The sequence below is a fragment of the Scaptodrosophila lebanonensis genome, unplaced genomic scaffold, assembly GCF_003285725.1.
Source record: "Scaptodrosophila lebanonensis strain 11010-0011.00,11010-0021.00 unplaced genomic scaffold, SlebRS2 tig00000101-arrow-pilon, whole genome shotgun sequence".
NCBI classification, from domain to species: Eukaryota; Metazoa; Arthropoda; class Insecta; order Diptera; family Drosophilidae; genus Scaptodrosophila; species Scaptodrosophila lebanonensis.
In genome coordinates this window covers 988,444-1,132,622 of record NW_022060569.1, presented here as the reverse complement: position 1 = coordinate 1,132,622, position 144,179 = coordinate 988,444, and the positions used below count along the sequence as shown (strand labels likewise).

The window sequence follows — 144,179 nt, the reverse complement described above, 5'->3', positions numbered from 1 at the left end:
GAAAACGAAATAGGGCAAATGTTGGAAGAGGTAGAAGGACTGTTTTTGCGTAAAATGAAAGAAATTAATGAAGACAAAAGCACGAATAGCACATTAAAATTAAAAGAAATTGAAATTCATCCCTTTTTTGGAAATATAGCACAGTGGACAGCCTTTTCAGATATGTTTGGAAACTTGGTGCACAAGAAGAAAAACTTGCACGAAGTTGAGAAATTTATAAGGTTGAAAGAGCTAGTCAGGGGGGAGGCGACTTCCCTAATACAGCATTTGCCAATCTCAAGGGAAAATTATAAAACGGCATTACATATTTTGAAAGATAGATACGAAAATAGGAGACAAATATTCTCCTACCACATGGACAAATTATTGGATCAGCCCACAATGAATAGTGAGTCGGAAAAAAGTGTCCAGGGCCTGCTAGATACTACTAGGCAATGTATTCATGCCATAAACGGCATGGATACAGGAATAAAAGAAGCAGATATAGTATGGGCTAGGATAGTTTTAAGAAAATTCGATAGGGCAGGACTACAACAGTATGAACAGTACACTAGGAGAACAAAAGAAATCCAAACCTTAGAAGAGGTTTTGGAGTTTCTCGAACAACACCTCCAGGCAATACAAACAATGCAAATTAAGACCCCACAGGCAGATAGAGTAGATGCAATTACCGTAAACTTAGAAAAGTTTTGGGAAATCTCAGAGAATGCCTCTGAGAAAAAATTAGATTTTCCTAGATTTAGGGATTTTTGGGAAGTCTCAGTGAAAGCTACTGAAGAGATAGATGTTCCTAAGTTTGATGTTATAAATGAAGTCTCAGAAAAGGCGTTTGAGGAAACGATAGAGTTTCCTAAATTTAGGTGTTTTTGGGAAGTCTCAGAAGAAAAGACTGAGAAAGAAGGCAACTTCAATCATTGTGAGGAAATAGGCATAAAATTAGCCTCATTCGAATTGGAAAAGTCCTCTGAGCCCATAGTAGCAGATTTTGTTCAATCAACGGAAGAAAGATTGGTCCCAAAATCAGAAGATTTAAAGTTCGAAGAAAAATATGATTTTGTCGGTGCTGAGACATTTACTTCTTCTTCTATTACTATACAACCACAATTAGGAATTTCTGAGGAAACAGACACCAAAGAATGTCACGATAAATTATCCTCAGTCCAATGTATAAAAACCCCTGAGCTTGTAGGTGCAGACTTCGTCCAATTAACGAATGAAAAAGTAATTTCAAAATCACAACACAAACAGGCAAATTTAAAGATCGAGAAAATGTCCAATTCCACTGTACAAGCAGCACAAAGTGTGTCTGTAAAAAAGACAACTGCAGTTAAGCCAAATACTGTTGGTTTAAAATTAGAAAGACCACAATTTCACCTTATCCCTCTGGCAAGTCCTCACTTCGGAGGAATCCAAAGAACGGGGGTAGATTCAGTAGATTCAGTAAAAAATTACCAAAACAAAATAATAAAAGAACGCACTCTAACGTACGAGAAAATAAGTACGTCACTAGTGCAAATCAAGGCAATACTGAACTCCGGGCCACTGTACAGGTTAGACAGTAGCATTGAATTAGAGAACAGTTTAAAGCCAGCACAATTTCGAATTCACGAACCGCTTTTCGAAGGCATAGATCGGAAATATAACAAAGGGATTTCAGTATTGGACCGATGGAAATTGGTACCAAGCAAGAAAATCCGTTTTTGGACAAAGTGGAAAGAGAAATACAACTTGATTCTTGGATGCAATTAGAAGCATAAGTCAATAAGCATTATGGCCCGTCGCAAGATGTTCACAAAAGTGAACATAGTTTAGTCGCCAGCGACAGTTAGGTTTGCCCTGCGCAAGATGTTCACAAAAGTGAACAAGAGCTCAGAAGTTAGCATAGGGAGCACAAGCAGTAGATAGGCTAAACAACAAATCTCGGTCTAAAAATAGCCGCATGCAGCAGTGGTACAGACCAACGCATAGTAGATAACAGAAAATGCATAGGCAAATAGGACCGCGACAGCGTTTAAGGGTGGGTGCACACTGCGTTTAAGAAAGGCTTGAAATATACATATGGAGGGGAAATCCAATTGACACCGTTAGGATAGAATAAGACGAAAAATGTAAAATTAGAGTAAGTACAATGTTTAGAAAATAAGAAAGAGTCAAATATTGAATTATAAGTACATAAGAAAAAACCTAGTAAATAAGACAAAAATTGTATAAATACTGAAGGAATTTCAGAAATAAAATCAGAATGAAATTGGAAATTTAAGCATTGGTTTGTTTCCTTTTTTGTTCTCTCAGAGACGCTCTACACGGGATAAAGTGTAGCCTCTGATAGTGAATAGTTCCTAGCTGTATAGCAAGGAACTATTTACAGGTAGTTTCTCTAAAACATCAGTTAATAGAAATGGGTTTCGAATGTGGTCAACATCTTCTAATGACAATAAGTTGTGAATTAAATTGGTAACGAGATCATATAATTTGATTATCTTTTCCCAGTCTTCTTTTACAGTTGGAAAATTTCGAACTTGTTCTATTAATTGTCGTATAATGTGATTCGGATCACCAAATCGCGCTTTTAGAATATCAATTATATAGTCGATATTTTGTGGTAACAGTAAAAGTGCTTGTGTAGCGTCTCTGGCTCGACCTGTCAATGCTTTTCTTGAGCGCGCCAATTTTTCATATTTAGTAAAATTACAAACTCTGAATAGAACATAGGCCAATCTAAAGGATCGCCCAAAAATGTTGGCAAGTCTTGTGTAACAGTTTGTCTTGCCGACATTACATTTTGGCTACTTATTTCATTATAACTTTCATACTCTAACTTACGTGGCTGTTTGCCAACCCACTCACGAGTTCGGGTATGAGCCGCCTCCTCATTGTCGTCAATTTCGGAATGCTGTCTATTTGCCGTGGTGCTGTCTTCTTTCCACTGAGCCCGTTCCATTTGTTGTTGAAGTTTGAGTTGTCTCTCTTCGAAGTTTTGTCCGCTGCTGCTGAAGTTCTTGCTCTTCTTTCAAAAAGTTCATCTCAATAGCCAATTGTTGCGCCTTTGTCGATTTGCGAGAATTTTGAGATACAACCGTAGTATTGTCGGTGTCCAAGCCTTGTCTGGTGTGAACGAATGGAGTTGATTGAATCATGGTGTTGTCGAACCTTGAATCAATTTCCTGCTCCAAAATATAGCCTTGAGCGTCATGGTCAGGCGTCTGTATTGTTGTTGTCAACGGAGTTGCATGTGTCTTCTTTTTGTTAGCTTTGGATGGCATGATCGCTGTCTACGATTTTGTTGCCGTCACCAAATGCTGATCAAAATTGTCTTAAGTGTATGTATATGTGTGTATGCCCAAGGTTAAATTCTTGGCCCTACATACACAACTGTTTTCACATATACACACTTATGCATGTACAAGTTAACACGACCACTCAGCAACAAAGAAGTTGCCAAATCGACATAGCAGAGCTGGCGTGATAATAGTGCAAGATCAGCAACGTCCGCGGATATTGCACACCGAAAACCGTCATTGCAGAGTGCAACGCTCCGTGATGTAAGCAGCTGATATGAGACACCATGCACGAGGCGCGGTGTCAGCATGTTTGATGTACAGGGCTAGCTTTAGTTATAAGAAATAATGTTCTTAGCAGTTAGTTGACTTTTGGATATTAAACCGTTCGGAATACACGAGCTCTTGTCTTTTATTAGTGCAACAGTGCACTGTGTTAATTGAATGATAAATCCTTAGTCGGTCGAACATAATAATCACCAACGTCAGGAACTTCTTAATTGGCGCCCAACGTGAAAAAACCCAAAAGTCACTCAAATTGCGGCAGCATTAAACGTCACCATCGACAGCAGCAGCAAAAGAAAAAAAATTAAATAGCAACTGAAGCAGCATACAGCGTCAACACCGACGGCAACGACAGACAAAATTGTTACAGCAACAACAAAACACAACGTCACCATCGACGGCAGCAACGGAATAAAAGAAAAATTCCACCGGCAACAACAACAACAACTGAAGCAGCATATAGCGTCAACACCGACGGCAGCAGCAGAAAACAAAAGTTAAATAATAAAGTGCTTAAATAAAATTTGTTGTAACAACAATAACTGAAGCAGCATACAGCGTCAACACCGACGGCAGCGACAGACAAAATTGTTACGGCAACAACAAAACACAACGTCACCATCGACGGCAGAAACGGAATAAAAGGAAAAATTCCACCGGCAACAACAACAATAGCAACAGAAGCGGCAACGGCAACACCGACGGCGGCGGCAACACTAGAATTAAATCTAGATAAGAGCATGTAAGTAGATCGCTCATTGACAATTTACAAACTAAAAGAATAAATACAAAAAAAAAAAAGATTGAAATTTTTTTTTAAATCAATTCAAATTTAAAGAAGAATATAATAAAATTTGTTACAAAGCTAAAATACCAATCTTTGTGTAGTGACAGAACTTATGTGTGATAGCGACATAGAAGATTTGCTGGACAAATTTAAAAAACTTGATAGTAAAGTCCGTGTAAAAAACCAAAACGAAAAAGAGTTAGGTATGGCTATGTCTTCAGAGCAATTACAGACAGTAATAGAAGCGGCAGTCAACAATGCACTTGCCGCTCAAAAAGGAAGTTTTGATGCACAGATACAAGATCTGAACCAACGTTTAGGCAGTGTCTGTGTTGGGGCTCCAGAAGTAGAAAAATACAGGGACGCGGAAATTCGTGCAATGATCAAGCGCAGTGAAACATTAGACATTGTGAAATTTTTGCCGGAGTTCGGAGTGTTTCAGAAAAAAATCACAAACTCGATCTGCCTGGGGCTTAGGGGAACCTGAATGCCAAGTTTGGTTATCCTAGCTATTGTACTTGCTGAGATCGTTGCGCTCATACAGACGGACATAGCTATATCGACTTGTCTTGTCATCCTGATCAATAATATATATACTTTGTGGGGTCTGCCACGTGTTGTTACCTGTTGTAGATGTATAGTTTCACAATTGTAAGTTCTAATACCCGGCTCGAAAGGCCCTTTTGGCACATGCCAGTCGTCAAAGGCTTCGAACACCACAAATAAGCACAGGTTAATTTTCCGTGTTTTTATTTATTTGACACAAGTAAATTCACATTCTTCCACTTATATATATACTTATAAAACGGTAGAAAATGAAATACATAAAATGCGTCTGTGCGCCGGTGGCAACTTCTTCAGGCAGACTCTCAACAATCACTTCTCGTCATACACTAATTTGATATGGCCATGTCAATTTAATTTCATTTTTATCTTAACATATCGATATCGGCCAGGGTTGCATAAATAAATTCAAATCATAACGTATATTAATAACATTTTACAACATCCTCCTCCCAAGAATTGCAATTCGCAATACTTTACTTAATAACTTCAAGCTTAATTAATTTTGCAACTGGTCTTTTATATGTACCAGTTTTGGTTTTAACATCTACAACTCTGGTACTTTCATCTTTTGCAACATACGTTTTAGCAACTATGCCTTTCGGCCAACAATTTCTTGGCAGATCAGAGTCCAATATCAACACGACATCTCCTTCCTCAATTGCAACTTTCTCAGTCACCCATTTTCGGTTATGCAAAAGATACTGTCTGTAATCTGTTTTCCACTTTTTCCAAAATAAACCTGCTAATCTTTGAGATGCCCTCCATTGGTTTAAATTTATTAAGTCTTTGTCAAAAGTGTCTGCGTAAAAAGAGTCTCTGAAATTTGGCCCAATCAAAATACCATTTGGTGTCAATGGTTCTACTTCAATTGAATCTGAAGGAACATACAATAGGGGTCTGCTATTCATTATAAATTCAATTTCGCAAAATAATGTCCTCAATACATATTCTTTGGGAAACCTTTCCTTCAACATGTTAGATAAATATTTTTTGACCGATTGAATGAATATTTCCCAATCTCCTCCCATATGTGAACTTGAAGGCGGATTAAACACCCACTTACACCTTTTAGATGTCAAAAATGGTGTCAATTCGTTTCTTGGCAATTCGATGTTACCTCGCTAATTTCTTTGCCTGCCTTTGTAAAGTTAGTGCCATTGTCGGAAAAAATCTCTACAGGATAACCACGTCGACTAGCAAATTGTCGAAAAACATGCATGAATGCATTACTGGATAAGTCCTCCGCTATATCAAGATGTACTGCGCGACTTGTCATACATGTCCATATAACACCGTAACGTTTAATGTGACTGCGATTGATTGAAACTTCGATGGGTCCAAAATAGTCAACACCAACTTTAAAAAATGGCCTTTCTGTCGGTTCTATTTTGCAAACAGGTAACTGGCCCATGATTGGAACTGAAGGAATTGCTTTTCTATTTTTGCAAAATTGACAATTACGAATTACTTTCTTTACTGTATTACGACAGACAGTTATCCAAAATCTCTTCCTGAGATTGGCTATTACGGTTTCTGTACCAATGTGGTAGTTACTAAAATGGTAAAATTGTACAATCAATTTATTGATTAAATGTTCTTTCGGTAGAATAATGGGATTTTTATAATCGAAGTTGTAATTTTCGTCTGTAATATTATTCAATCGTCCTTTCAGTCTCAACAATCCGTCTTCTGAGACATAAATAGGAAGTGACCTTAGTCTGCTTTTATTATCAATCGGTTTTCCTTTCAGCAAAGAACAAACTTCACTACTATAGCAGTCTTCCTGTACACTTTTAAATATAAGTTTTTCCGCTCTTTCAATATCTTCGGGGATCAATTCACTGTCAATATTCTTGTTTTTTAATGGTTTTAAATTATTTACATATCTCATTACCCATGTTGTCGTTCTGAGATACCTCATCCAGTTGGAAAATCTTGTAGGGTCTGGTAGAACAATTGGATTATTATTAACTGTAACATTTACATACTCCACATTAACTGCATCAACGTGAACCTGTTTTTTTTCAACTGTTTTGCCCTTTGGCCATTCTGTACTATTTTTTCTTAAAAACGGTGGCCCTTGCAACCATAAACTATTCGCAGAAAAGTCTAGGTCATGGATCTTAGTAGCTTGATCGGCGGGATTTAATTTTGTCGGTACGTATCTCCAGTCGCGTACATTTGTCAATTCCTAAATTTCACCCAAGCGTTGTGCAACAAAAACTTTGAATCTTTTACTACTTGATTTAAGCCAGTATAAAACTATCTCAGCGTCTGTCCAAAAGTATATTGTGTCAATTTTCATATTGAATATTTCTTTTATGGCCTTACCAAGTCGAGCAGCCAATAGTGCGCCTTGTAATTCAAGCCTAGGTATCGACATTGGTTTTAATGGAGCAACTCGCGATTTGGCAAGTATGAGCGAACACTCTACTTGTTCCCCGTCATCAAATCTGAGGTATGCACAAGAAGCATAAGCAAATTTTGATGCGTCACAAAATAGATGTAGTTGCACACTACAGTTGGCAGTTATTAGATGGGTCATTTTTCGGGGTATAGTAATTTTATCTAATCCTTCAATATTTTTACTTAATTTTTTCCAAATTATATAATGGTCGTCAGTTATGGGATCCCAGTCTATACCACTGTCCCAGATTGTCTGTAAAAGTATTTTGTTTGCTATCAAAAAGTTTGAGAGGAAACCGAGAGGATCAAAAATGGACATAGTCAGTTTTAAAATTTCACGTTTTGTTGGCCTTTTTGTCAGATTTAAAATATTAAAATTCATTCTTTGAAAATTCAAATTAAAAGTAAATATATCTGAAAATTTATATTAGTTTATATAAATTGTATAAAAACAAAGAAGAATGGGACGCTTGCTTTTAACTTTTTTAATATCGAAAATTACGACACGATGCGGTGGCGTTTGTGCTTCTATTTGGTTATATTTTACAACTAGCTTCAAAATTCGGCTTACATGCTAAACTAAGCCTAAGGCGGCGAAAAAAGGGCGCGAGGCGACGTCCGCAAACGGCCGCTCTCGCGCTCTCTTTTCGCCCTAAACTAAAATTCAAATATATCTCTTAAACTATCCTTATCTAAGACAGCATCTGCGCCAACACCGGCCCCCTTGGAGGGACATCGTCCTTCAACGGGCAATGGCGCCAGCCGGTGAATCGCCCTTCGGAGATTGCCGCTACTCGTGGCGACCCGCTACTTGTGGTGACCCTGCCAAGTACCCACTTTTGTGGCGGCACGTTGTCTTCGGCCACCACGACGAGTTGTCCCACGACGACGTTGGGTTCGTCCTAGAACCACTTCGCTCGCACCTGGAGGCTCGAAATGTACTCCCGGGACCATCGCTGCCAAAACCTGTGCTTGAGACACGAGGCATTGCGCCATCGCCTTAAGCAGGTTTGGCTGTCGATGTCCGGGAGCGGTGGAGCTGGAGTCGCCAGAAGAGGCCGCCCGATTAGAAAGTGGGCCGGGGTTAGCGCCTCGCCGTCGCTGGGGTCCGCGCTGAGGTCCGCGCTGAGTGGTCCCAGTGGCCGAGAGTTCAGCACCGCCTCGACGCTCGCCAGGAGTGTTCCGAGCTCTTCTGGGTCAGGAGCGCATTGCCCACCGTCCGTAGGAACAGGTGCTTTGCAGACTTGACACCTGCCTCCCATAGACCGCCGAAGTGAGGCGCTCTGGGTGGTATGTACGCAAACTCGCATCCTTTTCTTGATGCGAATTCGCGTACGCCTTCCGCCTCCTTCTCCCATCTCGCTCGGAACTCCTGCAGCTTCCTGTCGGCTCCCACGAAGTTCGTTGCGTTGTCGCAGTAAACTTTGCGAGGGACGCCTCTCCTGCCGACGAACCTTTCAAAAGCCAAGAGAAAAGCATCAGTGGTTAGATCTGACACAAGCTCTAAGTGAACCGCTTTCGAGGCAAAACAAACGAAAAGAGCCACGTACGACTTGTACGGTGGCTTGCCACGGATGCGGAGCGTTGTGCTTATAGGGCCACAAAAATCAACACCACATACTTCGAACAGGTGGAACGGCTGGAGCCTGTCTGCCGGAAGATTTCCCATTACTTGGGAGGCCAACCGGGGCTTCCATTTGAAGCAGAGGATGCACGAACGTACTGTTCGGCGACACACTTCCTGAGCGTTAACCAGCCAAACTCGCTCACGAAGCAGGCTCACCAGCGATCTAGGGCCAGCATGGCAATTTGACACATGCAAATAAGATACGTACGATCTTATGAATTGCGACTTTTTAGAAAGCAACAACGGAAACTTGGCTTCGTACGGCTTCGTACTTCAATTTTGTTGAATACCAAATTGAGTTCGCTTGGCTTGGCTATAGGATCAAAGGGCTTCGAGACCTTTCTGCACCTTTGTAAAAATCGAAAAACCCAACCGAACACCCTCAGCAATTTTGAATGTGACGAGTAGCTTTCGATAACTTCGAGAATATAATTGGCTTGCCGATCTGCGAGTAAAACTACAGCAGACTTACGAATTTCTAGGGCAGCTGAATTTTTAGGCGGCTCGAAGTGAGCATTCACAGGCCAATTTTCTTCCGATTCCATGAGGAAGGTTGGCCCTGTAAACCAAATGGAGCTACGCAACTCGTCTACATTACATCCTCTGGACACGATGTCTGCTGGGTTGGATTTCGTTGGGACATGTCACCACGTTGCATTCTCGGACCACTCTTGGATTTGAGAAACCCTGTTTGAAACGAAAACTGACCATGCCGACGGATGCGACTTGATCCAGTGGAGCGTTATTTCCGAGTCAGTCCACATAACTATCTTGTCTATTGGAAAATTAAGCAACGGGCGGACTTGACGAAAAAGATCTGCGAGAAGGTGAGCTGCACACAGCTCAAGACGAGGCAAAGTTTTCGTCTTGAGTGGAGCTACTTTGGATTTTGAGGTCAAAAGTGACACTTTCCAACCATTCGCAGTCGAAACACGAACATAAATACAGGCGCCATAAGCTCGCATTGAGGCATCGGCGAACGCATGTATTTGAATGGGTGACTGCGTATCTATATGGACGAATCTAGGGACTTGAATACCGCTGAGGTTCAACAAATTCTGCTTAAATGAGTCCCAAACTGTATGAAGATTCTCAGGGATGGATTCGTCCCAATCTAGTTTTTGTAGCCACAAATCTTGCAGCAACATTTTTGCTTTGGTGATCAGCGGGCAAAGAAGGCCCAGAGGATCGAAAAGCCTGGCAGTCACCGATAATATGTTCCGTTTTGTCGAGCGGAGATCTAGGAAGGAATTTTCCAACTGGAACTGAAATACATCTTCCTTCGGCAACCATATTACGCCGAGCGTTTTGGTTGGGTCTGAGTCGACTGTGGCTACTGGAATAACTGTGCTATCAAATGCGGACAGTTCCGAGCAGTTCGAAAACCACTTTGCCAATTCGAAGCCTGCACTTTGAAGAACGTGCGACACTTCTGCTCGAAGCTTTTTTAGCTGTTCAACGCTTTCAGCACCAGTTAACATATCGTCGACATAAAAGTCGCTCCGAATAACTTCAGCAGCTGTTGGATGTGAGGAACGGACCATTTCACTCAGCCTTGTTAAACACCGCACCGCACCTCCACCGCCATATGTTACCGTGTTTAACCTGAAGATTTTCAAAGACTCAGACGGATCTCTTCGCCACACTATGAGCTGATAGTTTCTATCTGCTTCGTGCACCATCACCTGACGGTACATTTTTTTAATGTCTGCCGCCAAGGCGAACTTTCGCAAACGAAAACGAAGCAGCGTAGAATAAAGCTCCTCCTGAATTATTGGACCGACCATTAAGGTATCATTCAACGCAATCTGAGTGGACGTGCGGCAAGAGGCATCGAAAACGACACGCAACTTGGTCGGCGTGCTTTGAGGCCGCAGGACACACTGATGCGGAATAAAATAGTGTGGAGTATCTGGAATTTTGTTGTCCGTTGAGGACATGTGACCGAGCGAAACATACTCGTCCATAAATTCCAGATACATGCTTTTCATTTGAGGGTCTTTTGACAACCTCCTTTCAAGCGACAAAAAACGACGTTTCGCAATTTCATACGACGAGCCAAGATTTTTTGGGTCAGATTTAAAAGGTAACCGTACCTGAAATCGACCAGACGACAAGATTTTTGTATTATCAACAAAGTGTTGTTCACAAAGCTGTTGCTCAGGTGAGAGAACTTTCGAATTATTAGGCAAGTCCTCAATGGACCAAAACTTTTGTATCGTTGAGTCTATCGAAAGTAATTGTTCTTCTTGGCAACTTAAATTCACTGCTCCTTCTATACTCGTTGTAGGTTGAGTAGAGCATCTGCCTGACACTATCCAGCCGAGAAGCGTTTTTTGTAATGTGGGAGACTCAGGGCCTTGCTTTATTTGGCCTACCGACAATAAGTCGAAGAATGACTCTGCTCCAATTAGCATATCAATTTTTTGCGGTTTATGGAATTGAGGATCGGCCAATTGAATATTTTTGGGGACCCTCCACCCGCTGAATCTAACAATGGTCTTGCTAAAACGAAATCGCCACTTTTCGTTTTAACGCTCACGACTGCTGTTGCAAGAACCACTCTATCCGAAGCAGTCGCATGCATGGCATGCGAAGTGGAAGAGCTATCTTGAAGATGTGGTGGCTGAGAGGGTGGTGGTAACGCAAGATTTGTGCTAGCAGTATAAATATGTAGCAGTGTGTGATGAGAACGTTGGCACACGCTACATTTCTTTGCCTTACACTTCGCTACTGTGTGGCCTCTTCGAAGACAGTTTATGCACAAAGGCGCACCTTTAGCGAAGTCAAACCTTTGCTGCACTGACAAGGCAATATATGCCTGGCAATTGCCAATCGAATGGTCAGCGGAATTGCAAAACTGACAAAGGTTATTCTGTTCGTTTTTGGCAGCAACGAACGAATGATTTATCCTGCTAGCATTTTCGACTTTTTGAGTCTGAGTGTTATTGCTCGACTGGCTGCCCTTCGCTTGAGCTTTACTAGCTTCTTCAGCAACAATATGCTGGTAGCGTCTGTTAAGAGCAGTCTCACAATCTCGCCATAGTGGGAGCGTTGTGTAGTCGAGCTGCTCTTCCCACTTCTTTTTTGTGGTAGGATCGACTTTCCCCATAACTAAATAAATTAAAATGGCATTAGCGATTTTCTTGTCGTCACCAATTGACAGAAGTGAGTCATAGGTGGCCGACACTGTGTCGATCAGGCTTCTCAAAGCTGACCCAGATGGCTGGGAAATCTTTTGCAGATTGAAAAGTGTCGATATGTTATCGAAAAATATTAGGCAGTCATTATCGTACACCCGCTTTAGACTTTCAATGGCTTTGCTATAATTTTCTTCCGTCACTTGGAAGGCGCGAACTGTGCCTAAAGCGTCACCAGCCAAACATGATATTAAGTGATTGAATTTTTCAATATCATGCAGTGTGTCATCATTGTGAACAAAAGTTTCAAAAAGACTCATGAAATTTTTAAATTCAGAATGCTTGCCGCTAAAAGTTGGAAGAGCGACCGCTGGCAATCGACACCTTGGCTTTTTTGAAGTAGACGGTGCAATACCGTTTGCCGAACTTGAATTGTCGATGCTTTTTCTTCTTAGTTTTTCCAGCTGGCCTTTTAATAAGCATTTGGTCATAATGCAAGTTTCTTCCAACTCTTCACGGTAGTCATCTTCTGTATCTTTTGCTTCAATTTTGCTTTGCAATATATTTGCAGTTTCTATATGAGTTGTTAGAAGCTCTAACCTGCCTTCTAACTCGATTGGCTCTAACGAAATCGAGCCTTTTTTTAATTGCCGTTGCATACGACATATACTTCTCATACAGCCCTCGCGCTTCCTTTTAAGTTCTTCGATCAAGTCCTTACTCATATTGATTTAAGGTTTTAAACTTTGATCGAACGAAAATTGTCGAGTGACAAACGAGAAATCGAAAATAATATGCTGTTCTCAGCAAGTGTAGGGGAGCGCAACAGATGGTCGTCTAGCAGTGCGAACGAAAACGAGAATAACTGCAGTTGACTGACCGTCGAAGGCAATACTTTTGGGAGCAGCAGCGAAAGTGGCGACAAACGAAAAGAATAATTCAAATACAAATGCCTTGTGTGCGTTAGCAGAACAGCTAATTCTTATGCATGTATTATGCGAGGCGCAGGCAAACAAAAAAATGCAGCAGCTTAAGCGCGAACACGACAGCAATGTATTAGCTAAGTTATGTATGCGAGTATGTCGGTATATGTGTACATATGTAACAACGACAACGGCGAATTTGATGAGAACAACGAGAGCAAGCAACAAACGAAAACTGCCGACGGTTGGCTGAGATTGACGTGGGGGGGATGCCGTATGTAAAAGTGGCTATGTATATTTATGTACAAGTATGTATGTATGTATAATAAAATTAAACGACAATAAATTGGCACTTTAAATAATTGCCTATAGCGGTTCACTTTTATTTAATATTAGTACGACATGCGATTTATATTTGTGTTAATTATGCTCAACTATCTACCGTATTATATTATGGTCACGTATGTGCCAAAGGTTGAAAGTTGATGGCCGAAATAAGCAATTCGCTGGTTAAATTTCACTTTCAAACTTTAGCACAGTACCTGTGAAGTCGACTTTGGCTCAGGAACTTCCCTTTGGTCGACTTGACTCATCCTCCAAATCCAGTTGACGTGGCAGCAACACAACACAATCCCCAGTGCAGCAACAACAACACGACCGACGCGGTTCCACACAAATTAAAGTTTTTAATTTAAAAAAACACGCAAGTCCCTGCTCGGGCGCCAATGAAAATTTATATTAGTTTATATAAATTGTATAAAAACAAAGAAGAATGGGACGCTTGCTTTTAACTTTTTTAATATCGAAAATTACGACACGATGCGGTGGCGTTTGTGCTTCTATTTGGTTATATTTTACAACTAGCTTCAAAATTCGGCTTACATGCTAAACTAAGCCTAAGGCGGCGAAAAAAGGGCGCGAGGCGACGTCCGCAAACGGCCGCTCTCGCGCTCTCTTTTCGCCCTAAACTAAAATTCAAATATATCTCTTAAACTATCCTAATCTAAGACAGCATCTGCGCCAACACCGGCCCCCTTGGAGGGACATCGTCCTTCAACGGGCAATGGCGCCAGCCGGTGAATCGCCCTTCGGAGATTGCCGCTACTCGTGGCGACGTCGGCCACCCGCACCTTCCCGGCGTGAGTTGTGGTGACCCTGCCAAGTACCCACTTTTGTGGCGGCACGTTGTCTTCGGCCACCACGACGAGTTGTCCCACGACGACGTTGGGTTCGTCCTAGAACCACTTCGCTCGCACCTGGAGGCTCGAAATGTACTCCCGGGACCATCGCTGCCAAAACCTGTGCTTGAGACACGAGGCATTGCGCCATCGCCTTAAGCAGGTTTGGCTGTCGATGTCCGGGAGCGGTGGAGCTGGAGTCGCCAGAAGAGGCCGCCCGATTAGAAAGTGGGCCGGGGTTAGCGCCTCGCCGTCGCTGGGGTCCGCGCTGAGTGGTCCCAGTGGCCGAGAGTTCAGCACCGCCTCGACGCTCGCCAGGAGTGTTCCGAGCTCTTCTGCGGTCAGGAGCGCATTGCCCACCGTCCGTAGGAACAGGTGCTTTGCAGACTTGACACCTGCCTCCCATAGACCGCCGAAGCGAGGCGCTTTGGGTGGTATGTACGCAAACTCGCATCCTTTTCTTGATGCGAATTCGCGTACGCCTTCCGCCTCCTTCTCCCATCTCGCTCGGAACTCCTGCAGCTTCCTGTCGGCTCCCACGAAGTTCGTTGCGTTGTCGCAGTAAACTTTGCGAGGAACGCCTCTCCTGCGACGAACCTTTCAAAAGCCAAGAGAAAAGCATCAGTGGTTAGATCTGACACAAGCTCTAAGTGAACCGCTTTCGAGGCAAAACAAACGAAAAGAGCCACGTACGACTTGTACGGTGGCTTGCCACGGATGCGAAGCGTTGTGCTTATAGGGCCACAAAAATCAACACCACATACTTCGAACGGGTGGAACGGCTGGAGCCTGTCTGCCGGAAGATTTCCCATTACTTGGGAGGCCAACCGGGGCTTCCATTTGAAGCAGAGGATGCACGAACGTACTGTTCGGCGACACACTTCCTGAGCGTTAACCAGCCAAACTCTCTCACGAAGCAGGCTCACCAGCGATCTAGGGCCAGCATGGCAATTTGACACATGCAAATAAGATACGTACGATCTTATGAATTGCGACTTTTTAGAAAGCAACAACGGAAACTTGGCTTCGTACGGGATAGGAGCATTTAATAATCTTCCCCCCACTCTCAGCAAGTAAAACAAGAAACCGTCTTCTCTAAACTCATGTAGAAATGGACTCAGACGCTGTAAGTTAGCGTTAAGTGTTCTCTTTTTTCGAACCTTGTCGATTTCGTCACCGAACTCATTGTCCTGGATGACTTGAACCATTTTGTTGAATACCAAATTGAGTTCGCTTGGCTTGGCTATAGGATCAAAGGGCTTCGAGACCTTTCTGCACCTTTGTAAAAATCGAAAAACCCAACCGAACACCCTCAGCAATTTTGAATGTGACGAGTAGCTTTCGATAACTTCGAGAATATAATTGGCTTGCCGATCTGCGAGTAAAACTACAGCAGACTTACGAATTCCTAGGGCAGCTGAATTTTTAGGCGGTGAGCATTCGCCACACTTCATTCTCGGACCACTCTTGGATTTGAGAAACCCTGTTTGAAACGAAAACTGACCATGCCGACGGATGCGACTTGATCCAGTGGAGCGTTATTTCCGAGTCAGTCCACATAACTATCTTGTCTATTGGAAAATTAAGCAACGGGCGGACTTGACGAAAAAGATCTGCGAGAAGGTGAGCTGCACACAGCTCAAGACGAGGCAAAGTTTTCGTCTTGAGTGGAGCTACTTTGGATTTTGAGGTCAAAAGTGACACTTTCCAACCATTCGCAGTCGAAACACGAACATAAATACAGGCGCCATAAGCTCGCATTGAGGCATCGGCGAACGCATGTATTTGAAAGGGTGACTGCGTATCTATATGGACGAATCTAGGGACTTGAATACCGCTGAGGTTCAACAAATTCTGCTTAAATGAGTCCCAAACTGTATGAAGATTCTCAGGGATGGATTCGTCCCAATCTAGTTTTTGTAGCCACAAATCTTGCAGCAACATTTTTGCTTTGGTGATCAGCGGGCAAAGAAGGCCCAGAGGATCGAAAAGCCTGGCAGTCACCGATAATATGTTCCGTTTTGTCGAGCTAGGAAGGAATTTTCCAACTGGAACTGAAATACATCTTCCTTCGGCAACCATATTACGCCGAGCGTTTTGGTTGGGTCTGAGTCGACTGTGGCTACTGGAATAACTGTGCTATCAAATGCGGACAGTTCCGAGCAGTTCGAAAACCACTTTGCCAATTCGAAGCCTGCACTTTGAAGAACGTGCGACACTTCTGCTCGAAGCTTTTTTAGCTGTTCAACGCTTTCAGCACCAGTTAACATATCGTCGACATAAAAGTCGCTCCGAATAACTTCAGCAGCTGTTGGATGTGAGGAACGGACCATTTCACTCAGCCTTGTTAAACACCGCACCGCACCTCCACCGCCATATGTTACCGTGTTTAACCTGAAGATTTTCAAAGACTCAGACGGATCTCTTCGCCACACTATGAGCTGATAGTTTCTATCTGTTTCGTGCACCATCACCTGACGGTACATTTTTTTAATGTCTGCCGCCAAGGCGAACTTTCGCAAACGAAAACGAAGCAGCGTAGAATAAAGCTCCTCCTGAATTATTGGACCGACCATTAAGGTATCATTCAACGCAATCTGAGTGGACGTGCGGCAAGAGGTATCGAAAACGACACGCAACTTGGTCGACGTGCTTTGAGGCCGCAGGACACACTGATGCGGAATAAAGATACTCCACACTATGTATCTGGAATTTTGTTGTCCGTTGAGGACATGTGACCGAGCGAAACATACTCGTCCATAAATTCCAGATACATGCTTTTCATTTGAGGGTCTTTTGACAACCTCCTTTCAAGCGACAAAAAATGACGTTTCGAAATTTCATACGACGAGCCAAGATTTTTTGGGTCAGATTTAAAAGGTAACCGTACCTGAAATCGACCAGACGACAAGATTTTTGTATTATTAACAAAGTGTTGTTCACAAAGCTGTTGCTCAGGTGAGAGAACTTTCGAATTATTAGGCAAGTCCTCAATGGACCAAAACTTTTGTATCGTTGAGTCTATCGAAAGTAATTGTTCTTCTTGGCAATTAAATTCACTGCTCCTTCTATACTCGTTGTAGGTTGAGTAGAGCATCTGCCTGACACTATCCAGCCGAGAAGCGTTTTTTGTAATGTGGGAGACTCAGGGCCTTGCTTTATTTGGCCTACCGACAATAAGTCGAAGAATGACTCTGCTCCAATTAGCATATCAATTTTTTGCGGTTTATGGAATTGAGGATCGGCCAATTGAATATTTTTGGGGACCCTCCACCCGCTGGTGTTCACCGCTTGATCGGGATGTTAACCAGAAATCGATCCCAAGATCCAAAAATCTGCGGAAAACTCGCTACAATTGACACGCGACTTCACCACTGTATGAATTATTTTCTTGGCACGCGCATTGGTGTCTCCAATGCCGCGCAAGACCATACACGTATCCTCTCGTCTGAGCTGTAGCTTTTGAGCTAGATCCTCAGTCACAAAGTTGACTTGTGACCCAGAATCTAACAATGCTCTTGCTAAAACGAAATCGCCACTTTTCGTTTTAACGCTCACGACTGCTGTTGCAAGAACCACTCTATCCGAAGCAGTCGCATGCATGGCATGCGAAGTGGAAGAGCTATCTTGAAGATGTGGTGGCTGAGAGGGTGGTGGTAACGCAAGATTTGTGCTAGCAGTATAAATATGTAGCAGTGTGTGATGAGAACGTTGGCACACGCTACATTTCTTTGCCTTACACTTCGCTACCGTGTGGCCTCGTCGAAGACAGTTTATGCACAAAGGCGCACCTTTAGCGAAGTCAAACCTTTGCTGCACTGACAAGGCAATATATGCCTGGCAATTGCCAATCGAATGGTCAGCTGAATTGCAAAACTGACAAAGGTTATTCTGTTCGTTTTTGGCAGCAACGAACGAATGATTTATCCTGCTAGCATTTTCGACTTTTTGAGTCTGAGTGTTATTGCTCGACTGGCTGCCCTTCGCTTGAGCTTTACTAGCTTCTTCAGCAACAATATGCTGGTAGCGTCTGTTAAGAGCAGTCTCACAATCTCGCCATAGTGGGAGCGTTGTGTAGTCGAGCTGCTCTTCCCACTTCTTTTTTGTGGTAGGATCGACTTTCCCCATAACTAAATAAATTAAAATGGCATTAGCGATTTTCTTGTCGTCACCAATTGACAGAAGTGAGTCATAGGTGGCCGACACTGTGTCGATCAGGCTTCTCAAAGCTGACGCAGATGGCTGGGAAATCTTTTGCAGATTGAAAAGTGTCGATATGTTATCGAAAAATATTAGGCAGTCATTATCGTACACCCGCTTTAGACTTTCAATGGCTTTGCTATAATTTTCTTCCGTCACTTGGAAGGCGCGAACTGTGCCTAAAGCGTCACCAGCCAAACATGATATTAAGTGATTGAATTTTTCAATATCATGCAGTGTGTCATCATTGTGAACAAAAGTTTCAAAAAGACTCATGAAATTTTTAAATTCAGAATGCTTGCCGCTAAAAGTTGGAAGAGCGACCGCTGGCAATCGACACCTTGGCTTTTTTGAAGAAGACGGTGCAATACCGTTTGCCGAACTTGAATTGTCGATGCTTTTTCTTCTTAGTTTTTCCAGCTGGCCTTTTAATAAGGATTTGGTCATAATGCAAGTTTCTTCCAACTCTTCACGGTAGTCATCTTCTGTATCTTTTGCTTCAATTTTGCTTTGCAATATATTTGCAGTTTCTATATGAGTTGTTAGAAGCTCTAACCTGCATTCTAACTCGATTGGCTCTAACGAAATCGAGCCTTCTTTTAATTGCCGTTGCATACGACATATACTTCTCATACAGCCCTCGCGCTTCCTTTTAAGTTCTTCGATCAAGTCCTTACTCATATTGATTTAAGGTTTTAAACTTTGATCGAACGAAAATTGTCGAGTGACAAACGAGAAATCGAAAATAATATGCTGTTCTCAGCAAGTGTAGGGGAGCGCAACAGATGGTCGTCTAGCAGTGCGAACGAAAACGAGAATAACTGCAGTTGACTGACCGTCGAAGGCAATACTTTTGGGAGCAGCAGCGAAAGTGGCGACAAACGAAAAGAATAATTCAAATACAAATGCCTTGTGTGCGTTAGCAGAACAGCTAATTCTTATGCATGTATTATGCGAGGCGCAGGCAAACAAAAAAATGCAGCAGCTTAAGCGCGAACACGACAGCAATGTATTAGCTAAGTTATGTATGCGAGTATGTCGGTATATGTGTACATATGTAACAACGACAACGGCGAATTTGATGAGAACAACGAGAGCAAGCAACAAACGAAAACTGCCGACGGTTGGCTGAGATTGACGTGGGGGGGATGCCGTATGTAAAAGTGGCTATGTATATTTATGTACAAGTATGTATGTATGTATAATAAAATTAAACGACAATAAATTGGCACTTTAAATAATTGCCTATAGCGGTTCACTTTTATTTAATATTAGTACGACATGCGATTTATATTTGTGTTAATTATGCTCAACTATCTACCGTATTATATTATGGTCACGTATGTGCCAAAGGTTGAAAGTTGATGGCCGAAATAAGCAATTCGCTGGTTAAATTTCACTTTCAAACTTTAGCACAGTACCTGTGAAGTCGACTTTGGCTCAGGAACTTCCCTTTGGTCGACTTGACTCATCCTCCAAATCCAGTTGACGTGGCAGCAACACAACACAATCCCCAGTGCAGCAACAACAACACGACCGACGCGGTTCCACACAAATTAAAGTTTTTAATTTAAAAAAACACGCAAGTCCCTGCTCGGGCGCCAATGAAAATTTATATTAGTTTATATAAATTGTATAAAAACAAAGAAGAATGGGACGCTTGCTTTTAACTTTTTTAATATCGAAAATTACGACACGATGCGGTGGCGTTTGTGCTTCTATTTGGTTATATTTTACAACTAGCTTCAAAATTCGGCTTACATGCTAAACTAAGCCTAAGGCGGCGAAAAAAGGGCGCGAGGCGACGTCCGCAAACGGCCGCTCTCGCGCTCTCTTTTCGCCCTAAACTAAAATTCAAATATATCTCTTAAACTATCCTAATCTAAAACAGTATCTGCGCCAACAATATCTTTGTCAAAATCCCATATCAGACCCAAAACTCGTTCCTTTGTCAGATTTTTGACTGTTTTATTCTCTTTAGTGGTATGGGTACCAGATATCTGTTTTAAAACTTCACTCGAATTGGAAATCCAATTACACATTTCAAATCCTGCTTGTTTATGTACATATGTCACGTCATTAATTAGCTGAACCGCACTACTAATATCGTCCGCTCCACTTAAATAATCATCCATATAATGCCTAGATACTATCTCCTCACAAGCTGTTGAATAAAGTTCTTGAAAATCGAGAGCATTACGGTTCCTAGTCTGTTGTGCGATACTGGGGCTGCACTTTGCGCCAAAAAAACAGTACTTGTATTTCGTATATATCTGGTATTTTAACGCGGTCAGATCCACGCCACAAAATTCTTTGTGCATGGCGATCTTCTTCCCTAACCTGTATCTGCAAAAACATTTCCTTTGTCACCAACAAATGCAAATTTGGGTTGTCGGAATTTCATTAATACTGCTGTCGGTTCATTATACAGATCAGGTCCTGTTAAAAGGTAGTCATTCAAACAATTGCCATGACTTTTAGCCGCTGCATCAAAAACTATTCTTAATTTATCTGGTTTATTACAGTTGGTAACACCGAAATGTGGCAAGTGGTAGGTCAGTGGTGTTTCTATAGCTGATAATTTCGCGTTTAGTTTTCTTAAGTATCCCTTGGAAACGTACAATTCTATAGTTTCCATGTATTTTTGTCTATACAAATCTACCGCATTCAAATCTATCGTCTTTCCTTTTCAATGTATTTTTTATGATATCTAAGCACCTTTTATCTTCCAAAGAAATAGGATTATCTTTTGGATATGTCAGCTCACTATCAATAGACCAATATGATTTCACAAGGTCATGTAAAATGCTCAAATCATCTTTTTGTTCTTCTTCGTCTTGGTAATTATTTATATGAAATGCATAATTTGTTTGTGTAAATCGTCTGTTCAAATTGATATTTCCATGTATCACCCAACCCAATAGTGTCTTACTACTGACTGGACCTGTGTAAGATTCATATTTCACCTTGCGCGCAACAATCAATGACCAATTATCCTGTCCCAATAATATTTTAGGGTGTGCGTTCTGATACGCACAATCAGTAAACCCTTTTAAAAATGCCCAATTGTCAGTCAAGTCGTCTATTTTTATAGTTTGTATTGGCAAATTTAACCCCGATACAGTTTTAACGTTGCGTACATTAAATATTTTTGAATTTTTTCCCTTGATGCGGACGCTAACAATCTTCGAATCGTCCTGCTCATAAACCTCATTATTTGTCCATTGTATTTTTAAATGTTTGGTCGGTCCCTCCAACTCAAATTCATTGACTAACTGGTGATCAATTAAAGTAACTGTAGAAGCTTCGTCTAACAGTGCGTATGTGTCAACTGCCTTTTTTGGCCCCATGAGAGTTACGGGAATTATTTTAAGTAAAACCTGCCTTTGAATCAAATTGATATTACAATTTTTCTCTATTGCCGATTGATCAATTAAATTCTCATGTGAGACGGTACTCTGATCGGCCAAGTGTTGTCGTTTGTCTTTGTGCAAAAGGGTATTATGAGTGAAGGTACAATTATTAATGCCACAAGTCTTTTTGCGTTTACAATTTCTCATTGAATGGTTTTTGCCTAAACAAGCGATACGTAAATTATTTTGAGAAATATGTTGCCAACGTTTGTCAAATTTTTCGCATAGAGATACATAATGATTCTTCATGTTACAGAAACTACAAACTTTGTCTTGTTTAGGTTGAATTGGCTGACTAGCAATCGTCAATGTTGTATCTTTCGATTTTGCTAGACCAAATCCTAAAGCTTGAGCAGCTTTGGCTTTTTCACCAAGCCACTTATGAAAAATTATTATTTTCGGATCGTTGTCTTTTGTTTTTTGAAAGTGTGTCATAAATGCAATGCGTTGGGAAACAGGTAGTTTCTCTAAAACATCAGTTAATAGAAATGGGTTTCGAATGTGGTCAACATCTTCTAATGACAATAAGTTGTGAATTAAATTGGTAACGAGATCATATAATTTGATTATCTTTTCCCAGTCTTCTTTTACAGTTGGAAAATTTCGAACTTGTTCTATTAATTGTCGTATAATGTGATTCGGATCACCAAATCGCTCTTTTAGAATATCAATTATATAGTCGATATTTTGTGGTAACAGTAAAAGTGCTTGTGTAGCGTCTCTGGCTCGACCTGTCAATGCTTTTCTTGAGCGCGCCAAATTTTCATATTTAGTAAAATTACAAATTTCTGTGCTATTCATAAACTCTGAATAGAACATAGGCCAATCTAAAGGATCGCCCAAAAATGTCGGCAAGTCATGTGTAACAGTTTGTCTTGCCATAAACGTTTGCATTACATTTTGGCTACTTATTTCATTATAACTTTCATACTCTAACTTACGTGGCTGTTTGCCAACCCACTCACGAGTTCGGGTATGTGCCGCCTCCTCATTGTCGTCAATTTCGGAATGCTGTCTATTTGCCGTGGTGCTGTCTTCTTTCCACTGAGCCCGTTCCATTTGTTGTTGAAGTTTGAGTTGTCTCTCTTCGAAGTTTTGTCCGCTGCTGCTGAAGTTCTTGCTCCTCTTTCAAAAAGTTCATCTCAATAGCCAATTGTTGCGCCTTTGTCGATTTGCGAGAATTTTGAGATACAACCGTAGTATTGTCGGTGTCCAAGCCTTGTCTGGTGTGAACGAATGGAGTTGATTGAATCATGGTGTTGTCGAACCTTGAATCAATTTCCTGCTCCAAAATATAGCCTTGAGCGTCATGGTCAGGCGTCTGTATTGTTGTTGTCAACGGAGTTGCATGTGTCTTCTTTTTGATAGCTTTGGATGGCATGATCGCTGTCTACGATTTTGTTGCCGTCACCAAATGCTGATCAAAATTGTCTTAAGTGTATGTATATGCAATGTGTGTATGCCCAAGGTTAAATTCTTGGCCCTACATACACAACTGTTTTCACATATACACACTTATGCATGTACAAGTTAACACGACCACTCAGCAACAAAGAAGTTGCCAAATCGACATAGCAGAGCTGGCGTGATAATAGTGCAAGATCAGCAACGTCCGCGGATATTGCACACCGAAACCGTCATTGCAGAGTGCAACGCTCCGTGATGTAAGCAGCTGATATGAGACACCATGCACGAGGCGCGGTGTCAGCATGTTTGATGTACAGGGCTAGCTTTATTTATAAGAAATAATGTTCTTAGCAGTTAGTTGACTTTTGGATATTAAACCGTTCGGAATACACGAGCTCTTGTCTTTTATTAGTGCAACAGTGCACTGTGTTAATTGAATGATAAATCCTTAGTCGGTCGAACATAATAATCACCAACGTCAGGAACTTCATAATTGGCGCCCAATGTGAAAAAACCCAAAAGTCACTCAAATTGCGGCAGCATTAAACGTCACCATCGACAGCAGCAGCAAAAGAAAAAAATTAAATAGCAACTGAAGCAGCATACAGCGTCAACACCGACGGCAACGACAGACAAAATTGTTACAGCAACAACAAAACACAACGTCACCATCGACGGCAGCAACGGAATAAAAGAAAAATTCCACCGGCAACAACAACAACAACTGAAGCAGCATATAGCGTCAACACCGACGGCAGCAGCAGAAAACAAAAGTTAAATAATAAAGTGCTTAAATAAAATTTGTTGTAACAACAATAACTGAAGCAGCATACAGCGTCAACACCGACGGCAGCGACAGACAAAATTGTTACTGTTGCCGTAACAAAACGTTACAAAACACAACGTCACCATCGACGGCAGAAACGGAATAAAAGGAAAAATTCCACCGGCAACAACAACAATAGCAACAGAAGCGGCAACGGCAACACCGACGGCGGCGGCAACACTAGAATTAAATCTAGATAAGAGCATGTAAGTAGATCGCTCATTGACAATTTACAAACTAAAAGAATAAATACAAAAAAAAAAAAGATTGAAATTTTTTTTTTAAATCAATTCAAATTTAAAGAAGAATATAATAAAATTTGTTACAAAGCTAAAATACCAATCTTTGTGTAGTGACAGAACTTATGTGTGATAGCGACATAGAAGATTTGCTGGACAAATTTAAAAAACTTGATAGTAAAGTCCGTGTAAAAAACCAAAACGAAAAAGAGTTAGGTATGGCTATGTCTTCAGAGCAATTACAGACAGTAATAGAAGCGGCAGTCAACAATGCACTTGCCGCTCAAAAAGGAAGTTTTGATGCACAGATACAAGATCTGAACCAACGTTTAGGCAGTGTCTGTGTTGGGGCTCCAGAAGTAGAAAAATACAGGGACGCGGAAATTCGTGCAATGATCAAGCGCAGTGAAACATTAGACATTGTGAAATCTTTGCCGGAGTTCGAAGGAAAACATGAGACGTACGTCTCATGGAGGAAAGCGGCACACACCGCTTATAAAACTTACGAAAAGTATGACGGTAGTTCAACGCACTACCAGGCTTTAGGTATTATGAGGAACAAGATTAAGGGACCAGCGGACATGGTGCTAGCATCATTCGACACGCCCCTGAATTTTAAAGCGATTATAAATCGACTTGACTTTACGTATGCGGACAAACGCCCCATTTATTTAATAGAGCAAGAAATGTCGACACTCCAACAGGAAAATTTGACACTCCTACAGTACTACGACGAAGTAGAAAAGAAACTCACCTTATTAACGAACAAAACGATCATGACTTACGACAACACCATAGCTGTCGCACTCAATGAAAAGTATAGAATGGACGCTTTACGAGTGTTCATTTCAGGAACTACGAAATCATTGAGCAACGTTCTGTTTTCGGCAGGACCGAAAGATCTTCCTTCCGCTTTGGCTCTGGCCCAAGAGGTTGAATCCAATCACGAACGCTACACGTTAGCCAGTAACTAGGCTTGAAGTATAGAGGAAAGGGCCCATAGGAATGAAAATAGGCAACAAGCCAGAGACAGAGTGCCGGCAGGGGAAAGCGGTAATAACACATATTGGAAAAACCCCCATTTTAGTAAACGACAGGCACCTCCCACCGGACCTCCTCAGAGACAAGAACAACCTTAGCCAATGGAGGTAGACAATTCATCAATGTTTAGACAGGTCATGCAGTATCAAAACCAGGGTAGTACTAACACTCAGGGACAGGCCGACAAAAGACCAAACATGTTTTGACAAAAAGACCTATTCCATTGCGTGTGGGAGAGATATTGCACATTGACATATTTTCAACTGACAAGAAATATTTCCTTACTTGTATAGACAAGCTTTCAAAGTTTTCGATTGTCCAACCTATCGCCTCCAGAACAATAATAGACATACAGTCGGCAATCTTGCGGCTCATTAACTTCTACAAGTACAATAAAACAGGATATTACGATAACGAACCTTCCATAAAATCAGAAACAATAAAATCACTTCTAAATAATCGATTTCACGTTCAGGTTGTAAACGCACCACCGCTTCATAGCACTTCGAATGGAGGTAGGGAGATTCCACAGTACTCTTGTTGAAATCGCAAGATGTCTGAGAGCTGGAAGAAATATTGCCGATACAACCGAACTAATACTTCAGGCAACTATAGAATACAATCGGACAATACATTCAGTTACCGACAAACGACCTATTGATGTGATTCATTCTTCTCCTCCAGAGCTTGACGCAGAAATAGGAGATAAAGTCCTTAAAGCACAGAATATACAAATGCAAAGGTTAAAGGAAGTAAGACAAAATAGAAATTTTCAAGTAGGAGACAGAGTCCTCGTAAGATCAAATAGGAGACTGGGAAATAAACTAACATCCTTGTGCAACGAAGAAACGGTAGAAGCAGACTTGGGGACCACAGTCTTGATTAAAGGGAGGGTGGTTCATGAGGATAATATAAGGTAACTATAATATGGGTTTCCTTTCTTACTTAGGATCTGGACTGTGCTACTTCTTGTCACAATGACAAACGCTAAACTGACTGACTACTCGAACACGGACTACATACCAATCATGGACGGGGACACGACAATTTGGAAAGATTTCCAATATTTAAAACACTCGACTAATCTAAGATACTAGACTCGGACATACGACACACGAGAACACTCCTAGCTACAATAGACATTCACCATCGGCACGCCAGAAGCATTAATATGTTAGGCACTGTTTTAAAGGTAGTAGCTGGGACTCCGGATTTTGACGACTTTGAAAAATTGAAACTGACACAACAGGAGCTCATTGAATTTGCAAATAAATAGGCAGGTAAATATTAATACAAAAACGCAACGACACCTAAATAAGTTAACAGACACAGTAAACATGCTAATAAAGAATTCAAAGAATAGCCATATAAACACAGAACACTTATACGAAACTTTGCTCTCAAGAAATAGAATATTAATTTCGGAACTTGAAACTTTAATGTTATCTGTTACACTCACAAAGATTGGAATTATTAACCCAGCAATATTAGACACTAACGATTTGGATAACATAATCAATGAGCGTTCTACGAATATAACCATTACTGACTTGATGGAAGTGGCCCAAATCAGAGTTATACTAAGTAATGATTTTTTACATTTTCTAATTAAATACCCTAAGCCAAGTTTAATATATAAGAAGATTATCTTGTACCCTGTACAACACAATAACACCATCCTCAACATAGCTGACGAAAACATCATAGCCGATTGCGGGAATGAAATATTTCCAATCGGAAACTGCAGCGCTGCGCTCACAACAACTTTCTGTAGAAGATTGCCCTATGCTACTTGCGCTCAACAACTACACTCTGGTGGCACGGCCCATTGCACCACTCGACCCAGCCATCTCGAGCCATTCACGGTCATCGACGATGGCGTCATCATCATCAACGACGAAACAGCGGCTATCACGACTAGTGATAACGAAGTGCAAATTGTAACCGGCACGTTCCTCCTTACCTTCGACGAAGATGTTTTTTTGAATGGTTCTTTATACCGTAACCTGAAGAGTTATGTGAACAAGTCTCCTGGCCCAGCAGCGTCAACGTTGGTCAACATAACAGCCCACCAGGAGATATTAAGCCTACCATACTTACAAAGGCTGAGTCTCGAAAACACGCATTACATTGGTGAAATCGAGAAGGAAGTGATAAAGCAGCCCATAATATCTGGATTGACTGTGACTATCTTTTTGGTTTGTTGCTACGCCTTTTTCAAATACTACAAGAAGCGTCAGGCGTTTCGAAGTCAACAAGACATCCTGGCTGTCATTGATGGTTATAAGAAGTCCGAGGACGTCCTTCACTTAAGTGGGGGAGGAGTTAACACGACCACTCAGCAACAAAGAAGTTGCCAAATCGACATAGCAGAGCTGGCGTGATAATAGTGCAAGATCAGCAACGTCCGCGGATATTGCACACCGAAAACCGTCATTGCAGAGTGCAACGCTCCGTGATGTAAGCAGCTGATATGAGACACCATGCACGAGGCGCGGTGTCAGCATGTTTGATGTACAGGGCTAGCTTTAGTTATAAGAAATAATGTTCTTAGCAGTTAGTTGACTTTTGGATATTAAACCGTTCGGAATACACGAGCTCTTGTCTTTTATTAGTGCAACAGTGCACTGTGTTAATTGAATGATAAATCCTTAGTCGGTCGAACATAATAATCACCAACGTCAGGAACTTCTTAATTTACACATACATATCCCAACACATACATACGTAAGTGGCGTCGTATGTGCGTTGACATTCCAAGTAACAGTTCCAAATAACGGTTAGTTGTACGCCAGTCTGTCGCCATGTACATACATACATACGTTTCAGTGGATGATGAAATTGCGTAGTCGTTTTATGTAGCTTATTTCCACGAGCCAGTCAGTATAGGCTTCGAACACCACAAATAAGCACAGGTGAATTTTCCGTGTTTTTATTTATTTAACACAAGTAAATTGACATTCTTCCACTTATATATATATACTTATAAAACGGTACAAAATTAAATACATAAAATGCGTCTGTGCGCCGGTGGCAACTTCTTCAGGCAGACTCTCAACAATCACTTCTCGTCATACACTAATTTGATATGGCCATGTCAATTTAATTTCATTTTTATCTTAACATATCGATATCGGCCAGGGTTGCATAAATAAATTCAAATCATAACGTATATTAATAACATTTTACAACAGCCACACCTCCTTCTGTGTGTTACATACATACGCACAAAACTAGTATAGCCTTTCATCCTTTGGGTACAGGCTATAAAAACACGAATCCGTATGCACAGTAAATGAGTACACAAAATATTCTTTGTAAATCAAACAATTAGGAGAATGTAGATATTTTATTTATGCTTGTCTACATGGGTATATGGTAGTCAAATTAAGGACCGATATATGTACATATATTACTTTTTCGCAAAATATTAATTTATTTTATGCAACACTAGCAGTTATTGCCACTCTTATTCCAGCTCAATACGATATTTCTAATTGTATTTATTGATTGACCATATGTTTTCACATTTTGTGTTCTGTTGCATATTTAAAAGAACATTTTCTGTTCTTGACAATAAATTGTTCAGTAGTCCGTTACATTTTTGTTATTGCCAAAATATTTCGTTAAACATACACACACATGACCACTATAACTATTATTATACTCTGTACATGAAATGTACAAGAGTATATTAGGTTTGCGGGAGCTGAAAAATGTAACAGGCAGAAGGAGGCGTGGCAGACCCCACAAAGTATATATATTCTTGATCAGCGTGACAAGACGAGTCGATCTAGCCCTGTCTGTCCGTCCGTATGAACACCTGGATCTCAGAGACTATAAGAGATAGAGACACCAAATTTTGCACGAAGATGCGTTATGTGTGTATTCTATACGAGTTTGTTTAATTTTTTTGATTTTCCCCCCCACTTCCCCCCTATGGGGGTTTTCCCGATTTTCCATTCGTATAATCGCCTATATCTCGGAGAGCATAAGACCTAGGAACACCAAAGTTTAGTCCAAGGTGCCTTGTGTGAATACGCAGAAAATGTATATTTTGGAATCGCCCTCCCTCCCCCCTCTCCCCCGCAAATGCGATTTTCTCTAACTTCCGTAATTCTTGGAATTTCGAACTAAAATTTTGCAAATACCCCCAGTTAGTAATTATGTGTCCGTATGCCAAGTTTCACTATGATAGACCGATTTACCAAGAAGTTATAGCCATAAATATATTTGCTGCTGCAGCGCTGCTCAAGCGCTGCTCAAGCGCTGCCCGCGGCTGTTGTTGATGTTGCTGTTTGGTTGACTGCGAAAATGCTTACACAGACACGAATAGATGCGCATAGGCATACATACACTCACACAGACGCAATTGCTATGTAAATGTGCAATTATACACCCTTTACGTGAGTTCGAATACCGAGAGAGGTAAAATCGATCCAATTTTTTTTTTATTCGTTTTTTTTTTATTTTCTATGGTTATTGTAAACATATGTACAGAGTATTTCAAAGTCGGGACACCCGACTTTAGCTTTTTTACTTGTTTTTAAAGCTCATTTTCCGCCCTTTGGAGCACGTATTTTCTAAAAGCCTTTCATTCTATGATGGATACTATGAAGGATACTTGAGTGCAAATTTCAGATTTTTAGCTTTTACCGTTTGGGCTGTGCGTTGATCACCAAACAAACTGTTTGATATATATAGAGAAAACGGAACGTTTTAAAAAAGACTATGTGAAAAAAAGGGGAATAATAATAAAAGTATATCCTAATTTTAAATTCGTATTTGTGTCTTTTCGTGACTTATTGAGTCAATACGATCACGCACGAACTCGGAATATGAAACACGGCACTCGTGTCAATGCCGTGCAGCGATAAGCCACCATCAAAACGCACTGACAATTCCCATCTCAATTTGCTAGACTAAAACTGTCGATAGTTGAATCCACCGATAATATCGATACATCGAAGTTTGAATGCAATAAACAGAATATCTAAATAATAACATCTTATAATTTATTGAGATCAATTGGAGCAAATCATATACATGTGTTTATACATACATACATGTGCCCACAATGCGAAGCAAAATATGCGTAGCTCAGTTATTCGGCTTTTACTATCGCTTACTAGTCGTTGCCTAGCCACGTTAACTGTTAACTTTTGGCATTTTACCTTTGTAATTAAAAGGCGTAGATGATAAAAAAATGTGAACGAAAGAATAAGAGCGTGCCAATGACATGCAGTTGCCGTTGTTGCTTTTCGTTTTAAAAATTTCAATTATGATTTAAATCCATAGAACACTATTTATTATATATGCATGGGTTTTGTTCTATTTCTCTTTACTGCTTTAACTGTGTATGTATAGTCCGTCAATGGCGTATGCAGCTTTTTCCAAGTGAGACCAAAAAATTAACATTTTGGTTTAATAATGCACGGTGCGTTTAAATATAAGTTTATGCATATGATTAATAAAAAAAACTTCAACAAATCCAAGTGAACGGATTATTAAGTGAATGTTATTTCGCTCCGCCGTGAGTTAAAAATATAGTACAATTGACGCCAAATTAACCGAATTAAGCCGCTCAGGGTATACATGGCCACTTATGCTCGTGTGACCCATGTACATTTATCATATATTGTGATTAGAACTAATAAAAACGAACTAAATTTTGTGAACAAAATAAAGTAATGCCAACGGGTACGCGTACCCGATGTAACGGTACCAACAACAACTGCATTACTGCAAGCTAATTCGGAAAGAGAACGCTCTCTCTCCACTTCGTTAATATGCTCACCCAGCACATTGCAAAGTGAATCATGGAGTGCCCAGTGCCCGTCTCCAGACCCCTACAGTCTTACCAATGAATTGCTGATAACAACAACGACCAGTACAATGCCCTCGCTTACAACTGTGTCTCTTTACTTCGACAACAACAACTTCAAGAACAACAACAGCAGTCTCTCAGCGCCCGGTATTGTGAAACTCTATGTTACATCTATAAAAAGGGGAAGCATAAATGAAACTAAAATGCAAGTCAATAACGAAAATAACTATCGATCAGTGGCCAAATACCTCGACGAAGAAAAGATGAACTACTACACCTACCAACATAAAACTAGCAAGGGATTACAAGTGGTTATCAAAGGAATCGAGCCAACGGTTCCAGTCAGCGAGACTGGCTTTGAAATCAAAATGGCCATGAACATAATAAATAGAAATAAAATTCCCAACCAATGTTCAAGGTAGAACTGACACCTGACTGTATGCCTATAAGTAAATTTACAAGCTGCAACATCTACTGCACCGTAAAATCACCGTTGAGGCACAAGCTGCCATGAATATGGGCACACAAAAACCTATAGCACCAATTCCGGCAACTTTGACAAATACAATGGTAGCAATACAACAAACGATGCAGGAAATTATGCGTAATCAAAATCTCCTCCTGCAATTACTAATCAAACAGAAATTTACTTAAATGGTTTTATTTTAATGGCTATAACTTCTATGAGACCAATCATCCCGATGGTAATAATAATACAATAAATGGAAGAATAAAGTGAAATGTAAAAAATCGTGTTAAAGTTGCATTATCTACCGCAAACCCTCCTCACACTCATTGAACAAGATCAATTCCTAGATATGGAACTGCAGATAATAAATTAGTAATTACTGTTGCTCCTCAGAATGATATTTGACCTCAGGGAAGTACATATCCTATAAATGCAGTTGCTATCACTAAAAATAAAATAATAACCCCCAGACTTAGTTCTCGACTTAGACTTAGTTCTCGAATGGCAACCCGGTAAAAAAGAAAATAAAAAAAATATTTAAAAACATTTAATTAATTAATGAAATTAAATATAAAATATTTAACACAATACTCAATTTCAATAGAATAAATTTACATCAGAATAGTGTTTCTGCGTCTTTATATGCGTGTATGTATGCAGCACAAATTTGAACCAAAGCAGCAACAACAACAACAGCTGCGGGCAGAGCTGCAGACAGCGCATGGGCAGCGGTTTTATTTATGGCTATAACTTTCTGAGGAGAGTGGGAGTATCGTTTGAGTCGTCGAAGAGAGCAGACGTGTGCATAGACAAGAGTACGGCATTGCGGAAGTTATTCTTATTTTAAGATCTCTTATATATATACATAATCACTAACTGGAAGTATTTGCCAAACTTATGTTTAAAATTCCATGAGTTATGGAAAACATGAATTGCGGGGGAGTGGGGAGGTGTATCAGAAAAAAAAACACAAACTCGTCCTTTCTCGGACTTAGGGGAATCTGGATACCAAGTTTGGCTCTTATACTTTCTGAGATCCTTGCGTTCATACAGACGGACGGACAGACGGACATGGCTATATCGACTCGTCTCGTCATGCTGATCAAGAATATATATACTTTGAGGGGTATGCCACAGAGCTAGAGACACCAAATTATGTGTGTACGCTGTGCAAGTTTGTTTTATTTTTTGATTATCCCCCCCTTCCCCTCTATGGTGGTTTTTCCCGATTTTCCAATCGCCCATATCTCGGAGACTATAAGACGTAGGAACACCAAATTTTAGTCCAAGATGCCTTATGTGAATACGCAAAAAATGTGTATTCATAACTCCCATATTTATTGTAATTTCTAAAATTTCAAATACCCCCTGTTAGTGATTATATGTCCGTATACTAAGTTTCACTATGATAGGCCGATTTAAAAGGAAGTTATAGCCATATATGTACATGAGACCAAGCAGTGCCCGCAGCTGTTGTTGTTGTTACTTGCTTTGCTCAGGCTATCGAGGCATACAAAAACACACACATGCACGCATAATTATTCTACACATATGTACAGAGTATTTCAATGTCGGGATACGCGACTTTAGCTTTTTTACATGTTTTATATTAGAATTTAAAACATTATCTGGTTACTTTTGTCAGGATTGGTGGAATAGAATAAACAACGCTTTTCTGTTACTACATTTCTAGCGTTGTGCGTTCCGAAGCCGCGCTACTCGCTGGAATGCAATATATTTTGCAGCTTGTTTTTTGCAACAGAGGAACTCCCTCCTTCATATAATGAATTGACATATACAAAATACGACGCTTTTAAATAATTATATGTCCATATATCACTGGTGCTGGCATATCCAATGGCTTTGTATTCCTCAATTTTGGCCTTTATCGGACCAAAGTGAGCAGATTTTACAATAACTAGAATAGAGTAACTCGAATAACTCGAATGTTTTCCGAGATGTCAATTATTTCATTCCGTTTTACGTTTCATTTATTCCAACTCATTGCAATGAATGTCGTATGCTATGAGACACAAGACGCATTCATATTCATACAAATTCATTTCTTTTTCAATGTTCCACTTACTCAATTCAATTCGATTCCATTCTTTTCAACGTACCTTATGAATGAAGCCATGCAGCTGTCTAGTATGTATGTATGTATAACCATACATAAGATGCGCGAAATAATTAACTGGGACACTACGTTTTAGAGTATAACAACTAAACCGTTTAATTTATTTTCATGAAACAAATTACTGCTTAAACTTAATAAAATTATGAATAGACTTCAACTAAAATAAAACAAATAAAACTTAAGAAAATATATTAAAAAAATTAAACAAAATATTTTCAAACGAAATAATTAACTGGGACAATTTCATTATTTGTATCTTAAAACTGAAAATGAGTAAAACAAAGAATTTTAAACTATGAATATATTCCAAATGGAACAGCCGTTGTTGTTAAACACCTTAATTATTCGCCCTGGCATTGAATTGACCAAGTTTTGGAGCATTTGAATGTCCAATTTTTCCCATTCCCTGCCTTCCGTTGGCATAAACCCGTTGAGATAAGATTCCCCAAAGATTTTCTATTGGATTTAAGTTCGGGCTGCGTGCTGGCCATTCGAAAACGGCAATTTGTGAGTCTCTAAAAAAAGCTCTGGTGAGATGTGCGGTATGAATTGGTGCATTATCCTGCTGAAAAATCTAGGAATCACCGAAATAATTTTCTTCAAATTGCACTGAAACACTCTCCAACAGCTGTACATAATTTTGTGCATTCATTTTATGCGTTATAAAACACATCGGTGTCTTTCCTTTGCACCCAAACGCTGCCCATATCATGAGCGACCCTCCTTGGAAGTTTCGTGACACACGGACTTTTTTTGGTCTTCGCACATTGCGGTAATAGTAACGGTAACCATCAGGACCATCCAAATTGAACTTTTTCTCATCACTAAAAATGATATTTTGCCACTCTAAATCCCAAAATTTGTACTTGTTGGCAAACTGCAATCGAACAGTTTTGTGTCGTATGTTATGTCCGCCTTTGCCAGTGCATCCCCTGTCGTTACGCCGGCTAGCCATCGGCTCAGGGTCAGATTCGACCGCGACAGGGGTGCGGCAGACCAACAATGAATTTATATTTTTTTTTCAAACACACCTACTCATATTGTCGGCTGAGGGACGCCTGTGGAATTTGGGTGGAGTTGTGGCTACTTTGGTGTCATGTAGCCGCGTGGCCCTCCCTACCTTGAGTCGGTTTTGGCATTTTGTTGCCGGCTCCCTTCAACATGCTTGGTTTGGTTTTTTCTCCTGCTCCGGGACTTTTATCACCCCATCTCACCCCATAAATGGACTCTACTCCAGATTCATGTGTAAATTTTAAATTTTATTACAATAAAAATAAACTTTAATACTTAAGCCATTGAATTTTGGGACGCTGCAGTTCGTTGGCTATTTGTGCCTATTTTACTTATTTGAATTTGTAACCTCTTTCTACCTATACTCGAGTATGTAGTTATGAGGGATATTATTAACAGGAAATAAACAAAAAAAAAAACTGCGCCGCTCCAATACACATTACAAACTCCTTTACTTATGTTAAATTTTATACATTTTCTTTTACCTTTTTTTTTGTTTTTCTTTCTTAAGTATACATTTGAATTTTTGTTTACAATATGGTTACTTGTTTGGTGTTGTGTTTCTGTTTAATGTTTTATATTATGTTGTGATTGTTTGGGCTATGTGTGTAACAGAAAATTGTTAATTGTTTTGTGTGTTGTATTGTTATGTGACTTGTATATGAATGGGTGTGTATTTTGAATTTTGGCTATGGCATACATGTGTATTTTTCTTTTGGTGTAGTGTATTTGAGTTTGTTGTATATAAATGGACTATGTAGGGGTGGGCTTTATATAATTATGGGCTTTATATTAAATGGATTATGTGCATGTGGGCTGTATATAAATTTTGTGTATGTGTTTAAATTGGGCTATGAAAATGACGGATGTGTGCGTGTGGGCTGTATATAAATTTTGTGTATGTGTTTAAATTGGGCTATGAAAATGACGGATGTGTGCGTGTGGGCTGTATATAAATTTTGTGTATGTGTTTAAAAAGAATATGCATATGTGTATAGATATATGTAAGTTGGTAGTCGTAGGGGTACTTAGCCCGAGTCCAAACGAGCACCGCTGGCTGTAATCAAATTAAAGCTGAGGCCTCATGAAGAATGATGCGTCGCCGGCCGGTGTTGGCGCTGTCGTCTGTCGTGGCTACAATGAAGCCCTCCTGCATCCAAGCTACGCTCGTTCACCAAACCGCCCACAGCCCAATTTTCAGGCCCCCCGTCGCTTCGGTTGCCGATCGCCTCAGCCTAGATGTTCCCAAAGATATACTTCCTCGTCCTCTCCTTGTCCTCCAGCTATTCCTACGTTCTAAATCTTCCACTTTGCTTCCTTTTCTTCTTTCTTTCCCTGTGTGCGTTCCAACTACCACGTGCACGTCCCTTTGTCACTTGCCAAAACTGTGCCTTTGCCCTTGTCGGAAACTACTTATTGTCATTCCCAAGGAATTGCTACTTTACCCACTTTGCAACCCTCCTAATTGGTAGCACTGGTCCTCACCCCTCACGCACGAGTACTTGTTATCGGCCCGCTCCAGCTGTCAATCGCGCGAGTTGCCACTCCTTTTGTCCGACGACATTTGTGGTTTCCCAATACTGCCGCGCCGCACATAACACCACACTCCGGTTTTATTCTGGTGTCAAACGAAAGAAACGGGAGTGAGAAGCGCCGCGGTTCTTTCTCTGCCCAACGTAGGCCACCGCCCACACCCCGAGATGGGTCTCTTGGTCTACCGATGAACAAAGCCGGGCCTTAGCTACTGCTTTAAATCTTTGGCGTGGAAGACTCCCAACCGACGCCCGTACATGTCCTCCAACTCGTACAGGCTGTTGCCCACGCTGCTCCGGACACGGCATTTCACATACTTGTGGCACAGCTTCGCGTTCACGTTGTCCTTAAAACGACTGAGGACAAAGTTTCGCCTGTAAATCTCTTGGCCAGGTACGTACGCTACCATCCTCGCACGCTTATCGTATTGCCGTTTCGCCTTTTCATACGCCAGGTGGACACTCTGCTGTACCTCATCCCGCACTGCCTTCTGCTGATCCGATCTGGGCAACATGCGCAATTCCGCATCCTCCAGCGCCCCCAACTTGCGTGCTAGCGTGTAGTCCTTCCCGCTGGTGAACATGTGCTGCCCAAACAAAACGAAATACGGGGACGTGCCGATGCTGCCATGGATAGCACTGCGTGCTGCACACTGCACGTCCGAGACCTTCTCGTCCCACTTCGTGTGGTCGCCCTGTACATATGTCCTGATGGCCGCTAACACCGTCTGGTTCACGCGTTCCGCCGCATTCGCCTGTGGGGCATAGTTCGCCGTGCGTATGTGGGTGATGCTCAGCCCCTGCAGGAACCCCGTAAATTGGCTGGCCACAAATTGCTTACCGTTGTCGGTATGGACGGTTTCTGGGACTCCAAATGCCGAAAACACCTCCTCCTGCAGAAACCGGACCACTGCCGCCGCTGTTGCTTTTGGCATCGCTCGCAACCACACGAATTTGGACAGATGGTCAAGAACAACCAGAATGTTGGTATTCCCTCTCCTGGACCTCGGATACGGCCCCAGAAAATCCAGATACAGCCTCTGCATTGGTCGGAGCGATACGGTTTCGGCGCCCATTACCGGCCTCGCTAATTGCGTGCTGTGCTTTGTTGCTTTGCACGTTTCACAGCCGGCAACGTACCTCCTCACCTGTGCCACCATCCCGGGCCAGAAAAAAAACTGCCTGAGCCGTTCTATGGTCCTCTTCATGCCCCCATGCATAGCCGCGTCGCTCTCATGGGCCTGCTGTATAAGGGCTGCGGACACAGGACGCGGTACCCAGAGCTTCCAGGAAAATTCCTCTCGCTCGGGCCGCGTGAACTGCGCCCGCTTATACAACAGCCCATCCTCCACGCGTAAATCCGGAAATAGCTCCGCGTTTTCCTGCACCTGTTTCAGCCGCTCGGTATACTCCGCACTTTCGAAATCGGTGGTCTCGAAATCAAAAAAATCAATTTCCTCGAGTTCGAAAGGCCGCGGGAGCGTATCGGCTACAATGTTATCCTTGCCTTTCCGATGCTCAATAGTAAAGTCGAACCTTTGCAGGGTCAACGACCACCGCGCTAATCGGCCGTCCAACTCCTTCAACGACATCAGCCACCGCAGGCTAGCGTGATCAGTCACCACCTTGAACGGCATCAACTCAACGTACGGCTGGAATCTTTCGACCGCTTTTACCGCAGCCAGGCATTCCTTCTCGGTGACACTATAGTTTAGCTGAGCGCCCCGAAGCTTCGCTGAAAAGAAAGCTATTGGCCTTTCCGCCCCGTCTGCATCGTGCTGGAACAAAACCGCTCCTATGCCCGCTTGGCTCGCGTCACATTGGATCACGAACGGCTTCCGAAAGTCTGGATGCACCAACACTGGCGCGCAGGTGAGTGCCCCTTCAACTCCTGGAATGCCGCAACCGCTTCGGCCGATAACTGGAACTTTCCCTTTCAGGCAGTCCGTTAACGGCGCGGAAATCGTGGAAAAATTCCGAATGAAACGCCTATACCAGCCCGCGGTCCCCAAGAATCGGAGGAGCTGCTTCGCGCTGGTCGGCAAGGAAATCGCCCGAATCGCCTCGACTTTCTCCGGGTCAGTCCGCAACGCACCATCGCCAACCACAAACCCCAAATACTTCAAGTACCTGTAGCAGAACTTGGATTTTTTTAAGGAAATCGTCAAGTTGGCTACTCTCAAGGCACTCGCCACGTCCAACAGCACCTTGCAATGATCCTCAAATGTTCTGGATATTATGAAGAGGTCGTCCAGGTAGACAAATACATGGCTTCTCAAACGCTGGGGAATCACCTTATCCATCACACGGCAAAGGCGCTGCGCCGCATTGCACAGCCCAAACGGCATGGCCTTAAATTGGTACAGTGGCCTTCCTGGTACCGTAAACACGGTGTACTGCCGGCTTTCCCGATCCAGTTCGATCTGCCAAAAAGGTATCCTCCACTCGGCTCAAAATCGACTCAATGCCCTGGAATGGGTAATCCTTCACCGTGGGCTGATTTAGCTTTCTCGCGTCTAAGCACAACCGGTTCTTTCCAGGCTTCCTCACCAAAGTCACTCGGTTGCTCCATGGACTCTCACTTGGCTCGATCACCCCTAACCGAAGCATCTCGTCGACTTCTGCAAACAATAGCGTCTGCACTGCCGGCGACACGGGTTAAAAACGCTCTTTCACTGGCAGTGCCCCCTCCGTCAACTGAATGTGGTGCTGCTCCATTGGCATCTTACCCAGACCGTGCTCCTCGAAGGATCTGAATTGGGCCACGGCTCGCTGTAACTCCTCCTGTTGCCATGCCTCTAAATCGTGCGGCTCCGTTGGTGTACTCTTCCCTAAACACTCCTCGTCCAACTCAGCCACGTGCTGTCCTTCGTCTCCAGCCGGGATCACATTCGGAGCCAAACCGAACCTGCGCCAAAAATCCACGCCCAGATAAAGCGGTTGGCATAACGACAGGCAAACGTGAAATACCATGTCCGACACCGTTCCGTTATACCTAACGCGCGCCATCACGCTGCCAATAATGCAGTGTGACGCGCCGCTTGCTGTCCTTACCGCGGATTTGTTTTCGCGTACCACCAAACCTAGTTTTCGGACCGACTCTATGGCACCACTTCCCAGCAAGCTCACCGACGCCCCGGTATCCAACAGACCGGTAAATTCCCTGCCTTCAATCGATACCGTCGCATATGGACGGCTGTCGGCACGACATGCAGAATTCACCGCTGCACACTCCGCTTGACGTTTCTGTCGGCGTTCGCGGTGTCTCCTACGTGCCCGCAATGATGTCTTCGACGCCCCTCTCGCATCCGGTACGTGTTGGCTACCAAATATGCGGTTCCTGGCTACTTCATAGTGGCGCTGACGCTGCTCCAAGGGTTTCCGCTGCGACCATACTTTCTTCGGTGGGACTGCTTGGTTGACTTTATACATCTGTGAGTAAATATGACTAACGGTACTATCCTTATCGTTACTACTTCCTATCCTAACTACTGTTTCATCGGAGGTACGCGTTTTATCGTCTACCGAGAGTGCGACTCCTCCGGCTGCGTCGGACTCCTCTCCGAGTTTCCCGGACGGCATTTCGGACATCTTGGCAGCACTACGCCTGGTTGTCCGCATTTGAAGCAAAACATATTGCGCACCGCGGACTCGCAATCGAAATATGTATGCCCTGGTTGGGCACAATTCCAACACTTGAGAGTCGAGCGGCTCCCACCAGTTTCATGCGGCCTATATACCGCCTCCAAATGCTCCAGTTGGCTGCCTTCTGGACTCTCCGCTACCACGTCCAGCTCGTGTACTCGATGCTGCTCTCGCTGCTGCCCGTAGTTGGTGCTAGCTGGGGACCGCGCCCAACGCGTTGCCAGCATCTTTTCGGCGTCTTGGCACTCCTCTCTCAGCTTCTGCAGATTCGTTATATTCATCGGATAGATGACCCTAGACACGGTGTCTTTAATATTTGTCTTTATCACCTTAATAAGGTCATAATCCGAAAATGGACACACCAACCGAGAACGCAACACCAGCATCGCCTGAATATACTCTTCTATGCTCTCGCCATGCCGCCGCTGCAGCTGCTGGTCTACTACTTACAAAATCTCTTTCTTTCTCTGCCGGCTCGTACCCGCCTAAGGCTGGCCGCTGCATTTGCGCGTGAGCTCGCTCTGGCCTGCCCACCGGCGCCTGTGCTACAGACGGAGGCGCGCTATGCGTTTTCTCCTGCCTCAGCGCTGCCACTGCCTCATTAATCTCGCGCATGAACGACAGCATGCTGGCCTGCATCGTCTCTCGAATGGCCTCTACTTCTGACGACAACGATGCGCGATACGTCTCGTGGGCCTGTGCTAATGCCACGTTGATCGCTGACCGAATTTCGCTTGGCAGCGCAGACTCGGCTCCGCCACCCTGCTCTTCACCGCCATAGTCATGCGCGCGTGCGCCGGCTGTTGCTCCGGAACTGTTCGGCAATTCATCCCCAAATCCTCGGAACGCTGCCTCGTTTACACTCGGCGGCGATGCGTCATCATGGAGTGCTTCTGCTGGCTTGCCCGCCTCACTCAATCCTACGTGAGGAGGAGAGTCCAAGTGAACCAATGGCCTATTTCTACTAAACTCCTGACTCCGCCTGACCTTCCGGGTAACATTCGGGTCAAGATTCATTTCTCAGTACCTTGTTAATCCAAACCCAACAATAAACGAATAAATAAACCGACCGGTGTACGCGTATGTGTCTCTAAATGGGCAGCGGGGATAATATACTCCCACCGCTATATACACACTATATACCCGCAACACCAGCTTACCTACATAAAATAATTAAATATACCAGTATATGCAAATACAAAAGGAAAACCACAAATAACAAAGAAAATGGTAATAAGTGAATGCAAAAAACGTAAATATACTCCACACGCAAAAACGTCCAATAAATAAATAAATCGTGGATATACGATACTTGTACGCCTCCGGCAAAACCAAAAAAAAACTTAGACTAAATAAATATATAAGTGCCACACGCAAATAAATAAGTAGAATAAATAAATAAGAATAAATAAATACACCCAAAAAAAAAACTGAACAAACAAAAAAAAAAAATAATCCTAAGCGAAAATATTACTCCCAAAAAAAAACAAACTAACGATAAGTTGAACTTCAAATTCCCGCCCTATGTACAGACCCGCTAACCTGTGCCAAAAAAAAAAACCCCTATCGATACTTATTAATATCGATGGTTCAGCCCAGGAACAGCTGTGCTAGGCCGGGACCATTCACAATGGACTCCCTGTCTATTGACAACTTATTTGACATAAGACCAATAAAAACAGATTCTCACAATTACAGACTCAATAACCAGACATGTAAGGGTGAGATGGGGATCCTCAGTATGACGCTGCACCACGGCACGCTGTCACTGCAGAAGGTAAACAACCAAAACAAACATATATGTACCGCACGCTTTACACCACCCAATTTCTTCCAGGCGCCGACTAAAACTCAAATCCTGCTCGGGCTATGGCGAATTGCTGCTCCTATGCTCTGCTACGTAGGGCAACGATGCTCCTTCCGCTTGGGACTGGACATGGACCTACTACGCAACCATACATAAGAAATACCAAATAACCACAAAAAAAAGGTAACTAAGACAAAAAAAAACAAGGCAACTAGACTAGTCTTTACTTAACACCTAACAGACATTCCTCTCGATCTTTTCAGCCTCAGAACACCCTGTAGGGCAACAATGAGTGGGCACCAAGACCCCTCACGGACCTGCTACATCTGCCCCTTCGCTGCACCTTCTCTGCTGGTTACCCACCTACACCGCGCTGTAAGAAAGATGCAACTGCGGCAACGATGGGCTGAGCCCTAGTGAAGCTCACCCACGGACCTGGCAGTTGCACCGTTTCCCGCCGGCTCAGGGGCCGCCAGCAGCTATTGTTGTTGAAAGCTACATTAAATAAAGAAAACAAATCAACAAAAAAAACAAACAACAAGACTCTGGCTTTTACTTCGCTTCAGACTGAGGCAACATTTGCCAAAATGCTTACCCAGGTGTATTTCAGATTGGGCGCCATCTTGTTATGTCCGCCTTTGCCAGTGCATCCCCTGTCGTTACGCCGGCTAGCCATCGGCTCAGGGTCAGATTCGACCGCGACAGGGGTGCGGCAGACCAACAATGAATTTATATTTTTTTTTCAAACACACCTACTCATATTGTCGGCTGAGGGACGCTTGTGGAATTTGGGTGGAGTTGTGGCTACTTTGGTGTCATGTAGCCGCGTGGCCCTCCCTACCTTGAGTCGGTTTTGGCATTTTGTTGCCGGCTCCCTTCAACATGCTTGGATTGGTTTTTTCTCCTGCTCCGGGACTTTTATCACCCCATCTCACCCCATAAATGAACTCTACTCCAGATTCATGTGTAAATTTTAAATTTTATTACAATAAAAATAAACTTTAATACTTAAGCCATTGAATTTTGGGACGCTGCAGTTCGTTGGCTATTTGTGCCTATTTTACTTATTTGAATTTGTAACCTCTTTCTACCTATACTCGAGTATGTAGTTATGAGGGATATTATTAACAGGAAATAAACAAAAAAAAAACTGCGCCGCTCCAATACACATTACAAACTCCTTTACTTATGTTAAATTTTATACATTTTCTTTTACCTTTTTTTTTGTTTTTCTTTCTTAAGTATACATTTGAATTTTTGTTTACAATATGGTTACTTGTTTGGTGTTGTGTTTCTGTTTAATGTTTTATATTATGTTGTGATTGTTTGGGCTATGTGTGTAACAGAAAATTTTTAATTGTTTTGTGTGTTGTATTGTTATGTGACTTGTATATGAATGGGTGTGTATTTTGAATTTTGGCTATGGCATACATGTGTATTTTTCTTTTGGTGTAGTGTATTTGAGTTTGTTGTATATAAATGGACTATGTAGGGGTGGGCTTTATATAATTATGGGCTTTATATTAAATGGATTATGTGCGTGTGGGCTGTATATAAATTTTGTGTATGTGTTTAAATTGGGCTATGAAAATGACGGATGTGTGCGTGTGGGCTGTATATAAATTTTGTGTATGTGTTTAAATTGGGCTATGAAAATGACGGATGTGTGCGTGTGGGCTGTATATAAATTTTGTGTATGTGTTTAAAAAGAATATGCATATGTGTATAGATATATGTAAGTTGGTAGTCGTAGGGGTACTTAGCCCGAGTCCAAACGAGCACCGCTGGCTGTAATCAAATTAAAGCTGAGGCCTCATGAAGAATGATGCGTCGCCGGCCGGTGTTGGCGCTGTCGTCTGTCGTGGCTACAATGAAGCCCTCCTGCATCCAAGCTACGCTCGTTCACCAAACCGCCCACAGCCCAATTTTCAGGCCCCCCGTCGCTTCGGTTGCCGATCGCCTCAGCCTAGATGTTCCCAAAGATATACTTCCTCGTCCTCTCCTTGTCCTCCAGCTATTCCTACGTTCTAAATCTTCCACTTTGCTTCCTTTTCTTCTTTCTTTCCCTGTGTGCGTTCCAACTACCACGTGCACGTCCCTTTGTCACTTGCCAAAACTGTGCCTTTGCCCTTGTCGGAAACTACTTATTGTCATTCCCAAGGAATTGCTACTTTACCCACTTTGCAACCCTCCTAATTGGTAGCACTGGTCCTCACCCCTCACGCACGAGTACTTGTTATCGGCCCGCTCCAGCTGTCAATCGCGCGAGTTGCCACTCCTTTTGTCCGACGACATTTGTGGTTTCCCAATACTGCCGCGCCGCACATAACACGTAGCAGTAGATCCGGTTTGAGTAGTTTTTTTTCATATATAATACTAGCAGGTATTGCCCGTCTTAACCCGGCTCAATATAATGTTTCCAATTGTATTTATTTTGTGTGTGCATAACCTACCCATATGTTTTCACCTTATAAGTTACCAGTAGGAAGGCATTTAAGGTATTTAAATGAACATTTTCTGTTCTTGACAAAAAATTGTTCAGTAGTCCGTTACATTTTTGTTCTTGCCAAACTATTTCGTTAAACGAACATAACCACTATAACTAATATTTTTTAAAGCTCGTTTTCCCCCCTTTGGAGCTAGAATTTTCCAAAAGCCTTTCTTAGTGTGCTCCTACACTATGATGGATACTATGAAAGGATACTTGAGTCCAAATTTCATCTTTTACCGTTTGGGCTGTGCGTTGATCACCAATTAGTCAGGACAAACTGTTTTATATATAGAGATAACGCAACGTTTTAAGATAGACTATGTGCAAAAAAGGGGAATAATTATAAGGGTTTATCCTAATTTTAAATTCACATTTGAGTCTTTTCGTGCCATATTGAGTCAATACGGTCACGCACAAACTCGGAATATGAAACACGGCACTCGTGTCAATGCCGTGCAGCGATGAGCCACGATCAAAAAACACTGACAATTCTCATCTCAATTTGCTAGAGTAAAACTTTCGATAGTTGAAGCCACCGATACCATCAAAATATCGAAGTTTGAATGCAATAAGCAGAATATTTAAACAATAAAATCTAATTATTTATTGACATCAATAAGAACAAATCATATACATACATACATCTTCCCGCAATGCGAAGCAGAATATGCGTAGCTCCGTTATTCGGTTTCTGCTTTACTATCGCTTACGCAGTCGTTGCCTAGCGACGGTAACTGTAAACTTTTGGCGTTTTGCCTTTGCAATTAACATTAAATGGTCAAAACGAAAGATGTGCGAGCCAACAACTTGAAGTTGTTGTTGTTGTTTTGTATGTACATGCTACATACATATACAGGCATACATACATATGCTTGTACATATGTATGTATGCATGGGCACACATAGACACGAACTGTTGCTTGTTGTATGTATGTGTGAGTGTGTGTATGGGATGTCCCCAACTATTTGATATTTGATATACATATGGCAAGTAAAAAACATATTGCTATATTTCAAGCGTTGAATGCCAATTTGTTGATATAGTTATGTTGATAACATTACCCAAATTTGAAATCGATCGGACAAAATGTATAACACAAACTATTCATTTGAAAAAGTGAATAAATAAAAAAAGCCCCAATAATAAAATTAAATGCGAAATACAACGAAAAAAAAAACGTTTGAGTGTTATTGATTATAATACTGTATTCGATTATTCACTGTACACATATGTATGTACATAAATACATACAAATGTATTTGCATGTGTACGGTAACTGTAAACTTTTGGCATTTTGCGTATGCAATTAACAGCCGTAAATTATCAAAACGAAAGAAGATTTGCGAGCCAATAACTTGTTGTTGTTGTTGTTTTAAAAATTTTGATTTGAAAACATAGAACACTATTTATTACAATCAAACAACAGTGTTCGATGGCCCACTGCATACATACAAACCTATATATGTATATAAGAATGTATATACGTACATACATACTTATTGATGTACATATGTACATACTATACATACAGACGTATGTACATATGTATGTACGTATGTAATACATATGGTGCTGGTGTAATTCATAATGCGAAATTCTTTCTAAGGGGAGCAATGTCCCCCCTGCCCAACATGCGTACGCCCTTGTAGTCCGTTGTCCTAAAAACCCCTTATGCCAAATGTACTAAACAAAGAAAAAATAACATAAAAATGTTTATGTTATAATGTTAATAATTTTTAATTAATTAACATTTCTTGCCCTGTCAGTGCAAGACGAATGTACTTTTATACATATGTATGTACATACATATGTACATACATAGATGTGCACATATGTATGGACATTCACACATTAGTGTCTCACATGTTGCTTTGGCTATTTCAATCGTTTGCACGCAACTACACGAACAGCTGTTTGTATGTGTGTATATGTATACTTAGTTGTCCCCAACTGTTTGATATTTTGTATTGTTTGTTCTGCCTGCTTTTGTAAAATGCATATTTTGAAAATCCTTGAATGCAAAGTTGTAGATTTAGTTACGTAGATTACATTATCCAAATTTTAAATCGATCGGACTAAATTTATAACAAAAACTTTTCATTTGAAATAGTGAATAAATATTAAAACCCCAATAATTCAAGCTCCAACACAAATTTCGAAAAACCGAGTATTTCTGTTTGTATTCTTTTATATATTATAAAAACCAAATTTAAAGTTGATCGATTCAGAAATGCAGAATTTTCAAACAAACTTTGGAGCTACTTTCCCCCCCTTTGGAGCTCGAATTTTCCAAAATCCCTTCTTAGTGCGCACCATGATAGCATACTTGAGCCCAAATTTCAGTTTCCTAGCTTTTACCGTTTGGGCTGTGGGGTGTTGATTGTGTTTCAATTTTTCCACGGAAAACCCCTCTTTTTCATGCCCCAGGAAAAATGGTAAAAAACCAAGTATGCAGTTTTTCTTGTATTCTTTTTGAGAGTATACAAACTAAGTTTGAAGTTAATTGGATGAAAATTTTAGATTTTTCCTACAAACGTTGGAGCCCCCCTTTGGCGTTCGAATCTACCAAAACCTACACCACTGAAGACAACATGTGTCCAATTTTCAGCCTCCTAGCTATTACCGTTTGGGCTGTGCGTTGATTGCAAATAGCTTTTCGTTTACCGAATTTTCCACCGGAAAATCATTATTATTCAGGCCGCAGGAAAAATATTGAAAATCCAAGTATACAGTTTTTTTGTATTCTTTGTGAGAGTATACAAACTAAGTTTGAAGTTAATCGGATAAAAATTGTAGATTTTTCATACAAACGTTGGAGCTCGTTTTCCCCCTTTGGAGCTCGAATTTTCCGAAACCCCTTCTTAGTGCTCACTTTCACTATAAGAGGGATCTTGTGTCCAAATTTCAGCTTCCTAGCTCTTACCGTTTGGGCTGTGCGTTGATTGGCAATCAGTCAGTCAGTCAGTCAGGACAAACTGTTTTATATATAGAGATTCTCTGAGCTTCTTAAAATTTGCTGCACACGTCTCGTGGATATCTCTAGAGACATTTTGCTGCGTATTTGCGATGCGCTGATGTTTTCCTTGACCGCTAGATTTTTAATGCGCCTTTTGTCCCGGTTATCAACCAAAGGTGGGCGTCCGGAATTGGTCTTTTTTTCCATGGTTTTCGGGATGTTTTAACAGATTTTCCACCGTGTTCTTATTTCTACCAACATTTACTGCAATTTTGCGTATTGACATCCCCATATCATGCAGTGCCAATATTTTTCCACGTTCTTTATTGCTTAAACGGGCGAAACTCGACATTTCTTAACAAAAACAAGATAGAACGCTACAGTCGAGCAAGCCCGACAGTAAAATAGCCTGTACTCTCCACAAAAAAGAAAAATTAAAAAAAAAAAATTTAAAAAAAAAATAAATAAATTTAAAAAAAAAATGAATGAATGAATTAATTAATTAAATTAAATTAGAATACATGTTTATGTTCAGTTTTAACAGCATACATTTACATCACGTACCTATGCGTGTTTATATGCGTGTATGTATGCAGCACAAAGTTGAACCAAAGCAGCAACAACAACAACAGCTGCGGGCAGCGCTGCCGACAGAGCTGCAGGCAGCGCATGAGCAGCGATTTTACTTATGGCTATAACTTTCTTCAGAATTGACCTATCATGATGAAATTTGGCACACGGACACATTAGTACCAACTGGATGTACCTACCAAAATTTATTTCAAAATTCCGAGAATTACGGAAGTTATAAGAAAAAACATGAATTGCGGGGGAGTGGGGGGGTGCATCGAAAAAAACTCAAACTCGTACTTTCTCGGTCTGAGGAGAATATGGAAACCAAGTTTGGTTATTCTAGCTCTTATACTTTCTGAGATCCTTGCGTTCATACGGACAGACAGACAGACGGACGGGCGGACAAGGCTATATCCACTCGGCTTCTCATCCTGATCAAGAATATATATACTTTGTGGGGTCTGCCACGCCTCCTTCTGTGTGTTACATACATGCGCACAAAACTAGTATAGCCTTTCACCCTTTGGGTACAGGCTATAAAAATCAATTAGGAATTGCTACAAATAATAATTTTAGTTGAAAATTACTTATTTTTATTTAATATAATAGATTAAACAGAATTCAGAATTGCACAAAAGGAAACCGCGTCAACAGCCCACAGCCCAAACGGCAAGAGCTATGAAGCTGAAATTTGGGCTCAAGGATCCTATCATAGTGAAGGTGCCCACTAAAAAGGGATTTTGGAAAATTCAAGCTCCAAAGGGGGGAAAACGGACTCCAACGTTTGTTTGAAAATTCTGCATTTCTGCACCGATCAACTTTAAATTTGATTTTTATAATCTATAAAAGAATACAAACAAAACTGCATACTCGGAATTTGTGGTGGAGCTTGAATTATTGGGGTTTTAATATTTATTCACCTTTTCAAATGAAAAGTTTGTGTTATAAATTTTTTCTGATCGATTTCAAATTCGGGGACTGTAATCTACGTAACTAAATCTATAACTTTGCGTTCAAGGATTTTCAAAATATGCATTTTTCAAATGCAGGCAGAACAAACAATACAAAATATCAAACAGTTGGGGACAACTAAGTATACATACACACACACATACAAGCAGCTGTTCGTTTAGTTGCGTGCAAACGATTGAAATAGCCAAAGCAAAATGTGAGACACTAATGTGTGAATGTACACACATACATACATATGTACACATCTATGTACATGTACACATCTATGTACATGTACACATCTATGTATGTATGTATGTATGTTCATTCGTCTTGCACTGACAGAGCAAGAAATGTTAATTAATTAACAATTATTTAACATTTTTAAAAGTAATTTTTTCTTTGTTTAGTACATTTGGCATTAGGGTTTTCATTAGTAACTTTATGAAGCAACAACAAATTACAAAGAACGCAAATATCAAATAGTTGGGGACATCATATGCACACACTCACACACAGAACAATCAACAGTTCGTGTCTATGTATGAAAAAGTAAAGAGAAACATGCATGCATATGTACACACATATGTATGTATGTATGTATGCCTGTGTACGTACATATATAGAATGTATGTACATTCGTATGTATGTATGTATGTATACATTGGACAATCGAGCACTCTTGTTTGATTGTAAAAAATAATGTTCTATGGTTTTAAATCAAATTTTTAAAACGAAAAACAACAACAATTGCAAGTCATTGGCTCGCGCTTCTTCTTTCGTTTTGATCATTTACGCCTGTTAATTTCAAAGGCAAAATGCTAAAAGTGTACAGTTACCGTCGCTAGGCAACGACTGCGTAAGCGACCGTGCGTACAACGTGCTGAGGAAGCACACAGTTAAGTCAGGACTGGCAGTCCGCCCGGTGCGTAACGAAGATATGTACATATGTATGTATGTACGTATAACCATACATAGTACTTATTGTACTATATTTGCTATTTGGAAAATGAACTCTTTAAAAAACTTTAGAGAGCATCGAATATCATATAGTAAATAAACTTATCATTATAAGCACATTTTACTTAGCCCAGCAAAGACGGGCAAGACCTGCTAGTATAAAATATAAATTTTGGGGATTAATGAAAAAGAAATTTCTTTTCCCTTGAAGTTTTAAAAGAATTAATCTTATTTTTGATTTACAAGACCAATGTTTTTATTAAACTATTAAAACTAATGATTATGATTTTATATTTTGGTTTACCTATAATTTTATTTATTATGGCTTTATTTTGTTTTGTTTCTAACCGAAAACATTTACTTTCTATATCATTGAGCTTAGAATTTATTGTATTATTATTTTTTTTATTATTTATATATTTAAGTTTATTGGGCTTTGAAAATTATTTTAGAATAATATTTTTAACTTTTAGTGTATGTGAAGGGGCTTTAGGTTTATCTATTTTAGTTTCTACAATTCGTACGGTAATGATTATTTTAAATCTTTTAGTATTATATAAAAATGTTAAAATTAATTTTTTATAGCCTATACCCAAAGGGTGAAAGGCTATACTAGTTTTGTGCGCATGTATGTAACACACAGAAGGAGGCGTGGCAGACCCCACAAAGTATATATATTCTTGATCAGGATGAGAAGCCGAGTCGATATAGCCTTGTCCGCCCGTCCGTCTGTCTGTCTGTCCGTATGAACGCAAGGATCTCAGAAAGTATAAGAGCTAGAATAACCAAACTTGGTTTCCATATTCTCCTCAGACCGAGAAAGTACGAGTTTGAGTTTTTTTTTTCGATGCACCCCCCCACTCCCCCGCAATTCGTGTTTTTTCTTATAACTTCCGTAATTCTTGGAATTTTGAATTAATTTTGGTAGGTACATCCAGTTAGTACTAATGTGTCCGTATGCCAAATTTCATCATGATAGGTCAATTCTGAAGAAAGTTATAGCCATAAGTAAAATCGCTGCTCATGCGCTGCCTGCAGCTCTGTCGGCAGCGCTGCCCGCAGCTGTTGTTGTTGTTGCTGCTTTGGTTCAACTTTGTTCTGCATACATACACGCATATAAACACGCATAGGTACGTGATGTAAATGTATGCTGTTAAAACTGAACATAAACATGTATTCTAATTTAATTTAATTAATTAATTAATTCATTAATTTTTTTTAATAATTTATTTTTTTTTTAATTTTTCTTTTTTGTGGAGAGTACAGGCTATTTTACTGTCGGGCTTGCTCGACTGTAGCGTTCTATCTTGTTTTTAATTTTTTTATTACCAGTATGTTTTATAAAATTTAGATTTATAACGGTGCAGGTTTTATTACTTTTTATTAGATTTATATTTTTATTAATAAATAATTTTATAAATTACTGATCAAAATTTCTTTTTTTTTAGGTTGTGATATACTTTCTTACGGGTTAATTATTTTAAGTTTATGAATTTGTTCTTTAATATTATTAGCAAGTGAAAGAGTTGTTAAGTACAATAATTATAAGAATTTATTATTATTAAATATTGTTATATTATTAGTATTAACATTTAGTAGAAGAAATTTATTTATATTTATTTATTTTTTGAAAGTAGATTAATTTCTACGTTATTTTTAATTTTAGGGTGGGGCTATCAACCTGAGCGGTTGCAAGCTGGGGTATATTTATTATTTTATACTTTATTAGTATCATTGCCTATATTAATCGGGATTTTTTATTTAATAAATTTTATAGGACCTATAAATTTTTATTTAATTAATAACTATTTATTTAATTATGATTTATTATATTTTTGTATAAATCTTGCGTTTTTAGTAAAGATACCTGATCGCTCTGATCATGCAATATTGCTGGTAGGCAAAAGTATAAATTGTCCCTCGTCGCGACGATCCAATGAAATGTGTATATAAGTCGCTTGTGGACTTATACAACAAATGCACAGCTGACGCACCGAGAACCACAGGAACAGCGAAATAAAGCAACCACACAAATCAATTTCAAATTTCCAAGTGTTTATTGCTAGCCGTGCAAGGCTTAGCATTAGCACAACAAATGTTGTGGATCTTATCTTAACAGCGAGAGCAAGAGAATATAAACAGCTGTTACATTAAATTACAATTATTGCTTATAACAACTTAAATCTATAATTCAAATGACTTAAATCTACAATTCAAATATTTACAAAAAACTTAAATCTATACTTAAGTATAAAGGTATGAAATGCCCATACATCGGCCGCGTTGAAGCGATTCGCTTCAAAACAGCTCTACTGGTAGAGGCGCCAAGCGATGCATAGTCCTTTTAAATACGCCCGCCTTCGTCCTTATCGTCGCCACGCGCACTTTTCCATCTGCGCCTTTTATCGTCTCTTGAACGACTCCCAGCATCCACTCCTGAGGCGGCGCGTTGTCCTCGTGGACGTGTACTACTGTTCCGGTTTCCAGATTTGGCCAACCTACTGCCCACCTTTGGCGCTGCTGCAGGCTCAACAGGTAGTCTTTGGACCAGTCTGTCCAAAACCGCTGCCTGACGCCTGAGATCAACTGCCAGCGTTGCAAGTAGGTCAGCCTGTCGTCTCTCACGGGTTGCCCTGACCCGGTTGGCAGCGGCACGAGCGTTCCACCTACGAGTAGGTGAGCTAGAGTTATCGCCGTTATACCAGCCAAGTATTCTGGCGAAGAATAGCCAAGAGCGCACGAGGGCCTGCATGGCAATTGGTAAGGTGCAAGTACCGCAAATATAAATTAACAAATCGCCATCCCTTTGGCATAAGTAATGGGAATTTCGCATTGTGCGGCAACGGCGCTTTGAGTAAACGCCCGCCAACTCGTTCCAACATCAAAGTTCGCTTTCCATACTGATACGGACTCAGCAATGGATAAAGCTTTTGGTACGACGGTTGCAGGATCACCGACTTGTCTAATTTGACTATTTCGGCCAACAAAGTGAAGTGCAATTCAGCCGAAGTTGGCGCAAGCGGTGTGTGTCCTGACCCCTTTCCGTTTATAAATCGAAACATGTACGACACTATGCGGAGAATTTTTAAGTACGACGACGACCTTTCAATTAAATCCAAAATTGGATTTGAAGCATTATCGGCCGCGATGAGAACCGTCGCATTCTTCCGCTTCTCCAGCACTGATTGTTCTTTGGTCAACTTAATGTGAGAATTAGTTGGCCAAAGGTTCTGGTCACTTTGTAAAAACTTTAGACCACCAAACAAATGTGAATCAATCAATTCTGCAGTGGTACAACCACGCGAAGTTAAGTCAGCTGGATTTTCTGCCGTCGGTACATGGCGCCAAGTGGCGTCTGATGTCAATTCCTGTATGGTAGCAACTCTAATGGCGACAAATGTATTCAAATGTGAAGGATGAGTTTGCAACCAATGCAGGACTACCTCTGAATCAGACCAAAATACGATTTGGTCAACAGGCACATGGAGAAGATGCCGATCTTTCTTTCACAAATTTGCGAGCAAGAGTGCTGCGCACAATTCTAAGCGTAGCACCGACTTTGTCTTTAGAGGCGCTACCTTCGACTTTGCAGTAAGCAAATTCACAGTTACTCTGTGCTCTCGCTCAATTCGGAGGTAAAAACAGCACCCATAAGCCCTTGTCGAAGCGTCAGCAAAGCCATGAACCTTATATTTTGTGCCTTTGGTGACGCCGACATATCGGGGAATGCGTATCGCCTCGCAAGTCGGACAGTAAATGGTCTGGAATTTGGTCAACCCAAGCGGATTTTTGAAGCCAAATTTCCTGCATCAGAATTTTTGGTCGAGTGATAATCGGACAAAGTAAACCAAGCGGGTCGTACAATCTGGATATAAACGATAATATCGAGCGCTTGGTGGGTGCAATGTCTATCGACATGTTCGAAATCGAATATTTAAAAACGTCTTCACGCGGGCTCCAAATGAACCCCAACGTCTTCGTATCCTCCTGATGGCCGATCACCATTTCGTCAGAAGGCGATGCTTTAAATGTTTCACAATTTGATGCCCATTTCGTTAAAGTGAAACCGAACGATTCGAGCACTGAAACTATCTCATTCCGTAGCATTCGCAATTCTTCCACTGTATCTGCTCCAGATAGCAGATCATCTACATAGAAATCGCTAACAAGCGACTTTGATGCCAAAGGATGCGAAACAGCATGTAGCTCACTCAGGTACTTTAAGCAACGGATTGCCAGAAAAGTTGCCGAAGCAGTACCGTATGTTACCGTGTTTAAACGATACAATTGGAGTGGTTCAGTGGAGTTGCTTCTCCAAATAATAAGCTGGAAATTGCGATGCGACTTGTCGGTACATTTTTGCAATGTCTGCCGACAGCGCAAATAGATGAAGCCGAAATCGCAACAATGTTAGTATAGACATAGCTGTATGGTTGGACCATTCATCAGAATGTCATTTAAAGACAATTGTGACGACGTCTTGCTAGACGCGTCGAAAACGACTCTCAACTTTGTTGATGTGCTTTGTGGCCTTAGCACACATTGGTATGGTATAAAATAATGCGGCTCTCTCGGCACTCATATGGCCCAACGAAATGTACTCTTTCATAAAGGTAATGTACATCGACTGCGTATCAGGCTGCTTTGCCATTCTTCTTTCCAGAGCCAAAAACCACCTTAAGGCTGTCTCATACGAATTTCCGAGACTTTTGGGACTAGATTTGAATGGCAAAGAAACAGTCAGTCTGCCCGAGGGTAAGCGATTGACCGATTCGAGAAATGTTTTCTCGCAAAGCACTTGTTCTGTGGTGAACAAACTTTGATCGGACAAATTTGGAACTTCTTCCAACTCCCAGAATTTACGGATGAGACTATCTAGTTCCTGACATTCTGGATTTGACAAAGAGCTCTGTTTTAAGCTCACGAGCGATGTTGACGGCATCTCAGTTGACCCTGCAGAACGGCAACGACCAGCCACAATCCAGCCAAGTGCCGTAGATTGCAAAGCCGGCGAGGCGCTGGTACCTTTTATTTGCCCTTCTCGTAGCAACTCAAAACAAGTAAAAAAGCTAAAGTCGGGTGTCCCGACTTTGAAATACTCTGTACATATGTTTACAATAATTATAGAAAATAAAAAAATTAAGAAAATAAAAAAAAAATTTGATCGATTTTACCTCTCTCGGTATTCGAACTCACGTAAAGGGTTTATAATTGCACATTTACATAGCAATTGCGTCTGTGTGAGTGTATGTATGCCTATGCGCATCTATTCGTGTCTGTGTAAGCATTTTCGCAGTCAACCAAACAGACATCAACATCAACAACAGCCGCGGGCAGCGCTTGAGCAGCGCTGCAGCAGCAAATATATTTATGGCTATAACTTCTTGTTAAATCGGTCTATCATAGTGAAACTTGGTATACGGACGTATAATAACCAACTGGGGGTATTTCCAAAATTTTAGTTCGAAATTCCAAGAATTACGGGAGTTACGATTTGCGGGGTAGAGGGGGAAGGGAGGGAAATTCCAAAATATACATTTTCTGCGTATTCACATAAGGCATCTGGGACTAAAATTTGGTGTTCCTAGGTCTTATAGTCTCCGAGATATAGGCGATTATACGAATGGAAAATCGGGAAAACCCCCATAGGGGGGAAGTGGGGGGGGAAATCAAAAAAATAAAACAAACTCGTATAGAATACACACATAACGCATCTTTGTGCAAAATTTGGTGTCTCTATCTCTTATAGTCTCTTAGATCCAGGTGTTCATACGGACGGACAGACGGACAGACGGACAGACTGACAGACGGACAGACGGACAGACGGACAGACAGACAGACAGGGCTAGATCGACTCGTCTCGTCATGCTGATCAAGAATATATATACTTTGTGGGGTCTGCCACGCCTCCTTCTGCCTGTTACATTTTTCAGCTCCCGCAAACCTAATATACTTCTGTACATTTCATGTACAGAGTATAAAAAGCATCTGCTCCGAGTAGCAGATCTATGCGTTGCGGCCGGTGGAATTGCAGTTCACATCCATTAGGCACCTCAACGTCTACTACCAGTTTCTCAGGCTGGTAGGAAGAAATATTATTCAATACTGCGAATTCTGCCGTCACCTCAAATTTGTCAATTCGAGACACTATAGAAGTTTGAACGATATGACGTACTTCAGACTTTCATTTGCCTATGCCTAATAAACAAATATCCTTGCGCTCCCTCTTCAGCTTTAGAACTCTGGCCAAGTCCTCGGTCATAAAATTGACCTGCGAAGCAGAGTCTAACAGTGCCCTGGCTCATTGGTAGGACCCTGACTGGTCCATTACCTTAAGAATTGCTGTTGCCAAAATTACTTGGTTGGTCACCGTCGTGGCGTGGTTCACTGCCGACGTTTCCGTTGGTACTGTAGATTGTGCTACCAACGTTTGACTAGAACCCGCTGCTTGCGAAGTGTTTGCACTATATTCGTACTTGTGCAAGAGCGTGTGATGCGGCCTCGAACAGACTCTGCAACAACCAGAATTGCAGGATTTAGTCGTATGACCTTTCCGTAAACAGTTAATGCATAACTGGACCCTTTTTACAAACTTGAAACGCTCGTCTCTAGCGATCGCTGAGAATTCGAATTCGACTGACAAAACGGACAATGGGTGACTTGGCAGTGCTACTGCCAACGCCGTTTTACCACTACTTTTTGATCCATCGGAACTTGGCTTCTTAGGCCGGCCAGACGATGCCTCCTCAGCAGACAGATGCTGGTAGCGTTTATTAAGAGTGGCCTCGCATTCTTCCCAAGATGGAAGTTGACTGTAGTCGAGGCCCTCTTCCCATTTGGATCGAGTGATGGAGTCAACTTTACCCATAACCAAATGTATGAGAATGACGTTTGCTACTTGCTTCTCATCACCCAATGACAACAGCGATTCATAAATTGCCCTTACATTATATATTAAGGAGCGCAAAGATAAAGCAGAAGGCATTTTGTCCAAGTCGAACAGCTTGGACACGCTGTCGAAAACGATTAGGCAACTATTGTCATAAACTCGTTTTAATGCTGCTAGCGCCTTTGGATAATTGGCATCAGTCACTTAATAAGCTTTGACTGTGCCAAGCGCTTCTTTGTCCAAACAAGATAGCAAGTGGTTAAATTTTTCTATATTTGTCAGAGATGCGTCATGGTCAACCAAGTTTTCGAACAGACCAATGAAATTTTTGTACTCCGAATAGTCGCCACTGAATTTTGGGAGTTTCATCGACGGCAGCTGCTTGCTATGGCAACCTGATCCAAACATTGTGAAGTTTGCCAGGCTGTCCCGCTGAGGCCTAGGCCGAACACCTTTACTCAGAAGTAGCGTTTCCGTCGTGACGCGCAAATTTTCTAAATCTGCTCTTGAGGCTAAGACCGGCTCGATTTGATCCAACTCTTCCTGCAGATTGAACGCTCTGTCAATATATCTGATTAAAATTTTCAACCGGCACTCCATTTCAACAGACTCAATGGGCTTAGTGGCATTTCTATGTCTCTGACAACATTTGTATGTGATTGCAGTAATGCATCGAACTTGCTCGACTCCAAATCATCCGATACCTTGCTATAGGTTTGCTTGAAGCGTTTTGACGGCATGTTTGTAACGAGTCTTTAACTGTTTGCTGCTGAAAAATAACAGAGGCGAGAGACGCGCAGCTGTTAGAATTGATGCTGGACAAATATGCAAACTGCACGATAGCAGCGAACCCACGCAACAACAATATGTGCGTAAGGGAAACGAAATGACATCGACGCTAGCTGAGCGACGCACGTCAACGGCTTGTAAGCAACGCAAGCAGCGCAAAGAACAATTAGCAATTAGTCCAGCAACAACAATGCACAAGCAAGCGATATTGACTCTAGCTTGCAGTTGCTAGACCAGTGCGGCAATAACGAAAAGAGCGCAAAAGGCAGACTCCAAAATCAAACGGCACAGAGAAAAGGCGCGCTGACCTCTAACTTTTGGCGCTTTCAAATTCTTGCGGTACGTTGGTATAGCAATTGTCCAAAGTACAGCAGTTATATGTACAAACACAAATGTATATATGTATGCATATATATATATATATATATATATATATATATATATATATATATATATATATACACTGCCATGCACTTGAATAGGGACAAGATTTTCTAGCATTTGTATTGTGTTTTTCTATTTTGGGGAAAGGGCTACCTTCAAATGCTTTGGTGTTTCACTTAGAATGCAGCATCAGGGAACTGTACAAATTTACAGTTAGCTTTTAATAATTAACCGTTATGGACTATCACTGTTTTGCTTTCGACTATGCTAAAAACACACAGTTTTTGCCATGCACTTGAATGGGGACAAAGAAGATAACTTTAGTGTGTGTGCAACTATGAACACAGAAGGTTGTATTTTATTAAAATACATATATTTTGATTAAAAACAAACCAAAATGGGCCGTGGTCAAACACTCACTTCTGAAGAAAAGGGCAAAATATTAGCATTTAGGGAGTGTGACATGAATATACGACAAATTGCCGAAAAAATTAACAAAAGCAAGCCTGTTGTTGGAAATTTTTTCAAAAACCCATTGATGTACGGGAAAAATATGAAAGGACGCACAAAAAAGGCACTTACATCTTCAGACGAACGACGCGTTCTTCGGGAAGCGTCAAACTCACATGTATATATATATATATGTATATATAGATATATGTGTATATATATATATATGTAAGCTGGCAAATATATACGTGTAAATTATGCAGTCATATACCCACAAATCTATATATATAAAACAGTTTGTCCTGGCTGACTGACTGACTGATTGGTGATCAACGCACAGCCCAAACGGTAAAAGCTATGAAGCTGAAATTTGGGCTCAAGTATCCTATCATAGTGTAGGTTCGCACTAAGAAGGGATTTTTGAAAACGAGGGGAAAACGAGCTCCAAATTGAAAAATCCTCATTTTTCAACCGATAGACCGATTAAACTTGGTTTCTAAAATCAATAAAAGAATACAAAGAAAGTTGCATACTTGGTTTTTTGAATATTTTCTTGGAGACTGAATTATTGGGGCTTTTTTGGGGCACAAGAGGAAACCGCGTCAACAGTCCACAACCCAAACGGTAAGAGCTAGAAAGCTGAAATTTGGGGTCAAGTATCCTATCATAGTGTATGTGCGCACTAAGAAGGGATTTTGGAAAATTCGAGCTCCAAAGGTGGGAAAACGAGCTCCAAAGTTTGTTTGAAAAATCTTCAGTTTTCCACCAATCAACTTTAAATTTGATTTTTATATTCTATAAAATAATACAAACAAAACTGCATACTCGGATTTCTGGTGGAACTTGAATTATTGGGGTTTTAATATTTATTCACCTTTTCAAATGAAAAGTTTGTGTTATAAATTTTTTCCGACCGATTTCAAATTTGGGGACTGTAATCTACGTAACTAAATCTACAAGTTTGCGTTCAAGGTTTTTAAAATATGCATTTTACAAATGCAGGCAGAACAAACAATACAAAATTTCAAACAGTTGGGGACAACTAAGTATATACACACACATACAAGCAGCTGTTCGTGTAGTTGCGTGCAATTGATTGAAATAGCCAAGCAAAATGTGAGACACTAATGTGTGAATGTACACACATACATATGTACACATCTATGTACATGTACACATCTATGTATGTATGTATGTTCATTCGTCTTGCACTGACAGAGCCTAAAATGTTAATTAATTAAAAAATTATTTAACATTTTTAAAAGTCATTTTTTCGTTGTTTAGTACATTTGGCATTATGGTTTTCATTAGTAACTTTATGCAGCAACAACAAATTACAAAGAACGCAAATATCAAATAGTTGGGGACATTATATACACACACTCACACACAGAACAATCAACAGTTCGTGTCTATGTGTGCGGTTCTCTACGTACGGTTGAAAAAGTAAAGAGAAACATACATGCTTATGTACATACATATGTATGTATGTATGCCTGTGTACGTACATACATATATAGCATGTATGTACATTCGTATGTATGTACGTATACATTGGACCATCGAGCACTGTTGTTTGATTGTAATAAATAATGTTCTATGGTTTTAAATCAAATTTTTAAAACGAAAAACAACAATTGCAAGTCATTAGCTCGCGCTTCTTCTTTCGTTTTGATCATTTACGCCTGTTAATTTCAAAGGCAAAATGCCAAAAGTGTACAGTTACCGTCGCTAGGCAACGACTGCGTAAGCGATAGTAAAGCAGAAACCGAAAGCGGACCTACGCATATTCTGCTTCGCGTTGCGGCAGATGTACGTATGTATGTTTGTATATGATTTGTTCTAATTGATCTCAATAAATTATAAGATGTTATTATTTAAATTTTCTGTTAATTGCATTCAAACTTCGATGGAATTATTGATTGTATCGATGGATTCAACTATCGATAGTTTTGATGCTCTAGCACATAGCAGAAACACACCTTTTACATTCACAAAGATCATATTTGGAATTGAAGACACAAATTAGTGTTGAATTAAAAAATTTAATACATACTTTTATATGTATGTATGTATGTATATAGGCGGATAACGCCTGCATGAAAAATTTAAATGTATGTACATATCAGCGTTGCCGAACGCTCCAATTTTGGCGGGACGTCCCGATTTATAAATCAAAATTAAATGTCCAGCGTCGGACCTTTCGGCGATATTTCGACCGTGCGTACAACATGCTGAGAAAGGACACAGTTAAGTCAGGACTGGCAGTCCGCCCGGTGCGTAACGAAGATATGTACATATGTATGTATGTACGTATAACCATACATAGTACTTATTGTATTATATTTACTATTTGGAAAATGAACTCTTTAAAAAACTTTAGAGAGCGTCGAAAGAAGAATATCATATAGTAAATAAATTTATCATTATAAGCACATTTTACTTAGCCCAGCAAAGACGGGCAAGACCTGCTAGTCTATTTATATAGTTTAAAATAAAACTATACATTTTCATTGTAAAAATAAAATTCTTAATTTTTATAAATTACTTATAACAATTATCTATATTCAAAGATTAATTAATCTCCTTAACATCTTCAATGTCACACTCTATATTTAAGCTATTTAGATAATAAAAAAATAAAAAAATTATATAAAATTAAAATTCAAAAAACAAATAATAATAAATAAATTTTTAAACTATTATTCTGTATAATAAATAAAATTTGTGAATATTGTACTAATTTTTGATAAATCCCAGCAAAAAGACGGGCAAGACCTGCTAGTCTATTTATATAGTTTAAAATAAAACTATACATTTTCATTGTAAAAATAAAATTCTTAATTTTTATAAATTACTTATAACAATTATCTATATTCAAAGATTAATTAATCTCCTTAACATCTTCAATGTCACACTCTATATTTAAGCTATTTAGATAATAAACAAGAAAGGAATGCTAAAGTCGAGCAGGCTCAACTCTTAAATACCCTGTACCACCCCACAAAAAAGTAATTAAATTAATTTAATTAAATTAATTAATTAATTTAATTTAACTAAATTAATTTAATTAATTAACCAAATTAAATATAAAATATTCCATGCATGCATAGATACATTTACATTTACATCAGAATCCTGCCTTATGCGTGTTTGTGTACTTGTACATATGTATGTATGTGTGCATTGGGCCTGGTTATATGGCTATAACTTTCTTTTTGATCATTCTATCATAATGAAACTTGGTATACGGATATATAATTACTAACCTAATGTGACTACCAAATTTAAGTTTAAAATTCCAAGAATTATGGGAGTTATAGAAAATTGGTAATAGGGGGGGAGTGGGGGGTTGGATCAGAAAAAATGAACAAACTTGTCCTTTCTCGGTCTCAGGAGAATCTGTATACCAAGTTTGGTTATTCTAGCTCTTATACTTTCGGAGATCCTTGCGTTCATACAGACAGACAGACGGACAGACAGACGGACAGACAGACGGACAGACGGTCAGACGGACAGACGGACATGGCTATATCGACTCGGCTTGTCATGCTGATCAAGAATATATATACTTTGTGGGGTCTACCAAGCCTCCTTCTGTGTGTTCCATGTGCACTCGCACAAAACTAATATACCCTTGTACCCTTTGGGTACAGGGTATAAAAAAAAATATAAAAATTATATAAAATTAAAATTCAAAAAACAAATAATAATAAATAAATTTTTAAACTACTATTCTGTATAATAAATAAAATTTGTGAATATTGTACTAATTTTTGATAAATCCCAGCATTATAAGACTTAATATTTTGAAAATAAATTACTAAACAATAAGAAACTAAACCTAATCCATCCCACCCCAATAAAATACTTATTAAATTAGGACTAATAATTAATAATATTATTGAGATAACAAATATTAAAACTAATATAATAAAACGGTTAATATTTTCATCTCTTATATATTCTTTTCTATAAAAAATAACTAATGAAGCAATTATCAATACAAAAGATATAAACAATAAACTTATCCAATCAAATTAAAAAGTTATAACAATATAACAATATTTATCGAATTTAAAGAAACTTCTCATTCAATAAAATAAACTAAATCATTTAATAAAAAATTTATTGCCAAAAAAAAAATGAAAATCTAATAAAAATTGGATTACCAAATCTAATTCTACAAATTGATAAATATTTCCCGATCTAAAATGAATTATTTCATATCACTAACACCACAAATTAGTATTTTTATTAAACAATTTAAATATAACCATAAAGTACAAAAATCTCTTCTCATAATTAATAAATTTAAAGGTAATGAATGTAATAAAACTAATAAATACTCTCGAATTATACCCCCTCTAAATGAATAAACCCCAGAAAACTTTTTTCCATGTTGTCTAAAAGAATATAAATATAGTATACGCAGCTCTAAAAAAAGATTAAAAAGACAATATAAATATTGAAACTCATGATCTCACAATTCTATTTAATAATGAAATTTCTCCTAACAAATGTAAGGTAGGAGGAGCAGCTATATTAGAAGATCTCAACAAAAATCACCATAAAGTTATTGAAGGCATACAATTTAATAACCCCTTATTGATTAATAATCTACGACTTCCCAACCGTTCATAAGAAATATTGGCTAAACAAAAAAACCCCAGAAGAACATAAACCATGAGCAATTATTAAAGTGTAAGAACCACACAATCCTCAATATCTTATTGTTAATAGCCCAGCTAAAACAATTCCTATATGAGCAACAGAAGAATAAGCAATTAAAGCCTTTAAATCAGTTTGACGTAAACAAACTAATCTCACTAATGCTCCTCCTACTAATCTAATACTAATTCAAATAAATCTATATTTTAAATTTAATAACTGCAAAAAAGAAATAACCCGTTATAAACCATATCCTCCTAATTTCAATATAATCCCAGCTAAAATTATAGACCCTGAAACAGGGGCTTCTATATGAGCTTTAGGCAATCATAAATGAACTAAAAATATAGGTATTGTTTGGGCATTTCATGCCTTTATACTTAAGTATAGATTTAAGTTTGTTGTAAATATTTGAATTGTAGATATAAGTCACTTGAATTATAGATTTAAGTTGTTATAATAATAATTGTAATTTAATGTAACAGCTGTTTATATTCTCTTGCTCTCGCTGTTAACATAAGATCCACAACATTTGTTATGCAAATGCTAAGCCTTGCACGGCTAGCAATAAACACTTGGAAATTTGAAATTGATTTGTGTGGTTGCTTTATTTCGCTGTTCCTGTGGTTCTCGGTGCGTCAGCTGTGCATTTGTTGTATAAGTCCACAAGCGACTTATATACAGTTCTCATTGGATCGTCGCGACGAGGGACCATTTATACTTTTGCATACCGGCAATATTGCATGATCTGAGCGATCATTTTGGCGCCCCCGGGTGGACTTTTCGTTGTGACGTGTTGGACACTGGACATTGGGTCTGGAGTTATTGCTGCCATCTGGTTGTGCAGCAACGAGTGGTCTAGATATTTGGTTTAGAACTCTCCTTATTTACGCTAGCTGGCGATGCAGTGCCCACTTCCCCAGGGAAGTTATACACAGGTAACGAGTGCAAGTTAAATAGCGGCCAAATCTGTCTGATTGGACTTGGCACATACATATGTATGTACATCCATATGTTAATTGTCTACAAAGGCATATATATGTATGTGAGTGTATGTGTTCATTGCTTTCGCAAGACTGGGCCGCAATTTGAATGTTGGCATTCGATTTGCTTGTTACCATATACATATAGAAAACTTTTTCTTCTTTCGACGCTCTAAAGTTTTTTAAAGAGTTAATTTTCCAAATAGCAAATATAGTACAATAAGTACTATGTATGGTTATACGTACATACATACATACATATGTACATATCTTCGTTACGCACCGGGCGGACTGCCAGTCCTGACTTAACTGTGTCCTTTCTCAGCATGTTGTACGCACGGTCGAGTTATCCCCGAAAAGACCGACGCTGGACATTTAATTTTGATTTATAAATCGGGACGTCCCACCAAAATTGGAGCGTTCGGCAACGCTGATATGTACATACATTTAAATTTTTCATGCAGGCGTTATCCGCCTATATACATACATACATACATATAAAAGTATGTATTAAATTTTTTAATTCAACACTAATTTGTGTCTTCAATTCCAAATATGATCTTTGTGAATGTAAAAGGTGTGTTTCTGCTATGTGCTAGAGCATCAAAACTATCGATAGTTGAATCCATCGATACAATCAATAATTCCATCGAAGTTTGAATGCAATTAACAGAAAATTTAAATAATAACATCTTATAATTTATTGAGATCAATTAGAACAAATCATATACAAACATACATACGTACATCTGCCGCAACGCGAAGCAGAATATGCGTAGGTCCGCTTTCGGTTTCTGCTTTACTATCGCTTACGCAGTCGTTGCCTAGCGACGGTAACTGTACACTTTTGGCATTTTGCCTTTGAAATTAACAGGCGTAAATGATCAAAACGAAAGAAGAAGCGCGAGCTAATGACTTGCAATTGTTGTTTTTCGTTTTAAAAATTTGATTTAAAACCATAGAACATTATTTATTACAATCAAACAACAGTGCTCGATGGTCCAATGTATACGTACATACATACGAATGTACATACATGCTATATATGTATGTACGTACACAGGCATACATACATACATATGTATGTACATAAGCATGTATGTTTCTCTTTACTTTTTCAACCGTACGTAGAGAACCGCACACATAGACACGAACTGTTGATTGTTCTGTGTGTGAGTGTGTGTATATAATGTCCCCAACTATTTGATATTTGCGTTCTTTGTAATTTGTTGTTGCTGCATAAAGTTACTAATGAAAACCATAATGCCAAATGTACTAAACAACGAAAAAATGACTTTTAAAAATGTTAAATAATTTTTTAATTAATTAACATTTTAGGCTCTGTCAGTGCAAGACGAATGAACATACATACATACATAGATGTGTACATGTACATAGATGTGTACATATGTATGTGTGTACATTCACACATTAGTGTCTCACATTTTGCTTGGCTATTTCAATCAATTGCACGCAACTACACGAACAGCTGCTTGTATGTGTGTGTATATACTTAGTTGTCCCCAACTGTTTGAAATTTTGTATTGTTTGTTCTGCCTGCATTTGTAAAATGCATATTTTAAAAACCTTGAACGCAAACTTGTAGATTTAGTTACGTAGATTACAGTCCCCAAATTTGAAATCGGTCGGAAAAAATTTATAACACAAACTTTTCATTTGAAAAGGTGAATAAATATTAAAACCCCAATAATTCAAGTTCCACCAGAAATCCGAGTATGCAGTTTTGTTTGTATTATTTTATAGAATATACAAATCAAATTTAAAGTTGATTGGTGGAAAACTGAAGATTTTTCAAACAAACTTTGGAGCTCGTTTTCCCACCTTTGGAGCTCGAATTTTCCAAAATCCCTTCTTAGTGCGCACATACACTATGATAGGATACTTGACCCCAAATTTCAGCTTTCTAGCTCTTACCGTTTGGGCTGTGGGCTGTTGACGCGGTTTCCTCTTGTGCCCCAAAAAAGCCCCAATAATTCAGTCTCCAAGAAAATATTCAAAAAACCAAGTATGCAACTTTCTTTATATATATATATATATATATATATATATATATATATATATATATATATATATATATATATTTTTTTTTTTTTTATTCAAAGTAAATATATAAAATGTTTAACCATCTACACGTTTGGGATTTTCCTTAAAATCTCTTGTAATTGGATTGATGAGGCCTCGGCGCCCTTGGAAAGTTCCGATTATTTGAATTCCTTGGTCCATAGGTAAAGTTTCTTTGCTGATGGGAGCTTGAGTCAGGATGTCCGGAGTTATAATTTGGATTATAAGGTCTGTAGTAATTAGCGCCCCGAGAATAGTGTGCTGAAGTAGTGTAAAAAAAGACATTATTCGTATGCAAAAATATTTTCACGTATATAATGTGTATTTATTATAGGTTTGTGGGAGCTGAAGGAGGGGTGGCAGACCTCACAAAGTTTATATATTCTTGATCAGCATGACGAGACGAGTCGATCTAGCCCTGTCTGTCGGTCCGTCCGTCCGTGTGTCTGTCCGTATGAAACCTGGATCTCAGAGACTACAAGACCTAGAAACACCAACTTTTTAACTAAGTTTTCTTGTGTGTACGCTGAGCAAGTTTGTTTTTTTCCCCCCAACTTGCCCGATAATGGGGTATTTCCGTAACACCGTTCGTATTATCACCTATATCACGGAAACTATATGACTTGGGGACTCCACATTTTAGTATAAATGCCTCCAATGAACACGCAGAAAATGTGTATTTTGGAATTTCCCTCCCTCACCCCTCTCTGCTGCAATTATTGATTTTCCATAAATCCCGTAATTCTTGGAATTTCGAACTCAAATGTTGCAAATACCTCCAGTTACTGATAAGTCCGTTTACCAAGTTTCATTATGATAGGCCGATTTAACAGGAAGTTATACCCATATATCTATATATGAGCAAGCAGTGGCCGCAGCTGTTGTTGTTACTGCTTTGCACGGGCACAAAAGACATACACACAGACACACATAGACATGCATTAACACGCATAGATGCAATTAGTATGTTAGTGTGCAGTTATACACGCCTTAGTTGAGTTCGAATACCAAAGGGGTTAATATGTATAAGAAACATTTTTACTACACGTACATATGTACAGAGTGTTTCAATGTCGGGAAACCCGACTTTAGCTTCTCCATTTGTTATACCCTGTACCCAAAAGGTGAAAGGGTATACTAGTTTTTTGCGAATGTATGTAGCATACAGAAGAGAGTTTGATTTTTTTGCGTTGCATCATGATTGGTCAATTCTGAAGAAAGTTATAGCCATAAATAAAATCGCTGCCCATGCTTTGCCTGCAGCTCTGCCCACAGCTCTGTCCGCAGCTATTGCTGTTGTTGCTGCTTTGGTTCAACTTTGTGATGAATTTTTAAAATAAATTTTCCTTTCTTGTTTCATATTACATTTAAGCAGTAGATCAGCAAATTTATCAAATCCGCACAAGGACACTAGATGAAAGACTCTTTCAAAGAATATAAGGGTAATTTCCTAAAAACGGGTAAAACATTCCATTTTCACAACAAGCTACTATAACGAATAATACGGTTTTGTAAAATTTTATTTTACTTACCATGTTCTTGGTTGTAGCTATAACTATTAGAATAGTTACTAGTATTGTTACAATTATTGTTGTAAGCTCTATTATATTGTATACCCATGCTGGTTGTTACCATTCGATGGGCTTCTTGTGGGAGATAGGATCTAGGTAAGCTTACGTTAAATCCTATAAATAAATTGAAAGAAATCTGTCATCCAGAAGGAGAAAGGAAAACGTGCTCTTGAAAACGCGTTATTAATTAATCTGTCTTTACCTATCATAGGTCCACGATTTTTGTGATTTTCAATAGGTAAAACTTGTGGAGGGTCCTCTGCGTTTGGAAGTCTTTTGGCAGGAAAAGTAAAGTCATCATCATATTTAGGATCCCTGAATCGCAGTGTTACAATTTTGTTGTTCATAATATCAGGTAGACCAGGTATAGGTGATTGTAGAGTGCTGAAAATAATAAAGCAAATATTACAATACAATGTTTTTATACTCGGGTCCCGTTGGGTAAAAAAGCTATATTACGTTTGTGCAAAGTATGTAACAGGCAGAAGGAAGCACCTCCGACCCCATATTCTTAAACAGCGTGACGAGATAAGTCGATCTAGACATGTCCGCCCCTCTGGATGAACGCCTGGATTTCGGAAACGGCTGAGCGCATATTAGGCATACTTGGTTTGTAGGCGTTCCTAGCTTCTACGCAATACGAGTTTATTTTAATTTTTGTATTTCCCCGCTACAGAATTTCGATTCTGTCCACATTTCAAAAGCCACGTAAACCAACCGTAACAAGGAGGAGGCGTGGCAGACCCCACAAAATATATATTCTGGATCAGCAGGACAAGACGAGTCGATCTAGCCCTGACTGTCGTTCTGTCTGTCTCTCCGTATGAACACCTGTATCTCAGAGACTATAAGAGCTAGACACAAAATTTCGCACAAAGATGCCTTATGTCTGTTTGTTTTTTCCCCCCTCGAAACCAAAGACATTTGCGATGATACCAACCGTCTTTTGCGACGCAACCACTGAGGAGGAGGTGTTACTAGCTACTCGTAGCCTGCAACTCAATAAAGCGCCGGTCGCGGATTCAATACTGATCCGCGCGCTCAAATTGGCACTGTGTATGCACCCTGGGATGCATTCTCAACGTGCTGGTGGCTCAAGGCGTATCACACCACGTCGGGAACCAAATCCCTCAATGTCGTCGCCGGTGTGCCGCCAGGGTCGCTGGGGCCGCTGCTCTAGAACGTCATGTATGACGGTATTCTCCGCTAGTGGGGTATGCAGACGAAGTAGCGATTGACAATCATCCGTTGGCTGAGCACAGTGGGTCTGGAACGAGCGGCAGGTTAAACTGAGGCATTTCTAATCAGCAGCCGCTAGGCGGTAGAGCAGACGGTAGGCTCGTGACATCCAAACAAACCATCAACTATCTAGGGGTTAGGCTGGACATGCGATTGTGCTTTCGAGAGCATTTGGAGCAGACAAATAAGAAAGCTGCAGAGGCGGCACGGGCCCTGGCACGAATTATGGCCAACACTCGGGGCCCCAAACAAGGTCGGAGGCTGCTGCTAATGAGCGTAACCAGATTATTCATTCTTTATGCGACACCGATTTGAGCTGCCGCGGTGAACAAGAAGAGTTACATCCGCGAACTCGCAGCCACGTACCGTCTTGGTGCAATCCATGGAAGGTCGACTTCCATCTGACTCAACTTTTAAGCGGCCACGGATGCTTTAGAAGTTATATCCATAAATTTGGGCATGACTCCAGTGCGGAATGCGCTGTCTGCTGAAGACGCAAATCACACAGCCTTCGAATGCGGACAGACGGAGATGGGAGGCGGAACCCCTCCCATGGCGTCAAGCTATGTGGCCAGCATGATCGATAAAGAAGACTCGTGGGCAGCGAGTGCAAGCTTTGCGGCCTCTAAATGGGCAAGCTCAGAAAACAGGAGTGAGAAAGAAGAGCAATAAAAGCGGGTCGAACATCCGGGCGAGGCAATGCCTGGACATGACATGCGTAAATTTTGATTTCTCATTTTTACTTATATTTTATACTTATTTTTATCTTATTGTTAGACGCATATACACGCATAATTGTTCTACACATATGTACAGAGTATTTTAAAGTCGGGACACCCGACTTTAGCTGCTCCGCTTGTCTTAGTCTGTAAATATACACTTCTATTAACGAAAGGTTCACTTTTTCCAAAACATGCACAGAAAGAGCTTTCTCTTGTGTTCTATCAGACCCGTTTTTTTGTGCTCCGCATTTTTTTTTTTTGGTTGTTCTTTTTGTTATACTCTGTACATGTGTACAAATGTACAAGAGTATATTAGGTTTGCGGGAGCTGAAAATGTAACAGGCAGAAGGAGGCGTGGCAGACCCCACAAAGTATATATATTCTTTATCAGAATGACAAGACGAGTCGATCTATGTCTGTCTGTCCGTATGAACACCTATATCTCAGAAACTATAAGAGCTAGAGACACCAAATTTTGCACAAAGATGCGTTATGTGTGTACGCTGTGCAAGGTTGTTCTATTTTTTTTGATTTCCCCCCACCCACTTCGCCCCAATGGGGGGTTTTCCCGATTTGCCATTCGTTAATCGCCTATATCTCGGAGACTATAAGATCTAGGGACACCAAATTTTAGTCCAGATAACTTATGTGAATACGCAGAAAATGTGTATTTTGGAATTTCCCTCCCTTCCCCCCTTGCTTTTCTGCCTGCCGTCCTGTTTCAATAAGTTTGTGTGTGCGTTTCACTGCATTTTGTCTTTTGCATCGAGTCCACATAATTGTTGTTGTACTCCCGCTCTCACAAATTTGTGTTAGAGCTTTATCTTAGCATCACTCAGCTAAGTACGGTTCTCTTTATTTCTGCCGTTTTGTTGTTTGTGCATTGCGCTCGCGCACTTTTTTTTTTCGTGTACTTATTTTTAACCCTAGAAAACTTGTTGTGGTCTGTGTCGTGCTGCAAGAAGTCTTTCACATATAAAGATGCTCTGGATTGTGACCAACTGCAGTTCATAAGCTGCTGGTTGCATGACAATATGATGCATAAAAGAGGTTGGATATACGAGCCCTAACCACTATTAATTGGTACGGCAAGGTTTTTTTCGACAGTGCAACTTTCAATGACTCATATTTATTTGTAGGCGATGATTGCTCAAACATATTTATACTTTTTAAAAATGTCATTGAATTACCTTTAATTCCATATCAAAACATGCACAAGTTTCATATCAACAAAATGAAAAAACTCAATTTAAATAAAACAACTTTCATACTACACGAAATATTTTGACCATTATTAATTGGTACGGCAACATTATATATTCATTAAAACTGAGTAACATCTCCTTTATTTTTAATAACACCCTGAATTCTCTTCTGCATTGTATTTACTAATTTTAGGCATTCTTCTGGAGTTATGGAATCCCAAATTTCCTGAATTTTTGATTTTAGTCCTGACAGAGTACGCTGTGGGTCATTCCTCAGCTTTCTTTTGATGATTGCCCACAAGTTTTCTATTGGGCTTAGATCTGGGCTTGATGACGGCCAATCTAAGACATCAATTCCATTTTCTTGAAGCCAATTTTTGGTTGTTTTTGCGGTGTGTGGTGATGCACCATCCTGTTGAAAGGTATATTCCCCACACTCAGAAAGCTTTGGTATTGATGGAAGGAGATTACTTTGAAGGATACACTTGTATTTTTCTGCATTTACAGTTCCATCTATAAAGTAAAGTTGTCCCACACCTTTGGCTGACATGCATCCCCACACCATTGTGCTCGTTGGAAACTTGACTGTACGTTTAAGACAATCTTTGTGATATGCCTCCGTACGTTTTCGTATTACTCGTTTTCGAGCATCACCGACACACACATCAAATTTGGATTCATCGCTAAAAATTATAGAATGCCAACGCCTCTGTTCCCAATTCTGCCTTTGTCTTGCCCATAGCAATCGTTTTTTCATCTGCAAAGCTGTGAGCAATGGTTTTTCTTTGGCCTAAAAACACCAACATATATTAATTGTACAGAAAAAATTATCTGTTATATGTTTTTACTTTTCCTTCATCACAATATTCTATTTACCGTTACTTGACCAGTTTTTGTTTACATTTTACATTTTTCACCGTTTTTTTAAGAAAAATAATGTTGCCGTACCAATTAATAATGGTCAAAATATTTCGTGTAGTATGAAAGTTGTTTTATTTAAATTGAGTTTTTTCATTTTGTTGATATGAAACTTGTGCATGTTTTGATATGAAATTAAAGGTAATTCAATGACCTTTTTAAAAAGTATAAATATGTTTGGGCAATCATCGCCTACAAATAAATATGAGTCATTGAAAGTTGCACTGTCGAAAAAAACCTTGCCGTACCAATTAATAGTGGTTAGGGCTCGTATATATATTTAAATGTGCCGTCCGTCGCGCCCCCTTGTCGCCGCAATCGCTTGCTCCTCTCCCATCAACTCCTCAAAACATTGACTGCTCTGCAATGCTGTCTCTGTCAACCTCTCCAGGTACTTCCCCTTTACCCTCGCCGATTACCGTTTCAGCGACCCCTATTTTTGTCCCACCCGCACGCAGCGAAGCAGCAGCGAAGCAGCAGCGGCGTCTCATAAACCATCTGGGCCTGTTTCTCGCGTTCGCAAGAATCAATGCGAACTGCCCTCTGGTGTAATGGTCAATATTGCTTTTACCTCACCTGCATTCCCTCCTTTCCTTACAGTTGTAGCGCCTTGGAAGCAACTATTTGTTTCGAGGCTGTCTGCTGATACCATCTGTGTCTTTCGCCGAAACTATTTGTGACCCAAAATTACAGCCACCGCATACGATAGTTAACGAGGTTAAACAGAAAAAACGCACTATTCCAATTCCGGTGTCCCTGCTAGTTAGTTCTTCAATACCGCCTACTAACAATTGTTCAAAAAACTATAAATTTTTCCTAAATCTCTTAGTTTAAGTTACCAAAACGTTAGAGGTATTGCATCTAAACTTACTGATTTATATAGGGATAGCTTTTCGTTTGAATTTGACATAATTGCTTTGTCAGAGAAGTGGTTTAATCCTACCATATCTGACTTTGAAATTTTGTCGAATAGCTTTATAATCTATAGACGTGATAGACCTGTTCGCCGTGGGGGTGGTGTACTAATTGCAGTTAAAACCACCATCCATCAGTTGGAAATTGTCCACCTTAATATGCCGGAAGACATTGAATTTATTTGCGTTAAGGCAAGGAAAGAGATGCCTCCCCGAGCGTTATATATCACTTGCTCCTATATTCCTTCTTCTTCTGATATTCAAGTTTATATGCTCCATATTACTGTATCAGAGAAGTATGTTCCCGCCTGCGTGATAATGACTTGATTGTTATGGTGGGGGATTTTAATTTACCAAGCAATTCTTGGTCATTCTTAATAGTTCCCCTCACCTTATTCCTTCGTCACAGCATGACATTTGGGTTTGCCTTCTTGAACTCTCTTTAGTTCAAATTAATCCAATATACAATCACCTTCATAGATATCTCGATTTGGTGTTTGTTAATGATATCACTAATGTTGTTGTTTCTAGACTGAAGATATTTATCATTCTACTCTAGAAATATGTCTTCCCTTTCCTAGATCTAGTGCATGGTCTTCGAAGTGTAATTTGCCTCGCAAATGCTTTCGCAAATGTGATTTTGTTATGCTTGCTTCAAAATTTTTTTATGACACCATGTATTCCATCTTCGATGTCTGTGTTCCCAATAGCGTTGCATAATTTTCTTCTCTTAAGCCTCCATGGTCTACGCGTAGACTTTCTAACCTAAAAAACATAAAATCTAGATGTTTCAAAAAGTTCAAGGTGTTGACTTCTCTAAATATTGTATTGCAAAATGTAATTTTCTTCTTTTAAACTCCCTGTGTTACACAAATTATCTTGAGCGTTGCAAGCTCCAATATAAACATGACCCTAAAAAGTTATATAACTTCGTAAATTCTAAACGGAAATCTTCGACTTTGCCATCGTCATTTTTCCTTGCGAATAACAATTCTTGTAATGATTTTGTAAGTGCTGAATTATTTGCAAATTTAACGGTAATTCTTACCCCTTCCGCATTATGCCTTAAAATTCTATATTTGCTCCATTAATTACAGATTCTTGTATTTTATCTAATATACAATCTGTAAAAGCTTCATTCTATCCTGGGCATGACAACATTCCTTGTTTTATGCTCAAAGAGTGTAGTACTTCCCTTTGCAAACCGTTGCTTAGGCTTTTGAATCTGTCCCTTGAGAGCGGAATCGTTTCTGCTTCTTGGAAAGAATCGTTTATTATACAACTCCACAAAAAGGGCTGTAAGTAAGACATTTCCAACTATAGAGACATTGCTAAACGTTCTGCCATTCCTAAATTATTTGAAAAAATAATTACTTCCTCTTTACAGTATCATAATCTCCTCTGCTCAGCATGGGTTTTTTAAAAATCGGTCAACAACGACTAATCTGCTTGAATTTACATCTTTGATAAATGATGCATTTCTAGCAAAGATGCAAGCTGATGTTATATATACTGACTTCAGCAAAGCATTTGATTCTGTGAATCACGACCTCCTCCTCTTGAAGCTAACTTGTATGGGATTTCCCTCAAACTTTTTGAAATGGATTTCCTCGTACTTAAAAAATAGGACACAGAAGGTACTACTCAGGTCGAATATATCTAAACCTGTTCTTGTAACTTCTAGTGTATCTCAAGGTAGTCATCTTGGCCCCCTATTATTCACTCTATTTATTAATGACCTTCTGTCTATCCTACTGCATTCCCGTATACTAATGTTTGCCGATGATGTGAAGTAGAGTTAGGCACGGACCGTGTTTTCGGCACTTCGAACCACGCGTGGGCCCGCCTATTCGTGTTGCAAATTTCGATTTCATGCGTGGCCGTGCGTGTTCGTGTTGAGCTAAAAAGGCACAACAAAACACGCACGAGCAAACACGAAAAAACATCGATTTTTTTCGTCATGCTGATTCAGAATATACAAGGTTCGTTCCAAAGTTAACATGACTTTTTGGATCTAGCGGCCCCTGGTGGTGCTATCTATATGTCGACTAGTGCGTTAGAATCTGCTATCTTTATCGATTTTCCAGTAAGAATTTCATGACATTTCATCGATTGGAAGTGAAGCTATTGCGTTTTAAGTGTCAGTATGTTTGTGTTATCGGTGCGAAAATGAGCTTCGAACAAAGAGCCAATTTTGTTTTAAAATTGGTAAAACTTTTATGGCGATTATTGCCTATCCCGTAGCAGAGTGCACGAGTGGTTTCAACGTTTTCAAAGTGGTCGTAAGGACATAAATGACGATCAACATTTGGGCCAATCAAAATTCGTGATCACCGAAAATTCCATCGAAACTGTGCGTGAATTCATCAAAAATCAGCCGAAATCATCATTGAAATTGATGGAAATGGAATTGAACATCTCCAAAACATCGATTTATCGCATTTTGACCGAACATATGGGCTTACGAAAGGTGTGTGCACGGTTTGTTCCGCACAAATTGACTGACGACCAAAAATTGCTCAGAATCCGTCTCGTCGATCGACGCTTGTGACCGATTATTTGACCAAAAATCACATTTTAACCATTAACCACTCGCCGTATTCACCTGATATGGCACCGTGCGACTTCTACCTTTTCAGAAAAATGCATCTGCCCATGAAAGGAAATCGTTATGCAGATGTAGAGGCCATTTAAAAGGCTTGCACCGGCATATTGGCGACATGTGTTTGGATCGTGCAAAAAGCTGTATTGAAGCAGAAGGAGACTATTTTGAATAAAATAAATTGATTTTGCCGAAAAAACCATTTGTTCTGTTTTTTTTTTTTTTTTTTAAGTCCTGTTTACTTTGGAACACACCTTTATTCGAACTCACGGAAAGGGTGTATAATTGCACATTTACATAGCAATTCCGTCTACGTGAGTGTATGGTGTCTGTGTGAGCATGTATGAAGTTAACCAAAACACCAACATCAACAACAGCTGCGGGCAGTGCTAGGGCAGCAATTCCAATGTAAATTTCAGCTGCCCAATTCTGCAAGACGCTACGTCATCTTCAACACAACAAAGCGGCCTCCCCGTTTTCTGTGGCTTGTTTTGTTTGTGTGACTGTACTTTTCTGTGCTGTGTGTTCTGATTATCGTCTTCGTTTCTTTTGCACGTTTTATTCAGGGGTACCACAGAAAACTTCGGTGGTTTGGCTACAGTTGGTTTTGAAAATTCCCAAAAAATACGCCGGTGCCACAGAACTTCGAAAGATTTCATTTTTTCGAACTTCCCCTCCAAGCCAGCTGTCAGCAACAGCTGAATGCCGTCGGTCACATTTGAATGACTAATTGTGTTTAAATTCTGTAGCGCACTATGTTAAATAAAAAACAAGAAAGGAATGCTAAAGTCGAGCAGGCTCAACTCTTAAATACCACCTCACAAAAAAAAAATTTTAAAAAAAAAATTATTTTAATTAATTAATACATTTACAGCAGAATCGTGCCTATGCGTGTTTGTGTACTTGTACATATGTATGTGTGCATTACATAATTATGTCAAAGCAGCAACAATATGGCTATAACATTCTTTCTAATCAATCTATCATAATGAAACTTTGTATACGGATATATAATCACTAACGGGATGTGACTACCAGATTTCCAAAATTCCAAAAATTACGGGAGTTATAGAAAATCGCGAATATGGGGGGAGTGGGGGGATGCATCGGAAAAAATAAACAAACTCGTCCTTTCTCGGGCTCAGGAGAATCTGGATACCAAGTTTGGTTATTCTAGCTCTTATACGTTCTGAGATCCTTGCGTTCATACAGACAGGCGGCCATGACTATCGACTCGGCTTGTCATCCTGATCAAGAATATATATACTTTGTGGGGTCTGCCACGCCTCCTTCTGTGTGTTCCATGTACACTCGCACAAAACTAATATACCCTTTTACCCTTTGGGTACAAAGTATAACAAATATTCCATTTGCATAAAAATTAGCGCAAATTTAAAGAAACGTCAACTAATTGTTTAAAATTACAACGCCAATGTTTGAGAAGCGTATTTGATCCTATTAAGAATTCCACTTATATTGCTTTTTAAAAATTAAATTTATTTGTAACATTTTTTATAACATCATTTGGAATTCTACGCGAATTCTATTGTGCGGTTGTTTTGGATGCTGTGTGTGAATGCGGGTGTTTTAAGTATACATTTAGTAATTTGCTTATTTAAAAATATTTACATAGGATATGCAAAATATTTCTGATGCAGATTGTCCAAAAAAAACTATAAGGTTTATATTCCAATGATTTATTTTATTTGGAAAAATGTCAGTGTTTTTAATCAAAACTCCAGTAGAGGTTTGAAAACCCAAAAGCGATTTTAGTCATTTTCATAGGCTTTTTAATTTCTTTAGTTTTATTTAGTTTAAGTTCTCTATTGTATTGATTTTTTATGTACATCGACTGCATTGTTTGTCGATGAATAATAAATAAATAATAAATATTAAAGCTGTACCCTTCGAGCTAAAGCAGCTATCACAAATGGTTTAGATTTTCCGACATTGCTCGATTGCTTCAAAAAATTTACACCTTTGGAGGAACGATTAATATCTCCCCGCTTTCCTTTCATGGTCATAAAACCAGTGGTCTAAAAGTAGCTATTGTTCCCAGTTCCCGTTTCATACGTGGTTACTTCTCTTCCACGAGCTTTTCATGAAGAAGAGGTTGTTCAGCTCAACCTCAAACATAGAATGGAATACAGTCATAATTTTATGGCTGCAACCATTAGACCTTCCAAATTTGCCAGCTTAGAAATGTTGATAGGAGAGGTTGAAGAACTGATAAGTTGTTCTACAATTACAAGAAACTAGAGTTGATTCATAATACATCTATTTGTTTACGTATGTACAGCGCCCCTCACGGCATCAGAGATGCTAATGCACTCAGTGAAAACCATATGGATCAAATAATAAGTCACGATGAAGGTTATAGGGTATTAAAAGGCACATCTCCTGCTCATTGGGAATCTGAGAAAAATAAAGTCATGGCCATGATACGCCAGTTTGAGCTCCCTAATTATACTCTGTACATCAAATGTACAAGAGTATATTAGGTTTGCGGGAGCTGAAAAATGTAACAGGCAGAAGGAGGCGTGGCAGACCCCACAAAGTATATATATTATTGATCAGCGTGACAAGACGAGTCGATCTAGCCCTGTCTGTCTGTCTGTCCGTCTGTCCGTCCGTATGAACACCTGGATCTCAGAGACTATAAGAGATAGAGACACCAAATTTTCCACAAAGATGCGTTATGTGTGTATTCTATACGAGTTTGTTTTATTTATTTGATTTTCCCCCCCACTTCCCCCCTATGGGGGTTTTCCCGATTTTCCATTCGTATAATCGCCTATATCTCGGAGACTATAAGACCTAGGCACACCAAATTTTAGTCCAAGATGCCTTGTGTGAATACGCAGAAAATGTATATTTTGGAATTTCCCTCCCTCCCCCCTCTCCCCCGCAAATGCGATTTTCTCTAACTCCCGTAATTCTTGGAATTTCGAACTAAAATTTTGCAAATACCCCCAGTTAGTAATTATGTGTCCGTATGCCAAGTTTCACTATTATAGACCGATTTACCAAGAAGTTATAGCCATAAATATATTTGCTGCTGCAGCGCTGCTCAAGCGCTGCCCGCGGCTGTTGTTGATGTTGATGTCTGTTTGGTTGACTGCGAAAATGCTTTCACAGACACGAATTGATGCGCATAGGCATACATACACTCACACAGACGCAATTGCTATGTAAATGTTCAATTATACACCCTTTACGTGAGTTCGAATACCGAGAGAGGTAAAATCGATCCATTTTTTTTTTTATTTTTTATTTTTTTTTATTTTCTATAATTATTGTAAACATATGTACAGAGTATTTCAAAGTCGGGACACCCGACTTTAGCTTTTTTACTTGTTTTATTATAACGATGTCGATGCTGAGACCAGGTGTTCAGAGTTGTTAGTTTTACTGAAGAAAAATGTAGATAGGTCTGATATTTCAAAAAAAAAAAAAAGTAGCATCGGCCTTATCCTATGAAGAAAAGGCGCGTTTAATAAGATCAGATCTAGTTACTTGCGCCAGATATTTCAATTACCGTATTAGGCAGGTTGAAAAAGGGAGTTTTTGGGAGACATAAAGTAAAGTATTATTGTTGTAAAGTATTATTGGCGAGATGGATTTCAGCATAGAGGATTACCTCATTACATGGCATATTTTGGTTGAAAGATGCTCCTATCGTCAATTTAATTAACGATACGTTTTTTCCTCCAGTAATAAATTTTATTGATCAATTTGTAACCACAAATGTTTCGTGTGCTGAGTTGGCGCAGTACATTGAATACCAGAAGCACGACAATGCTAACTCATGCAAGCGACAAATAAGGGAGAAACAAACATTTCAATTCAGTATTCCATATCATCCTATGCCCCAAATATTATTATCATTGCCAGAAGACGCTCAAGATATTGATGTTCAGCGCCCTAATTTTGAACAAATACAAGGCGTTTTAAATTTTTAATATGATCGTGATAGTATTAAGCGCTTAAATATATTTGATAATTTCCTGCCTCAGAATCAAATTAATGTTAGCTATGAGCAGTATAAATATGCCATTAGGTCCAGTGTAAATGAACCCCAAATATTCCTGAAAATAACCTAAAAATTTTGAAAGCTGTGAAAAAACAAGTAAAAAAGCTAATGTCGGGTGTCCCGACTTTGAAATACTCTGTACATATGTTTACAATAATTATAGAAAAAAAAATAAGAAAATTTAAAAAAATTTGATCGATTTTACCTTTCTCGGTATTCGAACTCACGTAAAGGGTATATAATTGCACATATATAAAGCAATTGCGTCTACATATGTGAGGGTATGTATGTTTATGCGCGTCTATTTGTGTCTGTGTAAGCATTTTCGCAGTCAACTAAACAGCAACATCAACAACAGCCGCGGGCAGCGCTGCAGCAGCAAATATATTTATGGGTATAACTTCTCGTTAAATCGGTCTATCATAGTGAAACTTGGCATACGGACACATAATAACGAACTGGGGATATATGCAATCGCATTTGCGGGGGAGAGGGGGGAGGGAGGGAAATTCCAAAAAGTTCTTTGAACTCATTGAGATTATGAGACAGTGAGAAAACCAGTGATTTGCTGTTGCCTTGAACAATATGGCAAATGGTACAATGACTCCTGCTAATATTAGGCTGCTCAAAAGCAGGATTGTGATAGTCGCAAGTTCCGGATGATGTTATTCATCGTTTACTAGTAATCCTGTCGACAGTTAAAAAATTAAACACAATTCCAATTGAGCTATTTATATCTCATGCTCGGGATTCCATTAAGGTTGCACATTTAAACGTGGTAACTAGAAAAAAGTATATTGAGACGGCAAAAAATTTCGTTAATTTTGAAAACCACAAATATATGGTAACTTTCAATGTGGATACAGTAGTTGCATTAGTAAATGAGGCAACAGGTATTAATGGAGACAGGCTTCAATTCAGTCAATAATCCAATAATACCAATTGAGTAAATTTTTAGCAGTATTTGAGAGCTTATTTCAACAGCACACATTTTTGCATAGGAAGTCGTTAGTTTTAGGAGATTTTAATATGTGCCTTTCTAAATCTCAATATTACAGGACATATCAATTCTTATTAACGAAGCAATTCAGTTCTTCACTAGAGTAGAATTAACCTACTACAACTTATAACATACATATTATTGGGCATTTTCAAATATTTTAGAGAACATACCCATTGCATAAATGTTTATTATGGTAGATAGTTACCATGACACAGTTTCGGTTAGTATTCGAGATGTTATTTACAATAAAATGTATATAAAATGAAAAAGAAAGGAATGCGAGCTCAACTCTTAAATACCCTGTACCTCCCACCAAAAAGGAAAAAATGAAAAAAAAAAAAATTAATTTTAATATTATATTAATTAAATTTAAAAAACATATTATTCAATCTATATATATAAAACAGTTTGTCCTGACTGACTGATTGGTGATCAACGCACAGCCCAAACGGTAAAAGCTAGGAAGCTGAAATTTGGACTCAAGTATCCTTTCATAGTATGGGCTGGCGATAAGAAGATAATGGAAAATTCGAGCTCCAAAGGGGGGAAATCGAGCTCCAAAAAAAATTTGAAAAAATTAAATTATTAAAAAAAATGAATTAATTAATTAAGTAATTAAAGTAAATTAGAAGACATGTTTATGTTCAGTTTTAACAGCATACATTTACATCACGTGTCTATTCTAGTTTATATGAGTGTATGTATGCAGCACAAACTTGAACCAAAGCAGCAACAACAACAACAGCTGCGGGGAGCGTTGCCGGCAGAGCTGCAGGCAGCGCATGAGCAGCGATTTTATTTATGGCTATAACTTTCATCACAATTGACCTATCATGATGAAACTTGGCACACGGACACATTAGTACTAGCTGGATGTTCCTACCAAAATTCCAAGAATTACGGAATTTATAAACAAAAACACGAATTGCGGGGGAGTGGGAGGTGTATCAGTATAAAAAAAATAAACTTGACCTGCCTAGGACTTAGGGGAACCTCGATACCAAGTTTGGTTATTCTAGCTCTTGTACTTCCTCAGATCCTTGCGCTCATACAGACAGACGGACGGACGGACAGACGGACATGGCTATACCGACTCGTCTTGTCATCCTGATCAATAATATATATACTTTGTGGGGTCTGCCACGCCTCCTTCTGTGTTTTACATACATGCGCACAAAACTAGTATAGCCTTTCACCCTTTGGGTACAGGCTATAAAAATGTTGGGGCACAAAAGGAAATCGCGTCAACAGCCCACAGCCCAAACGGTAAAAGCTAGGAAGCTGAAATTGGGGGTCAAGTATCCTATCATAGTGTAGGTGCGCACTAAGAAGGGATTTTGGAAAATTCGAGCTCCAAAGGGGGGAAAACGAGCTCCAAAGTTTGTTTGAAAAATTTTCAGTTGTCCACCAATCAACTTTAAAATTGATTTTTATAATCTATAAAAGAATACAAAAACTGCATACTCGGATTTTCGAAATGTGTGTTGGAGCTTGAATACCCCAATAATTCAAGCTCCAATATTTCCAATATTAATATTTATTCACCTTTTTAAATGAAAAGTTTGTGTTATAAATTTTTTCCGATCGATTTGGGGACTGTAATCTACGTAACTAAATCTACAACTTTGCGTTCAAGGATTTTCAAAATATGCATTTTACAAATGCAGGCAGAACAAACAATACAAAATTTCAAACAGTTGGGGACAACTAAGTATACATACACACACACACACATACACACACATACAAGCAGCTGTTCGTGTAGTTGCGTGCAATTGATTGAAATAGCCAAAGCAAAATGTGAGACACTAATGTGTGAATGTACACACATACATATGTACACATCTATGTATGTATGTTCATTCGTTTTGCACTGACAGAGCAAGAAATGTTAATTAATTAAAAATTATTTAACATTTATAAAAGTAATTTTTTCTTTGTTTAGTACATTTGGCCTTATGGTTTTCATTAGTAACTTTATGCAGCAACAACAAATTACAAAGAACGCAAATATCAAATAGTTGGGGACATCATATACACACACTCACACACAGAAAAGGAACAGTTCGTGTCAATGTATGTGGTGTGGGAAATGGGAAAAACACGAATTGCCGGGGAGTGGGAGTGCATGAGAATGAAAAAACAAACTTGACCTGCCTAGGGCTCAGGGGAACCTGGATACCAAGTTTGGTCTTCTAGCTCTTGTCCTCGCTCCTGCGCTCATACAGACGGACGACCTTTTACCCTTTGGGTACAGGCTATAAAAAAGAAGTGATCTAAGATTTGAAAGTTTAAAGTACGGTTAGTCCACCAGTTCAATCGAGGTTGCAATACTTCTTCGCTTGAAACCTATATCTTAGTCTGAAGCTGATTTTTAAAACAACGTTTATTTCAACTCGTCGTTCGAAAAATTGGAAAAAACGTCGATATATCGATGTTTGGGCAATATCGAAAACATCGATGTTTTAGTTGCCAATATCGAAATTCGGGTACTTTTTTAAAATTCGAAGAAGCCGGATGAAATATTTCAGTCCCAGTTTTTTTTTATTTATTTATTGGATTTTTAATATATATTTTTCAGGAATGTAATAATTTTAGAAGTAGTAGTGTTGACAGCAAACGTGGATGTAACGTGGACGCAAACAATGTATTTATATCTGTTACATTTATTTGTAATGAAAAAAACTAATATGGAACTCCACCAAGGAAGTCTTACATTACAAAAATTTCCTTTCACTCTATACCAGCTGCCTACTCCGTTTTAGCATGACCAAGCTGTTTTGCCAACATGTGCACAGTGGTTCCTCATACTATTTTTTATCCGTGGCGTTTTAACTTGTTGTAATTCAAAGGGACTTTACTTCCTATCTATTCCCATACCAATAAAACCTAGAAAAACCAAACTTGGTGCCCAGATTCTCCTAAGCCCGAGAAAGGACGTTAATTTTTTTTTTCTGATACACCCATCCACTCCCCAGCTATTCATGATTTTACAAAACTCCCGTTATTCGTGGAACTTTGAAATTCAGAAATTACATCCTGTTAGTAATTATGTGTCCGTATGCCAAGTTTCATCATGATAGTTCAATCTGAAAGAAAGTTATAGTCCAAAAATATAAACTCTGAAAAAGTTCTGCCTGCAGTTGTTGTTGCTGCTTTGACTTTTTGTGGAATGCATGCATACACGCATAAAAATATGAATAGACACAATTCTGATGTAAATGTATCCTGTACATAAACATAACTCTTTATATATGTATGTAAGATGGGAAGGCAGGATAGTGAGAATGGCGGAGCACCTAGAAGCAGCATCGCCATCAGTACTCGGTACTCATTTTGGTTTTAAGCAGTCAGTAGAAATGTACTTAGTTGTCAGTAGTAAGATGTCAGCCGCACTACGAACACAGTCGTCAGCCGTAAAGAAAGAAGCAGAAGTCAGCAGTCAGAAGAAGAAGCAGAGAGAAGCCGTCAGAGAAGTCAGCCGTCGAACCAGAGTGCATTAGCTGCATATGCTTAATATTCGCCATCATCATTTTACATTATATTCCTATTTTAAACTATATCATATATCTTGGTATCGTTGTCAATAATAAACATTCTATGATACACAAGATCGCATTTCGGGGCTCAACCTAAAAATTTTGAAAGCTGTGGAAAAAAAAGGCTGTGAAAAAAGTGACAAAAAGTGCGTGAAAAGTGGCATGCATACTCATATGTAAGTTAACCACTGACGATTGGCAACTGCTGAAAAGCCAATGACCAGAGTCATGGTTGCACCAGATGTGTTACAACGGCACTGTTGGCAGTGACGGACATCCGACACCGCGCACGAGGTGCTAACGCTGCACTTTCGTGGGAGCGGCGGCGGCGACTCTGCGGCAGCGGCAGCGACTCCGCAGCAGCGACGGCGACGCTGCGGGCTTAGATTATAATTTTGAATTGTATTCTTCAGTCTAATTCCGAAAACGATAAACGCGCGACGTATCGTCCGCAAACTTTCACATTAGTTAACTCGGCTTTTAATTTGCAAACACTTTGCAAAAAGCAAACCATAGTTACAGATATTAAATAACTAATTTGTACATTAAATTCAATTAAAGTTGCATGAGTGCCAGAAAAACGAGATCAGGCTACAAACCAAAGCCGACGCCAGTACCCACAGTTGCAAAGCCGAAGCCAGTGCGAGTGAGTCAGTTTATTCTAAAAAGAAAGGCGCCAATAGTCTCAAGGACAAAGAAGCCGTCGGTTTGAACGTGGTCGACGCTCACGAAAATGAATAACAAAGACGACAAAGAAACCGTTACAAGTGAGCACGCACTGACAATATCATATAGGGCGATGTTGCCCGAAAGGTCCGAGGGCAACAGAGAAAAACAAGAAACAAGAAAGGAATGCTAAAGTCGAGCAGGCTCAACTCTTAAATACCCTGTACCACCCCACAAAAAAGTAATTAAATTAATTTATTAATTAAATTTAATTAATTAACTTAATTAATTTAATTAATTAACTTAATTAATTTAATTAATTAACTAAATTAAATATAAAATATTCTATGCATGCATACATATACATTTACATCAGAATCGTGCCTTATGCGTGTTTGTGTACTTGTACATATGTATGTATGTGTGCATTGGGCCTGGTTATATGGCTATAACTTTCTTTCCGATCATTCTATCATAATGAAACTTGGTATACGGCTATATAATCACTAACCTAATGTGACTACCAAATTCCAAGAATTACGGGAGTTATAGAAAATCGTTAATAGGGGGAGAGTGGGGGGTGGATCAGAAAAAATAAACAAACTCGTCCTTTCTCGGTCTCGGGAGAATCTGTATACCAAGTTTGGTTATTCTAGCTCTTATACTTTCGGAGATCCTTGCGTTCATACAGACAGACAGACGGACATGGCTATATCGACTCGGCTTGTCATGCTGATCAAGAATATATATACTTTGTGGGGTCTACCAAGCCTCCTTCTGTGTGTTCCATGTGCACTCGCACAAAACTAATATACCCTTGTACCCTTTGGGTACAGGGTATAAAAATGCAAGAAGAAACGAATAGAACCACAACAGCCGAAAACAGCGTTACCATGCAACAGCTAGTGGAACTATTTACCCTGAAATGCCAAACGGAAGACAGCAGCAAAGAAGAAGGCAAATTGGTGGTGGAAAATTTTTCTAAAATTATTCCGGAGTTTGACGGTGAAAATATGCAAGTGGAAAAGAGGTTCAAAAATTTTGAATTAAATGCGGACACGTACTGTTTGAACGAAAAACAAAATTATGTTCAGGCACGCGTAAAGATGACGCGCACAGCAGCATTGTTTTTGGAGTCTACGTTCATATACGAGTACAAATCGTTGCATGAACAGGTGAAATTCGCAAACAATGAGGTGCTCGCACAAAGCGCAAAGATGAACATTTTCATGAGTATTTGTTGCAAATGAAGAGCATTGAAGCCCGTGGAGTGATGGATACTGAATCGTTAATTAGATATGTTGTGGATGGGCTAAATCTTAAAACTGATTTTAAATACAATTTGTATAGCTGCACATCGATCAAAGAATTGCGAGAGAAATATGAAGTTTACGAAAGTGTAGCGGAAACAAACGAGAAAGTGTACGCAGAGAGAAAACAGTTTGTACCAAACAAATACAACAACAAAAATGCAAATGTAAGAAGCGAAAGGAAACAGCATTGTTTTAATTGTAGTGCAGTGGATCATTTGCCCAAGGACTGCAAAGCTGAAATCAAGTGCTTTCGTTGCAATAAAACTTGGCATATGTCAACAGAGTGCACATCTTCGGCCGTCGTAAATGTTGTATATGAAGCAAAGCGTCTCAGGGAGATAAAAATGAATGATGCAGTGGTCAATGCACTTGTCGACACCGGAGCAGATGTCTCAATAATGAGAGAGGCAGCATTTAACAAAATCGGCGGCGCCAAATTGCAAAGTAACGTGGCTACACTTCGAGGCTTTGGCACTAACAGGATACGCCCGGTGGGCCAATTTGTAGCAGAGGTGGAGATCGACAATATGAAGGTGTTACACAAGTTCTTGGTAGTGGTTAATGGTGACATTGGATGCACCGCGCTGTTTGGGTACGACTTTCTATCAAAGTTTAATGTCACGGTGACGGCGGCTGGATTTAGGTTTTCTCCCCCTGCTGGGGAGGAGACTCAGGAGAATAATCAGATAAGTATTTATAATGTAGTTGAGACAAATACTGATCCTGAAATACCTCCTCAGTTCAAATCTGCTGTACAGTCAATGATATCCGAGTTCAAGGCGACCGAGAAGACTGCTGAGTGTCCGATCGAACTCAAAATAGTTTTGGAGGACGATAGTGGCGAATCCGAAGACGAGGAGGATCTTAATAAAGAAATGGGCGAAACCGAGGATGGTGCTGAAAAACCGGACGAACAAATTTGGGGTGACAATGAAGAAGAAAAAAATGAGCAGGACGAAATGAATGATGAGGATCAAGGCAAGGGCACTAAAGACGAAAAGGATGCTCATAACGATTTGGACATAAAAAATGATGCGGCCAATGAAGATGGAAAGGATGAGCATGAAAAAGATGGGCTAGACGCCACCAACGAGCCAAACTCCGAGGATAAACGTAAGGAGCAAGCTAAGGACATTGATGATATTAGGAGTCCCGAAGTGGACGAAGAGCAAACCAATGTCTTTCACAATGAGCTTGAGGAGCCACCAGAGCCAGAGGAAATGGACCTTGGCGCTATGAACAATGTAGATGAGGGACACGATGACGTTGAGGATCAGGGTGATGAAAATCCGTTTGATATTGATGCAATGAAAGAAAACAACCCGCCTGAAAACTTGGAGGACTTCGAGTATAAAGTGGAGCACAGGAGTGGAGATCGTCTTAGACACGTCGATTGTCTGAGTCGCTACCCACAGCAAGTAATGGTGGTCACGTCAGAAGTCTCAGCCCGTATAAAAGCAGCTCAACAAAAAGATTGTATGATCAAAGCTATTTTTGAGATTTTAGGCAGCCGCCCCTATGACAATTTTAAAATCAAAGGAGGATTGCTGTTTAAGTCGATAGAAGGAACTGATCTGCTGGTTATACCGAAGTCGATGGAGCGAGAAATAATTGTCGACGCTCACAATGTTGGACACTGGGCTGTTCAAAAGACAACGCTGTTGGCGCAGATGCTGTTTTAGATTAGGATAGTTTAAGAGAAATATTTGAATTTTAGAGTAGGGCGAAAAGAGAGAGCGAGAGCGGCCGTTTGCGGACGTCGCCTCGCGCCCTTTTTTCGCCGCCTTAGGCTTAGTTTAGCATGTAAGCCGAATTTTGAAGTTAGTTGTAAATAGAACTAAATAGAAGCACAGTCGCCACCGTATCGTTTCGTCATTTTCGATATTAAAGTTAAAATTAAAAGCAAGCGCCCGAGCAGGGACTTGCTTGTTTTTTTAAATTAAAAACTTTAATTTGTGCGGAACCGCGTCGGTCGTGTTGTTGTTGCTGCACTGGGGATTGTGTTGTGTTGCTGCCACGTCAACAGGATTTGGAGGATGAGTCAAGTCGACCAAAGGGAAGTTCCTGAGCCAAAGTCGACTTCACAGGTACTGTGCTAAAGCTTGAAAGTGAAATTTAACGAGCGAATTGCTTTTTTCGGCCTTCAACTTTCAACCTTTGGCACATACGTGACCATAATATAATACGGTAGATAGTTGAGCATAATTAACACAAATATAAATCGCATGTCGTACTAATATTAAATAAAAGTGAACCGATATAGGCAATTATTTAAAGTGCCAATTTATTGTCGTACATAAATATACATAAATATACATAGCCACTTTTACATACGGCATCCCCCCTACGTCAATCTCAGCCAACCGTCGGCAGTTTTCGTTTGTTGCTTGCTCTCGTTGTTCTCATCAAATTCGCCGTTGTCGTTGTTACATATGTACATATATACCGACATACTCGCATACATAACTTAGCTAATACATTGCTGTCGTGTTCGCGCTTAAGCTGCTGCATTTTTGTTTGCCTGCGCTTCGCATAATACATGCATAAGAATTAGCTGTTCTGCTAACGCACACAAGGCATTTGTATTTGAATTATTCTTTTCGTTTGTCGCCACTTTCGCTGCTGCTCCAAAAAGTATTGCCTTCGACGGTCAGTCAACTGCAGTTATTCTCGTTTTCGTTCGCACTGCTAGACGACCATCTGTTGCGCTCCCCTACACTTGCTGAGAACAGCATATTATTTTCGATTTCTCGTTTGTCACTCGACAATTTTCGTTCGATCAAAGTTTAAAACCTTAAATCAATATGAGTAAGGACTTGATCGAAGAACTTAAAAGGAAGCGCGAGGGCTGTATGAGAAGTATATGTCGTATGCAACGGCAATTAAAAGAAGGCTCGATTTCGTTAGAGCCAATCGAGTTAGAATGCAGGTTAGAGCTTCTAACAACTCATATAGAAACTGCAAATATATTGCAAAGCAAAATTGAAGCAAAAGATACAGAAGATGACTACCGTGAAGAGTTGGAAGAAACTTGCATTATGACCAAATCCTTATTAAAAGGCCAGCTGGAAAAACTAAGAAGAAAAAGCATCGACAATTCAAGTTCGGCAAACGGTATTGCACCGTCTTCTTCAAAAAAGCCAAGGTGTCGATTGCCAGCGGTCGCTCTTCCAACTTTTAGCGGCAAGCATTCTGAATTTAAAAATTTCATGAGTCTTTTTGAAACTTTTGTTCACAATGATGACACACTGCATGATATTGAAAAATTCAATCACTTAATATCATGTTTGGCTGGTGACGCTTTAGGCACAGTTCGCGCCTTCCAAGTGACGGAAGAAAATTATAGCAAAGCCATTGAAAGTCTAAAGCGGGTGTACGATAATGACTGCCTAATATTTTTCGATAACATATCGACACTTTTCAATCTGCAAAAGATTTCCCAGCCATCTGCGTCAGCTTTGAGAAGCCTGATCGACACAGTGTCGGCCACCTATGACTCACTTCTGTCAATTGGTGACGACAAGAAAATCGCTAATGCCATTTTAATTTATTTAGTTATGGGCAAAGTCGATCCTACCACAAAAAAGAAGTGGAAAGAGCAGCTCGACTACACAACGCTCCCACTATGGCGAGATTGTGAGACTGCTCTTAACAGACGCTACCAGCATATTGTTGCTGAAGAAGCTAGTAAAGCTCAAGCGAAGGGCAGCCAGTCGAGCAATAACACTCAGACTCAACAAGTCAAAAATGCTAGCAGGATAAATCATTCGTTCGTTGCTGCCAAAAACGAACAGAATAACCTTTGTCAGTTTTGCAATTCAGCTGACCATTCGATTGGCAATTGCCAGGCATATATTGCCTTGTCAGTGCAGCAAAGGTTTGACTTCGCTAAAGGTGCGCGTTTGTGCATAAACTGTCTTCGACGAGGCCACACGGTAGCGAAGTGTAAGGCAAAGAAATGTAGCGTGTGCCAACGTTCTCATCACACACTGCTACATATTTATACTGCTAGCACAAATCTTGCGTTACCACCACCCTCTCAGCCACCACATCTTCAAGATAGCTCTTCCACATCGCATGCCATGCATGCGACTGCTTCGGATAGAGTGGTTCTTGCAACAGCAGTCGTGAGCGTTAAAACGAAAAGTGGCGATTTCGTTTTAGCAAGAGCATTGTTAGATTCTGGGTCACAAGTCAACTTTGTGACTGAGGATCTAGCTCAAAAGCTACAGCTCAGACGAGAGGATACGTGTATGGTCTTGCGCGGCATTGGAGACACCAATGCGCGTGCCAAGAAAAGAATTCATACAGTGGTGAAGTCGCGTGTCAATTGTAGCGAGTTTTCCGCGGATTTTTGGATCTTGGGATCGATTTCTGGTTATCACCCCGATCAAGCGGTGAACACCAGCGGGTGGAGGGTCCCCAAAAATATTCAATTGGCCGATCCTCAATTCCATAAACCGCAAAAAATTGATATGCTAATTGGAGCAGAGTCATTCTTCGACTTATTGTCGGTAGGCCAAATAAAGCAAGGCCCTGAGTCTCCCACATTACAAAAAACGCTTCTCGGCTGGATAGTGTCAGGCAGATGCTCTACTCAACCTACAACGAGTATAGAAGGAGCAGTGAATTTAAGTTGCCAAGAAGAACAATTACTTTCGATAGACTCAACGATACAAAAGTTTTGGTCCATTGAGGACTTGCCTAATAATTCGAAAGTTCTCTCACCTGAGCAACAGCTTTGTGAACAACACTTTGTTGATAATACAAAAATCTTGTCGTCTGGTCGATTTCAGGTACGGTTACCTTTTAAATCTGACCCAAAAAATCTTGGCTCGTCGTATGAAATTGCGAAACGTCGTTTTTTGTCGCTTGAAAGGAGGTTGTCAAAAGACCCTCAAATGAAAAGCATGTATCTGGAATTTATGGACGAGTATGTTTCGCTCGGTCACATGTCCTCAACGGACAACAAAATTCCAGATACTCCACACTATTTTATTCCGCATCAGTGTGTCCTGCGGCCTCAAAGCACGTCGACCAAGTTGCGTGTCGTTTTCGATGCCTCTTACCGCACGTCCACTCAGATTGCGTTGAATGATACCTTAATGGTCGGTCCAATAATTCAGGAGGAGCTTTATTCTACGCTGCTTCGTTTTCGTTTGCGAAAGTTCGCCTTGGCGGCAGACTTAAAAAAAATTTACCGTCAGGTGATGGTGCACGAAGCAGATAGAAACTATCAGCTCATAGTGTGGCGAAGAGATCCGTCTGAGTCTTTGAAAATCTTCAGGTTAAACACTGTAACATATGGCACGTCGCCAGCTCCGTTCTTGGCGGTGCGGTGTTTAACAAGGCTGAGTGAAATGGTCCGTTCCTCACACCCAACAGCTGCTGAAGTTATTCGGAGCGACTTTTATGTCGACGATATGTTAACTGGTGCTGAAAGCGTTGAACAGCTAAAAAAGCTTCGAGCAGAAGTGTCGCACGTTCTTCAAAGTGCAGGCTTCGAATTGGCAAAGTGGTTTTCGAACTGCTCGGAACTGTCCGCATTTGATAGCACAGTTATTCCAGTAGCCACAGTCGACTCAGACCCAACCAAAACGCTCGGCGTTATGTGGTTGCCGAAGGAAGATGTATTTCAGTTCCAGTTGGAAAATTCCTTCCTAGCTCGACAAAACGGAACATATTATCGGTGACTGCCAGGCTTTTCGATCCTCTGGGCCTTCTTTGCCCGCTGATCACCAAAGCAAAAATGTTGCTGCAAGATTTGTGGCTACAAAAACTAGATTGGGATGAATCCATCCCTGAGAAGCTTCATACAGTTTGGGACTCATTTAAGCAGAATTTGTTGAACCTCAGCGGTATTCAAGTCCCTAGATTCGTCCATACAGATACGCAGTCACCCATTCAAATACATGCGTTCGCCGATGCCTCAATGCGAGCTTATGGCGCCTGTATTTATGTTCGTGTTTCGACTGCGAATGGTTGGAAAGTGTCACTTTTGACCTCAAAATCCAAAGTAGCTCCACTCAAGACGAAAACTTTGCCTCGTCTTGAGCTGTGTGCAGCTCACCTTCTCGCAGATCTTTTTCGTCAAGTCCGCCCGTTGCTTAATTTTCCAATAGACAAGATAGTTATGTGGACTGACTCGGAAATAACGCTCCACTGGATCAAGTCGCATCCGTCGGCATGGTCAGTTTTCGTTTCAAACAGGGTTTCTCAAATCCAAGAGTGGTCCGAGAATGCAACGTGGCGAAATGTCCCAACGAAATCCAACCCAGCAGACATCGTGTCCAAAGGATGTAATGTAGTCGAGTTGCGTAGCTCCATTTGGTTTACAGGGCCAGCCTTCCTCATGGAATCGGAAGAAAATTGGCCTGTGAATGCTCACTTCGAGCCGCCTAAAAATTCAGCTGCCCTAGAAATTCGTAAGTCTGCTGTAGTTTTACTCGCAGATCGGCAAGCCAATTATATTCTCGAAGTTATCGAAAGCTACTCGTCACATTCAAAATTGCTGAGGGTGTTCGGTTGGGTTTTTCGATTTTTACAAAGGTGCAGAAAGGTCTCGAAGCCCTTTGATCCTATAGCCAAGCCAAGCGAACTCAATTTGGTATTCAACAAAATGGTTCAAGTCATCCAGGACAATGAGTTCGGTGACGAAATCGACAAGGTTCGAAAAAAGAGAACACTTAACGCTAACTTACAGCGTCTCAGTCCATTTCTACATGAGTTTAGAGAAGACGGTTTCTTGTTTTCCTTGCTGAGAGTGGGGGGAAGATTATTAAATGCTCCTATCCCGTACGAAGCCAAGTTTCCGTTGTTGCTTTCTAAAAAGTCGCAATTCATAAGATCGTACGTATCTTATTTGCATGTGTCAAATTGCCATGCTGGCCCTAGATCGCTGGTGAGCCTGCTTCGTGAGCGAGTTTGGCTGGTTAACGCTCAGGAAGTGTGTCGCCGAACAGTACGTTCGTGCATCCTCTGCTTCAAATGGAAGCCCCGGTTGGCCTCCCAAGTAATGGGAAATCTTCCGGCAGACAGGCTCCAGCCGTTCCACCCGTTCGAAGTATGTGGTGTTGATTTTTGTGGCCCAATAAGCACAACGCTTCGCATCCGTGGCAAGCCACCGTACAAGTCGTACGTGGCTCTTTTCGTTTGTTTTGCCTCGAAAGCGGTTCACTTAGAGCTTGTGTCAGATCTAACCACTGATGCTTTTCTCTTGGCTTTTGAAAGGTTCGTCGCAGGAGAGGCGTTCCTCGCAAAGTTTACTGCGACAACGCAACGAACTTCGTGGGAGCCGACAGGAAGCTGCAGGAGTTCCGAGCGAGATGGGAGAAGGAGGCGGAAGGCGTACGCGAATTCGCATCAAGAAAAGGATGCGAGTTTGCGTACATACCACCCAGAGCACCTCACTTCGGCGGTCTATGGGAGGCAGGTGTCAAGTCTGCAAAGCACCTGTTCCCACGGACGGTGGGCAATGCGCTCCTGACCGCAGAAGAGCTCGGAACACTCCTGGCGAGCGTCGAGGCGGTGCTGAACTCTCGGCCACTGGGACCACTCAGCGCGGACCCCAGCGACGGCAAGGCGCTAACCCCGGGCCACTCTCTAATCGGGCGGCCTCTTCTGGCGACTCCAGCTCCACCGCTCCCGGACATCGACAGCCAAACCTGCTTAAGGCGATGGCGCAATGCCTCGTGTCTCAAGCACAGGTTTTGGCAGCGATGGTCCCGGGAGTACATTTCGAGCCTCCAGGTGCGAGCGAAGTGGTTCTAGGACGAACCCAACGTCGTCGTGGGACAACTCGTCGTGGTGGCCGAAGACAACGTGCCGCCAAAAAAGTGGGTACTTGGCAGGGTCACCACAACTCACGCCGGGACAGACGGGAAGGTGCGGGTGGCCGACGTCGCCACGAGTAGCGGCAATCTCCGAAGGGCGATTCACCGGCTGGCGCCATTGCCCGTCGCTTCGCGCCCTTTTTTCGCCGTCTTAGGCTTAGTTTAGCATGTAAGCCGAATTTTGAAGTTAGTTGTAAATAGAACTAAATAGAAGCACAATCGCCACCGTATCGTTTCGTCATTTTCGATATTAAAGTTAAAATTAAAAGCAAGCGTCCCAATCTTTCTTTGTTTTTAATAATTTATATAAAATAATATAAATTTTCAAACGCAATTTTAGAGTAGGGCGAAAAGAGAGAGCGAGAGCGGCCGTTTGCGGACGTCGCCTCGCGCCCTTTTTTCGCCGCCTTAGGCTTAGTTTAGCATGTAAGCCGAATTTTGAAGTTAGTTGTAAATAGAACTAAATAGAAGCACAGTCGCCACCGTATCGTTTCGTCATTTTCGATATTAAAGTTAAAATTAAAAGCAAGCGCCCGAGCAGGGACTTGCTTGTTTTTTTAAATTAAAAACTTTAATTTGTGCGGAACCGCGTCGGTCGTGTTGTTGTTGCTGCACTGGGGATTGTGTTGTGTTGCTGCCACGTCAACAGGATTTGGAGGATGAGTCAAGTCGACCAAAGGGAAGTTCCTGAGCCAAAGTCGACTTCACAGGTACTGTGCTAAAGCTTGAAAGTGAAATTTAACGAGCGAATTGCTTTTTTCGGCCTTCAACTTTCAACCTTTGGCACATACGTGACCATAATATAATACGGTAGATAGTTGAGCATAATTAACACAAATATAAATCGCATGTCGTACTAATATTAAATAAAAGTGAACCGATATAGGCAATTATTTAAAGTGCCAATTTATTGTCGTACATAAATATACATAAATATACATAGCCACTTTTACATACGGCATCCCCCCTACGTCAATCTCAGCCAACCGTCGGCAGTTTTCGTTTGTTGCTTGCTCTCGTTGTTCTCATCAAATTCGCCGTTGTCGTTGTTACATATGTACATATATACCGACATACTCGCATACATAACTTAGCTAATACATTGCTGTCGTGTTCGCGCTTAAGCTGCTGCATTTTTGTTTGCCTGCGCTTCGCATAATACATGCATAAGAATTAGCTGTTCTGCTAACGCACACAAGGCATTTGTATTTGAATTATTCTTTTCGTTTGTCGCCACTTTCGCTGCTGCTCCAAAAAGTATTGCCTTCGACGGTCAGTCAACTGCAGTTATTCTCGTTTTCGTTCGCACTGCTAGACGACCATCTGTTGCGCTCCCCTACACTTGCTGAGAACAGCATATTATTTTTGATTTCTCGTTTGTCACTCGACAATTTTCGTTCGATCAAAGTTTAAAACCTTAAATCAATATGAGTAAGGACTTGATCGAAGAACTTAAAAGGAAGCGCGAGGGCTGTATGAGAAGTATATGTCGTATGCAACGGCAATTAAAAGAAGGCTCGATTTCGTTAGAGCCAATCGAGTTAGAATGCAGGTTAGAGCTTCTAACAACTCATATAGAAACTGCAAATATATTGCAAAGCAAAATTGAAGCAAAAGATACAGAAGATGACTACCGTGAAGAGTTGGAAGAAACTTGCATTATGACCAAATCCTTATTAAAAGGCCAGCTGGAAAAACTAAGAAGAAAAAGCATCGACAATTCAAGTTCGGCAAACGGTATTGCACCGTCTTCTTCAAAAAAGCCAAGGTGTCGATTGCCAGCGGTCGCTCTTCCAACTTTTAGCGGCAAGCATTCTGAATTTAAAAATTTCATGAGTCTTTTTGAAACTTTTGTTCACAATGATGACACACTGCATGATATTGAAAAATTCAATCACTTAATATCATGTTTGGCTGGTGACGCTTTAGGCACAGTTCGCGCCTTCCAAGTGACGGAAGAAAATTATAGCAAAGCCATTGAAAGTCTAAAGCGGGTGTACGATAATGACTGCCTAATATTTTTCGATAACATATCGACACTTTTCAATCTGCAAAAGATTTCCCAGCCATCTGCGTCAGCTTTGAGAAGCCTGATCGACACAGTGTCGGGCACCTATGACTCACTTCTGTCAATTGGTGACGACAAGAAAATCGCTAATGCCATTTTAATTTATTTAGTTATGGGCAAAGTCGATCCTACCACAAAAAAGAAGCGGAAAGAGCAGCTCGACTACACAACGCTCCCACTATGGCGAGATTGTGAGACTGCTCTTAACAGACGCTACCAGCATATTGTTGCTGAAGAAGCTAGTAAAGCTCAAGCGAAGGGCAGCCAGTCGAGCAATAACACTCAGACTCAACAAGTCAAAAATGCTAGCAGGATAAATCATTCGTTCGTTGCTGCCAAAAACGAACAGAATAACCTTTGTCAGTTTTGCAATTCAGCTGACCATTCGATTGGCAATTGCCAGGCATATATTGCCTTGTCAGTGCAGCAAAGGTTTGACTTCGCTAAAGGTGCGCGTTTGTGCATAAACTGTCTTCGACGAGGCCACACGGTAGCGAAGTGTAAGGCAAAGAAATGTAGCGTGTGCCAACGTTCTCATCACACACTGCTACATATTTATACTGCTAGCACAAATCTTGCGTTACCACCACCCTCTCAGCCACCACATCTTCAAGATAGCTCTTCCACATCGCATGCCATGCATGCGACTGCTTCGGATAGAGTGGTTCTTGCAACAGCAGTCGTGAGCGTTAAAACGAAAAGTGGCGATTTCGTTTTAGCAAGAGCATTGTTAGATTCTGGGTCACAAGTCAACTTTGTGACTGAGGATCTAGCTCAAAAGCTACAGCTCAGACGAGAGGATACGTGTATGGTCTTGCGCGGCATTGGAGACACCAATGCGCGTGCCAAGAAAAGAATTCATACAGTGGTGAAGTCGCGTGTCAATTGTAGCGAGTTTTCCGCGGATTTTTGGATCTTGGGATCGATTTCTGGTTATCACCCCGATCAAGCGGTGAACACCAGCGGGTGGAGGGTCCCCAAAAATATTCAATTGGCCGATCCTCAATTCCATAAACCGCAAAAAATTGATATGCTAATTGGAGCAGAGTCATTCTTCGACTTATTGTCGGTAGGCCAAATAAAGCAAGGCCCTGAGTCTCCCACATTACAAAAAACGCTTCTCGGCTGGATAGTGTCAGGCAGGCAGGTCTGGGCCTTCTTTGCCCGCTGATCACCAAAGCAAAAATGTTGCTGCAAGATTTGTGGCTACAAAAACTAGATTGGGATGAATCCATCCCTGAGAAGCTTCATACAGTTTGGGACTCATTTAAGCAGAATTTGTTGAACCTCAGCGGTATTCAAGTCCCTAGATTCGTCCATACAGATACGCAGTCACCCATTCAAATACATGCGTTCGCCGATGCCTCAATGCGAGCTTATGGCGCCTGTATTTATGTTCGTGTTTCGACTGCGAATGGTTGGAAAGTGTCACTTTTGACCTCAAAATCCAAAGTAGCTCCACTCAAGACGAAAACTTTGCCTCGTCTTGAGCTGTGTGCAGCTCACCTTCTCGCAGATCTTTTTCGTCAAGTCCGCCCGTTGCTTAATTTTCCAATAGACAAGATAGTTATGTGGACTGACTCGGAAATAACGCTCCACTGGATCAAGTCGCATCCGTCGGCATGGTCAGTTTTCGTTTCAAACAGGGTTTCTCAAATCCAAGAGTGGTCCGAGAATGCAACGTGGCGAAATGTCCCAACGAAATCCAACCCAGCAGACATCGTGTCCAAAGGATGTAATGTAGTCGAGTTGCGTAGCTCCATTTGGTTTACAGGGCCAGCCTTCCTCATGGAATCGGAAGAAAATTGGCCTGTGAATGCTCACTTCGAGCCGCCTAAAAATTCAGCTGCCCTAGAAATTCGTAAGTCTGCTGTAGTTTTACTCGCAGATCGGCAAGCCAATTATATTCTCGAAGTTATCGAAAGCTACTCGTCACATTCAAAATTGCTGAGGGTGTTCGGTTGGGTTTTTCGATTTTTACAAAGGTGCAGAAAGGTCTCGAAGCCCTTTGATCCTATAGCCAAGCCAAGCGAACTCAATTTGGTATTCAACAAAATGGTTCAAGTCATCCAGGACAATGAGTTCGGTGACGAAATCGACAAGGTTCGAAAAAAGAGAACACTTAACGCTAACTTACAGCGTCTCAGTCCATTTCTACATGAGTTTAGAGAAGACGGTTTCTTGTTTTCCTTGCTGAGAGTGGGGGGAAGATTATTAAATGCTCCTATCCCGTACGAAGCCAAGTTTCCGTTGTTGCTTTCTAAAAAGTCGCAATTCATAAGATCGTACGTATCTTATTTGCATGTGTCAAATTGCCATGCTGGCCCTAGATCGCTGGTGAGCCTGCTTCGTGAGCGAGTTTGGCTGGTTAACGCTCAGGAAGTGTGTCGCCGAACAGTACGTTCGTGCATCCTCTGCTTCAAATGGAAGCCCCGGTTGGCCTCCCAAGTAATGGGAAATCTTCCGGCAGACAGGCTCCAGCCGTTCCACCCGTTCGAAGTATGTGGTGTTGATTTTTGTGGCCCAATAAGCACAACGCTTCGCATCCGTGGCAAGCCACCGTACAAGTCGTACGTGGCTCTTTTCGTTTGTTTTGCCTCGAAAGCGGTTCACTTAGAGCTTGTGTCAGATCTAACCACTGATGCTTTTCTCTTGGCTTTTGAAAGGTTCGTCGCAGGAGAGGCGTTCCTCGCAAAGTTTACTGCGACAACGCAACGAACTTCGTGGGAGCCGACAGGAAGCTGCAGGAGTTCCGAGCGAGATGGGAGAAGGAGGCGGAAGGCGTACGCGAATTCGCATCAAGAAAAGGATGCGAGTTTGCGTACATACCACCCAGAGCACCTCACTTCGGCGGTCTATGGGAGGCAGGTGTCAAGTCTGCAAAGCACCTGTTCCCACGGACGGTGGGCAATGCGCTCCTGACCGCAGAAGAGCTCGGAACACTCCTGGCGAGCGTCGAGGCGGTGCTGAACTCTCGGCCACTGGGACCACTCAGCGCGGACCCCAGCGACGGCAAGGCGCTAACCCCGGGCCACTCTCTAATCGGGCGGCCTCTTCTGGCGACTCCAGCTCCACCGCTCCCGGACATCGACAGCCAAACCTGCTTAAGGCGATGGCGCAATGCCTCGTGTCTCAAGCACAGGTTTTGGCAGCGATGGTCCCGGGAGTACATTTCGAGCCTCCAGGTGCGAGCGAAGTGGTTCTAGGACGAACCCAACGTCGTCGTGGGACAACTCGTCGTGGTGGCCGAAGACAACGTGCCGCCAAAAAAGTGGGTACTTGGCAGGGTCACCACAACTCACGCCGGGACAGACGGGAAGGTGCGGGTGGCCGACGTCGCCACGAGTAGCGGCAATCTCCGAAGGGCGATTCACCGGCTGGCGCCATTGCCCGTCGCTTCGCGCCCTTTTTTCGCCGTCTTAGGCTTAGTTTAGCATGTAAGCCGAATTTTGAAGTTAGTTGTAAATAGAACTAAATAGAAGCACAATCGCCACCGTATCGTTTCGTCATTTTCGATATTAAAGTTAAAATTAAAAGCAAGCGTCCCAATCTTTCTTTGTTTTTAATAATTTATATAAAATAATATAAATTTTCAAACGCACTTGATCAAGCAAACATATTGGATACCACATTTGGAAGGAAAAGTTGCTCATGTTATCGCCAATTGTATTAAATGTATTGTCCACAACAAACAGTTGGGTAAAAAGGAAGGCTTTCTTCATCCCGTCGAGAGAGGAGCGCAGCGAAGGAGGACATACAGAGAGCACAGGAAAGATACAAAAAGCAGTTCGATAAAAAGCGGAAGAACGAATATGGTTATAAATTGGGTGACCTAGTCGCAATCCGCCGAACACAATTCGTAGCTGGAAGAAAGCTAGCCAGCAGCTATCTGGGACCATATGAAATTACAAAAATTATACGTAACGGGCGATATGAAGTGCGCAATGTGCCGATGACTAGTACAGGATGGCCGAATGTAAGATGGGAAGGCAGGATAGTGAGAATGGCGGAACACCTAGAAGCAGCATCGCCATCAGTACTAGGTAGTCATTTTGGTTTTAAGCAGTCAGTAGAAATGTACTTAGTTGTCAGTAGTAAGTTGTCAGCCGCACTACAGAGTGCATTAGCTGCATATGCTAATATTCGCCATCATCATTTTACATTATATTCCTATTTTAAACTATATCATATATCTTGGTATCGTTATCAATAATAAACATTCTATGATACACAAGATCACATGTATGTACTATATGTATTGAATACTTTTTATTTAATTTAATTAATTAATTAAATAAATTAAATTTTTTAAATTAATTTTTTAAATATTTTTTGATTTTTTGGGAGTGAGTACAAGGTATTCCTCGATTCTAGCATTCCTTTCATGCTTTAAAACTGCTTTCTAACTTTCCGACTGCTAGCAGAAGACGGCTCCAAACAAGGTTGATTATTCTCCCTCTTGTCCTTTCTGAGATCCTTTCGTTTATATAGACGGACATGACTGTAACGACTTATCTTGTCATACTGATAAATGATAAATAAATAATAAATTCTTTGCAGGTCCTTCACGCCTCATTATATGTGATCTATGCATTCCCCCTAAACTACTATACCCTTAGGTGATCAGCCAATGGGCATTTCAAGAGAATCACGTGGATCATGGATAAGGGCAAATACTTAAATGTTTTAAATGGTCACGCATTTCCTTCTGGGGACAAATTGATCGGAGAGTCCTTTATTTTTCAGCAGGATAACGCGCCGTGCCATAAAGCAAAATTAATAACAAATTTTTTGAATGAAGTTCAGGTTAGCACGCTGGATTGGCCACCCCAAAGTCAAGATTTAAATATAATTGAAAATCTATGAGCTTATATTAAGCAAAAACGATGTGCGAATTTAACAAGGACGCGCGAGGATACAATTTCTGAGGTAGGAGCACTCTGGAAGGATATTCCGTTGGACTATGTCCAAACTTTGGTCAATTCGGTTCCCGGACGGCTGCAAACAGTTATAACTGCCAAGGGAGGCCATTTAAAAAGTTATAAACAAAATCGTATCGTAGTTTTCATGTCAAAATACTTATGCCGTCGGCTGTATATGTATTGTTAATTAGTAATTATATACATACCCTTGTAAACAAGTGTTGAGTTCCGACATTAATAGTATTCCGCACATTCCATCTAATGTTACAGTAAGTTCCTTCAATGATTTGGAATTTGTTTCATAGATATTTTGAACAACTTTAAAGTGTGGGTTGTGTTTTCCAATGTATAAATGACAATCTCCCTGTTTGTTACGTTTAACTGAAAGCACGTAATTGAAAAGAAACAGTTAGACATAATATACGTGTAGAAGTTATATAATAAAACACACAATATTTACGACATGAACTTTCTTAAATATTATTTGAAAATATTCGCGGACATACTGCACTTAGTCAAATATGCATACAAGTACATACAGCTGTGATCAAAATAATACTAGTGCTTTCTCAAAAATAAAGTTAGGTAAAAAATGTATAAAATGGTGTTTTAATTACTTTAAATTATTTGTATTATTAAGTATAGTATATTAACAAGTAAATCATAAAGAAATAACAACAAATTGTAGTCATATAACAATTCAATACATACATCACTTGTTCGTATAAATTATTTAATTTAATATTGGCATTAGGATAATATTGGCCGATCGGCTCAATAAAATAATATAATTATATATTACTAGCGTCTGGCCCCTGCTTCGTAGGGTTATTTTTATAAAAATTTTAAAAATTATACATTCATTTTGTGTATGTGTTATACATACACACTTAACACACATACACCATCCTTTTTGCTATGAGTTACTAAGAATGAGTAAAATTTATTTTGGATATTATTATTTTAATGATTTTTTCTTCATTTTCAGATTTTTTTTTATTCTTTATTAGGTCAGAGGTTCTCTGTAAGAGATATTTGATGTTTTTACTCTGTACATAAAATGTACAAGAGTATATTAGGTTTGCGGGAGCTGAAAAATTTAACAGGCAGAAGGAGGCGTGGCAGACCCCACGTCTGTCTGTCCGTCTGTCCGTCTGTATGATCACCTAGATCTCAGAGACTATGAGAGCTAGAGACACCAAATTTTGCACAAAGATGCCTTATGTGTGTATTCTATACGAGTTTGTTTTATTTTTTTGATTCCCCCCCCCCCACTTCCCCCCTATGGGGGTTTTCCCGATACGCAGAAAATGTATATTTTGGAATTTTCCTCCCTCCCCCCTCTCCCCAGCAAATAATAACTGGGAGAGGGGGGAGGGAGGGAGTACATAAAATGTACAAGAGTATATTAGGTTTGCGGGAGCTGAAAATGTAACAGGTAGAAGGAGACGTGGCAGACCCCACAAAGTATATATATTCTTGATCAGCATGACGACACGAGTCGATCTAGCCCTGTCTGTCTGTCCGTATGAACACCTGGATCTCAGAGACTATAAGAGCTAGAGACACCAAACTTTGCACAAAGCTGCGTTATGTGTGTACGCTGTGCATGTTTGTTTTATTTTTTTGATTTCCCCCCCACTTCCCCCTATGGGGGGTTTTCCCGATTTTGTCGTACAAATGCGAACCTCGCAGAACTGAATGATTTAATGTAAATATCACCTTACAACAAATAAATTGGCAAAACCATGACCGCTTTTTTTCAGGTTTTTTTCTATACTTGTAAATTTACAGCTTTTTTTTAAATTAAAAAATGGCAGCACTGATCTGAACTGCATGCAGTCTTGGTGCTTAGCAAACCACTTGCACCTCAATTGCTCTAAATGAACGTTCACGAGCTTTGCCCCTTTTAGTCACATATACGATTGACAATGTGTCATTGCAGCGTATATCGACTGTTGAAGACCTTGGGGTTCTTTTTGATTCAAAATTGAACTTCAATCTTCACATCTCTAGCATTGTAAATAAAGCCAATGGTGTACTTGGGTTCATAAAACGATGGCCAAGAAATTTACAGACACTTATACGGCAGTAAAATTGATATATGTGCAAAATTTGTTTGCGATATAACCGTTATTTTAATATATGTTTTAATGTTTTTTGTATATAATTTTTATAGCCTGTACCAAAAGGGTGAAAGGCTATACTAGTTTTGTGCGCATGTATGTAACACACAGAAGGGGGCGTGGCAGACCCCACAAAGTATATATATTATTGATCAAGATGACAAGACGGGTCGATATAGCCATGTCCGTCTGTCCGTCCACCCGTCCGTCCGTCTGTCTGTATGAGCGCAAGGATCTCAGGAAGTACAAGAGCTAGAATAACCAAACTTGGTATCGAGGTTCCCCTAAGTCCTAGACAGGTCAAGTTTATTTTTTTATTCTTATACACCCCCCCCCCTCCACTCCCCCGCAATTCCTGTTTTTTTTTTTTTTAAATCCGTAATTCTCGGAATTTTGAAATCAATTTTGGTAGTAACATTCAGTTAGTGATAATGTCCGTGTGCCAAGTTTCATCATGATAGGTCAATTCTGAAGAAAGTTATATCCATAAATAAAATCGCTGCCCATGCGCTGCCTGCACCTCTGCCGGCAGCGCCTCCCGCAGCTGTTGTTGTTGCTGCTTTGGTTCAACTTTGTGCTGCATACATACACGCATAGGCACGTGATGTAAATTTAATTAAGAAAAAACATTTTTTCTTTTAATTTTTCTTTTTTGTGGAGAGTACAGGCTATTTTACTGTCGGGCTTGCTCGACTTTAGCGTTCTCTCTTGTTTTCTCTTTTACTTTGTGTTGCTTTCTCATACGTTCGTTTCTTATCAGCTCTTAACTCCAAGTACCGTTAGCATTTAAAAGAACACCAGCTCATGCATTTCATAGCAAATTGATAAATGTGCATTTTATCCTTTTACACTTTAAGTCTGAACCACACTTATTATCTCCAGAAAAAAATTGAATTGTTAAGAAGGTTTATTGGAGGCTTATTAAAAGCGAACTTTAAATTAATAATTGTTTAAAATGCCCCGCGAAAACGAGTAAAGCACAGAAAATAAAATAATTACTAAAACTATGGCTGATTATGGATTATGTGTAATTGCTAAAGCAATAAACAAGCATCGGAACCGTCTCAAACCTTTTAAAATATCCACAAAAATATGCTCAAACAAGTAAAAAAGCTAAAGATGCTTACAATAATTATAGAAAAAAAACAAGAAAGGAATGCTAAAGTCGAGCAGGCTCAACTCTTAAATACCCTGTACCACCCCACAAAAAATTAATTAAATTAATTTTATTAATTAATTTAATTTATTTCATTAATTAATTTAATTTAATTAATTAACTAAATTAATTTAATTAATTAACTAAATTAATTTAATTAATTAACTAAATTAAATATAAAATATTCCATGCATGCATAGATACATTTACATTTACATCAGAATCGTGCCTTATGCGTGTTTGTGTACTTGTACATATGTATGTATGTGTGCATTGGGCCTGGTTATATGGCTATAACTTTCTTTCCGATCATTCTATCATAATGAAACTTGGTATACGGATATATAATTACTAACCTAATGTGACTACCAAATTTTAGTTCAAAATTCCAAGAATTACGGGAGGTATAGAAAATCAGTAATAGGGGGGGAGTGGGGGGGCGGATCAGAAAAAATTAACAAACTCGTCCTTTCTCGGTCTCAGGAGAATCTGTATACTGTATATTGGTTATTCTAGCTCTTATACTTTCGGAGATCCTTGCGTTCATACAGACAGACAGACGGACAGACAGACGGACAGACAGACGGACATGGCTATATCGACTCGGCTTGTCATGCTGATCAAGAATATATATACTTTGTGGGGTCTACCAAGCCTCCTTCTGTGTGTTCCATGTGCACTCGCACAAAACTAATATACCCTTGTACCCTTTGGGTACAGGGTATAAAAATTAAGAAAATTAAAAAAAAAATGTTTATTGATTTTACCTCGGTATTCGAAGTCAGGGTGTAATTGCATAATACATAATTGCATAATTGCACATATACAAAGCAATTGCATCAATGTGAGTGTATGAATGTCTAAGCGCGTCTATTCGTGTCTGTGTAAACATGTTTGCAGTCAACCAAAGCACCAGCATCAACAACAGCTGCGGGCAGCGCGTTGGCAGCAAATATATTTATGGCTATAACTTCTTGTTAAATCGGTCTATCATGAAACTTGGCATTCGGACACAAAATCACTAACTGGGTATTTGTAAAATTTGAGTTCAAAATTCCAAGAATTACGTTAGTTACGATTTGCGCGGGAGAGGGGAATACACATTTTCTGCGTATTCATATAAGGCATCTTGGACTAAAATTTGATGTTCATAAGTCTCAGAGAACTGCTACGAGTACTACATTTTTGGTCATACTCGAGTATTTACCCATACTCGGTATGATTATTTCATTTGGGTATAGTGACAAGCAATGACTGGTTGCGAACGAGCCCTCAACGAACACTCAGTTCGAATCAAAACTGCAAAAACTCAGAAGTGAGCGGTTGTGCCCGAAACTTCTTGTATGAATGCAAGCAATGATTGGTTTTAAACGAACCCTCACCAACCAGTCAGTTCGACTCACAACTGCAAAAACTCAGAAGTGAGCGGTTGTGCCCGAAACTTCTTGCATGAATGCAAGCAATGACCGGTTGTGAACGAACGCTCACCAACAAGCCAGTTCGACTCACAAATGCAAAGACTCAGAATGAGCGGCGGTGACCGAAATGATCGAACGTCGTATTTACAATTATGCCCGCATGACCGAAATGACCAATGATATCGGCGGGTGCACGTGCACTTGCATTTTCTATTGTTTTTTCGGCTATTAGTTAAATAGTAACTTCGTATACAAGTATGTAAATGCATATAAATTAAAGAAGCCAACAAAACTATTAGCGAAAAGAAATACCTTCCTTTTTATTTAAATTAGAAAAAGTTATGCTATAATATAATAATATGCTATAAAATAATATAAATGAATTATTTTCCTTTTTTTTAAAAGATATTTGAGCTCCTTTTTTAAGAAATAAAATCATGCTAAATATCATAATATAAAAATAAATATATGTATACATATGTTTTCTTTTCATTCTGTACCTCTTTATTTAAAATACCTACATACATATACACATGTTTGCGCATAATTGCAAACAACACATGCACGTACAAACACATAAATATGTACATACATGCATATTTCATACGGTCATACTTGGGTAAAACCCGCGCAATACTCGAGTAATACCCGAGTATAGCTCGCGCAATACCCAAACAATACTCGACCAATAACGGCACTATACTCGTTCGATCAAACGCTCATTCTGCAAAGTCTGGTTTGCTTCGATCAGGACCCAGTCATCTTAAACGAAGTGACCGAGCCTGAAGTGTTTGAAAGCAAACCAATCAAGGCTGGTACCCGTTCGCAACGAACAAAATACTTGAAGTGACCGAGCCTGAACTGTTTGAAAGCAAACAAATCAAGACCGGTGCTTGTTCGTAAAAATATAAAGATTGCTCATGCAAGTTCGATCATAAGAAAAATGCTGAGAGTACTCAACTCGTTTGCAGCCAAGCAAAGATCTGATTTGATTGAATTTTCAGCAAGGGTGGTCGAACATACTCGAACATACTTGTTGCAGTTCTCTGAAAGTTCTTATACTCTCCGAAATATAGGCGATTATAGGAACGGAAAACGTCTTGTTATGCTGATCAAGAATATATATACTTTGTGGGGTCTGCCACGCCTCGTTACATTTTTCTGCCTGTTACATTTTTCAGCTCGCGCAAACCTAATATACCGGAAAAGGGCAGTTCCCAAAGTTGAAGACCGCACTTAACGGCATATTCGAGCTTTGCAAAAAATTTGGAGAATGGAAATGGTGCATAAACCCAAGCTATTGCACCGACATAAAATGGCAGGTCTTGCATTTTAAGAAAAATACATATTTTGGGGCAGGAAAATCAAAAGCGTCATCTTCAGTTATAAAAAAAAATGCAATTTAGATGGCTCAAATGGAAACCATTGGCGCGATTTAAGCAATCCCCGGCAGATTTGCCACAGATGCAACCATGGCGGCATGGTACTCATGGTATGGGCGGCTTAAAGCTCTTTGGGAAGCTAACTATATGTTTTATACCGTCTATAAAACTTGCGTTCATACAGGCGGACGGACAGACGGACATGGCTATATCGACTCGCCTTGTCATCCTGATCAAGAATATATATACTTTGTGGGGTCTGCCACGCCACCTTCACTGTTACATTCGCACAAAAATAGTATAGCCTTTTACCCTTTGGATACAGACTATAAATATCTAACATTAAAGACTTCATAGGAAACTTAAAAAAAAAAGTTGCACATATATCAATTTTACTGAGGTACTACTAAACTTCTTTACAGTTCTCTAGTACGACCTGTGCTTCAATACTGCTCTTGTGTCTGGTGTCCACAGTATAGAAAATATCAGGAGCGTATTGAATCTATTTAGAAGCAATTCTTGCTTTTTGCTTTACGTGGTCTTAGCTGGGATCCTAATCTTCGCTTGCCATCGTATTCAAGCAGATTGTTGCTCATAAATCTTTCTTCATTGACAAGTCGATGGTTAGGTCGCCCCAACTTTTCAGTTCCTTGTAGACCAACAAGGAATTATTTGCCATTCACTTTGTCTAGATGCACAACTAATTACAAGGGCGTAGGCAGTTTTTACCGAAGGGGGGACCAAAAAATTAAAATTTTGATTAAATAATGCACGATGCATTTAAAAAATAACTTATGCCTATGAGCAATGAAAAAACTTCAACAAATCCAACTCAGATCCATTTTAAGGCGAAATATTGCGTCTTAATAATGAACGTGTGGTCGACTTTATATGGCAAAATTTTTTGTAAGGGAGGCGCAAAGGCCTCCCCCCCCCCCCCCCCCCCCCCCTTCGCCCATGTATGCATACATACATACTTATATATGTATGTATTAACTTTTTTAATTCAACATTAATTTGTGTCTTCAATTCCAAATATGATTGTTGTGAAAGTAAAATGTGCGTTTCTGCTTTTGTAAATCGCATGAATACACTCACAAAATAATAATAAATGACTCTCAGATTTGTTCAGAATACATTTGTAGCGTTGTTAGCTAACACTAAAACGGTAAGTCGGTGTAAATATGTGATCAGCTGAGATGAGCAGGTGTCGGATGCTCTATTTGCTAGAGCATCAAAACTATCGATAGTTGAATCCGTCGATACAATCAATAATTCCATCGAAGTTTGAATGCAATTAACAGAAAAATTAAATAATAACATCTTATAATTTATTGAGATCAATTAGAACAAATCATATACAAACATACATATGTAGATATGTACATCTGCCCGCAACGCGAAGCAGAATATGCGTAGGTCCACTTTCGGTTTCTGCTTTATTATCGCTTACGCAGTCGTTTCCTGGCGGCGGTAACTGTAAACTTTTGGCATTTTACCTTTGAAATTAACAGGCGTAAATGATCAAAACGAAAGAAGAAGCGCGAGCCAATGACTTGCAGTTGTTGTTGTTTTTCGTTTTAAAAATTTGATTTAAAACCATAGAACATTATTTATTACAATCAAACAACAGTGCTCGATTGTCCAATGTATACATACATCCATACATACGAATGTACATACATGCTATATATGTACGTACATAGGCATACATCTATATATATATAACAGTTTGTCTGACTGACTGACTGACTGATTGGTGATCAACGCACAGCCCAAACGGTAAAAGCTAGGAAGCTGAAATTTGGACTCAAATATCCTTTCATCCTATCATAGTGTAGATGCGCACTAAGAAGGGATTTTGGAAAATTCGAGCTCCAAAGGTGGGAAAACGAACTCCAAAGTTTGTTTGAAACATTTTCAGTTTTCCACCAATCAACTTTAAATTTGATTTTTATAATCTATAAAAGAATACAAACAAAACTGCTCGGATTTTTGAAATTTGTGGTGGAGCTTGAATTATTGGGGTTTTAATATTTATTCACCTTTTCAAATGAAAAGTTTGTGTTATAAATTTTTTCCGATCGATTTCAAATTTGGGGACTGTAATCTACGTAACTAAATCTACAACTTTGCGTTCAAGGATTTTCAAAATATGCATTTTTCAAATACAGGCAGAACAAACAATACAAAATATCAAACAGTTGGGGACAACTAAGTATACATACACACACACACACATACAAGCAGCTGTTCGTGTAGTTGCGTGCAATTGATTGAAATAGCCAAAGACACTAATGTGTGAATGTACACACATACGTATGTACACATCTATGTACATGTACACACCTATGTATGTATGTATGTTCATTAGTCTTGCACTGACAGAGCCTGAAATGTTAATTTATTAAAAATTATTTAACATTTTTAAAAGTAATTTTTTCTTTGTTTAGTACATTTGGCATTATGGTTTTCATTAGTAACTTTATGCAGCAACAACAAATTACAAAGAAGGCAAATATCAAATAGTTGGGGACATCATATACACACACTCACACACAGAACAAGCAACAGTTCGTGTCTATGTGTGCGGTTCTCTACGTGTGGTTGAAAAAGTAAAGAAATATGTACATACATATGTATGTACTAGCAGGTCTTCCCCGTCTTTGCTGGGCTAAGTAAAATGTGCTTATAATTAAAAGTTCATTTACTATATAATATTCTTCTTTCGACGCTCTCTAAAGTTTTTTAAAGAGTTCATTTTCCAAAAAGCAAATATAGTACAATAAGTACTATGTGTGGTTATGCATACATACATACATATCTTCGTTACGCACCGGGCGGACTGCAAGTCCTGACTTAACTATGTGCTTCCTCAGCACGTTGTACACATGGTCGAGTTATCCCCGAAAAGTCCGACGCGGGACATTTAATTGTTTGTTCTGCCTGCATCTGTAAAATGCATATTTTGTGTGCAATAATTGTGTAATTTGATGTCTGTAGCTGTTATAGTCTCTGAGATCTAGGTGTTCATACGGACAGACAGACAGACAGGGCTAGATGGACTCGTCTTGTCATGCTGATCAAGAATACAAGGTGTGTTCCAAAGTAAAAAAAAAATGAATGGCCTCTACATCTGCATAACGCTTTCCTTTCATGGGCAAATGCATATCAGGTGAATACGGCGAGTGGTTAATGGTTAAAATGTGATTTTTGGTCAAATAATCGGTCACAAGCGTCGATCGACGAGACGGATTCTGAGCAATTTTTGGTCGTCAGTCAATTTGTGCGGAACAAACCGTGCACACACACCTTTCCTAAGCCCAAATGTTCGGTCAAAATGCGATAAATCGATGTTTTGGAGATGTTCAATTCCATTTCCGACCAACGCACCAGTCGACTATAGATACTATAGATACGACTATACTTTGGAACGCCACCTTCACTGTTACATTCGCACAAAAATAGTATAGCCTTTTACCCTTTGGATACAGACTATAAATATCTAACATTAAAGACTTCATAGGAAACTTAAAAAAAAAAGTTGCACATATATCAATTTTACTGAGGTACTACTAAACTTCTTTACAGTTCTCTAGTACGACCTGTGCTTCAATACTGCTCTTGTGTCTGGTGTCCACAGTATAGAAAATATCAGGAGCGTATTGAATCTATTTAGAAGCAATTCTTGCTTTTTGCTTTACGTGGTCTTAGCTGGGATCCTAATCTTCGCTTGCCATCGTATTCAAGCAGATTGTTGCTCATAAATCTTTCTTCATTGACAAGTCGATGGTTAGGTCGCCCCAACTTTTCAGTTCCTTGTAGACCAACAAGGAATTATTTGCCATTCACTTTGTCTAGATGCACAACTAATTACAAGGGCGTAGGCAGTTTTTACCGAAGGGGGGACCAAAAAATTAAAATTTTGATTAAATAATGCACGATGCATTTAAAAAATAACTTATGCCTATGAGCAATGAAAAAACTTCAACAAATCCAACTCAGATCCATTTTAAGGCGAAATATTGCGTCTTAATAATGAACGTGTGGTCGACTTTATATGGCAAAATTTTTTGTAAGGGAGGCGCAAAGGCCGCCCCCCCCCCCCCCCCCTTCGCCCATGTATGCATACATACATACTTATATATGTATGTATTAACTTTTTTAATTCAACATTAATTTGTGTCTTCAATTCCAAATATGATTGTTGTGAAAGTAAAATGTGCGTTTCTGCTTTTGTAAATCGCATGAATACACTCACAAAATAATAATAAATGACTCTCAGATTTGTTCAGAATACATTTGTAGCGTTGTTAGCTAACACTAAAACGGTAAGTCGGTGTAAATATGTGATCAGCTGAGATGAGCAGGTGTCGGATGCTCTATTTGCTAGAGCATCAAAACTATCGATAGTTGAATCCGTCGATACAATCAATAATTCCATCGAAGTTTGAATGCAATTAACAGAAAAATTAAATAATAACATCTTATAATTTATTGAGATCAATTAGAACAAATCATATACAAACATACATATGTAGATATGTACATCTGCCCGCAACGCGAAGCAGAATATGCGTAGGTCCACTTTCGGTTTCTGCTTTATTATCGCTTACGCAGTCGTTTCCTGGCGGCGGTAACTGTAAACTTTTGGCATTTTACCTTTGAAATTAACAGGCGTAAATGATCAAAACGAAAGAAGAAGCGCGAGCCAATGACTTGCAGTTGTTGTTGTTTTTCGTTTTAAAAATTTGATTTAAAACCATAGAACATTATTTATTACAATCAAACAACAGTGCTCGATTGTCCAATGTATACATACATCCATACATACGAATGTACATACATGCTATATATGTACGTACATAGGCATACATCTATATATATATAACAGTTTGTCTGACTGACTGACTGACTGATTGGTGATCAACGCACAGCCCAAACGGTAAAAGCTAGGAAGCTGAAATTTGGACTCAAATATCCTTTCATCCTATCATAGTGTAGATGCGCACTAAGAAGGGATTTTGGAAAATTCGAGCTCCAAAGGTGGGAAAACGAACTCCAAAGTTTGTTTGAAACATTTTCAGTTTTCCACCAATCAACTTTAAATTTGATTTTTATAATCTATAAAAGAATACAAACAAAACTGCTCGGATTTTTGAAATTTGTGGTGGAGCTTGAATTATTGGGGTTTTAATATTTATTCACCTTTTCAAATGAAAAGTTTGTGTTATAAATTTTTTCCGATCGATTTCAAATTTGGGGACTGTAATCTACGTAACTAAATCTACAACTTTGCGTTCAAGGATTTTCAAAATATGCATTTTTCAAATACAGGCAGAACAAACAATACAAAATATCAAACAGTTGGGGACAACTAAGTATACATACACACACACACACACATACAAGCAGCTGTTCGTGTAGTTGCGTGCAATTGATTGAAATAGCCAAAGACACTAATGTGTGAATGTACACACATACGTATGTACACATCTATGTACATGTACACACCTATGTATGTATGTATGTTCATTAGTCTTGCACTGACAGAGCCTGAAATGTTAATTTATTAAAAATTATTTAACATTTTTAAAAGTAATTTTTTCTTTGTTTAGTACATTTGGCATTATGGTTTTCATTAGTAACTTTATGCAGCAACAACAAATTACAAAGAAGGCAAATATCAAATAGTTGGGGACATCATATACACACACTCACACACAGAACAAGCAACAGTTCGTGTCTATGTGTGCGGTTCTCTACGTGTGGTTGAAAAAGTAAAGAAATATGTACATACATATGTATGTACTAGCAGGTCTTCCCCGTCTTTGCTGGGCTAAGTAAAATGTGCTTATAATTAAAAGTTCATTTACTATATAATATTCTTCTTTCGACGCTCTCTAAAGTTTTTTAAAGAGTTCATTTTCCAAAAAGCAAATATAGTACAATAAGTACTATGTGTGGTTATGCATACATACATACATATCTTCGTTACGCACCGGGCGGACTGCAAGTCCTGACTTAACTATGTGCTTCCTCAGCACGTTGTACACATGGTCGAGTTATCCCCGAAAAGTCCGACGCGGGACATTTAATTGTTTGTTCTGCCTGCATCTGTAAAATGCATATTTTGTGTGCAATAATTGTGTAATTTGATGTCTGTAGCTGTTATAGTCTCTGAGATCTAGGTGTTCATACGGACAGACAGACAGACAGGGCTAGATGGACTCGTCTTGTCATGCTGATCAAGAATACAAGGTGTGTTCCAAAGTAAAAAAAAAATGAATGGCCTCTACATCTGCATAACGCTTTCCTTTCATGGGCAAATGCATATCAGGTGAATACGGCGAGTGGTTAATGGTTAAAATGTGATTTTTGGTCAAATAATCGGTCACAAGCGTCGATCGACGAGACGGATTCTGAGCAATTTTTGGTCGTCAGTCAATTTGTGCGGAACAAACCGTGCACACACACCTTTCCTAAGCCCAAATGTTCGGTCAAAATGCGATAAATCGATGTTTTGGAGATGTTCAATTCCATTTCCGACCAACGCACCAGTCGACTATAGATACTATAGATACGACTATACTTTGGAACGCACCTTGTATAGATAACGCCACCAGGGGGCGCTTGATTCAAAAAGTCCTGTTTACTTTCGAACGCGCCTTGAATGTTTAGAATAATTATAGAAATTCAAAAAAATTAGGAAAATTCAAAATCAAATTTTAAAATCAATTACCTCTCTCGGTATTCGAACTCATGAAAAGGGTGTATAATTGCACATTTACATAGCAATTGCATCTATGTGACTGCATCGTGTCTGTGTGAGCATGTATGAAGTTAACCAAAACACCAACAACAGCTGCGGGCAGTGCTAGGGCAGCAATTATATTTATCTGGCATCTGGGACCCTAGGTCTTATAGTCTCCGAGATATAGGCGATTATTCGAATGGAAAATCGAGAAAACCCCCATGGGGGGAAGTGATATACTCTTGTACATTTCATGTAGAGTACAAAAATCAAAGTCAAAATTTTTAATCGAATGGTGTCAGCCCTGTCTCAAAATAGATCTAGCTCTTTATATGAATTTTTATAGCCTGTACCCAAAGGGTGAAAGGCTATACTAGTTTTGTGCGCATGTATGTAACACACAGAAGGAGGCGTGGCAGACCCCACAAAGTATATATATTCTTGATCAGGATGAGAAGCCGAGTGGATATAGCCTTGTCCGTCCGTCCGTCTGTCCGTCTGTCCGTCTGTCCGTATGAACGCAAGGATCTCAGAAAGTATAAGAGCTAGAATAACCAAACTTGGTTTCCATATTCTCCTCAGACCGAGAAAGTACGAGTTTGATTTTTTTTCGATGCACCCCCCCACTCCCCCGCAATTTATGTTTTTTCTTATAACTTCCGTAATTCTCGGAATTTTGAAATAAATTTTGGAAGGTACATCCAGTTGGTACTAATGTGTCCGTGTGCTAAATTTTATCATATAGGTCAATTCTGAAGAAAGTTATAGCCATAAGTAAAATCGCTGCTCATGCGCTGCCTGCAGCTCTGTCGGCAGCGCTGCCCGCAGCTGTTGTTGTTGTTAATTTAAAAAAAAAAAATTTTTTTTTTAAATTTTGTTTTTTTAATTTTTCTTTTTTGTGGAGAGTACAGGCTATTTTACTGTCGGGCTTGCTCGACTGTAGCGTTCTATCTTGTTTTTTTTTTCTTTATTACACCTGTCCTTTTTAAGAATAGCTCCAAAAGAGAAAGCATGAAATTAATGTGATTTTGCAGCGTGAGTGACATGCATTTGAAGGTCGGAAATAATACATTAAAACATTTATAAAAAAGATTGCTTGAGCAATGGATGTATTAAATATTGTTAAGAAAGATATTAACAATTATTTCTAATAATTTACAAGTTCTCAGCATGTTTTGTTTACTTTATTAAATAATTGAAACATATGTGACTATTTCAGTAGTACTTCATGTGTGAGCTTAAATTTCACTTAGACTTTTAGTTGCGAAGTTAATCGAAGTTAACAATTAAATTTATTATATAATATTTGTCAATATTTATAAATTATATCATGTACATTTCAGCTGCACGAATCTGCAAGACGCTGCGTCATCTTCAACACAACAAAGCGTTTTATTCAGGGGTACCACAGAAAACTTCGGTGGTTTCGGCTACAGATGGTTTTGAAAACCCCCAAAAAATACGCCGGTGCCACAGAACTTTGAAAGATTTCATTTTTTCGAACTTCCCCTCCAAGCCAGCTGTCAACAACATCTGACTGTCAACGGTCACATTTGACTGACTAATTGTATTTAAATTCTGTAGCGCACTATGTTAAGAAACAAGAAAGGAGTGCTAACTCAGACTCAACTCTTAAATACCCTGTACCACCTCACAAAAAAAATTAAATTATTTTAATTAAGTTAAATATAAAATATTCCATACATGCATTTACAGCAGAATCGTGCCTATGCGTGTTTGTGTACTTGTACATATGTATGTGCGCATTACATAATTATGTCACAGCAGCAACAAATACAGCTGCGCACACAGCTTGGGCCTGGTTAAATGGCTTTAACTTTCTAATCAACCTATCATAATGAAACTTGGTATACGGATATATAATCACTAACTGGATGTGACTACCAAATTTCCAAAATTCCAAAAATTACGGGAGTTATAGAAAATTGCGAATATGGTGGGAGTGGGGGGTGCATCGGAAAAAATAAACAAACTCGTCCTTTCTCGGGCTCAGGAGAATCTGGATACCAAGTTTGGTTATTCTAGCTCTTATACTTTCTGAGATCCTTGCGTTCATACAGACAGACGGCCATGACTATCGACTCGGCTTGTCATCCTGATCAAGAATATATATACTTTGTGGGGTCTGCCACGCCTCCTTCTGTGTGTTCCATGTACACTCGCACAAAACTAATATACCCTTTTACTTTTTGGGTACAGAGTATAACAAATATTCCATTTGCATAAAAATTAGCGCAAATTTAAAGAAACGTCAACTAATTGTTAAAAATTACAACGTCAATGTTTGAGAAGCGTATTTGATCCCATTCAAGAATTCCACTTATATTGCTTTTTAAAAATTAAATTTATTTGTAACATTTTTTATAACATCATTTGTAATTCTACGCGATATCCATAACTTGGGCTAAAATTGCGTACTGTTGTGACGATCTATGTTTTCCCTTGCAAAAAACTAGCATTCGAAATTGAATTCAGAAATTACAAAAATGTGCTTACATTTTGTTTCGCTGGTCCGTATTGTAAATTTCAATGGCAGTTTATGAAATGACATTTTCGCTAACAAACAGACCGGCCCAATCGGCGACACACAATTTTGCCAAGTTTGTTTAATTAATACAGAGTTATTTGGTACTTATTTGAAACAATAATTGCGTCAAATATAAAACTTATCTTTTACTTTCGGTTGACTCACAAAATAAGACTTAGCTCAGCAAAATATGCTGTTCGAAAAATTTAATGTACTATTTGGGCCTATGGGGCATCTCTATTGTGCGGTTGTTTTGGATGCTGTGTGTGAGTATACACTGTGTGTTAAGTATACATTTAGTAATTTGCTAATTTAATAATATTTACATAGGATATGCAAAATATTTCTGATGCAGATTGTCCAGAAAAACTATAAGGTTTATATTCCAATGATTTATTTTATTTGGAAAAATGTCTGTGTTTTTAATCAAAACTCCTGTCGTCCTACTTAGTTCCTTTTGTGCTTTTTGTTTTGTTATTAAAATTTGTATTATTTTTAAATTTTTTGTATAGGAGTTTTTTTATAATGCAAATATTTGATAAGTGGTGTACCGACACCGGTACAAATCCAGAGAAGATTAAAAGCATTGTTGATAGTTTGAAATGGAAGATCGAGAGTGAAGGCTATTTAAACGAACGCGTTAAATACTGCTGCAAAAGAATTTCAATAATTTGGCGTGAAAGCAGTCGAAGAAGATCACACGTTTTGGAAAAATATTCTGATTGGCTTGCGATAAAAGAGTCGTTTTTATTCACAAACACCTAAAAATAGTATTGAACGTGGTCGTCCCAAGGTGAATTTCTCTGAATGCGCAAAACGAACAAAGATAAGGCGGATAGCTGAGATAGCCGAAATAGATGAGCTGCTTATTGTTTGCGTTTTCTACTGAACAAGTGAATAGCACAAAAATTATCCCCACTTCATGCATATATACGATTTTTTGATTTTTTTTTAAATTTGTCATAAAAACTTGATATCTGGCAAGTTCGATCGCCCGAAGGAAAAACCAATGTTATGGAAAGGAAAAAAAATTAAAACAGAATTTCCTTCAAAAATTGGATTGATAGTCGACAAACCTAACAGTGGTGGAAGTGGATCATCGAATGATGGAAATACAATTTTTCAATAATGCTAGCTTGTCCGCACAAATAACAGGCCCAGATAAAGATCTCATTGAAAGATGTTCTGCACTATTGCAAGCTCTCTGTTCTGAATATAATATTAATGCTGGGAAATTTAAGACATTCTCACTCAATATTGCCAAAGAACTTACAACTACATATTCCTGGTACTACCTTCCACCTACCGTTCATAAAATTTTAATTCACGGACCTGCAATTATTGAAAATATTCTTGTGTCAATTGGGGAGTTGTCTGAGGAAGTTGCTGAGTCGAGAAATAAAGATATAAAGCAAGAAAGGAATGCTAAAGTCGAGCAGGCTCAACTCTTAAATACCCTGTACCACCCCACAAAATATAAATAAATTTAATTTAATTAATTTAATTAATTAACTAAATTAAATATAAAATATTCCATACATGCATACATACATTTACATTTAAATCAGAATCGTGTCTTAGCGTGTTGGTGTACTTGTACATATGTATGTACGTATGCATTGGGCCTGGTTATATGGCTATAACTTTCTGATCATAATGAAACTTGGTATACGGCTATATAATCACTAACCTAATGTGACTACCAAATTCCAAGAATTACGGGAGTTATAGTAAATCGTTAATAGGGGGGGAGTTGGGGGGTGCATCGGGAAAAATGAACAAACTCGTCCTTTCTCGGGCTCAGGAGAATCTGTATACCAAGTTTGGTTATTCTAGCTCTAATACTTTCGGAGATCCTTGCGTTCATACAGACAGACAGACGGACATGGCTATATCGACTCGGCTTGTTATGCTGATCAAGAATATATATACTTTGTGGGGTCTGCCACGCCTCCTTCTGTGTGTTACATGTACACTCGCACAAAACTAATATACCCTTGTACCCTTTGGGTACAGGGTATAAAAATTTCGCTTAAATAATACACGTCAAATTTCTTTCGCAACAAATGAAGATTTGATCAGTCGTCTAGTCTATTCCTTACATCAGATCCGTTTTTAATGGGACAACGAAAGTTACCACCTAAACATAATTCAGTTTTAAATAAGTCAGTTTTTGATCTGTTAGAATGATATAAATTAAATACTATACTGCATTCTACAGCAATAAAATATCATACTTTTTTTTTATTATACGGATGTGGGTGGCAGGTGGTATTTTGGGATGGGCATAGAGGTACGACCGATTTTTGTTTGTTTTATTACTTATTATATTTTTTTTGGATTTCGAAAAAAAATGCACAGTGATATCTGCCTATTTTTGGCCACTTGCTCCATACAAGCTCGACCCCTGCGCGTTGGCTGGTGCTATTTGTAAAAAAAAAAACTTACCTTCTTCGTCTGTTAATTTGTTATAAAACGGCAAAAGTGCTTTAAATAATCTTTTTTCATCCACAAAAGGCAATAGTGCTACTCCCTGCCATGCGAACTTTTTTCCATTAAGATCAATTTTAAAGTCTTCGGGATAAAAGTCTATTATTGTGGAATCCTAAAAAAGAAAAGAAAATATGACTATCAGAAAAAGCTTTTAAGAGTAATTACGATATCAAGCATACTAGACAACTATACTAAGTATATATAGATGGTCTACAAATATAGGTAACTTTATTATGCCCCACATTTGTTTTGCCGCATTCCTTACGAGGTGCGCTTGTTGACTCTGTTGAAAGATGCACGAGAATCGGTCAAGTAGGTAGGTAGGTGCGGCAGCCAGAGCTTATGAAAACCCTAACTCACCTAGGCCGTGTTTATTTGGACCGTTGTGGTATCTCCATTTGGCGGATAAATTTAGAAATGTCTATCGGCTTCTTTTTGCGAGCGCAGACAGATTTGGGATGAGGCCATCTCCTAGAAAGCGTTGCCTGGTCCTAGACAAGGCTGGGCAGTCTCAGAAGAGGTGGGAAACTGTTTCCTTCTACAGAACTCGTTGTGTTGAAGTCCTAGTCTAGCGGCAAGGGAGCCCACCAGCCAGTGCCCCGTGATGGCTCTGATTACAGCTGAGCACTGGCTTCTGCTCAGCTTACAGAGTTCTAAAGTCCGTTTCATTTGACGTGTGATTTTGTAGTGGTTTGTGTTATTGGTCCACATTTGATTTGCAATGAAATCAAAGTGGCTCCGAATGGACAGTTTACAGCTGGCCATCGGTATACCGATGCTCTCCTTGTCTGGAAGGAGGGGAACGGTGGTACCTTCTCTTGCCAGTTCGTCGGCTATTCAGTTTCCCTCTATTCCCGATGGCCTGGGATCCAAATGAGATATACTGAGAACTGTGCTGCCATCTCGTGAACAGATTTGCGACAGGTCTGCACTGACATCGAGTTCGATGTGATGTTGTCTAGGGATTTTATTGCCGCTTGGCTATCCGAATATATGCAGATTTCTCTGATGTCTGTGACTGCGCTTGGCAGTATGAAATGGCTGGTATTGAATGGCTGTGATTTCGGCCTGGAATACACTACAATGATCTGGGAGCCTGAAGGCTTTTCTGATAGCGAGTTCTTCGCAGAAGACACCTCCGTCTACGCGGTTGTCCTGCTTAGAACCGGGGCCTGGAGGGCCAAAATTCCATTCATGATGGTGTGAAAGGGGTATGGAGGTTCCAGTCCAGCTTCCTATCTAGTATTATGCCTAGATATTTGGCTGAACTGCTGAAGGATAAAGGTACTCTATTCATTGATAGGGGGTGAAGAGGAGGAATTTTGTATTTCCTTGTGAATAATACCAGCTCTGTTTTGCTGGGCTTTACGCTTAGGCCACTTGACGTCGCCCAAGTAGACAGTATGCTCTGTGCATCGGTCATGCGCTCGCACCGAGTTTGAGGGAATTTTCCCGAGAAGGAGATGGTCACATCATCTGCATAAGCCACCGCGCGTATGCGTATGTTTTCATTATCACGCAGAATTCAGGGAAGAGTGATTGGAAACTTAGTAAGGGCGACTACTATATATATACAGCCTTCCTCAATGTGAATAACATGTACATTTAAAATTCACTTAGTGGATATACACTGCGCGTCATCAGGTTAGCACACCTATATCAGCCAAATATAATTGCTTCTGATTTTATTGTTGTTAACTTTAAGCAACTTTTTTCTTTTATATTTTTCTCTCCTTTGTATGCACTATCACTGACAAAGAGATGACGCGCAGTGCATCTTATATCTGGACACTCTCTGTAACAGACACTTTTTCTAAAACATTCGATCGGTATATAAAGTATTTAAGCATCCCCTTAAGTAGACACTCCCCTTGGGCGGGCAAAAATTGGCTGCCCGTGCCTGTATGCCCAAGAGAGTTTTCACTGTATACCGTATATGACGGCGATTACTCGTCTCCGGCCCAATCTGCCACAATGAAGCCTTTCAGTGCCTCCTCAGATGCACGATAGTTATGTTATAAATCCATTATGCCGGCCAGATACCGCATCCCATGCTTAACACCTGTTTCTCTATGCTCCTCATCCCAACGGAATGGTAGATATATAGCCTTGACGTTAATTCACTCAATTGCTGATTGATGTCTTTAGAATCCGGCACGATTGCATGTTGTGATTCTCTAATAAGGTGCGCGAAATAATTAACTAGGACAAAGATTTGGCACATTATATTGTCCACAAAATGCAATTCTTCGTTTTCTCTCTTCCTCCTATATTTCGGTTGTAATATGCTTGCGCTATAATCAAAGAATTTTGCAAAAGTACCGCAAGGTTTTCCCGTTATGTTTATTTGTAGAAGATCTTTTTAAGAATAATTAAAATTATTGTAGCCATTCTTAATTGATTTTTTTTGTCGAGTTTCGTCCGTTAAAGAGATGAAAAGCATGGAAGTGTATTGGCACTGCGTAATATGGGGATGTTAATACGCCAAAATGGGGAAAATGTTGGCAGGAATAAGGTCTCGGGGCAAAAATTGTTCAAGGACCCCGAAATTCATGGAAAACCCCCATTCCGGGTGATCCCCATTGGCTTACAACCGGGACAAAATACGCATTTTTATATCTTGCAGCCAATGAAAATATAAGCGCATCACAAATAAGGAGCAAATTGTCTCTGCAGATATCCATGAGACGTGTACAATAAATTTTTAAAAGATGGGAGGATATTTCATATAAAAAATTTTTCCTAACCCGAAGCTACTGCGAAAGCACAAAACTGCTTGATTGCAGTTTGACAAAAATATTTTGTTTAACGATGCGAACAAGTTTAATTTAGGTAACCCTGTAGGTTACCGATAATATCATCGCGAATGTGCGAAGCCCAAAATAGTTCACGTGCCCAGAAACTCCTAGGGCGGGTCTCTTATGATATGGGCTGCCTTCGGGTTTGATGGAAAGATACCAATGTGGTTAATAATGCATAAAATGAATGCTCAACATAGTGTAGATCTATTGAAGACTGTTTTAGTAGAATTTGAAGAAATTATTTCGGTAACGCCTAGATTTTACAGCAGGATAATGCACTCATACATACTGCAAAGTTCACTAAAGCTTTTTTTGAGATTAAAAAATTCCCCTTTTAGAGTGGCCAACACCAAATCCGATACAATGTCTTTGGGGCATCTTGCTTAAACGGGTTTAAGCCAACTGAAGACAATTTGGAACTCTAAAAGAGTTAAGAGAAGCCATTATTCGGGAATGGGCAAAATTTGACATTCAAATGCTCAACAATTTGGTGAATTCAACGCCAAGTTGAACAACGAAGGTATTGAACAACGACGGATGTTCCATTTGAAATATATTTATCTTTTAAAATTCTTTGTTTTGCTCTTTTTTAGTTTTAACATATAAACACTAAATTTGTCCAGTTATTTATTTCGTTTGACAATATTTTGTTTAATTTTTTAATTATATTTTCTCAGGTTTTATGTGCTTTTTTAACTTGAGTTCTATTGATAATATTATAAAGTTTAAGTAATAATTTGTTTTTTGAAAATATATTCAGTTTTTATACTATGAAACGTAGTGTCCTAGTTATTTATTTTGCGCACCTTATATCCTTAAGTCGTTGTACCAGTCGCGTTAATCTCGTCCGGTTTGCTCGGAAACATGCGCAGTGAACCATTATCGATGCACTCGAATTTGATTGCAATCTTTGTTTTGATTGCCATCAGTTTATCTTTGTTTTGGAACGCTATAATTAATTCGTGAGCATAGGTAAGTATGCTGCAAAGATGCACCAGGAGCGATCAAGTGGTTTATTGTTGTTTATTTATATGGTTGAAATTAATCAATTGTGCGTGTGCTTCCATTCTTTTTCAGAATCCAGGGAAGACTCATTACAAACCTAACTAGGTCCTATGTCAATTGATACTGTCTGTATGAACGCAAGGATCTCAGAAGGTACAAGAGCTAGTGTTACCAAACTTGGTATCCATGCTGCTTTGGTTCACCTTTGTGATGCATACATAAACGCATATAAACACGCATAGACACGATGATGTAAATGTGTGCTGTACATAAACATGTCTTCTATGTATGTATTAAATAAATGTTCTTTATTAATTTAATTAATTAAGTCAAGTTTTTTTTTTAAATAATTTCATTTTTTTTAATTTTCCTTTTCTGTGGAGAGTTCAGGCTATTTTACTGTCGTGATTGCTCGACTGTAGTGTTTTCTCTTGTTTTATATTAAAAATTTGTACCTACCGGTCGGGACATCAACTGAGCCCACGGCTGAGGAACATGTGAGCTACTTGCTGCTGGGAAAACACCCATCAATTGTTCCAACGGATTGAACTAAAATATTAAAATTCAAAAGATTAGAAATTGAAACCGTCGACCTTATCACTCCTTAAAAAAATTATTTTGAACTTTATCAAATAATTTTAAAAATATATTAATTAATTAATATTAATTTAAATAGGATAAATTTCATATCATGTCAATGTTTCAATTTTTCTATTTTGAACCCTGAATAAAAAAAAAACAACTTATATTTCAAAAAAGCATTAGTTAAGCTTACTGATATGTGATGCAGTGTAATTTTGACAATAAACATACCGGTTTTGTTCCTTTTTCAAATATTGTAGACAGTCCTTGAATGTTCACGAAATCAGATGCAAACGGCGCATAGTGATATGGAAAGTACCAATTCCAAGAAGCGCATCCTTGATAGTAATACTTCAAAACCCAACACAAGCCCCTTACGTATTGCAGTGCAACAGCATAACGAAAATTGAGGTTTTCGGGACTCACATCAAATTTCGACTCATAGTATCGGTTTTTAAATCCGTCTTCCCATAGGCGCACTTCATCATTATTCTCATCTTCAACACTATCTATATGCGAATTATTCACTTCACTCATCCTTAAAGCTGCTGCCTCAATTTTATAGTTTAAAATTTTTGATTGCGAACTATTCGGACCAATGGCCGTCGGACCGAACACTGACTGATCTAAAGCATTGCAATTTCGTTTTTCCCTTTTTTGTTTTTGTTTTTCTCTTGCTTTGAATTGAAGCTCGCGCCTCTGTCTGTCCTTAAAAATGTGATCTTCAGCATTTCCTAAATCTGTCATTATTAATTGGACCCTATCTAAGTTAACATCCCCAGAATTTGTCAAGTATCCTTGAGTTTTATAAACGCATTTTTTATAAAGCTCTACTAATCTATCCACGGCACCTTCTCGAATTTCTAAGCTTGGTAAGTGAGGTAAAAAGTCGTTTCCCACAAAGAAGCACATAAACACCCAGTCATCTAAGGCTCGTTCAAAATCATACTTGAAAGGCAGATTTGGCATTTCAAGAGTCTTTTTAAGATATTCTCTTAAAACGCTCAGGCGGACAAAAATAAATTTAACCTCACCCCCCACTGGTACATCTGGCTTAAAATTTGCAGGTGTTGTTACATTAAGTCCAACACATTTGTCCATTTCATGACCAAACTGATTACATATATCGCATGGTCGGGGCTTGTTTGGCAGGAATTCTTCCCGAATTATAGTAAAGTTGGGCTCATGGGTTGCTAAGCCGAGCATTATTAGATCTGCATCTGCGCCGCAAAGAACATGTTGTGTATTGGGATCATGATCTGGTTGCGACCGTTGCTTCCGGATGTAATCCATTATTTTATGCTCTCCTTCCCCGGGCACATTAGCGTCTGACAATATAACCTTCACACTTTTCCACGATGGATTATTATTTAAGCGTTCATGTATATAATAATGCAGGCATTTGCTGAGCTTATCCATAAACGGTGTTCCTGGAGTAATGCAGTTTGAGTCAAAATGTTCACCATTTTCCTTTTCAGGCGGAAGTTTACAACCTTAAAAAAAAGATCACGTAATATGCATGTGAAAAATAATCGATTGAAGAAACTAAAGTCCAGTGCCCAAACTTTGAAATATTCTGTACCTATGTCTATGAGTGAACATGTGCGCAGTATAGGGTTGAGCCAAAGAAGCAACAACAACTGCTGTGGGCAGATTTTATGCAGAGATTATGCTTATGGCTGTAGCTTCGTGTAAAATTGACGTATTATGATAAAACTTGGCACACGGGCACATATTCACTAACTGTAGCTATTTGCCAAATTCTAAGAATTACGGGAGTTATGGAGAATCCCTAATATCGGGAGGGTGGGGGAAAGGACAAAAATTAGTATTCACATAAGGCATATTGGATTAAAATTTGGTGTCTCACAGTCGCCTGCTATATGCATTTGTTCTATGTACGATAATAAGTTACTTCATTGTGATTTCATATTAACACGTAATTTGGCAGAAATATTTGCTGGGTGCTCTGGTTTACCACGTTTTTGTGTTGGAAAGAACAATTTAAACGCATATACTTTTTGACATAATAGTTCATTGAAAAGCACCCATTAAATTTATTGATGGAATATTTTAACAATTTAAGTAGAGGGTAAGGTCAAAATAAAAATTCTTGTACAATTTGAAAAATCTCTAGAGTTCAATATGAAACAACCCAATTTTAATAATAATTAAGACACGCGGAAGTCTTAGTTAAGAATAATTGGCTTTATTGTGGCCTAGAAAATGTAGGCTCGAGGCTTACTGTGTGAGTATGTATTACCGAACGAGTGATTTGCTCAGTTAAATGAACGTGTTTATAGTCTTATAATACGTAGTAGGCCAATAGAAGCTTATGTGAAAGCACATTCTGCAAGAAAAGTACCACGCCTTATCAAAAATAACATCAGAGATCGCATTACTTTTGTTAAAAGGCATTTAATGGAAGCAAATTGGAAACCGGTACTTTGCATTACATTACAAAAACAGAGACGAATTATTTCAAAAAGTGCAGGCCGAATAGTATGCCATTAATCCCCCTTAATTTGTGAACAGTTGGTGGAATCTATGTTATTTGCTTGGAATAAAAAAAATTTTGTTTTTCAGCTTAAACTATGTCGTCGGGTTCTCCGACTTGGAAAAACTTTGTGCATACAGAGGTGGTTAAAAATATTTACGCACCGGATATTTTTATACCCTGTACCCAAAGGGTACAAGGGTATATTAGTTTTGTGCGAGTGCACATGGAACACACAGAAGGAGGCTTGGTAGACCCCACAAAGTATATATATTCTTGATCAGCATGACGAGACGAGTCGATCGAGCCCTGTCTGTCTGTCTGTCCGTATGTATGAACACCTGGATCTCAGAGACTATAAGAGACACCAAATTTTGCACAAAGATGCCTCATGTGTGTACGCTGTGCAAGTTTGTTTTATTTTTTGATTCCGTATGTATGCCTTATGTGTGTATTCTATACGAGTTTGTTTTATTTTTTTGATTTTCCCCCCCCCACTTTTCCCGATTTTCCATTTCATTTCCCTCCCCCCTCTCCCATGCAAATCGTAACTCCCGTAATTCTTGGAATTTTGAACTAAAATTTTGCAAATACCCCCAGTTGGTTATTATGTGTCCGTGTGCCAAGTTTCACTATGATAGACCGATTTAACGAGAAGTTATAGCCATAAATATATTTGCTGCTGCAGCGCTGCTTAAGCGCTGCCCGCGGCTGTTGTTGATGCTGGTGCTTTGGTTGACTGCACACATGTTTACACAGACACGAATAGATGCGCATAGGCATACATACACTCACACAGACGCAATTGCTACGCTTTTTTACTTGTTTTAATTTTTAAAATTTTTAAAATTCTATAATTCCAAACATATAAATAATGCATACTCACAAAAAATTTAAAAGACTTAAATGAGACTGTTCTTCAATGACCTCCTCAGGTATTCATAAAACAGCAAAAGACTATCGTCAAGAAGCGAAATCACAATGATACCATACATGAAATAAGGAAAATTTGGCTCAAATTGACTGTTAAATTTGCTAGAAACTTGGTTGAATCCATTCCATCCAGGTTGCAGGCAGTTACTAATGCCAAGGGCGGTATTACTAAGTATTAGTTATAGTAATGAAGTTAACATAACAAAATGAATAAAAAATATAACATATCAATATAAATAATAGAAGTGAAGTTTTGTGTAATTACTTTTAACGCAAATAAAAAGTGTGTTAATACTTATAGGCAACCCTTTGATTGTTCTTCTATTTGATTCTGCATAGATCAAACTATGTGACATTTTTTTTCGGAACTAACATACAACCACATTAACAAAACGGTTCGATAATGGAATATGGGAGGGAGTGAAATTCTAAAAAATATACATTTTCTGCGTATTCAAATAAGGCATATTGGAAAAAAATTTGCTTTCCCTAGGTCTTATAGCCTCCGAGATATAGGTTATTCTACGAACGGCGTTACGGAAAACTCCATTATCGGGGGAGTAGGGGCAAAAAAAACATCAAACAAACTTGCACAGCGTACACACATAAGGCATCTTTATGCAAAATTGTGTGTTTGCTCTTATAGTTTCTGAGATCCAGACAGACAGATAGATAGGGTAAGATCGATTTGTCGTGTCATGCTGGTCGAGGTCTGTTCAGGGTCTGCCACGCCTCCTTCTGCCTGCAAAATTTTCACCTCCCGCAAACCTAGTATACTCTTGTACCCTGTACCTCCCACCAGAAAGGAAAAAACTAAAAAAATTAAATAAATTCTAAATTTATAATAATTAAATTATTTAATTAAATTAAATACAAATTATTCAATACATGTATACAAAAGTGGAGACATGTTCATGTACAGTACAGTTCATGTACAACAACAACAGCTGCGGGCTGAGGTGCAGGCAGAGCATGGGCAGAGATTTTATGTATGGCTATAACTTTCTTCAGAATTTACCAATCATGATTGGCATACGGATACATAAGCACTAGATGTAACTACCAAATTCCAAGAATTACGGAAGTTATAAAAAAACCCGAATTGCAGCGGAGTGGGGAGGGGGGGTGTATCAGAATAAAAAAATATACTTGACCTGCCTAGGTTGCAGGGGAACTTGGATACCAAGTTTGTCAGTCAATGAAGATCCAAATTCATTTAATAGTTTTATGTTTATATACATACATACATATTTTGAACCTTGTTGTAAGTTTTTTCCTTAAAAACCAATTTTTGAGTAAATGTGCGCCATTCAGAAAAGCAGAACAGATATACACTACTATTGCAAATTATAACAAAATTAATTAATTTAGCCCAGTAACAACACATTTATTTAATTTAGAATATTTGTTCAAGGACTATTATTATTATTATTATATATCTTGCAAACCTGAGCATAGCTGTGAAATAATTAAATAATAACAATAATATGTGCACAAACAATCGATTTTACCTCTCTCGGTATTCGAACTCACGTCAAGGGTGTATAATTGCACATTTACATAGCAATTGCGTCTGTGTGAGAGTATGAGTGTATGCCTATGCGCATCTATTCGTGTCAGTGTAAACATGTGTGCAGTCAACCAAAGCACCAGCATCAAAAACAACCGCGTGCAGCGCTTGAACAGCGCTGCAGCAGCAAATATATTTATGGCTATAACTTCTTGTTAAATCGGTCTATCATGATGAAACTTGGCTTACGGACACATAATAACCAACTGGGGGTATTTCCAAAATTTTCGAAATTCCAAGAATTACGGGAGTTAGAGAAAATCGCATTTGCGGGGGAGAGGGAGGAGCGATGGAAATTCCAAAATACACATTTTCTGCGTATTCACATAAGGCATCTGGGACTAAAATTTGGTGGTCCTAGGTCTTATAGTCCCCGAGATATATGCGATTATACGAATGGAAAATCGGGAAAACCCCCATAGGGGGGAAGTGGGGGGAAAATCAAAAAAATAAAACAAACTCGTATAGAATACAAACATAAGGCATCTTTGTGCAAAATTTGGTGTCTCTATCTCTTATAGTCTCTGAGATCCAGGTGTTCATACGGACAGACAGACAGGGCTAGATCGACTCGTCTCGTCATGCTGATCAAGAATATATATACTTTGTGGGGTCTGCCGCGCCTACTTCTGCCTGTTACATTTTTCAGCTTCCGCAAACCTAATATACTTCTGTACATTTCATGTACAGAGTATAATAAGAAACTATTTTGCACTCATTTAAAACGTCCATTACCAAAAGGTACGCGTCCGGCCAAGAGAGGCTTTCTTCCAAATTTGATGTGCTTATGCATATCAGCGTCCGTTAACACGAGGATCGCGTCCAGCCTAGAGAGGCTTTAGTTCGAACTTCTCGAAAAATAGTGTCCGCGTCCGGTCAATAGTGTTCGCTCAAGAGAGGCGAACTTGCTCTAAAAAGTACACCAAAACAAATGTTCTAGAAAAAGTGTCCGTCTAAGAGGGGTGTCCGGTTAAAAGAGTTTTCACTCTAGTTCATTGTCAGAAATGTACATCGTGGTTTCGCCTATGTGAAATACGGAGTTGAGGTAAAGCAGCAGAAACAACAATAGTTACAGAGCATGGCCAGAACTACATTTATAGCTATAATTTCTTTTAGAACTAACCTATCATGATGACGACGACACATAACCATTAAACGCATGTAATTGCCAAACTTTAGTTAAAAATTCAGAGAATTAAGGGAGTTATCGAAAATTACTAATAGGGGTGGAGTGAGGGATCTGCCTAGGGGAACCTGGATACCAAGTTTGGTTATTCTTGCTCTTGTACTTCCTGTGATTCTTTCGTTCGTATAGACTCACATCGCTTTGTCGACTCGTCTTGTCATCCTGATCAGGAATATATGTACATACATACATATATACAAGCTTTTCCTTTTTGGACCTATAAATGAATATGAATATAAAATTTGGCTCTTGTTCATATTCTTAAAGTCTCGTCCTTCTGGATGATACAAACATTCGCAAAAACTAATATGTATATATACCCTTTCCCACTTTGGGAACTGGGCAAAAAAAAAGTGGGAAACAACACACATCTATTATTAGAAGCCGGACAAAAGGTTATGTTATATGATATATGTATGTATGTATTTATTGTATGTACTTAGTACTCTTTTAATGTAAGTACTTATGTTCAAAATATATATACCTCGTAATAGAAGTTCTTCTCGAATCCGCGCTATTTCCAATCTTTTTTCAATAGCTTCTTTTGCGGCACGAAATCGCCTTGAACGTTGTTGATTCATTTTAGCTCTAGGAGCAACTCCATCGATGGCCATATACAATAATTTTCTAGGGCGAACGATTCCAAACAAACGGTCAATACAGTCGAAAATAGCTATCATCATTTCATCTTCGTTTTTTGGTGCAGGCTTGTCTTCAGGATGTGTACAAGGATGAATAATTCCGTTCATATCAAGATATAGGTTATCAAATTCAACGCCGTTAGGATTTGGAAGTGTAGCATCCTCATACAAATTTTTCCCTGTCTCTGGGTCAATCTGCTGCAGAATAGTAAAAAAAACACATACATATGTATGTACATATTGTACATATACACGTGGAATATTTATACCGAAGTCTTACATACTAAGAAGTTACCTTGTTTTCATTACATTCAATAATAACGCTTGGGTATTTTCTGCTCAACCACCTAAAGAATGCGGGTACACCCATTTTTTTAAAGAAATGTTAGTTCATTCGCACCACAATATATTAGAGTTGAGCAATAAGCACCATACTAGTGTGGATGTAAAAAACATGAATGTATTGAGTATCGACGACGTTTTCCACAAGATTCATCGATGTTTTCTTGCTTGCGATACATTCCCAAACATCGAACATTTTTCATATTTTGTTGGGCGGTCATATTTCATTGGGTGTTTACCAGAGAAGGTATATTTGTATTTTAATTTTTTGTTTTGTTTTCATATGTGTATATTGCATTTTAGATTGAAAAGCAATTGGTCTTCATTTTGATTCGTATATAATGTCACACTTGATATGATTAAAATGCGTAACTGAAAAGCGTTAGATTGATTTGTTTTTCAAACTATATATACATAAGTTTTGTGAAACCAATCGACTGTGTAAAAACAATTATTGATTAACAACGTTAAGCATAATGTTATGACAGCCCCTCTTGATATATGTATAAACATTTTTGTTTAAAACATCTCTGTTGAATTTCGCCTTTTTTTGGGAAGTGAAATTTTTAAAATTTCGATGCATCGATGTTTTTTTTCGAAGCTTCGGCGATGCATAGATGGACATCAACATCGATGTTTTCCCTTCGACTTACATCATTGAACTCTAGTAATGAAATGTCACTAATCCCAACCGTGACAAAATGTTACAAGTCACTGATGCGACGAAATGATATTTTTTGACTTGGTGCGATTTTGTCACATGTTCCTTTTTTAATGAATTGCATTTTTTTTTAGAATCGGTACACGTTTTAACATACATATGTATGCAGCGGTACAAAAACACATGGACGAAAATATATATAAACTTTTTAAATGATTAGTGCAATTAGTGCTTTTTAATGAATTGAATTTTTTTTAGAAGCGGTACACGTTTTAACATATGTATGCAGCGGTAAAAAATCACATGGACGAAAATATATGTATATCAACTTTTTAAATGATTAAAGATAGTCATTGCGAAGTATGCAAAGAAGCATTGCACTAATCAAAAACAAATACTACTACATTCGATAACAGTTTGCTGTCATCGCTCAAGCAATCGGCATTGTGTCGTATGTCACTAACCATTGTATGGAAACTGTTTTCATGGTAAGAGGACTTTTTGAAAATTGGAAATATGTTCTAAGCTATACTGTTTCTACTGTTTCGGCAAACGGTATAAAGCATGTGGCGACTCGGTCTCAGCGGACACAACCCGGTCTGGCAGCACCGCATCGTCGAAAACAGGCGCTGGTGCCCAGGGATGTATTTTAGCGGTCATCGCGTGGTCAGTCTGGTTCCGGCAGCTGCACTACAAACACACACTGTAAACCTACTGTATCAGCACTTTGTTCAATAAATATAATTAGTTAAAATACCTGTTTTCTACAAGCATGAAGCCCTTTTGAACAAAGTGATGGCAATTATAGAACAAGCGCAAGCCTTAGGACTCAATATAAGAGCGGCAAAGCGACAAAGGCTCAAACAATAAAGCTGTATTCAAAAGACTGGGAATTGAGATAAATAATCCCAGTTTCCATGTAAACGAAAAAGAGATATTTGCGATATATGATGTTCCACATCTTATAAAATCGCTTAGATACATAAAATTCTTTGAAATTGATTCCAAAAATTCAACCCCAAATTAACAGCAAAACATATACATCCAAATAATTTTGAGAGGATGAAAGTTAAATATGCCACACAAACATTTAGTCATAGTGTGGCTGCTGCACTCCGCACAATGATAAATTGTGGCGCATTTCATATTGCATAGAGACTGCAGAAGCCGCAGCCACATTTATTGAAAAAGTCAACAGATTATTAGACTGCCTAAATAGTCAGGTTTTATATGACAAAGAACAAAACAATATTGTTCACCAAGCGCTGCTGGATCTGCGAACATACATACAAGAATGTAAGTATCCCCAGGAAGTATATTGTTTAAAAGGAATGATACTATCCATATCTTCCATTATTAATTTGATCAAAAAGTTTGGAGTTAGCAGAAGTGTTTTTTGTTGCTACGTCAAAATTAAATCAAGACCCATTAGAAAACTTATTTTATTTAATTAGATCTCGTGGAGTCACTAACGAGTCCTAAATGTTGTCCATGAAAGTCTTGACATCAACATCAGTATCTGGGAGCTGTGCCCCGATGAAGATACTATGTTGATTAACGTTATACAAGACTGTGGGTCAAATCAATCATCATCAGAGCTAACATCTTCTGAAGATCTGTTGAAACCTTCCGATAAAGTCCAATGTACTTCCGAGTATTTAATACTAAATAAAAACTTCGGTTACGTCAATAGTAACCTTAAACTTAAAGCTTTCAAAAAAACAATTGTTCAAAAATGCGTATTCATTACATCAAAGTTAGATAAATACGCATGCTGATTTACAGAGTCTGGTCCGTTTTAGAATCACAGAACTCAATTGCTTAATGAGTTCATTTTGATTTTAATTAGAAAAAATTATAAATGGATAACAGATAGGATTGCTGGTAGTAAGAACTCCAAGGCAGCTTTAAATAAATTTAAACTAATTAGGCAGTAACATTTTTTCTTACTTTATGTTTAAATAGTAGAAAATATTGACAAATATTAAATATTGACAAATCTCTATATACAAGGTGTTCCAAAGTAAACAGGACTTTTTTTTAAAAAAAAAAAGAACAAATGGTTTTTTCGGCAAAATCAATTTATTTTATTCAAAATAGTTTCCTTCTGGTTCAATACAGCTTTTTGCACGATCCAAAAGCATGTCGAACAAGTGTTTTAGCTCGTTGGCCGGTATGGCCGCCAGTATGCCGGTGCAAGCCTTTACGTCTGCATAACGCTTTCCTTTCATGGGCAAATGCATTATTCCAAACAGGTCGATGTCGCACGGTGCTATATCAGGTGAATACGGCGAGTGGATAATGGTTAAAATGTGATTTTTGGACAAATAATAGGTCAGTCAATTTGTGCGGAACAAACCGTGCACACGCCTTTCGTAAGCCCAAATGTTCGGTCAAAATACGATAAATCGATTCCATTTCCATCAATTTCAATGATGATTTCGGCTAATTTTGGAAAGAATTTTGGAAAATTCGAACTCCAAAGGGGGAAAGCGAGTTCCAAAGTTTGTCCTGACTGACTGATTGGTGATCAACGTACAGCCCAAACGGTAAGAGCTAGGAAGCTGAAATTTGGACTCAAGTATCCTTTCATAGTGTAGGCTGGCGATAAGAAGGGATTTTGGAAAATTCCAGCTTCAAAGGGGGGAAAACAGGCTCCAACGTTTGTATGAAAAATCTACAATTTTCATCTGATTAACTTCAATTTTTGTTTGTATACTCTCAGAGTTCCAAGAAGAACTGTATACTTGGTTTTTTGAACAAATTTTTGGGGACTGAAATATGGGAAAGTTTTCCTGTAATAAAAATGGGGCACAAAAGGAAACCGTGTCAATAGCCCACAGCCCAAACGGCAAGAGCTATGAAGCTGAAATTTGGGCTCAAGTATCCTATCATAGTGAAGGTGCCCACTAAGAAGGCATTTTAGAAAATTCGAGCTCCAAATGGTGGAAAACGAGCTCCAAAGTTTGTTTGAAAATTCTGCATTTCTGCACCGATCAACTTTAAATTTGATTTTTATAATCTATACAAGAATACAAACAAAACTGCATACTCGGATTTGTGGTGGAGCTTGAATTATTGGGATTTTAATATTTATTCACTTTTTCAAATGAAAAGTTTGTGTTATAAATTTTTTCCGATCGATTTCAAATTTGGGGACTGTAATCTACGTAACAAACAATACAAAATATCAAACAGTTGGGGACAACTAAGTATACATACACACACACACACACACGATTGAAATAGCCAAAGCAAAATGTGAGACACTAATGTGTGAATGTACACACATACATACATATGTACACATCTATGTATGTATGTATGTGTGTTCATTCGTCTTGTTCGTGTCTACGGTTTTCTACGTACGGTTGAAAAAGTAAAAGAAACTTGCATGCATATGTACATACATATGTATGTATGTGTCAGCGATTACGTAGAGTATCAGTTGTTTCACAATGTTTAACAGCTGTTTTGTTATATTCGTTGCTCTCGGTATGCCAATTACGGCTTTATCCCATTTCCTTTTAATTGAAGCGGCGAATTCAACAAGAGCGGGACGTCATTTGTGTTGACGTTGAGTGTGGCTCCGTTTACAGTGCGTGAGAGTGAGAACGCTAAGTGCTAAAAACGATTGCAGCGAAAGTATGCGGCTGGCAAAGTAGTGTAGCGTTGTCGACTGAGGAATACGGCTGCATGCGGAGACTCGCTACGCTCCTAAAATGAGTGATTCTGGAAAAGACCCAAAGACCCAAGACCCAACTCCGACATATGTATACCTGTGTACGTACATATAGCATATATGTACATTCGTATGTATACATTGGACAATCGAGCACTGTTGTTTGATTGTAATAAATAATGTTCTATGGTTTTAAATCAAATTTTTAAAACGAAAAACAACAACAACTGCAAGTCATTGGCTCGCGCTTCTTCTTTCGTTTTGATCATTTACGCCTGTTAATTTCAAAGGTAAAATGCCAAAAGTTTACAGTTACCGCCGCCAGGAAACGACTGCGTAAGCGATAGTAAAGCAGAAACCGAAAGCGGACCTACGCATATTCTTCTTCACGTTGCGGGCAGATGTACATATGTATGTTTGTATATGATTTGTTCTAATTGATCTCAATAAATTATAAGATGTTATTATTTAAATTTTCTGTTAATTGCATTCAAACTTCGATGGAATTATTGATTATATCGACAGATTCAGCTATCGATAGTTTTGATGCTCTAGCACATAGAGCATCCGGCACCATCCCATCTCTAGCATCTCAGCTGATCGCATATTTACAGCGACTTACCATTTTACTGTTAGCTAACAACGCTACAAATGTATTCTGAACAAATCTAAGAGTCATTTACCATTAAGCCTATTTTGTGATTTACAAATGCGACTTACAAAAGCATTTACAAAAGCAGAAACACACCTTTTACATTCACAACAATCATATTTGGAATTGAAGACACAAATTAGTGTTGAATTAAAAAATTTAATACATACTTATATATGTATGTATGTATATAGGCGGATAACGCCTGCATGAAAAATTTAAGTGTATGTACAGGGTGCGCCATCTTTTATATCGGTATGTAAACATTGAATATCTTTGAAAATAAACAACCGATTTTCAAGTAAGAGATATTTTTATTTAATTTGGTTCTGTACAATTTCTTGAACTGAGGTTTTCAACACTGGTCTACTCAAGTCAATCGGTTCACTAATGACAAAGTTATTCAATATTTACATACCTACATAAAAGAAGGCGCACCCTGTACATATCAGCGTTACCGAACGCTCCAATTTTGGCGGGACGTCCCGATTTATAAATCAAAATTAAATGTCCCGCGTCGGACTTTTCGGGGATAACTCGACCGTGCGTACAGCGTGCTGAGGAAGCACACAGTTTAGTCAGGACTGGTATTCCGCCCGGTGCGTAACGAAGATATTTACGTATAACCATACATAGTACTTCATGTACTATATTTGCTTTTTGGAAAATGAACTCTTAAAAAAACTTTAGAGAGCGCAGAAAGAAGAATATCATATAGTAAATAAACTTATAATTATAAACACATTTTCCTTAGCCCAGCAAAGACGGGAAAGACCTGCTAGTTGTTCATATTTTTTTTATCATCTACGCCTTTTAATTGCAAATGCAAAATGATAAAAGTTTACAGTTGCCGTTGGTAGGCAACGACTTAGTAAGCGATAGTAAAGCACAAACCGAATAACGGAGCTACGCATATTCTGCTTCGCATTGCGGGCAGATGTATGTGTGTATGTATGATGTATATCATTTGCTCTAATTGATCTCAATAAATTATACGATGTTATTATTTAGATATTCTGTTTATTGCATTCAAACTTCGATGTTTCGATATCGATAGTATCGGTGGATTCAACGGCATTTACAGTAGGGATAAGTCGAAGGGAAAACATCGATGTTGATGATTATTTTTGCAAGAACAAATATGTATCTTAATTTTCAGTTCCTTCTGTTATGTTGTACGTTGTTTCCTCTCGGATTCCTGTTGAAATGTAGTCGGCATAGGCTTCTGCGTCCAGACGACGCTTTTTATTCAAGAGAGGCTTAACTATAAAGCGATGGCCAATAACTAATATGAAAGTAGAACCGACGCCGATGGCCAACAAACCGAAATTATGCGTATGCTTATGTATGCCGTATTTTGCGATTTTGGTGTGGGGCTTACTGACCTTACTTCCCTCTCATCCTCGGCTGTATATGTTACTGCGCTACTTGTGACATTTGGCAAGTGTATATCCAAGTCATGTCTTTCTTTTACAGCGTGCAGCTGTCCTCCTAGACGTTTGGCAACGTCCGAAGCCTGAGTCCAATAGAGACCGTGGGCCTAAAGTTCATTTCTAGGAACATCTCTCGGATATCGTTAAAATATTGCACCAATTTAATGGTGTGCCTATTCAATGTACCTAAATGTATTGGTCTATTTTGAGTAAGCTTTTATACGATTTATCGAACTCAGCCTTCAGCTCATTTACCCTCTTGCATATAGCATTCCAATTTATGTATTAGATGCTCCCAACAAAAAATATTATTATTATTATTAAATGTTCCTATGCGATGTGAAATCGACATACGAACAGTAAGAAACAAGCTATAGCTCTGTGGCCTTCAACTACGTTACAAAACTATATAATTATAGCTAAAAATTACATAATAAAGTATTTACAGTAAATTACAACAATAAATTAACAGGTTGTATTCGTTTAATTTTTTTTTTTTTGTAATTTTAAATGAGGTGATAAAGATTTGACTTTTTTAAGAATGTAATGAGATTAGGAAGTTGACTTTATCAGGGTTATCGAAGGCGGAGGGGGGGGAGTATTTTCAGTGCAGAGAGCTCAGGCTTGGGCATGAAGTGAGGAGGTGTAGGATTGATAGTGGGGTGTTGGAGTTGCACAGGCTGCAGGTTGGAGCCGGTGTTCTGGTGAAAAGGTAACTATGTGTTAAGTTAGAGTGACCTAGACGTAGACGTAAGAATTTGGTTACGTCGGAGCGTGAACAATTTTCTGTGAGAGTGGCTGAAGAGTATTGAGGTAAAGATATTTTATTGGTGTTTATAGCTTTGTAGTGGAGGCTGGTCTTTTCCCATATTTGAGACATAAAATGTTTTTTTTATAAGGTGGTTGATATCACTGATATTGTAATTTGCGTGATAAATTAGAGGCAATTTGATGGAGCTTTTTGCGGAGGCGTCTGCAGTATCGTTTCCTTGGATGTTGCAGTGCCCAGGGATCCAGGCTAGAATGGTGTAGGGGAAATTGTTAGACAGGAGTTGACGAATAGTATGAGGATAGTAAGAGGTGCTCAAAGTATTGTTTACTAGAAGGTCTTGCCCGTCTTTGCTGGGCTAAGTAAAATGTGCTTAAAATTATAAGTTTAATTACTATATGATATTCTTCTTTCGACGCTCTCTAAAGTTTTTTAAAGAGTTAATTTTCCAAATAGCAAATATAGTACAATAAGTACTGGTTATACGTACATATGTACATACATATGTACATATCTTCGTTACGCACCGGGCGGACTGTCAGTCCCGACTTAACTGTGTCCTTTCTCAGCATGTTGTACGCACGGCCGAGTTATCCCCGAAAAGTCTGACGCTGGACATTTAATTTTGATTTGTAAATCGGGACGTCCCGCCAAAATTGGAGCGTTCGGCAACGCTGATATGTACATACACTTAAATTTTTCATGCAGGCGTTATCCGCCTATATACATACATACATATATAGCTATGTATTAAATTTTTTAATTCAACACTAATTTGTGTCTTTAATTCCAAATATAATTGTTGTGAATGTAAAAGGTGTGTTTCTGCTTTTATAAATCGCATGAATAAACTCACAAAATAGGCTTAACGATCAATGACTCTTAGATTTGTTCAGAGTATATTTGTAGCATTGTTAGCTAACACTAAAACGGTAAGTTGCTGTAAATATGCGATCAGCTGAGATGCTAGAGATGGGTATGTGTCGGATGCTCTATGTGCTAGAGCATCAAAACTATCGATAGTTGAATCCGTCGATACAATCAATAATTCCATCGAAGTTTAAATGCAATTAACAGAAAATTTAAATAATAACATCTTATAATTTATTGAGATCAAATAGAACAAATCATATACAAACATAAATATGTACATCTGCCCGCAACGTGAAGAAGAATATGCGTAGGTCCGCTTTCGGTTTCTGCTTTACTATCGCTTACGCAGTTGTTGCCTAGCGACGGTAACTGTACACTTTTGGCATTTTGCCATACCGATTACTCGGTTACGGCAAAACATCCACCACTATAAACGTAAACAAACAAACCAATTACGAAATTACAATACGTGCAACAACAAAAACTACGATGCGACAAAAAAAAACTCCGGCAGTTTCAGTGGACTTCGGTGTTCCTGCCCAAGCGCTCCCGCCCATCCTGTAGCCAGCACAGTTTGTGGCTACCCACTATGGAGCTACGTACTCCTTATTTTGGCCCGGTCGGTGAGTTCATCCCCCCCCCCCCCCCCCCCCCTCACTCTACGTGTCTAGCAAAAACGCGTCATTATTTTTCTTTCCAAAACGTTATAATCTGTGCCGGTGTATGGACGTGTACAATATTAATTTAAATTACTTAACAAATGACCACAAAACATTAAAATAAAATAAATACAAACGTATGCGCACCAATGTGTGCGTGTAAATGTATGTTGGTGAATATACGTATGTGCGATAAACAAATGACCACAAAACATTAAAATAAAATAAATACAAACGTATGCGCACCAATGTGTGCGTGTAAATGTATATTGGTGAATATACGTATGTGCGATAAATATATGTTTGTGAATATAAGTGCTATGATTGTATGTTGGTATATATGTATGTGTGTATCAATGTTGTGTACAGGTTGTGATATGTATATGAATGTAGTGCTATGAATGTAAAGTATATATAAATGTTACACGATGTATAGAAATGTTATGGCATGTATGTAAATGTTGTGTCATTTATGTATATATGTGTATATGTATATAAGTGTTGTGATATGTTATAAATGTTGGGATATGTATATGAATGTTGTGCTATGAATGTATATATAAATGTTGCCCGATGTATGTATAAATGTTATGACATGTATGTAAATGTTGTGTTGTGCGTATTAAAGGGTATATAAATGTGGAACAATGTGTGTATCTTGCAGCCCAGGCTATGACCTATTGCAATCGAACGCGAACGAAAACCCAATTCGGACGGCCTATGTACTTGGATCAGCTATGGACGCGAATCGCCTTCCCTCCACAGAGCTCTAGGGGTCAGGGGCACTCCTATTTATTTTACTCTGGTGGCCAAACACTCACAAATTCTAGGCTGTCCTTCCTATTTGGTTTTACATAACTCTGAGATCAAAGCTTGGCTATTTCCTCACGAGACAGGTGAGCGTACGCATAAATACATGTAAACACTTATGTTCATATTAAAGTTTAATTCAATTCAATTCTCTTTCCTTTTTTTTTCTTTACAATTAAAGCACCGGACACACGATGGGGCCAGGAATCAGGGTTGCGGCGGTACGGCGTTGGCGTCGCTAGCATCAACACCTGGTACCAGAACGGACTCACTCAGTTTAGGCTTCTACGGCACGTATCCTCCGTCGTCTATGCTGGCGGTACGGTAGAATCCGCTGGTCGGTGGGATAGCCCTGAAGACGCGGCTGTACGGGCTGCCGCTGACGAAGAAGCGACGATGAGACGATGATGGCGATGCGGGCGGTCAATTCAGCCTCAACATGCGTCGAAACGTGGTCGGCGGGACGATTGGGCATGTGCTGGTGGCTACCAATTGCCCAATATCCAAAATGTAGCATAAGTCCAAAATAAACAGACCCAGCGGCCGCTCGTCTGCTGCTGGGTCTATGATTATCTGACACGTAGACATTGGCATAAATTTCTTTCATTTATTTTCTAACCTTTTTTTCTCTTACCTATTTTCAGGTTATAGGTATATTCAAAATTCTTTCAGGTCTGTGTCCGTGCTCCGTCCTTGCTCGTCTCATTCACCAGCAACAATGCCGCCACCACCTCGCGTACCGCGTGGCTCTTTCAAAACCCTTTTGCATCCGTTTATTCCCATCCTTCTCCTGCCGCCATCTCCTACTCCCATTTCCAGCAACCATGGCCTGCTGCCGCAACAGCTGGCACTGTCACTTCCCGGTACCGCAAGGTGGCGCTGGTAACCGGTTGCGCCGATAAATGTATGCTGGCGTAGCCAGAAACCGCGGCCGATAATTAGCCGATGCAACACCAACGCAAAGGTGCGAGTGACGCCATCCGGAATGCTGCAACCTTTGCGCGCATCATCTCCGCCGTCGCGCGACTTCGGCTTTCGATCCTTCCGACACGCCCAACGTAGGCCACACCCACTCTTCGCTCGCGCTTAAGAGCGCAAATCTTTTGCGTGGAAAACTCCCAGAGGCCTTCCTTGCAGATCTTCAACTTCGTACGCGTTGCTTCCAACTGCTCGGACCACTCGCGACTTCAAGAACTTCCTCGCAAACTTCGCGTTGAACGCTTTGCTAAAGTCGCTGAGTACGAAGTTTCGGCGGTAGACTTCTTGGCCCGGGACAGCATGGAACTTACGCGCTCGTTGGTCAAAGCGGGCTCTACTTCGCTCATACGCGGTATGCAGGTGTCTTTGCACCTTCTCCTGGACAAGTTTCTGTCTGTCGCTTTTATTTAATACTGACATCTCGTGGTCGCCCATCGACTTCAGTTTCCTCGCCAATTCATATTGGGACCCATGCAACATCATGTGCTGCCCGAAGAGTGCAAAGAACGGCGTCTTTCCTGTCGCCGCGTGCACGCTGTTTCGAATCGCCACCTCGATTTCCGGCAGATGCAAATCCCCCTCTCTATGATCCTGTTCCAGGTATGCTCTAATGGCTGCCAATACGGTGCGGTTGACCCGTTCCGAGGCGTTGCTCTGGGGCGAATATACCGGGGTCTTCAGATGCTTGATCCCGTACGCACCAATCATCTCCGCAAACGTCGCTGAAGTAAATTGCCGGCCATTGTCTGAATGCATCACCTCTGGCACTCCAAATGTGTGAAAGACGTTGTTCACCAGAAATTCCACCACATTTCACGACGTAGCCTTCCTCATCGCTTTCAAGAAGGTAAACTTCGTGAAATGATCGACGACGATGAATATAAACGCTTGGCATTGCCGTCGTGTGTTTGGGCCCTGCTTGCGCTTTGCCTTGGCTCAGGCCTTTTCGGGACTGCTCCTCTGCTGACGTGATCAGACACCTGCTGCTCGGCGCGCAATTCAGGTACGTAGTCCACGCCTGTTCTGACCGGTAGCAATGCCTCGTTAACCGCTCGCATTAATTCCAGGAAGCCTTTTCGAATCTCCTCCTGCAACACTTGGCTTACTCCGTCCACCTGCGCATGCCCATAGGTTTGGTTGGCCTGTGCGATGGCAACATTTACCGCTGACGCCACTTCGCTATCGACGCGCCCCGGTGTGCCATCACGTCGCTCCTCTTGCCTCGAATGCTGTCTGGGCGGTGTTCGCAGCAGACTGCCAGGCCGCGCCGCCACAGCGCCCGCTTCCGAGCCTTCATCGAGCTCTATCAGCCCACCATCTCGAGCTGCCTGCGCCCTCGTATTATACGAGCGCCCTTCACGATGCGTGTCCTGCTCCATTTTATATTATTTATTATCTGTATAATATTTCGCAAAACAAACCGCTGCGGTCAAATTTTGTGTACCAAAACACGTATATTTTTATATTCAAAAAAAAACTAAAATGATATTTGTATATAATTGTACACAACGCCCAAAAGTAAATTATGCGAAAGAAAATATATATATGCTGTATGCGAAATAAATATTTAAATAAGACGATGAGACAAAAATTATAAATTATATAATATATAAAAAAAGACAAAATTTGCACTATACACAACAAAATATATATATGTATATACGCATAAAAATGTACCTGCACTAAACCAATAAACTCCCTAAAATGTACACAATACAAAAAAATGCTATCTTCTTTTCTTTCTATTTCAGCTTACAAACAAAAACATCAAAAAAAAGTTGTACACCGCCAAAAAAAACTTGCACTCAAACACGATATTCAAAACAAACTCTCACGTTTGACTAATTCAATGAGGGGAGGAAATTCATCATTTTTCCGACCGGAACCACCAGCCGCTCCTTTCTGCGCTTTACATACTTTGCCAGATTCATATTTTATTAATGTATCGCGAGCATTTTATCCACTGTTCCATTCATCCTCATCTGGATGGATGACAATGAAGAGATCTTACCTTTTTACATGCCTCTTTGGATACAAATTTATTCTTATCTGCCCTTAACATTATCCCCCATGCCAGTGCCAGTGCATCGCAGGTAACAACTTCTGTCGCCTGGGCCACTGAAACACTTAAAAGAGTCTAGGGCACACGGACCACATTGCCAACGCAGACAAATAAGCCAAGTGGCACACTCTAAAATAACACTGCAATTAACTATTTACAAAAACATATTATAAATTATGAAAACAAAACACAAAAAAAACCCAAACCAACCAGTAAATAAGTATGAATAAAAATGGGCCTATTCCCTCTATTACACCCGGAGCTTACGCCTTCCACCACCAGGCAATGAATACGTCGCAAGCGAGCGGCTTCATCTAGCCGTCGCGACATACGCATTCTCGAGGCGCTCCCATCGGAATTGCTCTGTCCATTTTTACCATAATTATTTCTTTTCACAAGAAAAAACTAACCAGTTTTGAGGGCGCCCTCGTATCGGCTAATTTATTTTTCTTTTAAATTCCGTGGCCTGCGTACGGTGGCTACATATAACTCTCCCCAATCCAATATCTGGTACAGAGCTTATTTCCCCACCTACATCTGGGCTAAACACATCTTCGAACCCATTCCGCTCGAGGCACTACCACATGGTCAGCCCTCGGCACTGCTGGCATTCGATTCGAAATTCTTAAGTTTGGGCGCCATATTGTTACGACCACGCTTCTCGACTTGGGCAACGCCGGCTGGCTCATCGGATCTCCGATCAGGGCGTGAGTCTATCCATTACGGCAAAACATCCACCACTATAAACGTAAACAAACAAACCAATTACGAAATTACAATACGTGCAACAAAAAAAACTACGATGCGACAAAAAAAAACTCTTCCGGCAGTTTCAGTGCACTTCGGTGTTCCTGCCCAAGCGCTCCCGCCCATCCTGTAACCAGCACAGTTTGTGGCTACCCACTGTGGAGCTACGTACTCCTTATTTTGGCCCGGTCGGCTTGGCTATTTCCTCACGAGACAGGTGAGCGTACGCATAAATACATGTAAACACTTATGTTCATATTAAAGTTTAATTCAATTCAATTCTCTTTCCTTTTTTTTTTCTTTACAATTAAAGCACCGGACACACGATGGGGCCAGGAATCAGGGTTGCGGCGGTACGGCGTTGGCGTCGCTAGCATCAACACCTGGTACCAGAACGGACTCACTCAGTTTAGGCTTCTACGGCACGTATCCTCCGTCGTCTATGCTGGCGGTACGGTAGAATCCGCTGGTCGGTGGGATAGCCCTGAAGACGCGGCTGTACGGGCTGCTGCTGACGAAGATGCGACGATGAGACGATGATGGCGATGCGGGCGGTCAATTCAGCCTCAACATGCGTCGAAACGTGGTCGGCGGGACGATTGGGCATGTGCTGGTGGCTACCAATTGCCCAATATCCAAAATGTAGCATAAGTCCAAAATAAACAGACCCAGCGGCCGCTCGTCTGCTGCTGGGTCTATGATTATCTGACACGTAGACATTGGCATAAATTTCTTTCATTTATTTTCTAACCTTTTTTTCTCTTACCTATTTTCAGGTTATAGGTATATTCAAAATTCTTTCAGGTCTGTGTCCGTGCTCCGTCCTTGCTCGTCTCATTCACCAGCAACAATGCCGCCACCACCTCGCGTACCGCGTGGCTCTTTCAAAACCCTTTTGCATCCGTTTATTCCCATCCTTCTCCTGCCGCCATCTCCTACTCCCATTT

General features: G+C 39.6%; 1 protein-coding gene and 1 long non-coding RNA gene across 4 annotated transcripts; one reads left to right on the top strand and one right to left on the bottom strand.

Moving 5' to 3' along the window:
- Positions 1-41,669: 41,669 nt before the first annotated feature.
- LOC115628118 lies at positions 41,670-42,119 on the top strand. Of its 2 annotated transcripts, none has more exons than XR_003995752.1 (3): positions 41,670-41,715; positions 41,776-41,928; positions 42,009-42,119. It is a non-coding gene; the product is annotated as an uncharacterized LOC115628118 (long non-coding RNA). The 2 variants fall into 2 exon arrangements; XR_003995751.1 differs by having other exon boundaries at positions 41,987-42,077.
- A 23,840-nt stretch (positions 42,120-65,959) lies between these two features.
- LOC115628073 (5'-3' exoribonuclease 2 homolog) lies at positions 65,960-130,014 on the bottom strand. Of its 2 annotated transcripts, none has more exons than XM_030524046.1 (9): positions 129,860-130,014; positions 129,408-129,762; positions 122,969-124,230; positions 122,615-122,704; positions 118,305-118,461; positions 100,679-100,853; positions 67,699-67,880; positions 67,458-67,610; positions 65,960-66,186 (listed from the first exon to the last, which is right to left on the bottom strand). In XM_030524046.1, exons 1-9 carry the CDS (start codon positions 129,932-129,934, stop codon positions 66,011-66,013), a joined length of 2,625 nt encoding a protein of 874 aa, XP_030379906.1. In that variant the 5' UTR covers positions 129,935-130,014; the 3' UTR covers positions 65,960-66,010. The 2 variants fall into 2 exon arrangements, with proteins under 2 accessions (XP_030379906.1, XP_030379907.1); XM_030524047.1 differs by having other exon boundaries at positions 129,408-129,759; positions 129,860-130,004.
- Between the last annotated feature and the right edge of the window lie 14,165 nt (positions 130,015-144,179).

Coding starts and splice junctions, on each gene's coding strand:
- LOC115628073 (XM_030524046.1), bottom strand. CDS start 129,934: ATGGGTGTACCCGCATTCTTTAGGTGGTTGAGCAGAAAATACCCAAGC. Junction 122,705..122,968: donor TTGAAAAAGGAACAAAACCG/GTATGTTTATTG, acceptor TTAATATTTTAG/TTCAATCCGTTGGAACAATT. Junction 66,187..67,457: donor TAGCTACAACCAAGAACATG/GTAAGTAAAATA, acceptor ACACTACTTCAG/CACACTATTCTCGGGGCGCT.